This window comes from Lampetra fluviatilis, chromosome 5 (assembly GCF_964198595.1).
Source record: "Lampetra fluviatilis chromosome 5, kcLamFluv1.1, whole genome shotgun sequence".
Taxonomy (NCBI): Eukaryota; Metazoa; Chordata; class Hyperoartia; order Petromyzontiformes; family Petromyzontidae; genus Lampetra; species Lampetra fluviatilis.
Genome location: NC_136279.1, coordinates 15,050,544 through 15,164,838, shown reverse-complemented (window position 1 = coordinate 15,164,838; position 114,295 = coordinate 15,050,544). Strand labels below are relative to the sequence as shown.

Genomic DNA, 114,295 nt, shown 5'->3' with positions numbered 1-114,295 from the left:
GAAACAACCCTCATGGAACGCCATCATTTGTTGCTGCTGTTGCTGTTATCATTGCTGTTGTTGTTTCTATTGTTGTTGCTGCTGCTTTTGAATCCGGGTTTATCATGGGCCACACCCACGCTTTATTAAATGTCTTGCAGAAGGATAAATATGAAAACTGAACACGGTACAAAAACTCACTCAAACTACAAGCCCACACGTGACGCTTAATCAGAGCTGAATTGGACCTGTGGGGGCCGGTAGCTTTGTCTACATAAACACTGTTCCCTTGCATACTCAACAAAACAATCGGGGGTTATATGATGGGGGGACATGGGTGGAAGGTATTCCTTCACATTCTGAAGTTAAATACAGTTGTGTATGTCACTGAAACGCACATTGAAGTCAACAACATGTCGTGTGCTTCGCGCTGAAGGGATTTTCGTGGCGTTTAAATGCAACCTCGTATGGCAATGTTCTGTTGTAGAGGGCAATGTTTGCCGTGACCTGCGCGGTGTGCAAATCCCCTTGGGCATCGTCCAAGTGGCCCAAGTGTGCTGATTTAATGGGAAGAATTTGAGTGGAAAACATACACAATCACAACATGCATCACAAATATCACTCCCTCTCGTGAATTCCTTGTTTAAGAAACACCATTATACAAGTGGGAGATTCTCTTTTTCCAAAATTGTTCAAAAGGAAAATAAATGGTTTACAGATGAATTATTTTTAAAAATGACACCGTATATCAGAACCAAAAAAATCTATCTGACATTCCTTGTTGTTTACCAGTGATTTGTTCCTGTTAATCTATGTATTCTGCACACTCGTTATGATCTAGGTTATGAGTTGCGCAATTATAAATGTACTTACTCTTTGGTGCCTTCGGTAAAGTCACGTATGTATAAAATAAAATAAATCACGACTTACTGAGGATTTGTATTTCGTTGGTTACAGCGATGATAAAGTTCGTGCACTTCACAAATCCCCTTGCTTCGCAGAAAGATTCAAATTACATCTCACTACGGGTGGGGGCCCTTTCCACTTACCCGGGCCAAACAGTGCCGGATTATCCTCGTAGCAATACGTAGTAGCTACATATGTAGTAGCTACGGGCCCCGCACTTTCAAGGGCCCCGCGCCAAATGCTTTCAAGATATCAATTCCGGTTCAGTTATTCTGCACTTGTTCTATTAGGTACTGGAAAAGGAGGTCTCACTTTCTCTATTACTATAGTAATATACTGCCTTCAACTTTTATGAACGACTGGGTGTTTAAGGTTAGAGATTCGTCATTATCTGGCTGTATAGCAAATGAAAAATATAATTACTTTATTTTACAAGTAAAGAATTAGTGTTATAATATTTATATGTTTTTATTTAATTTAGGGCCCCTTCATATCACAAGCTACAGGCCCCGCACTCGCTTAATCCGGCACTCTGACATAATCACACCACCGCAAGTCACTTCTTGCCACTGCAAGAGGCCCTCGCAGTGACAGAGTGCACTACAATGAGACATACGGTGCGGCCAGGTTTAAAATATTGCCCTCTAGTATTATATTAGTGTAGTTAATGACGATTTAAATGCCATATACGTCTAATTTCAATACGGTAGGCGTCACGTGTTCGCGGGCCGTATGAAAGGAAGTTGCGGGCGGTGTATGGCTTGCATTACACGCATCACGCAGTTCGGGAATTGCCATGCTGTGTTAAGTGCTTATGGCTCAACACCTGCTCAGCAAAAGTCTCAAGGAAATTGCAGATTGTTGTTCTTATGCGAAGGCAAGTGGCTAAACACGTCAGGGAATCACTTCGTCACATTATGGAGTAAACTTACCCTACAGAGATTGATGAAAGCTGTCAAACCGTACATATGAAGATGGATGTCTGCGACACAGAGAGCAAAGAAGCATTTTCTATGGGCAACATCGATCAAGATCGAGCGGCGGAGGGGGGAGTGTGACTCTTCGGTTTGTAACAAAACGTGCAGCTCGTATCGGATCAGGTAAATTCACGCATGTCACGGATGCATTCAGTGCACGCGATTGTAGCCTGGCAGCAAGGGGATGTGAAAAACGTAAACTTCATCCGGTATGCCCTCATGGGGAAACTTATTTAAACCAAAGATGTACTCATTCAACGTCGCCTTCCACCCATCTTTATACGGGTAGGTTCTTATATTCATAGCAAAGGTAAACTAAATCGAAAAACACATGGCAAACATCACGTGGATGATCAGCATCTTTGCCATTGCCTTATGAGAGGCCACTCTTTATTTTCTTGATACAATGCAATGCACAGCAGCCTGAAATGCCGGTGCTATTTCATCTACTATGCACTTCACGAGTTGAAATAACACGTGATATTTTGCGATATGTTTCTACATACAATCCTGTACGTCCACACGCGCACCAGACCTGTGCGTGTGTATGACCAATGGAAAATGCTACTCTTACGTCACCTCAGTGAATATATCTCGGGGTGTTTTTTTTACTGTGATACTCCTCTAGCAGAGATACAAAAGCTCAACACATTTATCAATAACACTGCGCAAAAATGAATGAAATATGTTCTTGCCCGAATCGTTGCTTATCATGTTGCAGTTACTTCATTGTTGAGTTGTTTTTATTGCTGGGCAGTTCACGCCAGACTTGACAACCCACCCGCATTTGTTAAAAGACCAAATAAGCAAAAACAAACTGTGGCAAGGCTGCCTCCCAATTAAACATTGAACATTGGGCCACGTGATTGGAACTATTGGATCAACGTTGGCCGAACGTACCACACGTTTACTGGGCCACTCTTGAGTAAGATGCCAGCAATGTCTTCGCTGTCGGGGGAAGATGAGATATGGAGCAGATAGGTTATGAGGCATATGCTGCTGCTGTTTCGTGACAGTATCTGGTAAGCTCATGCCTCGCCGAGGCAGTAGTCAAATGGCGTGGGACATTAACGAATTGTGTCCAATAAGCCAAGTGATAATTTACATTTCTGATCAAATGTAAGGATACGCTTGTCAGTACGTTATCTTGAGATAAGTAAAACAATCATTCTTCTCAATACACGACGTATGCCACTGGTGAACGGAGGGCTTAAGGGATTAACCTCATCTAGAATGTGGTCTGATGGAGGGAGGCGGACCTTGTAACGAGTTTGTTTAAGCGCGGGTCCCAACCCACTCTGCAAGGGGCGCCGTCAATGTTTTACGTTTTTTTGTTGATTTTAACACAATCGGCCCGCAATTCCTTTTTAGTACCATTCAGTCTATTAAACTCGGTGCACACAAAGAGACGGGTTACTTAATGCGAATGTAAAGTCACTTGGAACATTGGGCAGGTGTAAATGAGCTGCTGTCTACGGACTTGTTTTTGCTTCAGTTAAAAATAACTTGAGGACAAAGGAGTCTCACATTCGTAATCTTGACATCAAGCACAAGCAGAAACCAACCCCTCCCCTCTCAACCCCCTCATCTCCCAATCACTCCCCTGTCAAACCCCTCCCCTCTCCTTCAACAACAACCGCCATTCGCCACTAAGTGGCGGTGACGTCACCACGGCACTTGTGCCAGGCTATGTGCACGTTGAGGCCACGTGAAGTGTCGAACGCCCGCTGGCAGGTCAGGGGGCAGACCCAGGTGCCACGGGTCGACTGACTGAGATGACTGGCTGATGCACCACCTGTGCTCCCTACTGTGCCAACTGGCTGTTCTTTAGCCACCCGGCGCTCCGCTCGTTGTTGTGAGCGTCGCTCCTCTGTTGCTGGAGGGCGACTGCCTCCAACTGCCCAGTAGCGTCATTCACGAGCCTCCTCCACAGAAGCCGATCTTGACACCGCTGGTACCAGTCATCGGCAATTCCACTCAGCTCCGGGTCCTCCTGTACCACATCACTCCATCTCTTCTCTAGCCCGTGCCGCGCCCGTTTAGCCCCCTCGATCCGGCCGAACAAAAGCTGTTTAGGCATGCGGTGGCTGGGCATGCGGGCTACATGGCCCAGCAAACGCAGCCTTGCCTGCCGGAGGAGCTCACTAATGGGACTTTGTCCATATCTTTCAAGGATTTGTGAGCTCCTCACACAATCCAGCCTGGTTAAACCCAGGATGGATCGTAGGCAGGCCAGCCTAAATGTTTCTAACCGGCGAAGGTGTTCCATTCTCCTTCAACCACTCCCCTCTCAAACCCCTCCCCCTCCCTCCTTCAATGACTCCACCCTCAAACTCCTCGCTCATCTCCTTCAATCACTCCCCTCTCAAACCCCTCCTCCCCAATTCGAATCCAGACGAGGCCGCCCCTTCGCAAAAGGCCACAAAATTCCATCCACTCTGGCCCCCACCCTCCCATCAGTTCCCTCCACCCTTTGGACCCCCCCCCCTCGGAAAGAACGAAAACAAAACACCCCCATAGGTGCCATACGTCTGGGCCTGTTTATATATATATTTTAAATCGGTTTAAAATAAAAGCCTGTTAATTAAAACGTCAAGAAAGAGCAGGCACAATTAAGACTACACAGACGCTTTTGAATCAAAACAAGGATGAGACTGGGACGAGGACATTTAAGCACATTTTGAAGCGGTTCTTGGTATGTAATTAGGGTTCTTGCATCGGGTGGCTTCGTGTAAAATATGGTAAAATGTGCAATAGTGCCATTTTTGACATCTTTTTAATTTATATATTGCGAAATCTAGCAACGTCGAGGTTCCTTTGGCCATTTTCCGCTTCAAATCATTGTCAACAATGTGCTGGTGGATATCTAACATTTGAAAGAAATGTAATTAAATGTAGTGACATAAATCTGGACTTAAAGCTTTCGTGACTGCAGGAATTCATATTCTTTGGGTCTTTCGGTAAAGTGACGTAGATAGGTTCAAAGAAAATAACAAAAATAACAAAAAACTACGACGTTTCTATCACAACACAAGCGATCGTCATCAGGACGCTTGTGTTGTGATTGAAACGTAGTTTTATTTTTTATTTTCTTTGAACCTATCTACGTGACTTTACCGAAAGACCCAAATAATATGTAGTGACATATTTATAGCGTTATAAAGTGTTCACAAAAATACATTATAAAAAATAAAATAATGAACCTCTCCTTGAATTTCGTAAATAGTGAGCTTCCAGTATCCCATTTGCACCCCTTTATTCCATTCTGCAAGAAACGACTGTTTGTGATCCACTATTTCAACATATTCCATTCCCTCTGACAACCTACCACTCGCACTGTGATGCACATGCGACATTCCAATGGGCTGCTATTGTGCTATGAAACATTTATTTAGACGATGCTCTATGTGCTATTATGCCACAATTATAATCAATACTTCAGCAAATATGAAGACCGCTGCCATGCCCAGAGACACTTCAACAAAGTGACATGCAGCAGCTAAAATGTCACAGGCACATTACAAAGGTACATATTACGACCTAAAACCTCAAATCCTAATACAATATAATTTGAAGCTGCTCAAAAATACACATAATTTTGGCTATACAAACGACTTTTTATTTAAATGATTTACGAACTTTATACAGACCACATGTTTCATAAGAACCATGGGCCAGATTCAGGACACAGTTCTGCAAAAAACCTCACTTTTAAATTAACGTAATTTGATCTGATACAAAATCCATTAACATGATCAAATACTCTCCAGCTTAGGTATATTTTTTATGGATATGATAAGAGGGTAGCTGGCATTAAGGCCCAAGGCATACTATATCCACATACAGGTCGAGATCCTTCCCCTGGCTACGTACGGTGCGACATAAGTTCAACATACATACAACCTCTCTACAACAGCCGACATTTGCAGCCAGGTAACGTCACCACTGCGCTAGTGCAAGCATAGATGCACTTTGAGGCTGGCAGATCATCGGTCAAACCCAAGTGTTATGGGTTGATTGAGTTAGACTGACAGATGCACCACACAACCCATATTACACTAAATGACATTAACTCACACACAAAATACAGCACCTCACCATCACTCATTCAGCAATAATCACAACAGAAACACACACATCACACATACACATCCTACTCCATATGTTCATGTTGACCATGCTGATCAACATCATCAATATCTTCAACAACATCATCGTCATCATCTTCCCCACCATGCGTTACCCATGGCGTGCTGGCAAGCTCCTGCGGGTCCTCGTGCCCGTGCGAAAGCGAGCGTGCGTCAGCGCTGCCATGCGCGTGCACGTGCACATCTGCACCCGCTTGTCCGAGCACATGCACGTCCGTGTCCCTGTGCACGAGCACAACCTTGGTCCGGTTGTGCGAGAGCACGCCGGCGCCGCCGTGTTTTAGTACGAGCACGTCGGCGTCGTGGCGAGCGCAGGCAAGCACACTCGCGTCCTCGTCATCCATGTCCGTGCCGGAGTTCCCCTGCGAGCGTATTTTCTCGCAATGCCCCCCCCCGCACGACAGCGTCGGCGACGGCGCCAGCACGGTCGAATGGCCCGGAGATGGTAGCTCGCCGGCCGCGCTCGTGAAGGTTACAGCCCCAGACGACGGGCTAATAGTGTAGGTGACATTCTGCCCCGGTAACGACACGATGCCTGACGAGCTCGTGTAGGTGACGGGCTGCTCCAGCGATGCCATGGTCTGCCCCAGCGAGCTTGTGATGCTGTGTGCGGGGGTGATGTGAATGGAGCCGCCCGCACGCTGCACCATGTCCAGCGTGGCCAGGATGGCGCTCTCCAGTGACACCCCTACCATAGTGGAGGCCACGCCAGCCTCTCCGCACGCCACACCCACTTCCCTGCAAGCCACATCCCCCTCGTCAGCGCCCACACCCCCGTTGTCACAGGTCATGCTTCCATCTTCGCAGGTCACGCTCCCTTCCGGGATGGATTCGGTCACTGTAACCACCACCTAAAAGAATGAAAACAATGGTAAAAATGCACCGAACCATCTGGAACACCACCCAGAGCCCAGCTTACCATCACAAATCTAAACAAGCGATTTCTCCCCAGACAGCTGGAGTCTCTACCAGGTGTTCGAGATGGTGAGGAGCATGACAAAGTCTGCTGCTGAAAAGCCACAAAATAATCTAATCCTGTTGTATCTATCCCTCCCAATATAAAAACCTCCAGAGAAGCATATTGTTACGAAGGTTTGTACACAATGAACAGTGACTATATTTGGAATTTTTTAAATGCATGTACATCAATTATCTTTAATGAGAGGATTCATCTCCGAACAAAACTCTTCTTCGACCAATATTATCCGTGGTTGGGCATCGAACCTGGGTGACCAGGTTCATTTCGCAGTGCACGACTCCCGAAAAGACAAACCCACACACACGTACACACATACACACACACGTACACACATACACACGTACACACACTCTTGCAGGCGGTGATGCCCTGACCTGGTGAGTGGTTTCAGTGGTGTGCATCTCAAGCTTGGTGCCAGGGGACGAGGCTGCTGGGTCATCTTCCTCTTGTAGTGTAGTCAGCTGTGTCTGGAACAAACACAAAGATCACCTGTATAGCCTTAACAGACTGTAGGAGTAAGTGCTGTTAGTGAGCAACCTATGAAGGCCAACAAGACACACGAGGGAGTAGGAGGCGAGCACAACAACTGGCAGCCTTTGTCTCCCCAGTGACGATGTTTACACACCACACCATTTGAGGCTGAGTTCAGATAATTGTCACGAGTGTTGGCCATGAGCGGGAATCGAACTGGGGTCGCCAGGTTCGTAGCACCATGCACTAACCACTACACTATCGTGATCTGGTACACAAGTGTGGACACACGGCACAAAGACAAAGGCATTCTTTACACTTTCCAACTAAGGTTGAAAGCATCAATGCATTGGCCCTGTTCGTCTGTCACAATAATTATCCTGAAGATGATATATTAGTGGAAATGTTTCGTATAAAAATGTTGTTGCTCTTTGGGAAAGAACTTACCCCATTAGAAAACCAGCCAAAATAAATAATTGTCTTGAGCAACATTACAGAACTCTGAAATATATTGTAAAAGTTGGGAACGGTAGTTTTCTTGTCACTGAAATGAATGTTCAGATCCCATCAAGTAATATTTGCATATATTTGAGGCTCCGTGAAGTTAATCTCGCAGGCTTTTTTATTTATTAACTTCGGTTAGTGCAATTCATAACTTCCAAATGTTAAGTTACATATAACTCTCATATACCTTACAGTAAGTGTTCGTAAAAATGCATTCCTCAAAAGTGCCGCATTAAGCGAAAACTATTTCCCCATAAATAATGTAATGATAAAGTTTGGCGAGATAAAATATATACGCACACGCAGTAAGATGTTGGGACAAATAACATAGGATATGGCGCCGCGTTACTGTTTCATTCCGCGTACTATATCATACCGCTCAGCAGCGCAACTCAAAAAAGTAGTTCGTCATCGACCGCTCAGAAACCATGTGATAACAGACATGTTCCGTGTTATAACAGGTGTGTTCCGTGTTATAACAGACGCGTTCCGCTGTATAATGAGCGCTTTCCACGTTGTGCAAAAAGTGTTGCCTCATGGAAGAACCGCATTTTAACGAAAACGTGTTGCGTGAACACGCGTTCAAGCGAGGACTTACCGTATTTCAAATCCATTGTGAAATATAACAACCGTATCATATCCACCCGAATTCTTGAAATAAATCCGTACTGTGGCAATGTAAAAACCAGTTTGGATTTATTTTTCCATGTACTGTATTATTTCCTGTAGGGAGGTAGGACTGGCGCAGATCCTGTTACAATGTGGCACGTGTAATGCTGTTAAGAGTGGTGTGGCTGGAGTGGTGGGTGTTCAAGGCGACGTGCTGTGGTAGAATCAGTGTTGCTGGTGTGGTTACCGGCACGATGGTGATGGTGGGTGTGTTCTCCAGGTCCTGCCCCTGAGCAAAGTGAATATGCACCAACTACAAACCACCACGACATACGAACAAAGACAGACGCACACACCGCATTACACATCATACACACCAATCAAGACTATCCCGTTTACGGTGGTAAATGATAAAGCAGCATTAAACAGCCATGACAAAAATTGTTCTCGCGCCCGTATTTTGCAGGTTTAACCAGTGTGAATTGTCAGAGTGAATTGTGCCTCTAGATAGAAGAAAGATGCACCATATTAACATAAATACAATGAAAATTACAGGCAATGCCCAAATAAGTTGTAAAAAAACCCATTGATTTACTTACACCGTCTTAAAAGGAAATACGTATTTAATCGGTGACGTTTCGGGCAATCGCCCTTCTTTATATAGCCAGAGATGCCAAATGTTCAAGGCCAAAATAGTCATTGCACAACGCTTGCATAGGAGTTTGTCGTGGGAGTGGTGGGTATAATGCTGTGTGCAGGTTATAAGTGGTGAAGCTCTGAAGCTTAGCTGTACACACAATGACTATGGCGCTTGTACGTGGATTGCACGTGGAGATGTAAAATAGAATACGTGTGCGCAAGGTGTCACGCTGCCCAAACAAGTGTGGGGTGGTGCTACTTATGTTGGGTAGCGATCCTAAAACAGGCGTGGGAAACCCACAAGCGCTAGGGCAAGAGGTCGTCATATTATTGTTATTATATTTGCTTACCAAGGAAAAGCCTCACCGAGTTTCAAGACTCTTCTTCAGAAGGGTCCTGCCAAGTTTTTGCAGTAGGGGGGCAATGTTCATATTTGTAATCCCAATTCAGAAATTTGCAGGTGATTTTTCAGCATTGGGACATTTGGCCAATACGAGATACATTGTATATTTTTTTGCTATGGGAGAAAACTGGAGAACGCAAAGGAAACCTATGTAGAACAGGGGGAGAACATACAAAAACCATAGAGAAGCGTGCCCAAGTCAGGAATCAAACCCAGGTGCTTCTTACTTGTGGGGCGCAAGCGTTGTGTTGAAAGTGTGCATGGCAGACGGGGTGTGCTTGCCTGTGCCTGGTTTGTGCGAGCGTGTGCGTGAGTGTGTGAGCGCGTGAGTGAATGAGTGTGTACATGAGCGCATGTGACTGCGTGTGTGTCATCTCAGTCAGTCGACCCGTGGCACCTGGATCTGCCCCGTGACCTCCTGCCAGGTGGCGTTCGACACTTCACGTGGCCTCAAGGTGCACATGGCCTGGCACAAGCGTCGTGGTGATGTCACCGCCACTTAGTGGCGAATGGCGGTTGTTGTTGTGTGCGTGTGGGTGTGTGCATGTGTGGGCGTGTGCGTGTGTGGGCGTGTGCGTGTGTGGGCGTGTGTGGACGTGTGTGGGCATATGCATGCGTGCGTGCGTGGGTGTGTGCGGGTGTGTGCGTGTGTAGATGTGTGCATGCGGGGCAAGCCACACCTCAGGGTGCTTGCGCTTGAGGTGGCGCGTGAGGGAGGCGCGCGTGGACACCTTTGCCCCACAGGCGTCGCAAGCGCGTGCCTCCACGCGCTGGTGGGTGAGCTGCTCGTGCTTGTGCAGCATGTACTCCGTGACAAACTTTCGCTGACACAAAGTGCACTCAAACTGCTTCCCAACTGGTGCACACGAGGAAAAACACGAGGACACAAATCAGCCGCACATTTCTTTGTAACTCTGGAGCGATTGCTCGGGATGCACAAGGTGAGTTGACATGCCTGTGATTCATAATTCAAGTCAGAGCGCAACTGACACAAATAATTAATTCATGTGGAGCAGGTGAGTCCATTCATTTGCAAGGTGAACTGATATTTTTTACATTAATGAAGCAGTGATGGTCATAGCTTTATAGGGGCCTCAAGTACTCAACAGTAATTCACTTGATCCTTATGGCGGTACCCCGGGGTACCAAATAATAAAAAAAAATGGCCGAGGCAATTAAATATTTTATTTCTGGAACACTATTTTTTCCAGGGGTGTACTTAACTCCGCGACTGGGGTACCAATCAATCCGAAATCAGTGGTGCTACTCCGCGATATTGAAACGCAGCGAGGACGATTGCGCCGAAACCCTGAATGCTCGTACGCACCGTAGTGGTGCATCGTGTACAGCTCGTCGAGATGAGTCCATTGCCGCATCGCTGACTATCAACAGACTAAAAATGACTGCATCACGGACAATATGCGAGAGCCGGGGTACTATGACACCCCGGGGTACTGCCATAAGGTTTATTTGTGAGAAAATGGCCAAATCAATGGAAATTCACAGCAGAAAACCTTACAAAGTAATTTCCACTCTGCAGCTTAATGGTTACCTCTATGTGAAAAGTATTTCCAAGTTTAGCTTGGTTTTCGCAGACTAAACAAGTGGGCATAGCCATGCCAGGGCAGCCCCTGGGTTAGACACGAGGCAATATTCCCCCTACAATCCAGAATGGGTGCTTCTACTTCACGGTGTTTGAAGTGCGCATCACGCAGGGGTGGCATGTGTCTTACCCGTGTGTACCAACTTGTGCACCTCCAGGCTGTTCCTCTCACAGAAGGTTTTCCCACACAGCTCGCACATGTAGTCCTTGGTACCTGCACCTCACACACGGTACGGAGCCAGGTCTCGACGGCACAATTCCACCGCACCGGGGTGCACACGACGTAGCACGCCACCCGCAACAATTGAACAACTTATGTGGTGATGCTGCTGCTGCATTGGCAGTGGTGCAAACGCAATGAGGAAAAACACACAACACGCTCGTCAACAACACTGCCTTCAAATAAAAATATACAATCGGTGACGTTTCGGACAATGGGCCATGTTCATAGCACATTAATGTCGCCGATTATAGATTTAATTTCAAGGCAGTGTTGTCGATGAGTATGTTGAGTTTTTGTCAATAATTGCAGTCTAGTCCGGTAAAATGAAACCCGCGAAGCACTGATGAGGGATTGAGCGTAGTGTTCTAGCATGGAGCTTGCGTGTGGATTGTATAAAGCGGTGTGTTGCAGTTGAGCGAGAGTGGTGTTGTGCATAGGCCTGTGTTCCAGAGTGGTGGTTGGTGTTAAGGCATCGTGTTGTGGAGTGGGTGTGCGCTTTGGTGTATTGCGGCATAATGTGGCATGGTTGAAATGGACAGATGCAATGTGGGGTGATGCAGTGTGGTGTGCAATATATGTTCGATGTAAACGCACGACCCTTTGTCCATCCAGTGCTCACTTAAGGTCTCCCTACACCATATTGGTTACAGAGACTGTTTGACCATACATCACCACACTGGTCAGGACCGGTTGTTGAAGGGGGAACTAATTTCTTTATTACTTGCCACTGGAAATGGAACTTTGGTTGCCAGATTTGTAGTGCAATGTGCTAATTAGTGCACAACCACTAGACCATAAGTGAGATGTGTTGAGTTAAACAAGTGTTCAGTGGTGTGTGGAATGCCGTGGCGAGATGTGGTGTGATATGGAGTGCTATTATTGTGGGAGCGGTGATGCAATGGTTTGCGCATTGTGTCGTGTTGAAAGAGTGCACTTTGAACCTGATGAGCTGAGGTCAAAACCCAGCCACGACCAATATCAGTGATGAGTCAGATCTCAACTGCTCCTTACACCTTCCCAACTTCACCATACTGCACCCACCAGTGTGGCGAGCTCTGGCCAAGTAACTCATAACATGCCGTTGGTAGGCCTTCATCCACCAGCAGTGGATGAACAAAAGGGCCGCATATTACTGTTGTTATAACGTGGGCTGGGGTGGACTGCTTATGGTGCTGTGATGGAAGGAATTCGTACCAGAGTGGCGTCGCATATGCTTGAGCATGTTGACCTTTTGACTGAAGGCCCGGCCACAGATTTCACAGGCAAACTCCCGGATCCCCTTATGCAGCTTCATGTGGTGGCGCAGAGCGTGTTTTGTCTTCATACCTGAAAATAACATACACACCATGTACACCAAGTGACAGGACAAAGATCCCCTATATAGCCAATTTACAATGTCGGGGGAGCATCTGTTAGTGAGCACCTATGAAGGCTTGCACAATGCACGAGGGGATGGTGCGGCTAACCCACGCCCGGTTACTTTTGTCACCTAAGTTCTCGCGTTAACGCTCCGCATCAGGTACTCATTTTAGGCTGAGTAGAGCCGTGGATTAGCGAAGCAAATTTCAGATAACCGCATGGATGATGATAGGAACTGCGACGTCTGTTCCCCACATCACTGTGGGTTAGAGTTCTCCTGTGTGGTGCGAGTGTTTTGTGCGTGCTCTAGGTGCTCTCGTGAGTACCCTTTCCACATTCTGCACAGAGGTACTCCCGGATGTTGTCGTGCACACGCATGTGCTCCTTCAGCATGTCCTTTCTTGCGAAGCACTTCCCGCACACATCGCATCCGTGTGTCTTTTCTCCTGCAGACAAACAGATCCCCCCTATAGCCACAACAGACTTTTTGAGCAGATGCTGATCGTGGGCACCTTATGAAGGTCAGCACGGCAAACGAGGGAGTGGGTGGCCAACACCACGCCCGACCACCCTTGTCACCTTGGTGCTGATGTTTACACACCGCACCAGGTACTTATTTAAGGCTGAGTCGATCGAAGGTAACACACACACCCCCCACCATGCCAACCGACATTGTACATTAGTAGGTAATGCATGGATAATTGTGTATTTTAGCCACCCCCATGTCAATTCCAATGTGAATGCCACTTTGTGCACCCATGTACAGTACCTGTGTGTATGACACGATGTCGTTCCAGGTTCCCGGAGCTGTTAAAGATCCTTCCACACAATTCACATGGGTGTATGTATCTGGAACCACAAAGAAGGCAACAATAACCATAAAAGAATAAACTTTCGTCTCTCTCTTATAAAAGAAATACAAGAACAACAACCGTCATTCGCCACGAAGTGTCGGTGACATCACCACGACGCTTGTGCCAGGCTATGTGCACGTTGAGGCCACGTGAAGTGTCAAACGCCCGCTGGCAGGAGGTCATGGGGCAGACCCAGATGCCATAGTACGACTGACCGAAACGACTGGCTGATGCACCACCTGTGCCCCCTACTGTGCCAACTTGCTGTGCTTTAGTCACCCGGCGCTCTGCTCGTTGTTGTGAGCGTCGCTCCTCCCCCCTCCGTTGTTGTTGGAGGGCGACTGCCTCCAACTGCCCAGTAGCGTCCTTCACGAGCCTCCTCCACAGAGGCCGATCTTGACACCGCTGGTACCAGTCATCGGCAATTCCACTCCGCTCCACATCCTCCTATACCACATCACTCCATCGTTTCTCAAGCCCATGCCGCGCCCGTTTAGCCTCCTCGATCCGGCCGAACAAAAGCTGTTCAGGCATGCAGTGGCTGGGCATGCGGGCTACATGACCCAGCCAACGCAGCCTTGCCTGCCGAAGGAGCTCACCGATGGTTAAACCCAGGATGGATTCTAGGTAGGCCAGCCTAAATGTTTCTAACCGGCGAAGATGTTCTATTTGGGGGGATCCACGTTTCGCAAGCATAGAGAAGGGAGGGAATGACTGTGGCCGAGAAGACTTGAAGCTTCATGTGGAGCGACAGACCAGGTAGCTTTCATACAGCATTACGCAACCAATGTAAAGATAATGCCGCTTGACTGATTCGGAGTGAGACCTCTACTGTTAAACCAGAGCCGGTCACGAGCACACTGCCCAGGTATGGGAAACTCTCCACTCTCTTCACAACTGCCCTATAACCAATTTGGAGTTGTGGGGGCAGAGTGTCCGATGGTACAAAATACCCAGGCAGGTGCTTAGTTTTGGTGGGGCTGATGGTAAGGCCCCACCTCTTAGTGGCAAGCTCCAGGTTCAGCAGCAGCACCTCCAACTCCTCCTCTGAGTGAGCAGCAATTACCAGATCATCAGCATACATAACATGGTTGAGCAATAGGGAGCTAAAATTGTACTAATAAAACAAATACGCCACCCACTATAGAGGTAGGCCCGCTCATTGGTCAATAATGAGTCAAGCATGAGGCCATAAAATGTTAAATTAGGAACAAACTCCTGAGGTTTCATAAATTCTTTGGGAGACCAGAACAGCATTTTCAAGACCAAGACTGTCTCGGCGACACCAGGATGTGAGGTAGCTCTAAGTGGTGTAAATTCCACATTTCTATGGCAGGCGTCCATCTCTTCACATGACGCATTTACGGTGCGTGGTGCCACGCTGGGTGTGTATGAAAAATTGTGGCGGTGCATGGTGTGGTGTTTGGTAAATTATGACACGGAGTGGTGTGATGCGGCGTCATGCCGGTCGTGTTGTTTGGTAAATGGCGACACAGCGTGGCGCGGTACAGTGCCGGTGGCAGTGTTTGGTACAACAGCAGTGCGACGTGGTGCGACAGTGTGCCGTACTTGTGCACAGTGGGGTCGGACTCGGGCAGTCGGTCGCGATGGATCACCATGTGGGCGTGGTACGTGGCTTTGAGCGCAAAGCGGCGGCCGCAGATGTCGCAGCAGAACCCACGCTCTTTGTGGATCTCCATGATGTGGCTCAGGTACTCCCCGCCACGTGCAAACGTCAGCTGTGTGTGCACGCAAAACAAACGGAAAGTTCTCCCTCGTATCGCCTCTACCAGACTGCGGGGACAAAGTGCTGTTAGCAAGCATTCATCAAGTAGTGTGGCCAGCACCACACCAAGTTGCCTATTTCTCCAAGACAGAAAAGTGCATTCTGGAAGCCAAAAACCATAATACATACAAAAGCAGATTTGTAAATGTATGTATGATGTTTAACTTTTTTCACAGCATACGTAGCCAAATGTCGGAGGTCCGGGGGAAGGCCAACAAACTAAACACAAAAAGCAGTTCTAAAAAAATGAGTTTCAAATCTAGATTATTTAAAAGTGCACAGCTCTAGTGGCTTACTAATATCGGAAAAGCGCCGCAGAAGTGCATATGAAAGCGTGCGATGCAGTGACCCATCTTTGTTAGATGGCAGCCAAAAGCCGCAGCGAAGATGACTGGAGTTCGTGTGATGGTTTATAATAATAGGCACAATTTCTACCATCGGATCAGTCCTCCCATTATATCTTGCATTGTCAAATGACATCACCTTGCTGCCTGTATAATTGCACGCTGCCTTGTTTTAGACCAATGTTTTAGCCAGCAACAGCAGGACGATAAGACAACTGTACACCTGTTTTATCCTTGATAGGAATCACCTGTATAGTATAACAAGCACTCGGCCTGTGATTATTAATTGATTCATAAGCTCATGACACAAGCGTTGAATTTCAAGTTTAGGATTTATGCTGATTATATGCAAATGAAGCTTTTGGTTAACGGAATAAACCAGACCAAACAAAAGAGAACAAGACACGAAACAAAATAACAGGACAAACAAGACACGCATCAATCAATTCCTACAACTGTGACCCTGAATTGTAACAATTCATCAAATCATATGGAGGGGTGGCACTGGGTGAATGACTACATGTCTATCATAGACCCTTTGTATTCCATCTCCCCACCCGCCGGCCAGCACCTGACAGCGCTTGCAGTTGTATTTGTGGGGTGCGTCTTCATGGGAATCTCCGGGTGGTCCGTCCTCGTCAGCTTGGATGCCCAGCTGACTAATGAACGTGTCACGTTCCCCGTCGGCCATCAGAGCAATGTCCTGCAGCCGCATGCATGCATACCCACTCGCACACAGCTTATACAAAACAACCCTTCTCTCCTCCCACCAAGCACATAGAGTTTAGCCATACAGACTGTTGTGGCCAGTTCTGTTAGCGAACACTTGCTGAACTTTACATACTGCACTTAACCTCGTGGAAGCCCAGGACCAGTTCAGATATTCACCACTGATAATGGTCGTGAGCAGGAATCTTGCCCCCCTCCACTAGAACAAACTTCCCCTCCACATTAAGCAGTCATTCTCGCTTACTAGTTTCCGCTCTTCCCCCAAAACTCGTTTTTTTTCCGTTAACTCAACCCACGACCCCAAACTCCCGCTTCTAACCACCACTGTTCCTGCTCCCTCTTCAAAATACCATTAAATGGCTACCACTCATTCCCCATCCATCCAATTTATTCATCATCATTTCGTTTAATCAATTTAGTTTTTACCTAATTCACACATCAGAGATTCATCCATTACTTCCTCTCATCTATTTTAGTCTCCTCATCTCCACCATTACATTCATATGTACCATTCTTACTTCTCTAGAAAGCGCTTTCATCAAGGCGCTATATAAATTACGTGAAGATAAGATATTCGTTGTGAGCGGGAATTGAACTCCAGTCGCCGGGTTCGTAGCGTTGCATGCTAACCACTCCACCACCGCTCCCTACTCTCCTCCCTCACACGCACCTAACCACACAATTAACTGCACATAGACATGGACACAATATAGCTAGCTAGGTTGTTAATACAAATACTATTAACACTTCTATACAATGTAAGCGGGCGACCTCGCCAGGTGGCACGGTGTTATGAGTGTGTGAAAGGTTCAAATTTTGCTGCGGTCGACATAATGAGCACTACTTGGTCGTATGTATGTACAGTATGTTGCACTTCTTTCGCACCGTACGTAGCCAACCGTGCTAATCGGAGGTGCGGGGGAAGGACAACAACCGGCAGTGGTTATTGTGTGAATAAGTTCGCCCATGTCACAGAAGCGTGACTTGGCTCAGGAATGAAAACAGGAGATGATCAACGCCCCCACGCTTTTTCGAGTGGGCAACCACTTGATTCGTTGTGCCGTGTTACGGTGACTGTGCGGTATGCAGGAAATGGTGGGTAGCGTGGATTATTGTTCAGCGCATAGTTGTGTGAAACAAAGGATGCCCGTGTGGTGTGGTATGCATGGTGGTGGTGGTGTGATGCGATGCGTACTGCACTTGGTGTAGTGTATGTTAATGATATGTTAAACGAGAACTATGACCAAATCACCCAGGATGCGCCTGAAAGCATCATATCTCGAAAGCCAAGCTGCATTAAGATTCGATAGTGCTTGGATGGGCGACTGGCAGGCTTGCATTATATTATGTAACACAATTTTTGTTCCTGGGTAGTAAGTGTTATTTTTTTATTGCTTATGCCTTTTGTGACCAGGACTTTATGTGAACGAAAGACACAAATGCACACGTTTTCTCATTGAAAATAGGTACATTTCAAAATATCACAAAAGCAAAGTTTGTGGGGAATAATAGCCATTTTCTGTAGTGTTGATGCATAAGCAATAGGAAATAACACTTACTACCCAGGAAAAAAAATAATTGTTACACAGTGTTATTAATGGAGTGGATTATTAACTTTGCTTTTGTGTCCTGGTCACAAAAGCGAAGTTTGTGGGGAATAATAGCCATCTTCTGTAGTTTTGAGGCATAAGCAATTAGGAAATAACACTTAGTACCCAGGAACAAAATAATTTTTTTGTTACACAGTGAATTAATTATCAACAGAGGTAAGTGAAGCAAAACCCATCGTTGCACTGTACTATGTGACATTATTTCTGCTCCCAGACCAGCGTGGCGACATACAGTCAAATAACCCACAGAATCTGCACGTTGTGTGGGGAGTCTTCATCAAGCAGTAGATATACTTAAAGGGCTGCACGTGTATATAGTTATTATTATTTCCAGCACCTCCGATTAGCACGGCTGGCTACGTACGGTGCAAACGAAGTTCAACATACATACGTAGTTGCACAATACTGGGCAAAAACCCTGGGACCGGCCCAGGACACGCTGGCAGGACTATGTCGCTCGGCGGGCCTGAGAACGCCTGGGAATTCCCGAGGAAAAGCTAGAATCTGTCGCCAGGGAAAGGGAGGTCTCGATCGCCCTACTCAACATGCTGTCACCGCGACCCTCACCAAGACAAGTGGATTGAGAAACGAACGAACGATACCAAGGGTACAGCACGCGTTATACAGTGTATTGGCGTGTGATGTAATGTGCAGTGTGCTTGGTGTAAGAATAGAGAGTGCGATATGTTCACTGCACGTGGGGCGGTGTGCTTGCCTTGAAGTGCACGTGGATGTGGTCTCGAAGGACGTCCACGCGGTAGAACCTGCGACCACAGATCTCGCACGCGTACTTCTTGTCTCCGTGAGTCAGCAGGTGTTTGTTCATGTTACTGCGACAGGAGAACACCTGTACGATGGACACCATCAATTCAATCTCTCGGTTATCTACAGCATAGCATTGAGACAACAGACCTTAACAAATCAACGAGTGGAGATTGGCGGATGACAACCAAACTCTCGCGGTTTTCTGCTGGCTGGAGTTGGGTTTTTTCGCAGATCAATGGAAACCACTTTTCCTGACTCTGAATTAACGATTGTTCAACGTGCATACACGGTAATAAATCAAGAGGTATTGATTTTTTCCAATACCTACAGATTCATTCTGACTTTAATGAAGCTGCAATAATGACTTTGCAATCAGCTATGAAATAAGGAAAATAGGACTATCCCCTAGTTTCGAATTGTGTTCATTTACTTCAATAGCAGTATGGGCTTTCAATGCATGATGTCACCCAGCATGAAAATATAAAATTGTTGGTTTTGAACAAGAAATATGTTACGATAACATTCACCAAAAATAGGGGTTTTTTAATTTGACGAAATTATTTAACCGCATATTCACTGTTTTTGGGCCTACGCCTCATCATGAAACCACTAAATTATTTGAACAGTGGTTTGGATGACCTTGCCCACGTTCATAATGTCACCTTATTGCACACAGGACAGGGCGAGGGCTCCTTGCGATACTTGTTTCGCCCCTCTGTCTCCGCATCTCCATCCTCCTTGCTCCAGCGCTTAGCACCTACACCAAAAAAACACCAGAATTTACACAAGATACACGCATGGGCTTAATTTAAGCCGGGTATGTCAGTGACCTGGAACAAAAAAACACATCCAGTATACCTCTTGCAATGGGTGTGGCTACTAAAGCAAAGTGCACAAAAAATGGAGTGTCTAGTTCCTTGAGATGAGACTGGGAGCTGTGATTATATAATGTGCATAATGCCCTTTGCAAGCTGTGACTAAAACATGACACACGGTACACACGACCCGAGTGCCAGCACAGATGCTCATGCTTAACGCTGTGTACGTGTGATGTGCCGAGGTGAAGCGTGTGCCGTGCGGCGAGGTGTGGTGTGGAACGCACGTTCCAAATGCCGGCGCAAATGCTCCAACATGACGTCGCGTCTGTAGAAGCCCTTGTGGCAGACCTCACACGCAAAGCGTCGCTCCCCGTGCTTCTTGCGGTGCTTGGAGAGATTGGATCCGGTGGAGAAGAACTTCATGCACACCCCGCACTGGAAGGTGCGCTCATCTGCAGCACACAGCAACAGCACGCGCGCACACCACGGTGTCCACTGGGGACCTCGGACCATGTTTTTTTTCCGGCAGTCCACATAATGACATCATACATCATGTGTTGTATGTATGTTGAACTTCTTTTGCGCCGTACGTAGCCAACTGTGCTAATTGAGGGTGTAATATCACACGGTGTCATGAAATCACAACGTTCGTACATGCAATAATCTATGCCTCTCGTCTCCATTATCTCATGTCTTTCTTGTTTATCTCACATTCTTACCAGTAATCTTTAACTGTTGTCTATAGCACTCTCGCATCTATATTTCGATGATCTCGTCTCAGTAATCTGCATCTCTTCATGTCTCGGTAAGCTACATCTCTTGGTGAGCCACTCCAAGAGCCACAAGTTGAAGAACTCTGGTGGATGTAATGTCATCACCCAGGGTTGTGCTGTGGTGCTTCAAAGTGCGGTGTGTGGTTTTCCCGGGTATGAAGTGGGTGGTAAGTGAATGTGGCTGGATGGGTGCACAGATGTGTACAGAAGTGTGTCCTGCTGCATGGTTTTCCGGTGTACCATGATGGGAGTACCCACCAGTTTGACAATTGTGAAATTGCAATGCCCCCTCGGTCCTGAAGGCCTTGTGGCAACCGATGCACTGATGTGGGAATTCAATGTCCACCTGCTCGACACGCACACGTGGAATTATTAGTCAATGCACCATTAAAAATGTTTCACAGAGGTACTATTGATCATCCTGAAAAGTTCTGTGAAGCGAAAACTACGGCTTTGTGAATGCTTTACATGCTTCTGGACAGAAGGGAAGTTAGGCGTTTAGCCACACAAGGCAAGTGTGTGGTACGTGAAGGATTTTGTTACCCGAAGATGAAGGAATTTAGATGAGACAATGTTTAGTCGTGGAAAGTTTAGAGCAACAACATAGACAATGTCAACACTGCAGGAAACTGGAAGGTATGAGTCGCTGAACATGCAGAAGTGGTGACGCAGCATTACACAGCAGAACATGCAGCTGCTACTCGTTAATGATAGAGCACTCTACCTGGATAAACATTCAATATTCCTCGTTCAAAAACCAGATGAGAACCTGTGAGAAGGGATGTCTCTCCTACAAGTAAAAACCAGATAGCACTGCTGTATGCACACTGTGTGCATGAACAAACTGCCTGGATACAGACGCTCCTTCACATTAGCAACAACCTTCCCACTTATGAAAAAAACAAAGAAAATGCACAAAAGCTTTCCTACCAATAAAGAAAACAAAGAACACACGCACACACGCACACACATGCACCCATACCGTGGGGCGGCTGTGTTTGTAGGACACATGCTGTTTGAGGCTCTCCTTCCGAGTGAAGTCCTTTCCGCACTCCTCACAGCGAAACATCTTATCCCCTGACCAATGAGAACAATATTATAACAACCACTCCCATAGTAACGCAGTGATGACTCTTAAGAACAAGGCACAACAATCATTTGGTGTACATCTATCTCAATCGATAATCGTCACAAGCAAACACCTGATACCATTAACGTATGTATGTAGAACTTCTTTTGCACCGCACATAGCCAACCGTGCTAATTGGAGGTGCGAAATTTTAACAAAATGCTATGAGCGTATCCTCATATTAGATGCATTGCCATTATGCCCGTGCTCATGTGTTTCTTGTGTCCATGCGGTTGCACGCACGTTTGTTGAATTTTATGTACACGTGACCCTACACGTGCATCCCAGTTGGTACCCGTCTGTAGATTTGTGTCTGTGGCAATGCATACCATGTGACCGCACATGTCGGTTGAAGTTGCTGCAGTTGCTGAAGGTTTTTTGACAGAACTCGCACTGCAGGACCCTTTGAGGTCGATACCCCTTCCTGCTGAATCTGCGCCTGTGTATACAAACAACGTTTATAATTAAGTACAGCACTCCAGGCCACAGCGTAATACTTAGAAGTGAGTGACATCTGAACCCGTCCTGGGTTACTGCTTTACCAAACACGAACTGACCAGCATGGTCAAGTACGGTCAAATAACCCCCATGACCGACACAGCATTGGGGTGTGAAGTAGTGGTGGCAGGGGGCTTCATCCAGCAGTGAATTGACAAAGGCTGCAAATTAGGATAATTTTTGACTCACAAGCTTAAGGCTGCGAGTTCAAATCCTGGTCTGGGATCAATAAAGTCCATCATCCCTTTGCTGTCGATGAAATAGGTAAAATTGAGTGGGAAGTCAACTGCGGAGAAGTGGACATCACTCGGCATGCCTTTTAGCTTCTGCATAACGCGAAAAAAGGTTACTGCATTTAAACTGGACCCAAAGTGTAACCAACGTAGAAGAAAAATGTTGCATATAGAAAACGTGATGCAGGCAGTGATGAAAATGAAACTGGCACTATTTGGATAAATGTCGGATGGACAACAACAGGAAAACTTAAAGTGTGTTGTTTGGAAAGATGGGAGGAACCGTAAAGAGAGGGAAGAGCTAACAGAGAATGGCCTGAAGACATCAGAGATTGATTGGAGCCAGAGAGATGCGCACTACTTGAGCAATTTGGCACGAGCCAGAGAAAAGTGGAAACAAATGACGAAATGTGAAGTGGACACCTACGAGCTATCTGCCGATGGATTGTGATAACAATGCTAAAAAAGACGAAGCTGAGCAAGTCCCTATGCACGGGGTAAGGAATACCAAGCAATGTTTCCGCATATGAATATTTACTACTGTAAATTATGGGAATCCTTTAGCTTGTGTCATACAGGCGAGGCATGTGCCAGAGTGTGGAAATCACAAGAAAGCATAAAGGAGCATAAGGACACCACGCACCAGTGTAGCAATGTTTACACAGCTTCTAGAATGTGGTTTCAATATGAAGTGTTCACCTTTATCATCAGTGAATAAATCACCAATCAAGGAACTCGAGTGACCGTTTAGGTTTACATATGAAAGGATGACAAAGGCCCGAATGAGGGAGAGGGCCAGGAGAATTGATTAGGATAACTTGGAGAAACACAAAGGATACGAGCATTCGTCTTAAAAAATTCTCTGCAGACGGAGTACCGTGTCTGGAGAAAATCTACCTTCACTGAGAATGAGAAGACATGGGCGTAGATGGCGACAAAGAAAAAAAAATGGGGAATATGTAGTGGTGGAGGAACACGGAAGAGTTGGACCTGTGCAGCTGGGTTCCCGTGTGCCTTTCAGCGTCGGGGGCCATGTTGTGTTCGCTGTATTCCACTCGTGTTTCACCCTACCAGTCATCTCTTGGTAGAATAACCCCCACGAGCCGTCCATATGTGGCACCTCAAAGTTTATAGGGTACGTCTACACGGACAGCCCTTTCGTTAACATGCTGCTGAATGAGGGCCTTCCCAGATCACGCCTGCGAATGACCATATGTCTACACACCAATAAGTGCGGGTTAGTCAAGGGCAGGGAAACAAATGTGACAGCAGGGTTATTGTACAGCTGCTTTTGCTGCACTGCCCTCTGCTGACAACACCTGATTGGTTTAAGGTGGTTTCCTATCCAAGCACTATCCAGTTCTCGCTCAATCCTACTTAGAGATCTGATAAGAGCTGGCATATGCCAGGTCAGTTAGTATCCTTTCTCTAACCAGAAGATGGCATGAATCCATTGAGACACGTGAAACAGCATTGCCTCTTTTGCAAGAGCAACCTGGGTCAAAGCACGGTGGAAGATGGTCGTAGCCTGGCATGTAGAGCAGGGTTGTGCAATTGCAGTGCATACGTACCGAAGAGTGGTGTGTGTTGCTCCCTCTCCATCTGCCTTTTCCGACGCTGACAATTCGCCATAACCTGAAACACATATCGGTGACATCGCACATGTACATGACACTAACACAATAGGTGACATCACACGACGCAAATGGTGCATGCGAGCGAGTGTAGCCTTGACAGACTGTTGGGGAAAGGGCTGTTAGAGAGGCCGGCATGGGACATGAAGGGGTGGGTGGCCACCACCACGCTCGGTCGCCGTTGCTTCCCAAGTGGCTATATTTACACACCGCACCAGGTACCCATTTGAGGCTTAGTCGACTTAGGGGAGGCCCAGGACTGGTTCAAATAATTGTCACTGGTATTGGTCGTGAGCGGGAACCGAACTCGGGTTGCAGGATTCGTAGCGCAGCGTGCTAACCACTACACTTCCACACCCCACACACCAACACGCACACGTGTTTTATGGGTGATTTGATGATAAGCACGGCACGAGTATGCGTGGTTGTAAATACAAACATGTGGTCATGACGCATGTCGACGGCGTTTGGCGGAGGTAGTGCGTGCTGGCGACGTGTGCTGTGGCGTGTGTCCGTGGTGACGAGAGTGTCGCTGATGCTCACCCCTCAGTCCCATATACGCTTCCTCCCCGTAGGGCCTGGCCGCCTTCCTATGTCGCGAAACACGCGTCGTCGTCCCAGAAGCCGAACTGGAACCCGACCCAGGACCGGTGGCACCGCTGAAGGCGGTGCTGGCGATGGAATCGAGCTCGGACGTGGCACTGGCGCTGGCGGCAGCAGCAGCGGCGGAAGTGGATTCGGCCCCAAACCCGGCAGGGCCAGCGACCGCAGGCGGCGCGTACGACAGCATTTGCGGCATTATCGGCGACAGGACGTGGGACGGAGGTTGGTGGGTGGTGTGCGTTGTAGTTTGTGGTAGAGGTTGTGATTCGGGGAGCGGTGTGGTGTGATGTGCTGGGTGCGGTGCGCTGTGTGGTACTGGGTGTGGTGTTGATGTTGTAAGCGGTGCCATGTGCGGTGTAGGGTCTGGGGTCTGTAAATTAGGGTGCGACGATGACCCTGCATTCGCTGGGGCAGGGGCTTCGTTCAGATGAACCACCAGGTGATCTGTAAATGTATGTGTGTAAGCACAGGTACACGTATATTTACAAACATACACCAGCATAAGCAAGCATGAAATTACGTAAATAATCTAAGAAACGTCATCTTTCCAGCTTACAGATAACATTTTACGGCCTTTCGAAACGATTGGCTTAATGCGTCTGCAGGCTGTATGACATTAAGTTGTGGGGCTGTATAATGTGAAGTTATGGGCTGTATGAAATTAAGTTGTGGGCCGCACCCAGGCCATAGGGCGCAGGTTTTGCAACAGCGGGCGCCACAGTGGCGAGATTTGAACTCCTTCGCCCGGTATACAGGTCGTTGGGTTCGATCCCGACCCTGACGCCTGTAGTATATTTTGACTTTGCATGTTCTCCCCGTGGTCACGTACATTTTTCTCCAGGTCCTTCAGTTTTTCCCTCCACATTTCGAATCATGTGTGTTTAGAGTATTTGGCTATTATATATTTCCACGTGATAAGCCACTTCCGTTCAACTATCATTTGTGGCCAGGTCGCTTCTGAAAAAGAGCTATATAGCTCAGTGGTCTTTACCTGGTAAAATACAAATAGTAATAGTTTACAAGGTGTGCCCCAATGTGCATGGGTACCTGTTAGTTGCTGTGCGTGCTCGAAAAGTGCTGGGCACACCTGGCACCTCCACACCTTCTTGTCCTCTCCCTCCTCTACACCTGTGGTTGACACAGTACAGACGAGACATACTACTCAACACACCAAACAAAGCACAGCACTGATAAGTAGACCTTGCCAGTGACAATGTAGGAGTTAAGTGATGAAGTTAGCTGGTGGAGAGTTAGTCTTCGAGTAGAAAAAAGGACAACCTAATATTGGTCCAGTGTATAGTACTGTACCTTATTAGATATACTACTGCATTATACAGGTGTACTGTATGGTATTCAGTCTTATAGTCAACCTCGTTCCATTCAAATGAATGTATTTGTATTTCTAAGTGGAAACAAAATGTGTGTCCATTTACGAATACACATTTCCGATTCGCACCCAACACTATCACCACAATCAATCACCACCATCACCACCATCACCACGACACGCACAGCATCTACAGTTAGCATACAGACCCACATACACAGCAAGCAAAACCCACGTGACGACACAACACAGCAACTTGTGCAGGTATATAGTGAAAGTATAATAACTTCGTGCAATGCATTGTGGTTAAATCGACCACATTTCATTACTGCAAAGCAATATTAGTTGGATCATAAAACTACACAAGGGTTGCCGTTTCTGCAAAGAAAATGAAAGCCTACAAATGTCAAAATGATCAGTTGTTTGTTAAACTCAACCAATAAAATGCCTTCAACTCACACTGACCAAAATGGTGAAGTATGCTTATAAAACCTCCAAGATCCCCATGGCGTGGCAGAACCCTCATTCAGCAGTGGACTAAGAAGAGGCCTGTGCATTGACTCCGTTGTCACGGCAGTCTCTGCGTGCGTGCGTGAGTGATTTACTCGTTTGAGTGAAGACCTCACTGGGACCTCCGGCAGGAGCCTCTGCAGACAGGACACAGAGCTGCCCTGTGGGGCGGGTGGGAGAGGCAGGCGATGCATCCTTAAGGAGTGTCTTGGAAAATATATAACCCATAATAGCTCCCTTGGAACCCTACAAAGCATGTTTGCTAGTTAAAATAGCATCTCCCCATGGATGGCTACAGAATGAATTTAACCATGTACTTTGTTCATCCACTTAATCTGCCTACTCTTAACAAAGGCCTTCCATCCCGGACAATTAAACGGTGGAGGATATCAGGTTTTTTTCCCCAAGACATCTCTCAATTATAAAGCAGGGTCATTGATGTTAATGACTCCCTCATTTGGTCACCGAGTTGTTTTGGTGTAATTTAATTGTAATAAACAAGCATATTGAAATGGCAGTATGAACTCAAAAGTAACAATCGGCTAAGCAAGCATGAGACTCAAATACAGCCGAGTGTATTCCACAGTGAATACACAAACAACCCACTCTTATGCTCAAAAGTAGGTTGCCACAGCCAATTCAACGATCCATATTTGTTTTCGGGTTAGGCCACATATTAGCCTATGCTTATTTAGCAAAAAAAACGTCAATACACAACGTTCATAGCCACTGCATTCAGATGTAATATAATATTGCTCTTAGACTTGTCTATTGTGAAAAATCCCAAACAATGGGGAAAAATGTATAACTTTCTTCCTTCCCAAAGAAATGCACATGTGCTTATGCAATTATTCATCAATGATTACACTAATTAAATGTTAAGACTATTGGACATGAAACAAAATAATAGTTTTTTCACGTAACAAAAATAAAAGTACTTTATACACAACCCGCCAGCAGCTTTCTGGGAATGTAACTTATCAACAGCATTGGTTTGATACGAACTATTGACTGGTTTCAACATTCAGAATCTTGCAAGGAGTCAGATTTACTTGAAATGCCATATGTTTATAGTCGCCTGCATTGTAAATAAAATTATCCACATTGACACTTAATGATGATTACTTTGTGTTATGTTTAATATAGAACTAGGACCCATGGGCCTTGCTTGTACTCAGAGCTAAAATATACCAAATTTAGGAAACAAATAAATGTAGTGCACTTATTGTGCAGCCATTGCTGACACGTTCAGCAGAAGACAGCGCAGCAAAATACAATGATGTACTGTCCAGTACTTCAACATTTGTGCTGCCCGCCTTCACCAATGCGCACTGACCAGCGTAGAGGACAGTCAAACAGCCCCTGCGACCCGCACAGCTTGGGGTGGGGCTCCCATCTGGCAGCGAATTGACAAAAGGGTTGTGCACGTACACGCGCGACAAGCCTGAGACCGTCAAAACTAACGCAATTATAACCTCATTCTCAGATGGCTGGATCCCGGATTGGAACCCAGGATTGCCGAAGTGTTGGCTGAGGTGCACTGACATAGATGCCAGGGGCTCTGAGCCACTCGGCCACCTGTTGGAAAGGCAGTCCCAGGGTGCGTTGGTGTCACACGTGTGGGTGGGTTGTGCGCACCGCGGGGACGAAGGGTGTGCATGCTCATCTTCTTGGCATAGAATGCGGCGTACCACACCCTCAACTCCGTGCCAGCCGGGATGTCCTGGCACATCACATCAGCCAGAGCCAAAAATATTAAATATGCTTACAAGTGACAATAACCACAAAAACACAAGTGCCACTGGTGTCAGCCAGAGCCAACAAGATTAGACATTTTTACAAATTGCAATAACCACAAAAACACATGAGTGTCATTCTCTGCCCATGCTGGTAATGCTACCAAGGCACCTGTGCCAGGTGTGTTGCACTCTAAAACCAAAAAAAATGTTTACGATTTTGTAGAGGTCGCAGACAGGTTATATAAAGCGTCACAATATAATTCCATAAATTACACATGCAAGAAAGCATAATAAAACATATGTCAGAAGTGCACACGCCACAAATAGTGAACGGAAGAGACAAACTGAACAAACACAGGAGCAAAGACAACCTATTTTCGCTTCTCAATTGGACAATAACATAATTATGGTCGTTATTTATTTTTCACAGCTCAGGCATTGCCATGGCAACAGTAACATCTGCATAAAATGTAACCGTTTTCTCCAAATTATAAGATGCCCTTTTTCCCCTTGTATTTTAAAGCAACTGTTTTACGGTGTGGTAGTTGTGTGGGTGTGTGTGACCAGATTTGTATAACTCTATAGACGCCAGGCACACGTTTGGGGTGCGTCTTATTTTCCAGAGCGTCTTATAATCCAAAGAATACAGTATAACACAATCGGCCACCTTATGATGGGTTGACAGACTTAACATGTTATACATTACGTGAACTTACACATGCATATTTCCAACGTACAACGATATAAATCAATACATATACACACGGAAGCTCAATGTAAATATGTCCTACATGTTATACTGAAGGCGACCGACATCGTACCTGTGACGTGGTGAAGTAAATGTCGTGGTTGTACTGGTAGGCGGTGAGGTTCTGATGGTGGTGCTGGGTCGCCGGCCTCACCAGGATCATCCAGTTACACAGCGACTCATCCTGCATGTCCAGGTTCACCACTCCTTCCTTGGAGAACACCTGCACACAACAAGTGTGATGGAGACGCTTAGACGTGCTCACCTTCCATCAGGTGGCCGGGTGGGTCAAGGAGTCAGAACGCTCGCTGAGCTGGCTCCAATGAGATCCTTGGTTGAAATTCAGGAAGCCGCCACCTGTGGTAAAACCGGGTTCTCAAGCAGAGTGAGTTGATGATGGCCTCAACTCGGTCATGAATGACTGCACACAATGCCTTCAACAATAAATTTGATTCGGCACTTAATTTGGCTAAATTCCAGTTGTAAGAATTACATTTTTTAAGTTTGTCATCTGATGAAAATTACTCTCAGCGGTGGAGTGAGTGTATCGATAGTTCAATGTTAATGTTCCACTTTATTGAGGGATTGTGTTATATTGGTGTGGTCTGTGACTGTTTGGTTGTTGTTTTTGCTGCCTTGCCCAAGCATGATAAATCAGATTTATATAATTAATTGGTTATTTCGTGATTTGCTTACCTTTTTCAAAATGTTGCACTCCTATCGTGTTTTGTATTGTTTGCTGTTGTAACTTGCTACCCCGCCCATACTAGACATGTGTGAAAAAGAGCATCATAGCTCATCAGATTCCTCCAGTCTAAGTAAAAGATTCTGATGCTGAATGGGAATGTGCTGCACCCTAATGCCGCGTGCATGTACAACAAGCCCCGTTTGTCCACCCACTGCCGGATGAGGGCATCCCCATGCCATGTCGGTCACAGGAGTTATGTTACCAGACTTCACAAAACTGGCCAATGTCAGTTGGGGAAGGTGGGGAGCATAGATATTGGAGTGGAGTACAGTACAACAATACTATTTTCTGTACTGCCCTCTGCTCACAACCATTGCCCTGCACGAGCCTGCAACACCTCTTTCATGCATGGTGGGTGCCCAAATAAGCATGGTTGTAAATTGCACTCTCAGAAGGCCATATTACAAATACAATTTGTAAATAAAATATAGTTTTTTATGCCAAGAGGTAAATTATGGTAAGGAGGTGCATTGTCTGCTTATTTATATTTATTGTTGCAAGCACGGTTGTCATCACTCCAAGCACTATCCACACTCAATATTGCGAAGCTTTCAAATTCCATTGCGATGTATATGGATGAAACGCACAGCAACAGATTCTCACGCAAACTATATGACGTACGAATTGTGAGTGCACGAAGATTTGTATCAATAAATATTTGCATTCCTTGTGCAATGCATTTTATGGATCGCGCGTGTTGCGTGGTGTGCCAAACGAGGTGTGCTTACCTTGAGTGGCATGGTATGCACCCCATCAGCACGGGGCGGAGGTGTGTGGGGTGTGCGTGGCGCCTCCAGGGGTCCAAACTGTGTGCGCTTGAGCAGCGCAATGCGACAGAACACGCCCTCGCCGCCACGCGTGCACCCACGCATCTCCAGGGACGGTGGCAGGGTCGCACTGCACACCGCACAAAATACACCGCGTCACATGAACTCACATGATGGCTGGTAACTTGGCCCAGCCATAGCGCATTCGCGGCTTGTTGCAGAGGTTCACGGTTTCAATGCAGTGTACGCCATGACTTATGACAGTGAGTGTAGTAGCCAGAATAATACTACGCACCGTCTGGCTTCACAGTGGACGTAAAAATATTCCCCGACGTCATTGTCAAGAGTAGGCAATTGGGTGCTGGCATCAGGGTCGAAATTTGGCAAGTTCAAAAAGTATCCACAAATTACTCAATTGGGATTACACATAGCAATCATTGCCCCCTACTTGCAGACTAATGCCCCAGGTCGCTCTTGTAAATAAGGTTATGCTGGTCTCTTGAGTTTTCACATGGTTAAATGAAATACCCTTGAAACATGTGCTACACATATAACCACTCTATGCACTCCCATAGGATATTGCTCTGCACGCGGCACGTTGCATTAAATACCAAACCTCGTTCGTGTAAATGTCCACTCAAATGAGACTTGGGCAATGCTCGGCTCTAAGCCAGTGCTGGAAATGTCATGTTCCTACAATGGGCGTGAGTTTATCTACGAGAAAATCACCAATTGTTTGGTATGACATTTGAAAAGCAAATTTTTTTTTCATGAGCCACGAGATCTGGGAAAGTTGGACCACGACACTCAACTGCCATCATGGCTACAATAACAGCCATCGCATTGCAGTGTTCCTTTATGTAATTGAGACAACAGCTATTGGTAGCCGCTGTTGTTTTACTTCGAACGTTACAAAATACGCAAGTGTCTTCTTGAATAGGGTCTTGTATAAGTTCACTAAGAGTACAGGAAGCAGATCTTGAAGACCAGCCAATACAAGACAATGCAGATCCCTATAATGCATTATGTAGAACATGGGCTCACATCCATTATTAATGCACTATGAAATACAAACACTCTTGCCTATGGGCTAGCATGCTCTGGCCAGACACTGAAGGGGGTAGCACTGAGCATAAGTTAAAGGTTGTCCAGGGTGACACGTGAAATGTTGTGATGATTGCACACATGAACGTCTTGACGCAAGACGTTTAAGAGATATCTGGTGATGTTATGGTAATGTGAATCTGTAGATGGCGATTGGAGAGAAATTGTCCACCGGGTTAGTAAAATAAATATAATTTTCAGGCTTTTGTTAATCTGCTGTTTAACGAAGATGTCCCCACATTACATTCTTCTTGGAGATCGTTCGATTATTGCCTCACCACGCTGGTCGGTGAGGGTTGTTGCAAAGGGGGCTCCAGAACGAGTTGAGAAGATATCAATCTTTTTTTATCTTGATCAAAGATCATTCATATTCGTGTAAAAATCAATCTCACGAGTCCGTGGATTCTACTCAAGTCAAGCTGTGACTGACAGAAAGAATCAACGTTGCTTAAACGAGGGTGGTTCGAATCTTTCCTGGACTTTGCACATAGAAAAGAGATAATTCCAGGATCGTGGCAACTTATCTACATCTCAACATAGTCTCCATCCACAGCACTTCGTCACCGGAATGTGTGCGCCATAATTCATTGCCAGGACAGAGACGCTTACCATTGTTTCTGGATTTGTTATTGCCGAGTTTTGGGTAACCTTTTGATCAATCTGTCAGAGTTTTCTCTTCAGTAAGTCATTAATTATAACGCAACTTCATCCTAAAACGTAATTTTTATTGGAGAACTGTGACCCCATGTCACAAAGCTAGACAGACGGACAGAGCTCATGCATGAGAACACTTTTGAACCCTAGCTTACTCCATACCCCAAAAACGCACACACACAATAATCATTCTATCACCCACACGTCACTGCTGGCCGCCACTTTTGCCACCCACCATCCTCCTCCTACCCCCGTCACATCTTTCACGACCATACCAAGAAAATGACGCACACAATATATGTAAAAAACACGTCGACCTATATATTTGTTTAAGAATGAGATTGTTTAATGAAAACCTGCGGGACGTGTGCGTACCGTGCGCGCGTGGTGGCTGTGGTGATGACCTGCAGCGGCCCCCTCTCAGGACACTCTGTGTCATGATATTCACCGCACTCATCACACCCTGTAGGCAGGTAAACACACAAACACATTCCAGTATACCCGTAAGCGACTTTTGGGACAAGTCCAGTGAATTAACGGGTTATTTTTATGTGAAGTATGTAAACGTAGTTTTCGACTCTGCTTGTAGCCAGAGACTTTAGTGATGGCAGTGTTGAAGAAGTTGTCATCACGTACATATGAGCTCCAAATCCTCTGGACCAGGCTCGGCCATGATGCCTGGCTGCCTGAGGGCACAAACACATCAAACGGATAAATTATGGTGTGGTTTTTGCAAGGTCGGTGTGGTTGTCGTAATCATCAAAAATGCAATTTTACCATTATATAATTTTTTAAAAGTCAACATATTTATCAATAACACAGCCTTAAAATAAAAAAAATATATAATAGGTGTTGTTTGTAAAACATAGATGGGTCATTGCCTGAAACATCGCCCCTCACGAAATATTTCTTTTGGAGTACCATTATAGCATAGTTGTGAAGATGTGACACTTCATAACGATTGTGGAAATTTTGTAAACATGATTATAATGTAATAAACCAGTGTATGTGGCTGTGATTGACTTGGTGTGGCCATGGTTTGGGTAGCAACAAATTAAAAAGCAAAATAATTACCCTTAGACAATACATAGTCCTTTATTGTGCACAAAACATTCAAATCGTCGATGAATTCAAGATCAAGCTCAATTAACTTGGGAGTTCAAGCCCCAACCCATGACATCGATCATACCCATACGCCTACAAAGGCATTGGCTCAGGAACCTCAGACTTTTCATGAGACAATAAACATTAACAAAGCAAAGAGCCAAAGTAAACCTGCTATACTGTACTATTTATTATAAGCTCATTAAACAAGGGAATGACAATTGCTGGCATAACTGCGGACCACCATTTACGATAATATGCAAGCTTCAGAATTGTGTAATTGATGGCCAAAAACAGAGGGAGCGGAACGCTGGCTGGACCTGTCACATTTTTTATGCGGTCCCATTCCCAACAATTTATCTTTATCTTCATCACTGATAAACCGGGGTGCAAATGAAAAAGCCGTTCAGGTTTGTGTTCTCAAATTAGTTCAAGCTCTCTCTCGAGTGGCTAATCCACTTTGTTTTTATATTGATGCATGTCAGATAAAACAACATTTGAAAGTATAAATCAGTCTTTATTATAGAAAAGAGGCGAAAACAATAGCAGCATTTATCTTCGTGGTTCTTTCCGTGAGAATTATTTTATGTTTTATTTTTATTATTTTATTACTTTCCTTATACGTGACTTTACCGAAAGAACCAAGAAGATGAATCCCTGCAGTCACGAAAGCTTTAAATCGAAAAATAGTAGCATTTGTCACTGCTTCTCTCGTGTGGTAATGTATCCTGACTCAAGTTTGTTGACCCCCTGTGATCGTAACCCCGTGAATACAAATGCATCCGTGCAAATATAAGGTGAATGCATTCATTCAAATCAGCAGTTTTCGTGGGTTTTACAATTCGTGCGTGCGACTTAAAACTCACAAAAAATTTGCAAATTTCTGCAAATGATTTAACGAAGCTTACGCATTATTTAGCAGTCCCATATTTGGGTTTTTTAGGGGCTTCACTGTATTTACGAATATCTCAAAAAGCAACGAATCCCAGTGCCCACATTTTCACTTAAACGAGGCTCCACAACTCACTGTGCGCTTAACCGGAGCTCACAGCCACTACATCTATGCACTAATGCGGAGCCCTGATCCAGGTACGTGCTTTACCGATGCTCGAACACACACGTGTGTGTAACATGATGCACATATATGCACTTAAGCGGAGTTCGGCATGCACAACGCGCGCTTAAGCGGAGATCGCATGCTTTTGGATGCACGTACGCGGAGTTCGGCATGCACTACGCGTGAAGATCTATGCACGAGCTTATGCATGGAACTTCACTGGTGCTTGGCGTGCACTCAATGCGCTAATCCGGAGCCGGTGAGTCCGCCTACAAAGCGCTGAAGCCCCCCCCCCACGCGCCCCGGGCCGGGCCAAGCGATGGCGGGCGGACCCCACCCGCGCCGCACGGGAGCGGCCTCCTCCGGGCTCCCCGCGGCCCCGCGACCCGCCCGGCCCCCTCCGCCCCGTTCCCGCGGACCCCGCGGGCCCTGCGAGCCGGGTCGCCCCGGGGTCTCGGCCCCGGCGCCGCGAGCACCTCAAGAGCCGCGATCCGCACTCGGATCCCGCCCGGATTTCGCCTCCTCCTGCGGGTCGCCTGCGCCGCGGAGACGCCGCCTCCGATTGGCCGCGCGACGCGCCACGTGACGCGCGCGCCGGGCGCCCTCGCTCGCGGGCCAGAGCAAGGCGCGGTCCTATTGGTGGAGACGGTGGGGAGGGGAGGGGTTAAAGGGGGAGGGGAGGGGTTAATGGGGGAGGGGAGGGGTTAATGGGGGAGGGGAGGGGTTAAAGGGGGAGGGGAGGGGTTAATAGGGGAGGGGAGGGGTTAATGGGGGAGGGGAGGGGTAAATGGGGGAGGGGAGGGGTTAATGGGAGAGGGGAGGGGTTAATGGGGGAGGGGAGGGGTTAAAGGGGGAGGGGAGGGGTTAATGGGGGAGGGGAGGGGTTAATGGGGGAGGGGAGGGGTAAATGGGGGAGCGGAGGGGTTAAAGGGGGAGGGGTAAAGGGGGAGGGGAGCGGTGACGTCACCGCTGGGCGGGGGCTGCACAGTCGGCAACCACGAGCCGTGGTCTATCCACTGCTGGTTTGGTCAAACAGGCTTATGATGATTGGTTGAAAGAACAAAACTATAATATAATGTAGGTAACTAAATAAAAGCACGGTTGGCTACGTACAGTGCGAAAGAAGTTCGACATAATTGATGACAAACAAGAATAGGTTTTATCTTCATCATGGGACCTCCTTTGCCAGTACCAGAATAATAGTGCATTGTCTTTGGGCTGTACGCCTTTTGGCATCCTCTGGTATAACACCGTTTGAGACGAGGCTCAAAAGAAAGCTGTCTCTGGTGTGGACCAATCAGTTTCAAAGACAATGCATACATTATCAGAGCATGTTTTTTGTTTGCATTTTGACCACAAGTATTGTGATTAATGCAGACATGATTCTTCGTAAAAAAAAAGGTTTACGTTTTGTTGCCAGAAAAAAGGGGAAAAATCTATTATATTTTGGTACTGGCGAAGGAGGTCCCATGATGTAGATGCTCACCCCAAGCTCTCATTACTCTGATATGGCATTGTCTTTGGTGTACGGTGTCTTTGGTGTACGGTGATTTTTTCTGCAATATTTTGCTGTTTTTTCTTGGATTTTCAGTTTGCACATAGTCACTTTACGATGTTTTCTTGTTCATGTTTTTGTTTGTTGCGGTTGCACCCGATTCAAGAGCCGAATGGCTCACAGGGCTATACCTAATAAATGAACTTTGAACTTTGTCTTTGAGCTGTACGCCTTTTGGCGTCCTCTGGTCTAACACTGTTTGAGATGAGGCTCAAAAGAAAGCTGTTTCTGGTGCGGACCAATCACTTTCGAGGACAATGCATATATTATCAGAGTATGTTTTTTGTTTGCATTCTGACCACAAGTATTGTGATTAATGCAGACATGATTCCTTGTAAAAAAAAGGTTTCAGTTGTGTTGCCAGAAAAAAGGGGAAAACCCTAATCTTATATTTTTCTACTAGCAAAGGAGGTCCCATGATGCAGTTATGTGTTTTTTTTTATTATAAAAATAAATCAACACATTCGTCAATAATAACGTGGCCTTAAAATGAAAACAAAATTTGAACGTACACCGGTGCGCTGTATAAAAAAGGCACATTTTTCGCAATCATCATTTATTTTCCAGCGATTCGCAAACCCGGTCAAAATATTGCGGGTTGCGACAAAATCAGTTCGTCATGCCGAGGCACTAGGATGAGGAACGTTTATGAGCCGTTGAACACAAAGCTTCAAAGTCGTTTTCCGTATAGCACCCAGGCTGATGACGATTGACTCCGTGTTCCAAAGACAGATTTAACTCGGGACCTAGACTTTGTCGGACGGTTCCTCGATGCATTTCCGAAATCATTTCTTGGCAGACGGTGGCATCAAAAGATTGAGTGGTGTAACACGTTCGAAAGGAAAAGTAGCTGCTGAATCGAAGGCAACCTTTCTGATGGAGTCTGCTGCTCACTCAAGGGCAACAGCGACATCGTCAGAATTTTTTTGTGAGGACTGCTGTTTTATGCTGCACCAGTGTCCCGCCGATATGTCCATATAGTAGGTGACGTTTTGGGCTATTGCCTTTCTTAGCACATACAAGAAGGGGTACTGCTTGAAACGTCACCTATTTATATTTTGCATTGTAAGGCTACAGTTTTATAGACGAATATGTTGAGTTTTTTTTCTTAATTATGCTTGTGCACCACTGCCAACGCAGGAGCAATGCAAAATCATCCTTTTTTTTAATAGCATCCTAATTGCACCGATATTCAGTGCTTAATTAAATCGTTCAAGCTGTCCGGGGCTGAGTTACAGAAAATGTGTCTCGGTGAGGGTGGGGTCCGAGGAGGATGGGAGTTGGGGGGCGCCCGCGAAATATGAGAAATTACGCTCTGCCTATAATTGAATAAAATTGGTAATATATAAATCTAGACTTAAAGCTTCCGTGACTCCAGGAATTCATACTCTTTGGGTCTTTCGGTAAAGTCACGTAGGTAGAAAAATGATAAAATAATACAAAATCACGACGTTTCGATCACGATGTTTCAGGGGTCACCAAAAAGATTTTCAAAATCATGAGCAAGCACAAGATTCAGGTCCGATTCAACACAGTACATGAAATTCGTGATCTGTTCCCATCTGTGAAGGATGTGATCCCTGACCAGCAATTCCCTGGTGTCTACAAACTAAGTTGTGCCTGCGGCAGTACGCTAGTTACATTGGGGAAACTAAGCGACATTTCTCGGACCGTGTTCGCGAACACAAGGCGGATCTGAAACACGGTAGGACCAACACCTTTGCCGTGGCTGATCATTGTTTTAACGCTGTGGGCTCACACGAAATTGATTTCTCCAAGACGAAGGTACTATGCAAACCCACTGGCTATCAACAAAGATTTGTTCATGAAGCAATCCAGATATATAAACAGACACAATTTCAACCGAGAAAATGGGTACAAACTGAGCATCATTGGAAGGACGTTATTAACCAGGTAAAGTCACAACTGGCTGTGATGCTTCCATTTTATCTGCCTATGTTAGCAGTTATTTCCGACTCTTTGAGTTACATTACCTTGTTAAATGTCTTTACATTAACAGGCTAAATGTCTCACTAACATAGCTGCTGCTCCCTTTTCCTCGACACGGTGGTGGCGCTCGTTGTTTAATAGGCTGAATGTCTCATTAACACAGCCGCTGTTGCGGAAGCCGTCTCACATTGACATGCTAATTTCTAATCTTGAGCAATACAATGGCTTTTTAAGCACAGTAACCGTGGGGTTACATTAACAGATTGACATGTTAATCTCTAGCAACACAATAACCGAGATATACCTAGCTTTGCGATCTTACATTTACTTGCAAATTCCATCTCGAGCCCCGCCCACTTAGCCTTGGGTTGTACCCATCTGAAACCTATATAACCTTTGGCTGCAGCAGCTCTCTCGCTTTCGTTTCTTCCTACCTCAGCAGTCCGCCTGCTGTATTTTTTCACCTGAAGACGATGGCTTGTGTTGCGATCGAAACGTCGTGATTTTTTTTTATTATTTTTCTATCTACGTGACTTTACCGAAAGACCCAAATAGTATGGTCATATATAGCTTATTCTGAATTATAAAAAGCATAACACTGCGTCGGAAATGCATAAGTGGTTAAAACGATTTATTGAATGACTGAAACGTGTTGTGCACGAGCAGGACACGTTCGTTACAAAGGGTGTACAGAGCAGAACGCATTTTCATCTGAGCTGATTTTCTACGTTGCTTTAATTCGAATAAACGGCAAATTGATTTTAATAACATAGTTAATGGAAAACCTGACATCACAGCATTATTGCTGTACTGTGACTATACACCGTGCTCAGTGCTTTTGGGCTTCTCAGATTGCTCTGTGACATCACAAAACGTTATATGCACCGTGATATCCCCAACTTGCAATCTGCTCTGTGACACCATAGTATGATCTGTCCTCTGTGGCATCACAGGATGTTGTCTGTAACATCACAGCATGAGTTGTCTGTTACATCGCAGAGTGCTACACGCTGAGACATCACATCGTCCTTTGTGCTTTATGACATCGCAGCATGCTCTGTGCTCTATGACAGCACATCTTGTGACATCACAGCCAGCAATGTGCTAAGATGCTGTGTGACATCAAAGCGCACCCTGTTAACACAAAGACACGTTACATATGCATGAAATGTAAGTGTTCCGAAAATCTGGAAAAAAAATATTCTAAATCGTCCTTAATAATTCCAGAAATTCCAGAAATGTTAAATCCACAACTCATCGCTATAGTTGAAGCAGTGTGCATCATATAGAAAACTCATGACTAGTGGAAAACATAGCGGTGAAATTACGATAGCACTGTACGTACAGTAAACTTGAAAAGGTGATATAAAAATATAAATGCAAATTCACACTCTAAAAAATACCATTCGCTACGTGAAAGTAATGTCTGCCAGCACATCAGCAATCAAACCAGTTACATCTGATTAAAAAACAAACCTCAGCAATAATATTTCACTACTTTTTGACACCATGCTCCTCTCAAATTAAGGCAGATATGAGATTGTAGTTCAGACAACCGATACCAGTGACATTAACAAGTTAACCAAAGCGCTTACAAATATAGCCCTTATCAAAGTGGATAGCATACGATGAAATGCATTTATGCCCATGTTTCTTATTATCTCAATAGAATCGTCAACAATGCTGTGGTCTTAATTATATATAATCGGCGACGTTTCGGGCAATAGCCCTTCTTCACAGCACATAAAAATGGAGCAGCCGCTGTGTGGCCCCAGAAATGGGATGTAATGCTTTGCCCACTCTTGCATTGTGTTGAAAAATCCGACTATTATACAGTACTTTTTTTTTGTATCTATTTATTTATATTCGATGACTTGCTTACCTTTTTTTGTATTGTGCACTCGCCCCTACTGGACATTTGTGAAAAAGAGCTTCATAGCTCGTCGGATTCCTCCTCCAGTCTAAATAGTATGTTTTTGCTTCTGCTTGCCAGAAGGGCCATTGCCCAAAACGTCACCTCTTTTATATACATTTTTTTATTTTAAGGTCACGGTGTTTATGACGAATGTGTGGAGTTTTGTTCTTCATTGTGCTGGTCCACCACTGCCAACCCAGCAGCATTGCCAAATAATTGGTTTTATTATTAACTGTGCACTAATTGTTTTGATAAAAAAAAATAAACACCAGCCCCACGGTACTATTCTGAAAAGAGCGTGGAAAATATGATGTTCTGAAAGATTTAATCAAAACATTGCTAACCTGCAATGGATTATCTTACCTATATTTTCACATGTTTGGCACAGATCTGATTACAACTGGGTTGGTTCTGAGAACACGAATGTTCTGCAGCACCACTTACAACACAAAGACAGCATGGTTCAACCCTCATGACACAAGTCCGCAGTCGAGTGCAAGCTAGCTTCACTACTTTTTTTTAAAACACCACCAAAAATCAATAATATTCAATAGTTTCCCCATTGCTGGCCAAAATTATGACAAAGCTACCAAATGTCCTGGTCAGTCCCAGTGTTCAGGATGGCTGTCCCAGTGTTCTGAAAATGTTGTGAAAATCAGCATTTTTATCCCACTTACAATGTTTTTCATGCATTCGTGTTCGACTCCTTGTGCGGGCACAGGGCGGGTGAGGAGTGGGTGAGGCCAATTGGCAGTAGGCTGGGCCAATATCAGGAGTACGAAGCCACTCACTGCTCTGTGAATGGGGTTTAGGGGTTGAGTGTGCAATCGTGGGCAGGGTTGTCACGAGTGACTGCCAACTCACCATGTGTTCCGGTTGACCCTCCCAGAAATTTGATAGCTTTAAAAAAAAAGCACATTCTTGGCAACATACACATTGAGCCCTTCGTAATTTGCGCTTGGGGACATGGATTCAGATTACTCTAGGCATGGTTGTATATTGGTCATGTGCTCCTCTGGAATCTGAGTTAGGTTCATCATCGTATTTCTCGAGTTCTGGTTGAGAGGTCGCGCGGTCAAAACTCAGGGCAGGGTGCAGCCACCCTGGGCGGCCTCGGGATAGAGCTCGCAACTGATTGGCCAGGGTAAGCTGAGAGTTCGCATCGCATCGGCACAGGCGTCCAGCGCCTCGGCGCACACCTCGCGGCACGGGGGCCGCACGCCCTCTCCCGGAACGCAGCCCGGCACCAGCACGGCGCACACCAAGAAGCGCAGGTGCGGGTAACACGCCAGCTCCGTCAGCACCTGCAGCCGGCACGCAGCGCAAGGAGACTCCACGTCGTGCACGATGCAGTCACGCAGTCACATAGTCACTTTAAGATGTTCATGTGTTTGTTTTTTGTTTGTTGCGGTTGCACCCGATTCAAGAGCCGAATGGCTCACAGGGCTCTACCTTCTTGGTTTTTTTCGGTAAAGTCACGTAGAAGGGAAGTAATAAAATAATAAAAATAAAACATAATAAAATAATTCTCACGACGTTTCGGCTACAACGCAAGCAGCCGTCTTCAGGTGAAGAATGAGACACTGCCAAGCTTTCACCTGAAGACGGCTGCTTGCGTTGTAGCCGAAACGTCGTGAGAATTATTTTATTATGTTTTATTTTTATTATTTTATTACTTCCCTTCTACGTGACTTTACCGATTCATCAAGAAGATGAATCCCTGCAGTCACGAAAGCTTTAAATCGAAATTTAGGGCTCTAACTAATAAATGAAACTGAAAACGCACAGTCCTGATTGCCTGTCCCGGATGAGGATCTCCCCACACTGTGCGAGTCGTGGGGGGCTATGTGAACATACTTCACCATGCTGGTCAGTGCCGGTTGGTGAAGGTAGGGAACATAGATGTGGGAGCATAGTACAGTACGACGATGGATCTTGATGCACTGCCCTCTGCTGCTCACAGCGATGCCCTGTAGCAGCCATCAACAAACTGTGCTATGGAAGGTTGTTGCCAAGCCAGGTACTACCCAAGGTCAACTCTCCAGAAGGTGATTTGGACATCGGCTCAATTGAATTCAAGGTCGCACAACGCACACGCGAGGTGTTTGGCTTGGGAGTGGTGCGTTATGACTTTGTGAGACATGTGCTGCCCGTGTTTTGGAGCAGCTTCATTGGCAACAGAAGATCACTGAGCCTGAGGCAACACACACCCTGGGACTGGACTACCAGACAACCGGGCATTGTAAACTGGTCTTGGAGTTAAGCCACCACACTTGAACTAACTTGAATCTCAACTTTAATACGTCAATTATTTAACATGGCTCAGATGTGTGGTCAAGCAGTCGCAGCCCCAGTTTAAGGGACATATCTGGGTTTCCCAGTGCCATTCATCATCATTCATCAGCAGCAGCCATGATCATGAAATAACACAACTATTACATTAATTCCGTGAAACTTTTCTCGAATTTAATTTTACTATGAATATTTTACAAGCGCGGTAATTTAACTGAGCCAACAGACGTTACAGCAAATGTAACTTAATTTAATATTGACGTGTGTTTGTGCAGTAATTGATTTCTCATGTCATTTTTATTTTGCAGCTGTCTGGAATGCTCTTCCTTCCGATATTAGGAAGCCACTGGAGCTATGCACTTTTAAATCATGTAGATTAAACAATAATTTCTTTGCTGCTTTTTGTGTTTAGTTGTTCTTCCCCCGCACCTTCGGTTAGCACTGTTGGCTACGTACGGTGTGAAAGAAGTTCAACATGCATACACACATTTTGGTTACCCCAGGTCACTCGTGCAAAATTAGACTTATCCTTGTCTCTTGAGTTCTCACTTGGTTAAACAAAACAAACACAACTGAGCGCAGTGCTTGTTGTGGCATTCAGCACAGTGGGCACCTTGTAATGCTGCAGCAGCGCATCCGCTGTGTCTTGGTCGGGCAGCGAGAGCAGGACGTTGGGAAACGACGTGAGGTTGTAGCTGAGTCCGCTACACATCTCCACTCGCACGCCTTCACACTCCACATCTGTAGCCACAACGGCACAGCACGCCGTTACAGCCTGCACGCCACCCCACCCAGTGGCTCAGCATGCACACTCACTGCGTTGCACGGTGCACACCAACATACACCCCGCAATGCCAAACGTAACACTACCACCGCCATCACCACCGTCATTAGCCGTAATCGGTCCACTGCTGAATGAAAGCCTCCCCAAGTCACGTGGGTTATTTGACCGTACTTCACCACGCTGGTCAGTGCGGATTGGCGAAGGCATGGAGCAGAGACGTGGCAGAGAGCACTCCTCTTTGCTTCCTACAACATCGCCCCACAGCAGCCGACAACACTTGCTTCATGCATGGCGGTCGCCCATCAGAATCTGAATCTTTATTCAGACTGGAGGAATCCGATGACCAATGAATCTCGTTTTCACAGATGTCCAGTAATATGTCAACAGATGTCCATCCAATCACTATCCAGGCTCAATGCTGCTTCGCTGCCGAGATTGGGTGTATTCTGTGTGATTCGATGATGAAATTACGGTTACGTGCTGTCCATGGTATTGTGCTGGTGCTGTCCATCCATGGTAGTGTGTGACGGTATTGTCAATGTTAGCGTGTGCTGGTGCTCACTATGCTAGTGTGTCTGTGCTGGTGGCGAGTCCTACCACTGTTGTTGGTTTGTGTGATGTCCAATCCAGTGCAGTTTCTCTCATCACTTCCGTCCACGCAGTCAAACCAACCGTCGCACACCCACTCCATGGGAATGCATGCCACTGGGGCAAAGCACTTGAATTCATCCTCCGCACACCCACCTGCACACACACAAAGACAAACACAAAGATCCCCCGTCTAGCTTACATACGTTATTGGGGAAACTGGTTAGTGAGCACCTATGAAGACCACAAGGAGTGATGTTGCTAGCACCATGCCAGGCTACCTTCGTCTCCCCAGTGCTGATGTTTGCATACCAAACCAGGTTCTCATATAAGGCTGGATTAAACTAGGAGTGGCACATAACCAGTTCAGATATCACCACTGGTGTTAGCTGTGGTCAGGAATTGAACTCAGGTGGCTGGGTTCATCATGCAGTGTGCAAACTGCTGCGTGACTGCACCTCCGCATGAACTCCCCTGTGTAAGTGTGCTTGCATTCGCGTGCTTGCATTCGTGTGCTTGCATTCGTGTGCTTGCATTCGTGTGCTTGCATTCGCGTGCTTGCATTCGTGTGCTTGCATTCGCGTGCTTGCATTCGTGTGAGTGTCGCACGCTCTGATTGGTTGACGGCGATGTAGGTTGCCCTGAATCCAGGTGCCGTCGTCGCTTCATCGGACACGAAACTGACCAGCAGCTCGTTACCAGAGGAGATCAGATGAGGTGGGACATGGGACCCACAAAACCTGCATGCACATTCGCACAAACACGTGGACAGACGCACACAGACAAACTCACGAATACAGTGGTATGTACAAAAAAAGGACCTATTACCACATCACCCAGAATTCTCCCGATCTCATCAGATTTTGGACACTAAGCAGGATTGAGTTTGGATAGTGGTTGAATAGGTCATCACCACGGCCCCACAGGTGTTATGGTGGAAATCAGGGGGCAATACACGGTTCAAAGTTTGAAAGGTCAACGTGTACCCATGCTCAATCGTTTTTGTAAATATGGGTATTTCTGTGATGTCCTGATAACAGTGAATTATGTGATAGCCACTTGAAATGAGTGAGTTATCAAATAATTCACTCTTATAAACCAAATAAATAAATGGGTACTAATAAAGTTGTGCTACCTTTGGTGATACCGATTTCTGCTCTGGCCCATGAACAATTTTTCTCGTCCTCTTCCATTCTCTTTAATTTAGCAACTGCCACATTTACTCCACATTTATCTCTCTCTCCTGGTGGTATCGTCCATCTCTGTTTCGGCTTCCCCCCTGCTCTTCCACCAGCAACTTCAGTTATCTGCCCGTTCATCACGGCGTACTCCTCGCTCATCCGTTACACTTGACCAACTTCGAACAAATTATTTTGTGAGTGTCGGCAGTTGTGCACAATCATAAACAACAATTCAACACATTTGTCAATAACAATGTGGCCTTACAAGGAAATATGTAAAACATCAAACAACAAATAGCCTTATTGGAACCTCATTTTCCAGTAGAAAAATATGATAATTGGTGTTTTACCCTTTTATCTGGCAAAAAAACTGACACCTTATTTACAAACATGACAAAACTGACACCTTTACAAACATGACTCCTCGTAAAAAAGGTGTCAGTTTTGTTGCCAGATAAAAGGGTAAAAAACCAATTATCAACAAATAGCCTGTTTCCTCTAATCCATAACGCTATCGACGCCACCTTCTCCTTCTCCTCTGACAACTTCGCTTCGAATGTGCCCCATGATCATGTGCATGCACACACACACACACACCTACCGGCCGATGAGCGTGCGTGCGGGTGGTGAGTCGAGCACGTCAAGGTGATCGTACAGGCACAGGGGGTGGGGCTCCAGGTGGAACTCCTCCACGTGCAGCTCCACCACCAGCCCCTCGGGCACCACGATACGCCACACGCACACCTGCGCCACGTGCCCCGCGGGCGTGGCCATCCATCGATTAACAATTATAATCATTTCGATTTAAAGCGTCATTCAGACTCTGTCTCCTCGACAGACCTGTTCTCCACCTGAGGACGGCTGCTTGCGTTGTGGCCGAAACGTCGTAAGAATTATTTTATGATGTTTTATTTTTATTATTTTGTTATTTCCATTCTACGTGACTTTACCGAAAGAACCAAGAAGATGAATTATAATCATCACGATCGTGATTTGTGTTTAACATAGCGCCTTAACAGTACTCTCCTTTTTGTATTTGATTGTCAACCAACACTGGGTAAAACAACATGGGCATTTTCGTTCTCTTCTAGCATGTGCACCAACAGGTGCACCAACAGTTCCACATGCACTCTCTTTCAGCCCCGCCCCCCCTCCCAATACGTTCCATTCATTGGCTACCACATTCAGATAAGCCACTCCTTCCTCCCCCCTTAACTTGTATTGAAGAACTTGTATCTTGGAATCTTTGCCTCACTTGATACAGCAAATCCAGCTGTGACGGTCCCACCTGGTGACAGAGACTTGTGTTGCCTCCGAAACGTCGTGATTTTTAAATTTATTTTTTATTATTACTTTTAGTAATTTTTAATTTTATTTTTTACCTACGTGACTTTACCGAAAAAAACCTAAGAGTATAGCGCCCTCTGACACGGCTTCTCGCAGTGCTCTACATAATCACATTTGAAAGGGCATCCCCTAGTGGCAGTTCTCCCGGTGGGCACATGGTGACAAGACATTTAAAGACAAGCCACAGTAGTGCGACTGTGGCCATGCCACCCAAACTATGGACCACATATGAAACCTCTGTAGTCTGCGCTCCTTCAATGGAGGAATAGCAAACCTTACCAAACTCCTTCCTGAAGCCCTCTCGTGACTGGCAGACCCCGATATTGTCATTGAGCTCCTGAAAATATTGCCACCATACGCAAGAATAGAACCTGGCCTGCAAATCGGCATTGGTCTGCCGGTAGACGCCGATGTTTGCGATGTCTCATTCCATTTGAGTAATACGCAGGCATTTTTTCAGCATTTGGATGTTTGGCCAATACGAGTTACATTGTACGTTTTTTCATGGCTATTGTGGGAGGGAACTGGAGAACCCAGAGGATAACCACGCAGAACAGGCGGAGGACATACAAACACCACACAGAAAGGAGCGCCGAGTTGGAAATCGAAACCCAGGTGATCATTGCCGTGAGGCACATACGTTACCACTGCGCCACCCTGCCGCCCACCGTAATGAAATGAAAGAGACTGGACAACCAACACAAATGAGACAGAGTGCGGAATTCCAGAAAGAGCTCCCCCTCTTTTCCCACCGCGCACACCGTACCCCGTGCGCACGCCACTCACACCCGGCACCTGTAACGGGGGGTATGGCTCTGGGTAGAGAGGCGACGTGATGGTGCCTTCAGAGTCTGTGAGCACCCCTCCACAACCTGCACACACGGTACGCGCCAAGCAGACCACATGCACGATACACAAACCGCACGCCAATACCACATTAGAACATCTGTGGTTGCCGTGGTTGCTGTGGATTGTTGTGGTTGCTACAGATCGTTGTGGTTGCCGTGGATCGTTGTGGTTGTTGTGGCTGCCGTCACCGAGCTGGAAGGTGCCGTTGCAGTTTTCCTCGTCGCTCCTGTCCACGCAGTCCGTGACGCCGTCGCACACGAACTGCGGCAGGAGACAGCGTCCCACGTCGCATGCCCATTCATCCTGCGCGCACTCCACTAGCAGCAGCACAAAGACAAAGAACCCCCGTATAGCCTTTAACAAACTGTTGGTGCAAGTGCTATAAGCGAACACATACCCAGTAAACATGCAACAACTGCCCCAACGTTGCCATGTGGATTGAACCGTTGGATCAATGTTGTGCCAATGTTGGCCCAACGTTCCGTGTTCACGGGATTCCTGTCATTCTCGGATCCCTGAGGATGCTGGAAATATTTATATGACAGAATAAAACAAAGTGTAATCGTCGGTGTTTATAAAAACAAAAAGCACAGAAATATATTTTAAATATACCAGTATATTTGAGGGGATGTCCACCAAAGAGATAGAACGATTAAATCAGCTCGTGTACAGCTGCTAGGTGGATTGTTATGGTGGCAGTTTGGGGAGAACTTCATCCAGCAGTGAACTAATCAATCATTTTTGAAGACATCATCCAGGTCAAAATGTCTTCTTACATTTATGACGGTGCTCATATCTGTTGTGAGCCCTGGGCCGGTGGGGGAAATTCCACATTCTTATGGTGGGTGCCACTTTTTTTTATATGACAATCACTGCTGACTTTCTCCGGGTGGGATGGCACACCGAAAGACGGCTTGCACCGATAAAAAAAAAACAATCTGCGGGTCCAACAGACTTTTGTTCATGACAGTTCCCTAATCTTCTTGTACTTTGCGCATCTTGAAACAATGCCTTGCAACCACACAATCGGAGCACGCCTTGGCCTCAAGTTAATGATATCTACCAGGCTGTCTCAACACCAGTCCCTGTGACACCCCGGCCGGCTGTCTTTCGGAATCAACCATCTTTTATTGTTCATGCAAATGAAAACCGCTGAGTGCACTGCATGCACCTGATGGTTGGTAATCAGGGAAAGCTGTACAGTGGCGGGGTGAGATGGGGGTCACGAGAAGTGGAGTTGAGAAACACTCAGAGAGACTGCGCGGTCCAATCAAGGCAACACTGTGCATTATAAAACAAAAGTATAAAATAAGATGTCCAAGTAGAACCCAATCGTGTTCTGGGTATGAGTGTGATGGTGGTGCATGGGACGTACGCGTGTCCGGGTGGTGTGCGTGGTACGTCACGTTGAACCCTGCCTCCTCCACACTGGAGTCGGAGGTGAACACTGCGAGGAGCGAGTGCGTGTGCGTGTGGAGCGTTGGGGGGGCCCGCCCCCCACACAGCCTGCACGCGCCGCGCACATGGACAAACGACGCGTCACACGCCGTGCGCGACTCGACGAGCCTACGGCGCACTAAACCACACGCTGCACCAAGGCCGTAGCCATGGAGTCAACATTGGGGGGGGACCAAATCTTCCAGAGGGTCTGGGGGTCCCCCCCCCCCAGAAAAAAATGTTAATTTGAAAACGAATTTCCTGCCTAAAATATAAATAAATACATTAACACATGGGATGGACTTTTTTTTACAATAATGTCTAATAGTATATTGTATTACATTGCCCTGTTTTTTCTGTTTTACCTTTTCTTGTTTCATTGTATGTAACGGCAGAGATTGGGGATTAATAAAGTACAACCATAACCACAATCATATAAACAGAAATCTATTTTATAGCGATATATTGGGGGGGACATTTTGAGCATATTTGAATATTGGGGGGGGGGATGTGTCCCCCCCAAATATATATTATAATTACGGCCTTGCGCTGCACCACCATCACCAGCGATGATCGATCCACTGCTGGGTGAAGGCACCCAGGGGGTCACGATCTCACGCCGTCTTGCGACGTAGAAATCAGCACCCAGAACACGAGCTGACTCCACTTCACTTGAGTTGGCACCACGGCTCAACGGCAAAGTTAAAAGGCTCAGACAAGGCCCTGAGACTGTCACGTTAAACTGCACTTGTGGAAGAACTCCGCAGCAGCAAAACCACGGCTGGAGGGAAAGGTGGCACAGCGGCAAGTGCTGCCCCACACTTCCCAGTTTGACGACCCGTGTGTGATTCCTGGCCACAGCAAGCGCCAGGAGCGAGTGATTTATGAAACGGTTTTGGGTCCCTCACTTAAACATACCTGAAGCATGGTAACACAACACCCCACCCTGGCGACTGACAAGGTATGTGGAGGCCTTCATTCAGCAATGGATACATCAAGTGCAAAATGTATCACGCGGTGTGTGCGTCAGTGCCATGCAATGGTTATCTGTAAGTACCACGTTATGGGTATGTGAGAGTACCTTGTGGCCAGAGCCGGCCCAGCCACTAAGCGACCCTTGCAATTGCAAAGGGCCCCGTGGCCAGCAGAGGGCCCCCCTAGAGTCACTGCTAGCGATTGGGTGAAAACAATCATACATCAAAGGGGCCTCCAACCAAATTTTGCTTAGGGCCCCCAAAGGTCTAGGGCCGGTTCTGCTTGTGGCATGCGTGGGCAGTGCGTGGGCACCGTGCGGTGTGAGTGGCGTGTGCGGGCACCGTGTGATGGGCGTCTGTGTGGCGGCGTCGGTGAGCGTGAGCGCGTCGTGCAGACACGGCGGGGCCCCCTCCACGGCAAAGCGCCCCGAGAAGCGCAGCGCCACGTGCAGGTGTGCGGGCACCTGCACGTGCCACTCGCAGCGCACCGTGCGCGGGTAGCGCGCCCCCTCCGCGTAGCCCGGGGTGTGGAACGATCCGAACAGGCCCCGCAGCTCGCCTCCGCAAAGCGCTGTGCGCACACCGTACCGCACCACACAGCAGCACACCGCACGGCAGCATTACATGCACGGCTCACCGCATGACAGCACACCGCACAGAACACAACACAGCAGACATTTAACACGACCAAAATGAATTTAGATTTAAAGCTTTCGTGACTGCAGGGATTCATCTTCTTGGTTCTTTCGGTAAAGTCACGTAGAAGGGAAATAATAAAATAATAAAAATTCAACATAATAAAATACAATTCTCACGACGTTTCGGCCAAAACGCAAGCAGCCGTCCTCAGGTGTCTTTCCGACAGACCTGTTCTTCACTTGAGGACGACTGCTTGCGTTGTGGCCGAAACGTCGTGAGAATTGTATTTTATTATGTTTTATTTTTATTATTTTATTATTTCCCCTCTACGTGACTTTACCGAAAGAACCAAGAAGACGACCAAAATGACCAATATCATCCATAATACGGTTTTTTTTGGGTTAGATCACGTAAATATATAAATGCGTCGTTAAACCCACCACCACCCGACGCAGCCAATTAGTAAGGTTCGTCACGTAAACAGATGCCAATCCGTTACTAGTACAGCACACCGGTGTGTTGGAGAGCGTATCGCACGGCCCACATTCCCTCCGCACTCGACGACACTCGTGGCAATAATCGCACCCTCTACATCCCCCCAGCTCCCTCCTCACACGCAGCCGTCGCCGCCGCAACACGCCCCGCGCCTCCTAGTTGAGCTCTGCTCTCAGGAATTTCTCGATGTTTAAATGCCACTTAAGTGTGCGCACTGCGAGGATAACCCATCTCGTCTGTAGTGGGCAGGGTTTGTAGCAGTGGTTGGCATGGGCCCTGCCCAGTAAGCATGCCAACGTGGGGCCAACTGTTGGGCCAACATTGGCACATTTATGGGGAGCAGTTGCGCAGCGGTCCGCGCGCCACGAACCTGGCGTCCCGGGGTTCGATTCCCGCTCACGGCCAACACCGGTGACGATTATCTGAACCGGTCACGGGCCCTCCTCTAGGTCGACTCAGCCTTAAATAAATACTTGGTGCGGTGTGTAAAAATTAACCCGTAAAAACAAAGTTTTTCACTATAAATCCTTTATATGCGTGGCGGCTAGAGTCCTCTCGTCCTCTGGCTTGTCGAAGCCCGACTCGCTGTTGCTGGGCTTGGTGTGTTGTTCCCGGCTTTTTTGCTTACGTTTGCAGTTCGCCGTGCTCTTAATTTCCTTCCCTCTTCAACCTTATATCGACTATTCGCTCCTGTCTGGGTGCGATTCAATTTTGACTTAGGAAGGTTCTGATTGTCATATGCTTCGGGTCGAGTTGTATATTAAAGTATGGAAATAACATTTCATATTGACTTAATGATGGTGATGGTTCAGTAGGCGTAACTTGTGGCCTGGTTTAATTGGAGTGGGTGTGAATATCGATAACTTTAGCCTATCCTGTTGTTAAATTCCGACTTTAACGTTACTTTAATAGCAATACAGAATTATTGAGCTTTTTGACTTAACTAGGCGAACGCGAACTCCTGGTAACCTCCGCAGCCTTGTTATTCAGCTGAGCCTGCAGCCTTGAGAGAGGCACAACACCCTTATTCTCGTCTCACTGTGGTCATCCAACCTTCTGCTCTGGGAGTGTTATTCTTAATTTCAGGTCAAAGGCCCCCTCACGTTCAGACGCGCAGGTTGTTAATCAGCTCCCTCCCCTGTGCACACAGCGTTGCTGACCCACTTCATTTGACCACTCACCCTGGATTTAATAATTTAATTCCTTAAAACCATGCAGGATGGTTGGCTTTTTGCCTTAATTATGTCTGGCTGACTCTCCCACTGTCTCTGCCGCCTGCACGGGTGACATATGCCCGTTCATCAGGCCCCCTCCTTCCTTGAAGCAAGGTTGCAAATTCTGCCATCCTAGCCCTCCTCCAGTCCATTACTTAGTGACACCTGGTGTTTTGCAGTCTGCTGTGCTTTGGGGTGTTTTCATTCATTATATATCAATGATGATAATATATAAAAATATCAAGTTTGGAAGAAGGGTTAGGATACAACATGCCGCCCTTTTAAAAATGACCAGTGGTCAAATGGCCACGGGTTATTTTTTAAAAAATGTATACCCTTCTTCCATCATGAACCATCGATTGTCCTCAAGTTTTGCTGCTATTTCCTTACAACGCGCGCGTACGTGTCACAACTTAACATGGTTATATGTGACAAGAGAGAGGAGGAAAAAAAAATTCTAAAGGAAGGTAACACGATAAGGGAGGGAGAAATTATTCTATTGACTACGTGTTATAGGAGATATCGTTAAAAATATAGTTTCTACGGTTATTCTTGGGTGGCATCATCAGGCCTTGGCTCTATCCCTGCTAGCTTGGCAAGGTACGTTAGCAGGAGCGTGAGCAGGAGGGCTGCCATTTCCTGGAAAACATGTTACACATTATCGTAGTGTGATATGCCCATTAGTTTAGTTCCCCAGAGATTGGTGTTTTATTCTGAGTTAATTTTTTTATGTCCTAAGGTTAAGCGTTATTATGTTTCCACTTAAGCTTTCTGGAATTCGTACTCTTTAGTTTTTATTTTTTTTGGAAGGTCGTATAGGTAGGAAACATATAATAATAAAAAATTATTGTTTGTTGGTTAATTATCTTTGTTAAGTTTCTACTTTTCGGTACGGAAAACGTTAAGAAAACGCGAAGTTCCAACCGTTATTTATTCTGCCCTTTTCTGTATATCTCCAGATGTCTTGGGAGGCTAGTCCGTACATCTTTTGTCCATTCGGATGTCCATGACCTCTTTGTGACCGAACTCTCAACATTTTAACCGCCCTCCATGTTTCATGGATTCCTGGTGTTCTTGTGAGGAGAAGTGAGTTGTTTTCATTAATTAATTAAAAAAAAAGGTATATATATATTAAAAAAATTATTATATTTTTTTGAATTGTTCTTAATTAAAAAAAAAATAGACACAACAATCCGCCCGTTTGAAAATTATCAGGGGTCGATTTGGCCACTGGCGAATTTCCAAACCAAGTAAATGCCCCTTTTTTGTGTTATGAATCTATAAGCCGCCCTCACTCTCGGCGGTTATTTCTTACGACGCGCGCATATGTATCACAATCGTAACATGGTTACATTTGAAATAAGCAAAAGAAATAAAACACAACGTTGAACATCGGTACTAATCCATAACGCATTCCTTCCAAAGCGCGCGCATGTATCACAATCTTAACAAGGTTACATTTGAAATAAGCAAAAGAAATAAACTTTAACATCGATATCACCAGTTACATGGTTCTCATCCCTCATAACTCCGACGGATATTAATTTTTTTTGTTTTTGTTAAATCCTGGGAAACGCTAGGTAGCGGTTTCGAACGCATTTTTGCGTTAATTCCCTCCTGGTACATCCTTGCAATCTTTTTACCAAGTTCCGAGTGTCTGGTTCTCTCCCGTTTCCTTTCCAAATTTTCCTTTATTCCACCATCCCTGACTGTATGCCTGTGTGAGGAGGAATGAGTCCTGTCCTGCCTTCTCTGCAGCTTTTGCATCGTGTTCCCCTTTGTTACATTTTATCCAGTCAATTAGTTTCCCCCGAGGTGTGTTCGTGTTATCGATACAGCTCCCTTCCCATATGTCTCTCTGACTGTACTGCTTTGTAACAGATTGGTCGGTACGTTTTAATACGAGCTCCCCGTACCCCGTCACCCATTCAAAAATTATTCTTAATCCTATCATCTCAAGTGGCAGGAGTTACTTTGCCATTCCTTTTCAGAGTACTTATAAACAATTGTATCACAGGATGCTGAAAAATCCCTTTGGGTCCTGCCCACAAGGCGGGGTTTTCTTTTGATTTACTGTGTCAGGATCTGTCCGTGTGTAGGTGTGTTCATGTGTGTGTCCGTACGTCCGTGTCCTTGTGTGCATCACCCACGGTATTTTCCGTTGTCATACTCCCTCCATAAAATCCATGAGCAAACAATCAGATGTTACAAATTGCCCCGAAGTCGTCTCTCTGTCTGGGTGCAATATTATCTCTTGTCTGGCCTTCTTCATGAACCAAAACACAGACGTTACAAATCGTCTCACAGGCGCCTCTGTCCGTATTGCACGACCTGGAGGGAGGGGCACACTCCCTCCGACCCTCACAGACGCACACAGACATGGTTAAAAAGTTTTAAATTAACATTTGTCCCTTACCATTTCCCAGTTATGATTCTGTATGTAGCCTAAGGTGTGTCGTTTCCCATCGTGGTGCTTGACCCAAGTGGAGGTGCCTCCCCGAGCACATACACACTCCCATCCCGCGCTGCGGGGATACAAAGACGGCCGGGATCTCCCTTTCTCTCCGACCCTGGGTTTAACATCGCTCTTTTATTATGTATTTTATTTCGACCTGGTGGTGATTTATCCCGCTATCCTGGCTTTTCATAAGTTTTACTTTTGTCTTTTCATGCATAGGCTTATTATTATTAATTTATTTCCGATATCTTAGGTTAAGGGGTAAGTTTCTTGATCTTAGGAATTCGTATTCCTTGGTGTCTGCATGGTTATATAAGCGGAATATAGTTTACGGTGAATAGCGTTAACATTGATGTTATGTACGATATTATGTATTGTGATGTTTTTAACTTAACTTGTTGGTCGGCTTTACTGACATGAAGTTGTATTTCATAGCCTGGCAGTCTTTGCCTCACTCTGTCTCTGCTCGCCGGTGTTGTTGCTGTCCAGCTGACGCCGTTAACTCAAGGCCTCATTAATTTCCGTCACTCCTTGTAGGTGAGGGCGGTTGAACCTTGGAGTCAGTTCTGGTTTTTGTCTGCTTGCTTTTTCTGATGTCCCCTGACCCCGGGAGTTATCATTCCTACTTTTATGGCCTGTCGAAGCCCGACTCGCTGTTGCTGGGCTTGGTGTGTTGTTCCCGGCTTTTTTGCTTACGTTTGCAGTTCGCCGTGCTCTTAATTTCCTTCCCTCTTCAACCTTATATCGACTATTCGCTCCTGTCTGGGTGCGATTCAATTTTGACTTAGGAAGGTTCTGATTGTCATATGCTTCGGGTCGAGTTGTATATTAAAGTATGGAAATAACATTTCATATTGACTTAATGATGGTGATGGTTCAGTAGGCGTAACTTGTGGCCTGGTTTAATTGGAGTGGGTGTGAATATCGATAACTTTAGCCTATCCTGTTGTTAAATTCCGACTTTAACGTTACTTTAATAGCAATACAGAATTATTGAGCTTTTTGACTTAACTAGGCGAACGCGAACTCCTGGTAACCTCCGCAGCCTTGTTATTCAGCTGAGCCTGCAGCCTTGAGAGAGGCACAACACCCTTATTCTCGTCTCACTGTGGTCATCCAACCTTCTGCTCTGGGAGTGTTATTCTTAATTTCAGGTCAAAGGCCCCCTCACGTTCAGACGCGCAGGTTGTTAATCAGCTCCCTCCCCTGTGCACACAGCGTTGCTGACCCACTTCATTTGACCACTCACCCTGGATTTAATAATTTAATTCTTTAAAACCATGCAGGATGGTTGGCTTTTTGCCTTAATTATGTCTGGCTGACTCTCCCACTGTCTCTGCCGCCTGCACGGGTGACATATGCTCGTTCATCAGGCCCCCTCCTTCCTTGAAGCAAGGTTGCAAATTCTGCCATCCTAGCCCTCCTCCAGTCCATTACTTAGTGACACCTGGTGTTTTGCAGTCTGCTGTGCTTTGGGGTGTTTTCATTCATTATATATCAATGATGATAATATATAAAAATATCAAGTTTGGAAGAAGGGTTAGGATACAACAGCAGTCTCACCTCCTGCACACCCAACGGCTACTCTGCTAGGGTATAGGTGATAGGTGCTTGGGCTCAGCACAAAAACCTCACACCTTGCTTCAATAAAAGCCTGCTGGGCTAAAAGCCACGTAGGAGTCACACTTGGCCCTAATGCTACATTTCCACGGCAATTAAAAATCAGACCCGGGTCGTGCCGGGCCATTCAAATAACTATTTTGGGTGTAGGGCCTGGTTTCGGCCACCTAAGCTTGCACTCAATATTTATCTGCAGAGTGTATCTTACTCTTGCTGCCGAACAACTGGGCTTAGGGTGACCATGCTCCACACAGTCTGGTTCAGGTGTTGATATTAATACAGTAATTAAGAATGGATAGCTGTTTGTAAATCTACTGCTAGATAAAGGCCTACCTGTGCGTGCAGTGTCTGTCATGGAGATGGATCATACTTGATCACGCTTGGCATTGCAGGTCGGTGGAGGGGGGGAGGTGGCAGGGCTGGTTCAGATATCGTTCGCCACTGATGTTAGCCATAGCTCGGGTTGTAATCTTAATATTTAACTTCAAAGTCACATGTCCAACAACGGCCTCAAATCACACACGCTATTTAAAGAGTCAAACTACGAACCATTTTGCCTGTAAGATTAGCAGTTCACCGTTATTGATTCAAGCAAGCCTGACTACTCATGAGACACGGTGTGTTGAAACGGGTTCAGTGTTGCTTGTCCTGCATCAATGCTGCTGAAAGGCTGTGTGGCTGGTTATTTGATGTATATTCACCACAACGACGCAAAATGATTAGTTTGAGTTATTTAAAGAGTCAGGGTTGCAAGGTTCATAGTTTAGTTTGCGAACCACTGCACCGCCACTCCACGGATACGCACACGGAGAGTCGAATTTCGATGTAAAGCTTCTTTCGTGACTGCAGGGGTTCATCTTCTTGGTTCTTTCGGTAAAGTCACGTAGAAGGGAAATAATAAAATAATAAAAATAAAACATAATAAAATACAATTCTCACGACGTTTCGGCCACAACGCAAGCAGCCATCCTCAGGTGAAGAACAGGTCTGTCGGAAAGACAGCGTCAACAAGACAACAGACGCTGTATTTCCGACATACCTATTCTTCACCTGAGGACGGCTGCTTGCGTTGTGAGAGTCGAATGTCAACCATTTAGCTGAGATAGACTGCTGGGGAGAGTGGAGTTACTTTTTAGCGAGCACCTTTGCACACACACACACGCACGCGAGTGCGCGCGCGTACACAGGGCCCACTGTTGAGGACTGTTTCCACGACACTCACGGCACTCCAGTGTGCACCGGGCCCTCAGCCTCGCGAGCCGGTCTCTTACGGCCGAGCGGGAAAGCAAAAGGGGCTCTCGATGTCGGCGAGAACGGGGGGGGGGGAGGCTTTTGAAAATGCAGATGGTGGAAGCCACTTGTGCAGGCAAACCTCGGCACTTGCCGAGGGATTTACCAAATCTGTTTCACAGCTGGGCAAACTTCAGGCCTCACGGGTCCTTACCCCTGGACACAAAACTCTGTCGGACTAATCAAACGAGGGCGTTTCAAATTTAACCTGAATGATTAGTTTGAGAAAGTTTGACAGTAAAGAGGAGTGGACGAAATGTATCCTATTTTTTTTAGCTGAAACTTGTGATGCTGCTGCTGCTGCGATGTATATACCCCCTTTTACGTCGTTTCGCAAATACGTCGTCACTTTATTAACACGACTTCTTATTTGTGTCGCCTCAACCCACACCTACGTCGCTGATAGCATCCGTCCTTCCTCGAATCCGTCGCCTCGCAGCCTTCGCCTCCACCCACGAGCCCGTAAATCGCTTTGAAACCACGTCCTTTAAATATTTCGTCGCCGCACCTTTCAAGAACGCATCCCCCAACGTACGCCGGGGTATCACTCTCCATATTTCCTACAGCTGAGAGCTCAGCAACGGCTGCATCGCCAAGAGTGGTGGCTCACACCGCCGTTGTGTGGCCACAAACCACGGCCACGGCAAACATCAGTGGCACGGACGCACCTGGATGTGGAGGTACGGGCGTGGGGCCCGGGAGAGACGTCGACGCGGTGGTGGTGCCGGCTGTCACCTGCGAGTCTGAGCACACGCACGCACGTCCCCCCCAATATATCGCTATAAAATAGATTTCTGTTTATATGATATGTGGTTACGGTTGTACTTTATGAATCCCTAATCTCTGCCATTAAATACAATGACACAAGAAAAGGTAAAAAAGAAAAAAACAGAGCAATGGAATACAATACACTGTTAGACATTATTGTAAAACAATAATCAAAAGTCCATCCAATGGGTTAGTGATTTTTTATAAATATTTTAGGCAGGAAATAGCAGAAATTCGTTTCCGAATTTATATTTTTTTCTGGGGGGGGGGCTCCCAGACCCCCTGGAAGATTTGGTCCCCCCCCAATGTTGACTCCATGGCTACGGCCTTGGCGCACGCACGCATCACTCGACTGCGTGCATCGCTTTGTGCTTCACTCAACGCACAAAGCACGTGTACAGAAAGCACTCGGCCTTTGCGCATTACAAAAAGAAACACAACATCAGCTGTTTCTGAAGAATGACATTGCGGCCCTCTTGTCTTCGGTCACCGTGATGGGGTTTCTCGTCATTGACAAATATAATTCACGTGTTGCTGCGATCCAATTAAGGTCGGCAATTAACTCTTGAGTCGAGTAAAGGTGCAGCGATTCACGCACCACAATATGAACCCGACTATCTGAGTTAAATTCCCAGCAAATGGCTGTTTTCTTATCATGTATTACTTTTTTTTGCATGGGCACAATGTAACAGTCCGGCTACGTGAGTGAGCAAAGTCTCCTCTGTCTTCACGAATTGTGGGAAAGTGAAGAGGTGCAGAAGTAGATGGTGGGAGGTGAACGTACAGAGAGGAATCGGAGTGAGAAAGAGCAGGTGGAACAAGCAGGAGAGACAGAGCAAGGTGGGGGGCCGTGAGTGGGAGCAGTGAAACCAAACGAGTAGATTCTAGATTTGAAGATTTCGTGACTGCAAGGATTCATACTCTTAGTTCTTTCGGTAAAGTCACGTCTCCGTTACGGAGATTTGTGTTGCCTCCGAAACGTCGTGATGTTTATTTTTTATTTAGTTATTTATTTTTATTTCATTTTTTACCTACGTGACTTTACCGAAAGAACTAAGAGTACAGACGAGTAGAGACCAAGGAGAGGGAAGAGGAGGAGAGAGAGAGAGAGAAGAGAATCACACGGAGCAGGAGGAGTTTGAGGCATGGGCACGAGATTGTTGAGGTAGAAGGCAGCGCAAAGGAAGAGGAGGAGGTTTAAAGAGGAGGCTACGATTAGAGACTTACAAATTGAGCAGAGACGAGTGACAGGTGGAAAGGGGAAGGAGATGAAGGCATGAAGATCGGGGGGAGATCGGCTCACAAATGACAGTGGACACGCCGGGGGGAAGAGGTGATCAATAAGTATTTGTGTGCTAAAAAGATGGGCCATTGCCCAAAACGTCATCTATCACATACTTTTCCTTTTAAGGCCACAGTGTTATTGACGAATTTGTTGAGTTTTTTTGTTACGTTCCCTTGTGCACCACTGCTATCGCAGGAGCAACATATTCTTATCTTATATGAACGTCATTTATATAGCGCCTTAACCAAGGCGCTTTACAGAGAATTAAGAACGGTGCATATGAATGTAGTGGTGGAGATGAGGTGGATAAAAAAATGAGAGGAAGAAACGGGCACATCTGTGATGCGTGAATTCGGTGAAAGCGAAATTGATGACAGTCGATGGTGATGAATGGATTGAATGAATGGGGAATGAGAATATGAAGAGGGAACAGGAATGGTGGTAGTTATGAGGGGGGGGGGGATTAAAGGGGGCGTGGGGTGAGCTAGGGAAAATAAGTTAATTTTGAGTGAGGAGCGGAAACTATTGAGCGAAGGTTCCTGTTCAATGTGACAGCATGAAGATGTAAGCTTGCCTGGCGGGGGGGGGTGGGGGGAGTGTGAAGAGAGGTCCATAGAGGAGGTGGTGCAGCGTTGAGGAGCCAGGGGGAAGCAGCAGCAGCAGCAGACACACACAGCTGTTGAGGGTTTTGTTGAAGCAGCGGAAAGAGATCAGCAGTACCTGGGCTTGGCGCGTTCGTGGCGTTGTTCCACGGCCGAGACGACTGGGACACTACGTTTCACACCGCACACACATTCACACGTGAGCATTGGACACACATTCACTTATTCACTTTTTACTTCATGACTTATTTGTCCAGGAAAGGCCACACTGAGTGGGAGGACTCTATTTCAGGAGGGTCCAGCATTGGGTTTTGATTTTATGATGTTTTCTGCCGAATAATGATGAGAGTAGAAACACGTGGGAGGAAACAAGAGCAATCCAGAGAAAACACACGCGCGTGAGTGAGCAACACGCTATCCCCGCACAGATGGAAACAGATGGCTATTAGCCCACTTGCGTTGCTGCCTTCTCTTGGCGAACCAGAGTATGGCACCTTGACGCCCACGAAAAGGGAGTTTTGCAAGATTTTGTGCGATCCACCAACCTTAGTTACCTCCACAGTGCTTGACTATAGGCAGCCAAGTGCATCGCCAGCACCACCCCCCCCCCCAGGCTAATGTCGGTGCACTGCCTACCACTGCACATGCCATGCCGGTGCACGCACGTGCAGGTCGTTGCCAATGCACATTGTCATCTCGCTTTTTAAAATATGTTTTCTCCAAACTTGATCCCGATTTGGCTGTTGACGTCACGTCATGTGACGGAGAACCCGTTCGGGACGCTGGCAGAGTAGTGCCATCCCTCGTGTTAGAGAACGGTCCCCAGAAGCAGATATCAAAGAGCTACTTCTGAAATTTCGATTTAATCAAAAGGAGACCTGATGGTTCAATGAGCCACTCTGTCTACAGGAAATCCACCCATACGGACGCTTATCTAAAACCGGATTCCCACCACCATCCATCCCAGAAGAATTCCCTCATCAAGACTCTATATCATAGAGCCCAATGCATATCCGACCATGAACACATTTCCAGTGAACTCAAACACGTACGCCAAGCTCTTAAGGCTAATGGTTACTCCGACTACACAATCCGCAAAGCCATCTCTCCAACCATCAAGAAGGATCCTGTTGAGGAGCCTTTCAAGACCATCACCTTACCTTACATTGCTGGGGTCACAAAAAAGATCTCCAAAATCCTGATTAAACACAAGATCCAGGTCCGATTCAACACAGTACATAAAATCCGTGATCTGGTACCGTCTGTAAAAGATGTGGTTCCAGACATACAGCACCCTGGTGTCTACAAACTAAGTTGCCTCTGTGGTAGCAGTTACATTGGACAAACCAAACGACATGTCTCGGACCGCATCCGTGAACATAAAGCTGACCTGAAACACGGTAGGACAAACACCTCAGACGTGGCAGATCACTGTTACAACTCAGTGGGCTCACATGACATTGACTTCTCCAAGACAGAGGTTCTCTGCAAGCCACCTGGCTATCATGAGAGATTCGTTCATGAGGCGATCCACATATACAAACACAGAGACAATTTTAATCGAGAAGATGGATTCTGGCTTAGCAATCATTGGAAGGACGTAATAAACCATTTTGATACACATTAGGGTAGGTAAAATAATACATAGTGTTATGTTGAAATGTGGTTTATTGCAATACAGTATATAATTTAATGTTGGGTTTATCTATGGCAGTATATAGTACGGTATATGCTCGGTTGATGTAAGAGAATAAAGTTTAGATGGAAGCATATTATATAACTTTTACGACGTAGAATTGTAATGTATTACTTGCTGTTAGTAACTTAGCTTATTGTAGAGTATTGTAAGTATACTGATGGTGCTATGCAGTTTATATATTTTAGTTTTTTGTATGTAGTTTATACTTTAGTTTTCTACGGTGTTGTTTAGTAACTGCAGCTACATATCATTGGCATTCCTTTCCTTTGTTAATGCTAATCCCTGCACCCCCCCTTGGTGCTCTTGATCCTGCATAGTGCGTGGGCATGGTATGACTTTGAAGCCCCCCCGCCCCCTGCGCATTTCCCATGTATATGCTAAATTCCTCTTGATATGCACATTCTTTTTGTTAAGGCGCTCTTCTCCCACCCCCAACCCAGCTTATATGTAAGCTCCTAGCTTGGATTGTCTCATTCTTCACCTGAGGACGGCTGCTTGCGTTGTGGCTGAAACGTCGTGAGAATTGTTTCATTTTATTATGTTTTATTTTTATTATTTTATTACTTCCCTTCTACGTGACTTTACCGAAAAAACCAAGAAGACAACTTCTGAAATCCATACAAGTGACCTCTGTTCCACACTATAGAGGGCCGCACTTTCCCACTCGGCCTGCTAACAATTAACGTTCGTCACATGATAGCCAAATTGATGTTTTTTTTAATTATCAGAGCTGGAATTTAGCCTGATTAGGTACAAACCCAAATGCCATATGACGGGGTTTTATGCAATCATTGGTAACCAGATTGAGACCTCCAACTCACTAGAATTGAGAACTCCAGTTCACTGGAGAGCCCCTCGTGTTGGTGACACCACGTCCTCATGCGCTGTGCCGACCTGAATATGTGCTCACCAAATGGCACTTTCCCCAACAGTCTGTGAAAGGCTACGCGGGGAGGGTTCTTTGTGATGGGAAATATTATGGAGGGGTGGACTCACGGTGGGGGTGGGTGGTGTTGGGTGTGCTGTGAGTGGTGGTGTGTCTGTGTTGAGGATGCTATGGAGGGGTGGACTCACGGTGGGTGTGGGTGGTGTTGTGGTGTGCTGTGAGTGGTGGCGTGGCTGTGTTGAGGATGCTATGGAGGGGTGGACTCACGGTGGGTGTGGGTGGTGTTGGGGTGTGCTGTGAGTGGTGGTGTGGCTGTGTTGAGGATGCTATGGAGGGGTGGACTCACGCAGGGTGTGGGTGGTGATCGCTGCTGCTGATGCCAGAGCAGCGGCTCCCAGCACAAACGCCACTCCCTGCAGCAGCCTGCGCACGCTGCACACGCCGCTCCACACGCTCTGCCGCACGCCTGCACGCACACACAGACAAAGATCCCCCGTATAGCCTTTAACAGTTTTGGCAAGTACTGTACTGTTAGCGAGCACCTATGGAGGGGGTGGGTACCCTATACCACTCCCGGCCGCCTTTGTCTCACCAGTGCTGATATTTACACAGCGCAATAGGTACTGCACATATATACCACATCCCACACACACCACCCTGTCCCGCATTTCAGCATTGCATTGATGCTGGAGTACAAACCTCATATTTGTATTAGGGGTCATGTTCTTTGTTGGTTACATCCTACAATACCTGAGAGTCACGTCACAAAATCAGCACGCGCTCTATCTAAGCCTTTAACGACGTCCTTGTTCATTGTGTTCACTCTCAAGGATTCGCAAAGGATGTAAGAAAAAGGAAAGAAAATCAGCACAGCAGAAGACACCTTAGCTTGAAACGATAATAACATGGAATGTTTCTTCCAAACAGTTCCGCATCACTGAGCGCTAATTAATATTTTCGGAGAATATTCACCAGAATTCGGATAGTCTCGTGTGAACAGTTTAACGTGTTCAACAATTCTATTACTTCGTGTTTCTGAGGCAATGTGCCTCACAGCTCGGCGGCCCTCGATGCCTCTGGGAGTCGAGAGCGTGCGGCCCGCGGTCGCGCTGCGAGGCCCTGCCACTTAAAAATAGCCCACAAACCTTGTTTTTTGTTTTTAAATCCATCACTGCGAGCTTATTAGCCGCGCTGGATCGGGTTTTAGAGGGGCATGTGTTCAACTTGGCAACACTGCGTCTCTAAATCTCGTGCGCTCGGTTACTTTCTGCCACTGCAAGCAAAGGTCTTCTTGGGGCGCCGTGGTGGTGAGATGTTAACTCCCTCGCCTGGTATGGAGGTTTTGGTTTCGATCCTGACCCTGACGCCTGTTGTATATGTACAGATTGCATGTTCTCCCCGTGGTCGCGTGGATTTTTCTCTGGGTCCTCCGGTTTTCCCCTCCACATTTAGAATCAACATTTGTTTAGGGTATTTGCCTGATATACATTTCTACACGATAAGCCCACTTCGTTGAGTTATCAGTTGTCATGACCAGGTCGCTTCTGAAAAAAAGAACAATATAGCTCTTGCAGATAAAGGAGCGAGTAAGCAACGGTTGTCATATTCAGTTAAATGTCCTATTTGGTCAAATGTCCCAATCAGCCAATCATAACTCAGTGCAGGCACGGTATATATTGCTTGAGATGCAGAGTTGTGAAAAACACGATTGAATGCGTGGTACGTTAATAAAAGGATCGCTCTGCGTGATGGGTCCTCATCAGTGCTAGAGTGAGTTGTCTTACCTGGAGTGGCATCGGGTGTCTCGTTATCTCCCTCAGTCGGGCTGGGTTCGAATGCAGGATTGCAGAAATCTGTCTTCTCACCACACCACATGCACGCAGAATCACACCACGAATTACTGTGCCACCAAAGACAAAGGTCTCCCCGCGGAGCTTGTGACAGGCCACTGGGATAACTGCTGTTGGTGAGAACCTGTTAAGGCCGGTACCAGAGTATGAGGGGATGGTGAGGCCAGAACTAGGGCTTGCCACCCTCCTTTCTCTCCACAGTGCTGGCCTTAAAACACCACAGTTGGTACGTATTCGTGGCTGAGTTGACTTAAGAGAGGTCCAGGGTAGGTTCAGGTATCACACCATCTCCATAGTATTAGTGGTGGTGGTCGTGGTAAGTATTTGTGGTGGTGGTATAAGTGGTGGTGAGGATATTAATCGTGAGGTTGGCGTTGATATTTGCGTTGGTATTTAAATCCACGGTTTGCTCTGTCTTCCTGTCTTATTGCAGTTTCTGACTGGCTCCCAGCAAATTTTCTTGAACTAAATAACGCTAAAACTGAAATTCACTATGTTGGGGAAAGTCTATTACGTTACAACAATCTACTGTCCATCTGCTTGACTCTCATCTCTATATTCGTCAACAGGCACGAAATCTGGGGTTTCATTCTTGACTCTAACCTCTCTTTTTCTTCTCACATTTCCTTGACGTGCAAGACCGCTTACTTTCATGTTCGCAACATTTCTCGTATCCGCAACTGTCTCTCCGACATGGCTGCAGAAACAATAATACATGCATTTGTCACTTCCAGGCTAGACTGCTGCCATTCTCTGTTATTTGGCCTTCCTTTGTCTCTCATCCAACGTGTGCAGTATGTTCTAAACACAGCTGTAAGAGTACTCACTCATCATACTCGTAAGCGTCAACATATTACACCCATGTTACGAACCCTCCACTGGCTACCTATTCAGTCCAAAATCACCTTCAAGATTGCAAAATTCTTCACGTGCTGACCCCTGCCTATCTTTCCCCTCCGATTTCAGTTTACTCTCCTCTCCAGGTTCTCCGTTCATCTTCTCTAGCTAGGCATCCTCTCCACCACACAAATACAACGCAAAACCATTGGTGGATGAGCTTTCTCATGCGCAACCCCTAAAGTCTGGGATGCCCTCCCACTCCACATGTCACAAATCAACTCCATCATATTATAACAATCTGAACTAAAGACATGTTTATGCTGTAACTAGGTGATCACATTTTGGACATTTGACCGATTGGTCTAAATTAGTCAGAACTCCACTACCCCTCCTGTGAAGGCCTCCTGGCTTGGTTGGGAAGTTGGGATTATGGTCTGAGATGTGACCTCATGGACTCATTTATTTGTTGTGATAAATTTTTGGTTGCTTTTGCTCTTTTTTTTGTTGCCATTTCTTTATTCATTTTTTTTATTTCGATTGGTAGCAGGGTTTTTATTTGTTTGGCAGTGGCTTTATATGTGATTTGATCCTCATATATAATGAATGTACAGCTTTATGGGATGCTATTCGCTTGAATGACGCGATATAAAACGAAATTAGCATTATTTAATTTTCCATATGTGCATCCTCATCATCTGCATCTGCTATGAAGCGTCTGTGAGTTCAATCAACGCAACTGTGAGCAGGCTCGTTCACTCGTAAATGCGCCTAACCCCGGAATGTTCTCCCACCTCTACCTCTGGCATGCTCCCACCGGTTCACCCAAGAATGTCTGCGTTTATCCCTGGTTTTTAAATCCAGAACTAAGACGAATTTAATAAGGCTTTCCGATGGGCCCTACTTATTTGTGATCATATGACTTGATGTTCATACTGTATTTCAGTCGGTTTCATATAACAAGACTTCATCTCTATAACGGTTTATACGGTATATCAATAATTCCTCAGGTGAACACGCTCTTGGTAGGGTGCAATTACCTCCAATTGTGATTTTTTTTTACACTCACGTAAGAGTAATTTGTTTTATGTTGTAAGCTTTTACGTGGATTACAAAGGTATGCATATAATTAAACCAGTAAAAGTAGCATAAAGACAAATTACAGAACCACATCATCTTTTTATTTATATACATCTTTCGTGACTGCAGGGATTCATATTCTTGGTTCTTTCGGTAAAGTCACGTAGAAGGGAAACAATAAAATATTTTTGTTTATTGTTTTATATTTTTATGGTCACTCCGACACTGATGTTTACCATTCCCTCGAATCAAACTGATGTCGCCATGTGCTATGAAGAAGGGCCATTTGCCCGAAACCTCGCTCTTTACGTCTATATTTTTTACCCTTTATAAAGCAGTGTTATTGACGAATGTGTTGAGTTTTATTGTGGTTGGATACACGGTGCAGTGCGTTAATAACTGGGGCCACCACTCGTCCTCTCCGCATGGTGTAAATGGCGTGACGCGAGACGTGGCGGCGTGCGGTAGAGTGCGGTGAGCGAAGCGTCACGTGCGGAACACGTGACGCGTGTAACACGTGACGTGTGTGTGTGTGGAGGTGCTCGCTCACAGAACTTTTCCCCAACAGTCTGTTAATCCGGCGACCCGAGTTCGATTCCCGCTCATGGCCAACACCAGCGACTATCTAAACTGGCCCTGCGCCTCCCCTAGGTCGACTCAGCCTCAAATTAGTACCTGGTGCGGTGTGTAAACATCGCCACTGGGGAGACAAAGGCGGCCGGGCGTGGTACTGGCCACCCACCCCGTCGTGTGCCGAACCGACCTTCATAGGAACTCGCTAACAGCACTTTCCGCAACAGTCTGTAAAGGCTTTACCTCCGATTAGCACGGTTGACTACGTACGGTGCGAAAGAAGTTCAACATTCATACGTGGGTTCTTTATCTTTGTTTTGTGCAGAGTGTGGGCCAGGATTTGGAGGTGTATGATGTGTGCTTTGAGGCGTTTTTATTTATAGTGAATCAATGCTGATAAAAGTATGTACGCCAGAAGGTCATAGGGCTGTTGTTGGGTTGTGTAAGATATACTTTTATGTGGAGAGATGGATTTCTCAAGGAGACATTGCTTGTGTATTTTTATTTATTTATACATTTCCACAACGACGCTCATGATTATTTTGTGACTTTTTTTTTAAACACAATAGCTGAGCACATGCCTAAAGGGCCCTAAAACGTTAAGCGGCCAGTAAAAAAAACAGCACAATCAAAGTTGTAATCTTTACCAAAATTGAACAACAGTTAAAAGGGCTACGGACCAAATAGTAAACCAGTGCTCCTTCAACAGACGGGGTAACAGCAAAACTACACCAACCTTCTCCTGAAGCCCTCTCGTGGCTTTTGACGACTTTGGCATTTGTATCCTGAACATATTGCTGCCATCATACGCAATAAGATATTGGCAAAAGACACGTGTTAGTTAGTATAGCTGTGCTGTCATCGGAGGCGTGCTCGCCCTTGCTCATCTCGTAAAGGAGCATAAACCATCATGCCAACTCCAGTCATCCTCGCAGCTGCTTCTGGCTAACCGTTGAACTAAGCCGGCCATCGCATCGCACAATTTCAGATGCGCTTCTGCGTAAGTCTGGAACGCCTCTTCCTTTCAATATTAGGAAGTCACTGGAGCTATGCACCTTTAAATCTAGATCCAAACCTCGTTTCATTATAACTGCTTTTTGTGTTTAGTTTGGTGTCCTTCCCCCGCACCTCCGATTAGCGCGGTTGGCTACGTACGGTGCGAAATTAGTTCAACATACAGTGCGTGCAATGTGCGTGGTATTTGTTTGGAGTCTGCGATGTGAGATTTTAAACGCGGGCTGTCAATGGAAGACAAACAGCCTGTGAGCTCTGGCTCTGGAGAAGACCGTTACGTAGTATCCAGTGGACAGCGAGACAACCCCACGAAAGTAACTGCACAATATTGGTGCCATTACGGCCACATCGTACACCGTAATACGAAAGATGGAAACGAGGTTTTGTTGGACATTTAGCTGGGAAGTCATGGGGAAACCCTGGAGGAACTGTCGATGTCTGGTATAAGTTGAAGGAAAAAATGAACAGAGGTTCACGGAGACTCCGATGGACAAAAGTGTTGTAAATGTCACCTGGAGGACAGGAAACCGAGGTGATGGCAAAGCCAAAACTCACAGAGAGCCCAGTCGCTTCATCACCGAGGTCATAGATCCACGCCGATGAGTATATCGAGAGAAGTGGAGGCTCACGCGAGGTGTGATGTGCGTGAGGTGAGGGGTATGATGTGAGGCGTGCGACGTGACATTGTCCACCTCACCTTGTTGTTGTCATTCGTGTGCAGCTCCTGGACTTGCGGGAGAGCCCAACTCTTGCCGCGCATCCCGGCGCGACGCGATGCGTGCACACAGCACGCACACAGCACTCCTCCTCACACAGCACTCCTCCTCATACAGCACTCCTCCTCACACAGCACTCCTCACACAGTACGCACACAGCCCTCACACAGCACGCACACAGACAGCACTCCTCACACCGCACTCACACAAGGTCCCCCGCGGAGCCCTAACAGACTTCTGGGCTAAGCGTCGTCCGCGAGCACCTGTGACGGCCTGCACGGCACACGAGGGGGTGGGTGACCAGCACCACGCCCGGACACTTTTTTGCCTACCCAGCGGCGACGTTTACATATCGCACCAGAATCGATCTCGGAGAGGCCCGGGACCGGTTCAGATGGCCGACACTGCTGCTGACCGTGAGCGGGAATCGACCTCGGGTGAGCTGGGGGGTCGCAGCGCAGCGCTCACCGCTACCTCGCGACCTCCTCACGCACTCCTCGCCATGCACTCGGCAAATCGCACCCCACCGGCACTGCCACTCACTGCCACTGCCACTCACTGCCACTGCCACTCACTGCCACTCACCGGCACTGCCACTGCCACTCACTGCCACTCACTGCCACTGCCACTCACCGGCACTGCCACTCACCGGCACTCACTGCCACTCACTGCCACTGCCACTCACCGCCACTGCCACTCACTGCCACTCACCGGCACTGCCACTCACTCACCCGACCCATCCATCACACGCGGCCCATCACCACCCGGCCCGCTCAGCTGGCGCGTGTGTGGCGAGCGTGGTGCTCCGCGCCGAGTGAGCGCCGTGGTGGTGGGCACGGGTCTCAGTGCTCGCCGCTCGCTGCCGGGTCAACTCAACGGTGACGGGGCTCCCACCCCCCCTCCTCACCCACCGTCCCCAATCAACGCTGACCGCGTGCGTGCGCGTGTGCGTGCGCGCAAGTAGGATGGCGTGAGATGGATTATACGCGTCTTCGTGTGTGTGTTGTGAGAGAGTGTGTTAAGTGGGGGGCGGCGGGGGGGGGATAAGTGTGGACGTTTATGAAAGTGGAAGTGCGTGTAAGGGTGTGTTTGTGCTGAAGTGGAAGACCAAGGATAAGTGGGCAAGTATGAAAAAGGCGGCATGAGCGTAAGTGGGTGTTTGCGTGTGCTTGAATTCGCGCGCGCGTGTGTGTGTGTGCATCTTCATGTGTGGGGAGTGGTGCTGGCCATCCACCCCCTCGTGTGCCGTGCCGTGCCTTCATAGGTGCTCGCTAACGACACTTGCCCCAACAATCTGTTAAGTCTATACGGGGGGTCTTTGTATTTGTGGTGGAGAGCGGTGGTGTAGCGGTTAGCGCGCTGCGCTACGAACCCGGCGAGCCGGTCCTGGGTCTCCCCTAGGTTGACTCAGCCTTAAATGAGTACCTGGTGCGGCGTGTAAACATCGCCACTGGGGATACAAAGGCGGTCGAGCGTTGTGCCCCCTTCTCGTGTGCCGCGCTGACAGCACTTGTCCCAAGAGCTGTTAAAGGATATACGGGGTATATTTGTATGTGTTCGTATATATAGGTATACATTGAAAATTAGGTTTACTCGTATATATATGCATGTTTTATGACGAAACAGTGAATTTTAAGATTTTAATATTTCAAACCATGAAATTCATTTTTTTTTATACTTCGACCGTGAAAAATATATTACTGGCAACCCAGCTGCCACACAAGTGATGTGGCTTGGTGTAAACGAAATATACACGCGCCATAAAAAAAAACTCTAATGGGAATCATTTTTTTAAAATTCGTCAATAACATTTCCTTAAAAGGAAAAAAAACAATAGAATGACGTTTCGGGTAATGACCCTTCTTAATTGTAATGAGCAAGAACACAGACTTAAGCCAGGGCTGACGCTAGAGGGGTGTTGGGCTGGGCCGTGCAACACCAAACGTTCCTTTGGCCCAACCAAGTTCACTCTGAAAAAATAAGAATACTTTTTACACTTTCTGGCAATAAAACATGTGTTAATATTTAGATTTAAATCTTTCGTGACTGCAGGATTCATGTTCTTGGTTATTTCGGTAAAGTCACGTAGAAGGGAAATAATAAAATAATACAAATATAAAACAATACAAATTCTCACGACGTTTCGACTGCAACACAAGCATTCGTCATCAGGTGTGAAATCCATTGATATTTGTATTATTTAATTATTTCCCTTCTACGTGACTTTACCGAAAAAAACAAGAATATGTGTTAATATGTTGAAACACCAAATAAAAACCTTTTTCAAGGAAGGTTTCTATCTTAACACTTGTGTATTGCTAGAAAGGGTAAACCCTATTCTTATTTTTTCATACTTTGCTACTGGAAAAAAAGGCCCCTTGTTCAAGTTCACGCTCTTTAGCAGTACATCACTGTGACGGAGCCCCCCGTAAAACATCTTTACTGGGCCCCCCAACATCAAAGAGGAGCTCGAGCTTGGCTTGAAACACTTCCGGGAAGAAACCCATGTGCTGCAGTGACGGAGTCTCGAGTGATGAGATCAACTCGTGCGAATGAGAAAGATGGGTTTCGTTGCGAGACCATCATAGATGGAGCTGTTTGTCTCTCAATTGAGCCGTATTTCTTGTGGAACTGATGTGACTTCACTCAAGGCATGAGCGTGAGCTCTTGTTTCTTTTTGCTGACTCTCATTGAGTGACACCGTGATCAGATGAAGGACCCATACTGCCAAGCTGAAGTCTGGGGAAAGTCTCAGCCAATAATATATCACGAGTCACCAATGTTAGCCCTGGTCTGGTATCGAACTCAGGTGTTCAGGGCCATACACCATGTACCGCTCTACCCATCACAGTGTTTATGGGATTAATGGCACCTCCTCTATTCTTCGTGTGCATGTATGCATGCACTCAGTCACGTGTATTGCCACCAGAGGGACTAAGCCATCACATGACATGGAGTCACATTCCACACACACATCTCAAGCAAACTCCGTGCAGCACCCATCTGTACGGCCATGAGTTAGGGTGTTTGCTTCACTGGTATTCTTAGTGGCACAACTAACACCGTTGGTAGAGCAGGCGAGTTAGCACAACAGTTAAATGCAAATGGAAATTGATCGAATGCTGATATATAAGGCGTCAAAGGTCGGCAGTCAGCGCAGTGCACATCCAATTAAAATGACGGCGATGTAGTGGTTTAGCGCACTGCGCCATGAACACGACCACTTGAGAGTTCGATTCCCGACCACAGCTCACGTCAATAGTGCGTGACTTCTGAACCATTCCTGGGCTCACCTTCTCCAAGCCTGCACGAACCAGTGTGGTGAAGGACAGCCAAGCAGCCTCCCATGACTAACATCCCGTGAGAAGGCCATCATCCAGCAGTGGCTTGACTAAGTACAGTAAATAAATCATCATCATTATCACATTATTGTGCATGATGTGGTAGATAGCTGTGTACAACATTTCAACAATGTGGCTTTTGTAGGATTAATATAAATAGCAGGACTACCAGCATGAACATGAAGGATAACCATCCCCATGTGTTGTAATAACTAACACAGAGTATGTTCACTGTGGCAAAGACATGTGTCGCTTTATTTATTACAAAAACACGTGACACAGAGTTGGCAGTGGTTCACAAGCACAAATAAAAGACGTCAATAACACTGTGGCCTGAAGCAGAAATACTTTATAGTATACAGTATAGAAAGAGGTGATGTTTCAGGCAATTGGGCCTTCTTCATAGCAAAGATGAAGGGCAATTACTTGATTATACATTTATCACATTTATTTTATACCCATTACACATTTTCCCCTTTGTTTCCGTTAAGGACAGTTTTATGTAATAATGTGTCTTAAGTTGTTTTGGTTGCTTGTATTTACAGTAGAGGGACTCCTCTACTTGCGAACATTCGACTTACGAACTTTCAGAGATACGAACAAACCTGTCCGTGCGTATAGTTGCCTGTTCGAATCGAGAGTCGTAAGCTTAACCGCCGCGCAATAGATGGTGGCATTTACATCTGCAGAACATGAAAAACAAGTGGCATCTACATCTACAGAAGATTATACAACTTTTAAAGGCATTCCCCATATTTAGTGTACATGCCGTACAACATGTTTGGAATCGACAGGGGTAAAGGTGGACTTATGAACAAATCGACTTACGAGCAGACCTCTGGAACCGAACTCGTTCGTAAGTAGAGGAGTAACTGTACCGTTTTGAGGTCGTTGCCGGTTTAATTGGGTGGGTGGGGGGTGTCAGTATAATTCTGCACTCCGGTTTTTGAGCAGCGTCGAAAAAAACGGTCAAACGAAAACGGTGATGAAATCGCTTCCTGATGCAGAATTATCAAAACGAGCCTGTAACCAATAATCAATAATTAGGTTATGGTAATTGATTGGGGTGGGCCTGGCTCTGCTGGTGAGACCGGTCCGGAGTGTTGCTTGTCTTAAATCAATGCTGTTGAAGTTAAGCACTCCCAGAAAGCCGTGCGGTTGATGGGTTGTGTAAGAAATCCTTTTATATTTTTTGTGGCGAGACGGATATGTGAAGGAGACATTGCGAATGTATTATGTTAGACAGAAATCAATAGTGCCTACGTTTTGGGCAGCAGAGGTTCAGTGCAGCAAATGCGATTGCTGTGTCCGTACAGGATTTACCTGCCTTCACTTCTTATGCTCCTATCCCGACCTTGACCAATCCGCACTGACCAGCGTGCTGAAGTGTGGTCACATAACCCCCCCCACGCTCCTAGTCTGGAAGTGCATCGACAAATAGCAATACATGCACACATAACTGTAAACAATATTTTCCCTGTTATGTAACGTGTACAAAATGTTCATACATACTTGTATGGTCGACGGCAGTGTCCTTCACAATTTTTCAGCAGGGGGGGCACTTTCGCTTATGAGACATCAGTGTGAGGGCCGCCACAGTTCTATTCCAGGCCACGGTTAACATCAGTTGCGAACAATATTAAAACCAGTCCTGGTCAAACTACCCGCCCCTACGACCGACAGCGTAGGGAGTCACCTTCCAGCAGTGCATGGACAAAGGGCTGTGAATCAAAAGCGTTATGTAATAACGTGTCAAGTACGCCGTAACGTATGCAGCCATAACACGTCTCGCAACAACGGGGAAACTCTCGCAACAGCGAGGGAAATCAAAGAGATCGCGGTCATTGAGCTGCCACCGCTGAGCACCTGGGTTCGATTCCTGGTCTCGCCCACACAAAAACCGCGCTTAAACCGGGGTCTCTAAGAGTGTGGTGCGTTTATGGTCTCAGCCGGGTATCCAGTGACTTACACAGAGACCCATAGATTCACATAAAGCGATAGGTTTACACCGATTGGTTTGTGATTAAACCGGATCTTCCAGCGCAGTGAGTTGATGGGTCTCAGGCCGGTCACCAATGACTTGCATAGAGAGCCATAGATTTACATATGTAAGATGGTGCGCGATTTACGAATTACTGCACACTTAAAACACAAACAGAAACTTCAGGTTTGCCCTTAATGTGGCTCTAAAAGCCCAGCATACGTATAAATACGTGAATTTCAGGTAAATGTGAAACAACATTCTTATCCATATTTCCAAATGGTGGATTCACCGTTTCGTGACGCTGAGAGAATACGATGGGAACACATCTTGAGAGCGCATGGAACGCTCTTCCTTCCGATATTCGGAAGCCACTGGAGCTATGCACATTAAAATAATCTCGATTAACAAACTAATTTCTTTAAAACAACTTTTTGTATTTAGTTCCTTGTCCTTCCCCCGCACCTCCCATAAGCGTTGCGAAAGTTCAACATAAAACGAGACAATATATATAAAAAAAACAGTTCAATAACTTAAAATAATTATTAAATCAGCCAGAGTTGTGTAACCGAGGTGACGTCACGCACGGCGCTCCCATTGTTCACAAGGCGGCGCTCCCATTGTTCCGGAGCGGGTCACGTGCGGCCGGTCACGTGCGCGCGCATCGCCCCGCAAGTCCCCGCCCCCCACGTGTTTCGCGTGGACTTTTAGCGCCGGTTTACTTCGCAGTCGCAGCAGTAGCAGCAGCCACAGAAGAAGAAGCAGCAGGAGCCACAGAAGCAGTAGCAGCAGCAGCAGAGAGCATGACGGACGTGAATCTTAAAACAGTTGGAGCGAACGAGCTGGTGAACGCGCGCACCGGGGAGGTAGGTCGTGTGTTGTGTAGTGTGTGTGGTGTGTGAGTGTGTGGTGTTGTTTGTTGATGGTAGGTAAGAGTGTGTAGCGTGTGTGGTGTGTGTGTGTGTGCGATGTTGTTTGTTGATGGTAGGTAGGAGTGTGTGTGCGATGTTGTTTGTTGATGGTAGGTAAGAGTGTGTGGTGTGTGTGATGATAGGTGTGCGTGTATGTTGCTACACGTGTTTGAGATGGTATGTGTGGCGGCGGTGTGTGTTGTAATAAAGGCTAAATATATACAGTATATATGATGTGTACGTGTGTGAAGAGCGGTGGTGACACGCTGCGCTACGCAGCCGGGTGAGAAACTGCGTCCTCATTCCTGGCCACCGCCAACACGGAGAGCTACAACCCGTCCCTGGGCCTCCGCTCGGCCGGGCTTCACACTAGATCCACTCAGCCGTAAATGAAGTACTTTGCTGATGTTTACTGGTGCTGGATAACCCCCCCCCCCAATGTGCCGTGCCGCCCTTAATAGGCGGTCGCTAACAGCCCCTAACAGTCTTATTAAACGGGGAATATAATGGTGTTGTATTATTATTAGTGTTGTGTGCTGTGTGGGGAGCGGTGGTGCAGTGGTTAGCGAACCCCTGCGACCAGAGTTCGATCCCCGCTCGCGGCCAACACCCAGTGGCGATGATTGTCTGAACCGGTTTCCTGGGCGCCTCCCCTAGGTAGATTCGGCCTCCAAATGAATACCTGGTACGCTGCGTAAAAACATCGCCACTGGGGGGGGGGGGGGGAGACAAAGGCGGACCGGGCGTGGTGCTGGCCACCCCCCAAACCCCCTCGTGTGCCGTGCCGACCTTCATCGGTGCTCGCCAACAGCACTTGCCCCAACATTGTGTCGAGGCTATACGGGGGATCTTTGTATTTGTGCAGCAGCTGGGGCGCGACCAAAGACGGAGCGGCCCCAAAGAGCCCAAGGGTCGATTCATGACACAATCAATAATTATTATCGGTTCAAGTTAAAATCCTATTAAACGAGACGATGAACGTTGTTTTTACAAAGCCCATCTCTCTCTCTGCTCTACATCTTGGCTGTATAACGACGACGTTCTTCGTCTCCATCGCCGCCTCTGCTCTGATCAATTTATGTTATCCCCACGACGAGCTAATGACGAGTCGTTTGGTAGCGAGGTAGGGCCCCCCGAATAGTCCCATGTCGTTAGTTTGTGTAAATATTTATGTTGATAATTATGTCGTAATTATGTGGGTTTTTATGGGGTGTGTGTGTGCTCTCCCTCTGAGAACTACACCTGTGAACTACGTGTCATTGTGAATGCGTGTTCGTACGTTGTGCTGTGTGGTATAATGATAGTGCTGGGTTGTGTGTTCGTGTGGTGTCGTTGTGTGTCGCGTGTAGATCTGTGCACCGGTGGCGCGTTTGTGTGTGCGCACAGAGGAAAACGAATATTTACGGAAATGTTTGTTACCCATAACTGGAGTCTTGAAGATTTTCAGAGCCATTCATCCCGTACAACCAAACCCAAGTGTTTTTTAAGCACCAGGACCAAATTAGGCCTTATACCCCATCATACTACGGTTCATTCTAAATTTGACGTTTTCGTGACTGCAAGGATCCATATTCTTTGGTTCTTTTATTTTTTGGTTCTTTTATTTTTTTTTACCTACGTGACTTTACCGAAAGAACCAAAGAGTGTGCATACTACGGTTGATAATTGATTATCCGGCGTTCCCGGGCTGATTCCGGTGAAACCGGCAAAATCGCTCCAAAGGCTGCAACCAGTCCGGCAATCGGCACCATGTGCGTGACGCGTGACAAATCAAAAGGAGCTATGCATGATTTCGGTGTTAAATATATACAGTACATTATACACTACATACAAATTAAACAATGAAATTGCTGCACTTATATACATCACCCCCATGCATAGTCTCCGAGATTGCAGTGGTAAGTACGGTAATCGGTAAATACAGTAGGATATTTATTTGTCTTGTTATTTATGCCAATTTCAAATAGTAAAATTTAAAACACTAAAAAAACATACACCTAAAAACAATGTCATACAAGAATCTACTAAAAAAATTGCTATTTTAAAAATCCAGCGCCCCCTCTGAAGCTGCCGGATAATCGATCTACTGTATGTATCAATAACCACTGCAAGCATCTTAGCTGCACTAATCGGGTATTAGAGGGGACGTTTCCTACCTGCCATCGCTGTGGTCATAATCCTAAAGCTCTCGGGCCTCTGCCACCACAAGGTCCGCTTGTTTTTGTGGCCTCTTGTCTTGATCACCGTAAAACACACATTTGCGTAAATGTGACCAACTGATAGCAGCAATGGTATAGAGATATCCACCAAAGGTTCCCCAGAGTGTTTAAACCCAATAATAATTGAGAGCATAGGAGTAACATTCATGAGGTTTGACTTCGTGTAGCTGCTCTGAGTAGTTATCATTTCCCACTAAATGTGCAACATTGGGCCAACGTTGGTGGAACGCTTGGCCTGTTTGCCCAAAGTTCCATGTTTACCGAGTTGACATCTCACGACGCCGAGATGATGATGCTGATGCTGCTGAGCGGTGCGTGACAGCTGGAGCCACACACACACACGTGTCGCCTTGTGCTCTCCCCGTGCGCGTATGCAGGTCGTGTCATTGGCGTCCCTGTGGCAGGGCCCGCAGCCCGTGGTCATCACGTTCCTGCGCCGCTTTGGCTGCGCCGTGTGCCGCTGGTGCGCCCGAGAGCTCTCCACCGGCATGGCTCGTGCCAACCTGCCGGTACGCGCACAACACCCAACGGTGGTGGTTGTGCATTTGGTGATTTTTCTGGAAGATTTGCTGGTTTATCCAGGATGTTTCTGTTGCGCGTCGTCGCTTTAAGATGTTCTCTGTTCATATTTTGTTTGTTGCGGTTGCACCCGACTCGAGAGCCGCATGGCTCACAGGGCTTCACCTAGTAAATTAAACTTGAACACTTAACTTAAGTGGTTGCGGTGTGGTTGGTTCAGTGTGGTTGTGGTGTTGTTTGCCAGGCCGGAGCGGTACGTTTGGTCGCCGTTGCATCTGAGCGGATCGGGCTGCAGGAGTTCCTGGATGGAAATTTCTTCAGCGGTGGTGGTAATTGCTTCCAGTTCACTCTACCCCCCCCTCCTTGCACACTGCCTCTTCCCCTCATCATCTTCTCCCTCCATGTGGGGTTTTTGTCTGTGTGACTATCAGCATAAATTTGCATCTGAAAATTTACTAATGTGGAAGGGGCTTGTTTTGCCGGTGAGACTTCTTACTAATATACAAATATATACAGCAAGGGTTCGGTTCTTGAAAATCTGCGCGAAAATGGAAGTTGTAAAATGTAGACACTGTTTATAAGGGAAAACAAGGAGTTAATTTCCCGTGTCTGACTTAATATACGGAAGAAAATTCACATTTCACTGTACACATGTCTATACTTAATTATATTCTACAAGACACATTAATAAATTGTACTGTAAATTCGCTTTTACCCAAGGTGCTTTGCAAGGGTTTTGAGTGGTACAATTATCTTCTCGGTTTTCTTTATAAATCCGACTGACTCGTTTACCATGTAATTGCGGCCAACAGCAGACACACGATCACCACGACCAACAACTCCACTTTTTTAGCTAAACTCATCACTTTATTCTGCCTTTTGCTCTTGCTCTCACTGCTTCTACTCACTTGATGTTTAGACCCCATGATCTAAATAAAAACACGCCACAAATAAGTCTAAAATAGCACAAGTTAGCGGCACTTGAAGAATGAGCTTCAGCATGTGGAATGGTGGCACATGGCCACAATCCACGACTGTACTGCGCAAGTACAGTAGCCCTCCCGCGTTAGGGGCCGTCCATAAATGACGTCAAGCACCTGGGGGGGGGGGGTTGAGAAATGTGACGTCACATCAAAATGCGCAACTTAAAATCAATATAGACAACACCTTCTACTTAATTAAATATACTTTTTAATACATGTTTTCTCCGACATCAGTGCAGCGCACATTGAATACGCACTACAATGACAATAGTTTAAAGCGATTTGAAGCATGTTTTATTTTCGGGGGGGGGTGGTGCGGGGGCAGGGCTTTGTGACGTCATATTTGAGGGGGGGGCTGACTTTTTGTGACGATGGGGGGGGGGGGCGCGTCAAAAATCGTCCAAAATCGCGTGACGTCATTTATGGACGGCCCCTTATATGATGTTGCCAAATCGCCAATAGTCCAAGGAAAAAGGCACGAAAGTTAAACTGGTATGCAAGTATACAATTGTGAATAATCGAATTTCGCAAAAGAAAAATACACAAAATGAAGAGGTTTTCCTGTACAAGCAAAGGGGACGAGCCAAATGTTTCGGGAAATGGCCCTAACTTAGGGCAGCCGCTAACCATTACCTCGAACGAGAGCCTCATAAATGTCCTTTTAAGGCACGTCCTATGAAATAAAAGCCATTGTCTGAAATGTCACCTATTATCTGTTTCCTTTTAAGGCCACAGTGGTATTGACGAATGTGGTGTGTAATGTAATTAGTGGTTGGGCACCACTACCAGTGCCATATCACCAAATAACTTGTTTTCTTTTAAGGCACCGTTCATAACGATGTTGGTGAGGTTTACAAAACAAAGTTGTAATCGGTTAAGAGTAGTTTTAGCGTTCATGAATAAATTGTGTGTGTGTGTTTCACAGACTTGTTTATTGATGATAAGAAGCAGTGCTACAATGATCTGGGCTTCAAGAGGTAATACGCAAAGTTATTCCCGATTACCCACATGTATGCATTCACATACCAAAAGCCTATAACCTGATTTATAATAATAATACCAATGTACAGCCCTTGTTACTTCACTCACTGTTGAAGACCTTCCCATGCCGTATTTGTCATTGGGGGTTGTGTGTCCTTACCTCGCCACATTGTTTAGTGTGGGTTGTTGAAGGGGGGTAGGGGGGGACCTCTGTATTATTAAGTCCTCGCTTACTGCGTGTTCACACAACGCGTTTTTCGCTATAACGCAGTTCTGCCATTAGGGGATACTTTTCGCACAACGCGGCGCGACACACCTGTTGCAACGTGGTTTCTGAGTGGTCGACGCCGAACAACTTTTTTTTAGCTACACGGCTGAACAGTGTGATACACTACACGGAATGGTACAGTAACACAGCGGCATACTCTCCGTTACTTGTCCCGCCTTCTTACTGTGCGAGCGTGCACTGTGTCTCGCCAAACTTTATTGTGACATTATTTATGGGCAAAAAAAAATCACTTGACGCGCCACTTCAGTAATGCATCTACTACCGCGTTGAACGACGACTTGCTGTATGTATGTACGCCTGTGGATACATGTAAGTATTTGGGTGCATGCGCGCTTGTTAGTTTCCACTAGGTTTTGACGTGAGTTTTGTGTAATTTCATTTTAGTAGTTTGCATTCGTACGTTCACACCGCATTCTCCTGTAACTGCCAACTGCTGCCAATGGCGTTGGCTGTGGCCGTCCTTGTAACACGACCGCTTGGCTCAATTGGGCCTTACCAGCTGAAAATATGTCCCGAGTCCGTGTGTGAATTTGCGAATGTGCATGGTTGCTCACGTCTGCACTTTTTTCTGTGTACATGTGTGCCTGCATGCTAGGTATAATGCACTGTCAATAATTCCGGTGGCTTTGGGTAAGAAAGTCCGGGACATTGTAGCCAAGGTATGTACGTGCGCACGTGTATTCAAGTCTGTTGCGGCTATACAGGGGATCGTTGTCTTTTGCAAGCAATGTGTATGTTTTGTGGGGAGGGGTAGTACAGCGGTTAGCGCACTGCGCTACGTATCCGGCGACCTGCGTTCGATTCCCGTTCATGGCCAACACCAGTGACGATTATCTGAACTGGTCCTGGGCCTCCCCTAGGCTGACTCGGCCGCAAGTAAGTACCTGGTAAGATCATCGCCACTGGGGAGACAGGCGGCTGGGCATGTTGCTGTCCACCCACCCATCGTGTGCTGTGCCGGCCTGCATAGGTGCTCGCCAACAGCACTGCCCCAACAGTCTGTTAAGGTTATATGGGGGATCTTTTTCTGTTTTTTTTGTATGATGCATATCTGAGAAGGTCCTCGGTCCTCCCCTATGACAAACCAGTCTGAAATGAGTACCTGGTGTGGTGTTTAAATGCAGAGGATCTGTCTTTGTTTTGTAAATGACTGACTCACCGGATATCTGTTTTGCATTTGGCTGTCTGAATACCAGACATTTTTTTTACTGACAAATGTTAATCATATATCAAATGTCAGGAGGGGAGCGGTGGTGCAATGGTTAACACATGATCCAGAACCCAGCGAGCTGAGCTCTATTCCTAGATGTATAGTTAACACCAGGTGACGAGCAATATTTGAACCGGTTCTGGTGACCCAACCTTGATCAACCAGCACTGGCCAGTGTGGTGAAGTATGGTCAAACATCCCTCATGACCGACACGGCAGGGACATTTTTTATTCAACCGTGGATTGAGAAAAAGATCGGACGTGTACATTCATTGTTCTGAATTGGACATGGCAGATCTTTCAAATAATTAAATTGCATTTAATTCAACCACACGGCTTTGCTTGGTGGTTGAGCAGTGTCATTGTTTCGTCTGTCACCACTTAACTGAGCAGGACCCTCCTTTCTTTTCCTTTCTGGAGGGTCCTGCTGTGTTTCGCAGTGGGGGTCAATGTTGCTATGTTTTCTTTCATTGGGTAAGTTTTACCATGATGCCAGCACACATGGCCGACTCTTTTTGAATAACGTCACAGGATCTCTTAATATTCCACTGTGAAGCAGACGGCGGGTATGTTTGTAATTAATACACCCGCAGTAATAACCAGGGCAGCCTGCCAGATTCATACCGCGAATCTCTGCAGAAAGTGGCAAACATTCGCTACTGTTTGGCCATGTTTCCACATTCAGAAGGTTGAGAGTTGAAATCTCAATTGGGGTTTAACTCTGCTCCTCATTTCTCCATGGTTGACACAATGAGAATGAACCCACCACTGCATGGGAAATCGGCAGTTTGTCCTAATAAAGAGATTGGTTCCCACCATATAAATGTTGAATTTCCATGACCGACTTGGCAATGAGTACACCAATAGTGTTCATATTTGAGCATGAAGGACCTTCCCCTTTGCTGATATTGCCAAGTCTAAACTCATGCCCTACATGTAATCCATGCTAGGATCTTCTCTAAGTAGAAACATGCGTTTTTAGGGTATTTAGCTGCTGCTATAAATCTCCACGTGATAAGCTCCTTTATTGAGCTATAATTTATGAGCTGTATAGCTCAGTGGGCTTACCTGATGAAATACAAATAGTTACAGTTAATTACAGCAGTTGTAGCTGGTAAGGATGGTGTGATGTTGAAGGTCATTGTCACGGCAGTAATGTTTATGGTGATTACTACCAGGCTGTAGAAGATGGGGTGTCTGGAAATCTGTCTGGGGATTTGCTGCAAACTGGAGGCTGCCTCATTGTCAGCGCAGGTACACTTTTACGCACGCATTTATACGTGAACACGCACCTGCACACACCAGTCCAGTGATATCCGAACCAGATTTGGGTTTGATGTTGCTGAACCAAACTTTAAATGAGTATCTGGTGCTGTGTAAATAGCAGCATTGGGGAGACTAAGGTGACCAGGCGTGGTGCTGACCACCACCACCACTGTGCCGTGATGGCCTTAATAGATTGCTTGCTAACAGCACTTGCCCCCAACAGTCTGTTTAAGACCAACCAAGATCTTTATCTTTGTTTGTGTGTCAGGTGGGGAGAAGGTGTTGCTGTGCTTCCGGCAGGACTCGCCGGGTGATTTTGTCCCAGTGGAGACGGTGTTGGAAGTTCTCGGTTTCCAATCGGAGACAAAAGCACAAGAAAATGCGCCACAACCGGAGGTACAGCGCACGCACTGCAGGCATCTTTCACTCTACTCGCACTCTTCCAAAAAGTACCCAAACACATTTGAGTTATTGGAAAAATGATGTCCTGGCTTTATCCCACTCCCTTTAACCCTCTGGATACAAACTTTTACACCAAGTTTCAAAAACAAGACTTGACAATTTGTCTCCCCATTTCCAGGGACTTTAATTAGAAACATTTGAATTTCCAATGTTTTTACATCTACCTTCTCCCGGAATATAAGATGCTGCTGAAAGTTCTACGCACCCAAAACGTATTCCCGATATCAATAGATTTATCTTTTCTGGTCACACATGCACAGCTCCTGAATTATAAGCCGCGACCCCAATATTTGCTTTAAAAAAATCAAATTAAAAATATGGCAATCCGACAATTTGTGTCAAATTCCAGCTTTCTAAATAACTTGTTGTCATACGTTTTCGGGATCTGTGATGTTTGGTTAAAGTCTGTAATTTTTTTTATTCTGAATCCTTCAAAACCTCCAGAAGCAAACATTCATAGGCCAAGGTTAAACTGGAGTTTACATTTTTTCCCATTCTAATTCTAAGCAGACTTCACCTCCATCCTTTCTCGAACATGATTCGAATTCACATCAGTTGGTGTATGAAAGCGCACGTGAAGAATTTGACTACCCGATTTGATGTATGCCTCGCCTTCTCTGCCAACAGTGCACGGACGTCTGCTCCAGTTAATTGCCGTGACATCGTCCTGCGACGTGGAGTCTCACTATTTGCCTTTACATTTCCCACGTGCTCGCACAAATGTGACTCCTGCCGGACCGAAGAAAAGTATCGCTGCTGTGACACTCTAGCAAACACCAACACTTCCATGGTGGCTAATTGCCATGAGTCGTGCATGTAGGGACGTTAACAATAGCAGTAATAATTTACAGCCAATTGTCTATGCACCGATAGGTGCAAACTTCCCCGCGCTATATCCATTCAGTGGTTGTTGACCACTTCACCACGCTGGTCGTCGCTGGTTGGAGGGGGTGGGGGTGCCCAGGGTAGAAATCGGCTGTCACCTCTTCCATCGCTCCATCCACGTTGCGATATAGGAGATTACAAAACAAGAGAGACTACTTGCGTGCACTTTTCTGCGCTTAGCAGGTCAAGGTGCAAACGTATACGTTTGCAGGAACAATTCGGCGAGCATTTTTGAAGTCGAACACGTGCAGGCGCGCAAACCTACTCGCTTGAAGGCCTTGGTTTCTCCCCTCATTCATGATGGGATCGAGCTTTGTAAATGACAGTTACTGTTAAATTAATTGAATAAAGCAATGATTTTGAAAGGCACATTTGTGGTTCTTGTGTTTTGTACTCGTGGGTATTTAATTTCCAGTTGTGGCTGTCATGATTGCAATTGTTCCGTTGGCGTTTGAATGCTTGGGTTTGTTCGAAATCGCTGGAAGAGCAGGGCTGTCAAACTTAATCGGTAAGCAGGCCGGGTTGGATCCAAATGCACCTCCCCCGTGGGCCACACAGTTGGGCCTATGAAAATGAAAAGCATAATATACAATTTACCGGACATCTGTTGTAATAAAACGGTAGCTAAATTCGTGTCAACCCACGTAATGTCAAAACACATTGAATACAATGGCATGTATAGCTACCCGTCTGGGCTGTTGCTACCTGTATTTGCTGTACGCGCAGATGAAGCATGTTGGCTTTCCATTAACCTCCACAAATAAATATGAATTCCTCCACTTCTCTTGGACAACTCTACACTCCTTATCGACCTTCCTTTTCTTTCATAACATAACTCGGCTGTATGACATGTCACACTTAAAAAATGTTTTCTTGCGCATTCAGATTTTGAATCTAAACTGGAAACGGGATTGGCCGGCACCACTTCACTGACCTCGACGATGCTGATGATGCAGCCTTGTTTGACAGGAGACGTGTCCAAAAAGTGACAGCTTCTGTCTTGATGCGCAAAATCTAGAAAATGGTGCACTTCAGTTGAAGTGCATTACGACACTCAAAGGAATGGCGTTGTCTCCATGGTTGCCCACCCATCCTCCATAATCTGTGGATCAAACCTCACTCGAGACACCGGTGTATGGCAGCAAGAGGAGTTAATGCGAATGCTGTCGCAAGATGACACGTTTGGTGCAACGATCCTCTGCTATGACTGAATGACCTAAAGTATTGTATTTTATGCCTGTGAAAATTTACATTTCTTTGCCATAACGTCACTATTACAGTATTAACAGTATAAATACAACAATCCGATGTCAAAGTTGTGTTTTAAACATGTAGATTGGTATCTGAAGATTATTCACGAGATTGGCGTAGGCTCTTTTCACCTTCCACAGACTGCCATTATAGCTCCGGTGTTAACTCCATAGGGGGCTGAGGGCAGGTGAGGGTAAGTCACCTTCTTGAGGCCCACACCACAGGACAATTCCGACTTCTGCGTTGTAGTTGGGCACGGGCGTTCGGAGAGGGCAGCACTCGTGTGTGCCAGTGGCATCTTGGTCTGTTTCAACGTCGTGGAAGGTTGGCCGGTAGGTGCTGATTCTAGATTTGAAGCTTTCGTGACTGCAAGGATTCATATTCTTAGGTTTTTTCGGTAAAGTCACGTAGGTAAAAAAATACAATTAATAAAAGTAAAATAAAATAAAAATCACGACGTTTCGGAGGCAACACAAGCTTCCGTCTTCAGGTGGAACAGTCACAGCACGATAGCTGTATCATGAGGTGCTGAGCCCGAGCACCAGAAGTTGTGGCTGTGCACCGGCGTGGCTTTTCCTGCCATGCGGTGGCAACTTAAGGCCCCCTGTTGACGACACTGCGCGTGCACCACGCCATCCGCTGACTTCACGGCCGCGCTGGCCCAGTCGGGGGGACGGTGGAGCTGAGCGGACTCAACTAGGATGGAGGTATGACTTTCCATCTCCTCCATCGCAGCCTTATTCATGTGTTCCTCTCGGTATATGAACCTTATGGCGGTTCCCCGGGGTACCATAATACTCTGTCTCTCGCATAATGTCCGTGATGCAGTAATTTTGAGTCTGTTGGTCGGCGATGCGGAAATCGACTCATCTCGACGAGCTCTACACGATGCACCACTACGGTGCGTACCGCGAGCGTTCAGGGTTTCAGCGCAATCGTCCTTGCTGCATTTCGACATCACGAAGTAGCACTGATTTCGGATTGATTGGTACCCCAGTCGTGGAGTTAAGTACACCCCTGGAAAAAAGTGTCTCAGGAATAACATTTAATTGCCTCGGCCCTTTTGTATTATTTGGTACCCCGGGGTACCGCCATAAGGATCATAAATGTAACACATGCATCTCTCCTTGCTTCTTTGTGCACTTCTTAGCATCTCGATTGTCAACTCTAACATCACTACCCACTAATGTGGAAGTGATCTGACGCCACACGGTTAGGTAGTTCTTTTCCTCAATTGGGTGTGTTCAATTCACATGCTTGACTCTGCTACAAAAGGTGACACTTTTATTATGGGTTTAAATTACAGCACAAACAAAGCATTGCATAAAAAAGATATTCGTGAAATACGTTGTAACAAGACTGCATTACAAAGTGTTAACGTGCAGTAAAATTGGTGTGTTTGGTTCTTAAAATCTGGGATCGCAAATTGGCCCACACTTGCTCTTTCATCTCGCGTAAGACACCAGCCATGTCAATAAAAGTAATTCATTCTTATAGGGCTTAATAAAATTCCAAGTTAAAATGTTGACTATTGGTCAATTCAATGCAGGTTTAGGTCCTCTGGATATGACAGCATTTGAGTCTCCTGCGAATGCAGGTGTTATTCCGTCTGCTGCAGCGTCTCCTGCTGCTGCTCTTCCAGCTGCAATTCCAGCTGCAGTTCCAGCTGCAGTTCCAGCTGCTCTGTCTCCAGCTGCTCTGTCTCCTCCTGCTGCTGCTGCTGTTGTTCCAGTTCCAGCTGCTGCATGTGCTGCTGGTGTTGCTCTTCTTCGCAGTCCTTGATGAGCTGCTCCGCAAGCTCCACGGTCTCGTAGCGCACAAGCTGCACGCGCCGGTACCCGTCCTCGTGCTCCTGGTACCTACACACCATCGTCGTCATCACCAGCCATGGTCAATCCACTGCTGGATGAAGGCTTCCACACCCACTACCACCACCTACTGTACAACATCATCATACACAGAAGACTTCTTGCACGAGTCAAAATGTATTTTTACTTAAAAATATTTGCTCCTCTTTTGGCTCTGCCTTAAAAGAGATACCTGGCACAATGTGTAAACATCACTGCTGGGGAGACCAAACGCATCGGGTGTAGTGCTGGCCGCCCACACCCTCGTGTGCCAGCCTCCATAGGTGCTATCTAAAGGCACTTGCCCCAACAGTTGAGGCTATATGGGGGATCCTTTCTCTTGGTATGGAGGTGTGTGGGTGGTAGGCAAGGGTCTTCTATTCTTGCGTATGGCAGTATGCTTAGGAGCTGGATGCCAATGTCCAGGTGTGCTCGTCAGGACGGGAGGGCTTCTGGAGAGAGTTCATGTAGCATTGCTATTCCTCCTCCGTTGAAGGAGCGCAGAACTACAGTGGTTTACTACGTGGTCCATAGTTTGAGTTGCACGGCCACAATCGCATGACTGTGGCTCATCTTTAAAAGAAGATGATGCAGCTCGAGTACCGGAAGCGTGGGTATCCCGGCGGCCAGCGGAAGCGGTGAGCCACGCGCAGGTGCTTGGTGAGGGTGCTGCCACGCGAGAAGGCCTTCTCGCAGCAGTGGCATTTGTAGCACGCGGCCGCGGCGCCCTGCACACCGGAGCACACGCGGCACGTTGGATCACACGCGGCATGTTGGAGCACACGCGGCACGTTGGAGCACACGCGGTACCCTGGAGCACACGCGGCACGTTGGAGCACACGCGGTACCCTGGAGCACACGCGGTACCCTGGAGCACACGCGGCACGTTGGAGCACACGCGGCATGTTGGAGCACACGCGGCACATCGAGACGCAAGCGGCACGCCGAGGCACAAGCGGGACCCTGGAGCACAGTGGGGACACAGCAACGGGGGACAGCGTGACGACAAACATGGCGTGTCCTCCAAATCCCGGGATCCGACGCTCCTCGCCTTCACCAACCTGCACCGGGCAGCGTGGTGAAGTATGGTCAAATAACCCCCCCCCGATGACCCGCATGGCATAGGGAGGCCTGGTCTGGCAGTGGATTGACAAAATGGCTGTGTTTGTACGTACCAACTCGCATTCTTTGTTGTTTGTGTTGTGTTTAGTGGTTGCTGCCTGCTGTGGATGCTATTAGCGCTGTATGACACGGTTGAGGATGATATTCATGCTGGTGGTTGTTTGTGGTTGTTTGTGGTTGTTGGCATTGTTATTCGCAGTGGTGGCGCTGGTTGTGGTTATTTGTAGCGGTTTTTATTCATAGTGGTGGTTACAGTTGTTGTGGAAGTTGTGGCTATTGTTGTGGTTATTCTTGCGGTTGTTGCTCATAATGGTGGTTGCGATTGTTGTGGTTATTGTTGCAGTTGCTATTCACTGCGGTGGTTGCAGTTGTTGTGGCAGTTTCGTTTGTTATTGACAGTTGCGGTTGTTGTAGCAGTTGTGGTTGTTGTTATTCACAGTGGTGGTTGCGGTTGTTGTGGCGGTTATTGCGGTTATTTTTCACAGAGCTGGTGGTTGTTGCTCACCTGATGCACGCGCCGGTAGTGCTGCCGCACGGTGTTGACTGTGCGCGCGGTGAAGTCGCACCCCGGCGCATCGCAGATGTGGGGCTTCCCAGTGGAGTGCGTCTCCATGTGGCGACGCAGGTCTGCCTGATTCTTACATCTACGCCCACGCACAGCGGAGCCGGGCACGGCGTCCACATCAGCCCGCAGAACACCACAAATACAAAGATACCCCATATAGCCTTAACAGACTGTTGGGGCAAGTGCAATTAACGAGCAACTATAAAACCTGGCACGGCACAAGAGGGGGTGGGTGGCGATAACCACGCCCAGCTGGCTTTGTCTCCCTAAGTGGCGATGTTTACATACCGTACGAGCTAACCATTCTATGCTGAGTGGACCTAGGGGAGGCCCAGCACCAATGAGGTACTGGTCAATGGTATTAGCTGAGCTATTTGAACTCGGGCCGCCAGGTTTATAGGGCAGTTTTTTATGTGTTAACCCATGGATTTTCTCCAAGTACTGTTTATATCATCATATGCAGTACAATTTAAATAATGGCAGCTGCCACATGCTCATTTTGACCAAACCCAGCGAAAGCCACAAATTCCATCTGCGATGGCATGACAGATATTGTCAGATAATACTGTGCAGTGCACAATACAATGTGTGTATTGTGAGTGTTGTAGATGTAAAGCGACCAAACATTCTGCTTTGGGTGGGGCAGTCCTGGTGTTCTAAAGCATTTGTAAGAATCTGGATTTTGTCCCAGGTAAACATTTTCTAGTCTCATGCTCAACATCTGGGTTGTGGGTAGGGTTGGCAGATATGTGCGAGGGCCTATGAGCAGTCGGCTGGGCAAACGTTATGGAAAGGTGCGTAGAGGTCATTACTCTCTGGATGGGGCGAGTGGTTGAGTGGATGTAGCCATATTCAAGTGGGGCCAACTCACCATGTGCCCTGGTTGAGCCTCCCAGATACTTATCAGCTTAATGCATGTGTGTATATTTTTCATCGTAGGATTTGAACTACAATGCTTAACATGGCTGGTTATGTGCCATGTGAAATGTGTTTGTGCGTGTAGTGAACTATGCGATAGTGCGTGCAGGCACCGTACCCGTGCTGGCACATCGAGCAGGGGAAGGGTTTCTCCGGCTCATGCCGGTACCGGATGTGATGGCGCAGCGAAGATGGGGCCGGGCATGTCATGTCGCAGAAAGGGCACTTGTAGTGGTTGACTGCATTCAATACCAGACAGCACGGATATCAAATGTCACGTTAGGCATGAAACGATCCACTGACTCAGCAGTTCATTTACGTGCTACAAAGAAGGGCCATTGCCCTAGACGTCACCAATTTTACATCATTTCTTTCAAGGCAGTATTTTATTTATGAACACATCAACATTGAGTCATTGATGATCGATTATTGACATCAGTTAAGGTATATTTTAACACCCAGGATAACAATTGCAGAACTGTGTATATTAATAATGTTCTTCAAGGCGTGGACATTTTATCCACATTTCCCATTAGAATAACGATCGGAATTAACAGGAGAGAAAAAACTAGAAGTACAATCAGGATAGACGGTACAAACAAGACAGTGGAAACAAGACAGTACACACGAAGTTAAACAACGAAGCCAGTGCACAGACGGCACGAGTGATATGGTCAAAACAAGAGGGTATCGATGAGAAAATAAATTAATTCTAGATTTGAAGCTTTCCTGACTGCAAGGATTCATACTCTTAGGTTTTTTCGGTAAAGTCACGTAGGTAAAAAATAAAAATAAATAAAAGTAAAATAAAAATCACGACGTTTCGGAGGCAACACAAGCTTCCGTCTTCAGGTGGAACCGCCACAGCACGCTTGCTGTGTCAAGTTAAGTACTTGATACAGCAAGCATGCTGTGACGGTAAAGTACTTGATACAGCAAGTGTGCTGTGACGGTTCCACCTGAAGACGGAAGCTTGTGTTGCCTCCGAAACGTCGTGATTTTTATTTTACTAATTTTAATTTTATTTTTTACCTACGTGACTTTACCGAAAAAACCTAAGAGTAGAAAATAAATTAGACTAAGAATATATGAAATGTTATGAGACAGTACAGACAATACGAGACAGCACAAATTAGAAAAAAGTATGTAGAGGCAGATCTTGCATAGCGCGACCCCGTCGAACATTGAATCGTGATGTTGCTCTTTGTCCTGGAGAATTTTTTGTTTGACGAAAAAAATAAAATCCAAACTCGCTTTTGAGTGAGAACACGCAGCGCCAGTCGGCCGATAAAATGCACCCACCACCAACTTTGTTTACATTCGCTCAGCCAATGAGAGATGCCGCACACCCTAAGCCAATCAGCACTCCACCACGCGCAATTCGATTATTACAATTCGTGGCCATGGTTACATACAAATATCGATTTTTTTTTCCCACTCCAGTTTTATTACAGTACATTTATCCAGGTGAGGACTCGCGACACCAATATAGAGTCTCAGAGGCTCCACCTAAAAGAAACCTCACCACAGAAATGTCGACTGAGGGCATCACTAATAGAACTCAGATGGGGAGAGCACCAGCTCCCCCAAGCTCGTCTCCCACCGCTGCCTTTAGAAGTACAGTAGAATGCACTTGAGTAGAGTACATAATATTTACTGACGTGAAAATAAATTAGTTTTTTGAAATATATATAACATGTTTTCTACCTGGATTATTATTTGTGCTCTTACGGATACTGCAATGAAGCTCTCATAAATTGCTCATGCATAAGAAATAATGCTGTCGGACCCCTGTTAGTGCTGATTCTATTTGCGCTCACTTCTCCAGTAACGTATCTTGAGCAATAAGCGAGGTCTGTCTGTAATTCTTTTAAACAAACTGTGATCCTGAGTGCGAATAAAATCATGGATGGGGTGAAGAAACACATGCCTATCACATTCCATGCAATGAAATCTACCACACATTGCACACAACAGCAAAGAATAGATGCTGAGGGTTGCACTTACTCTATCCGGTCTGTAAAGCAGACCCCTTTATAGAGGATTCAAACAAGAAGGGGGTGAAGCCTGGAGAACTGAGGTGGGGGCAGGGGTTAGGCACAGGGAGAAGAGGGCAGCAAAGCAAAGTGCCCATGGGAGCGAAATGGAACGCAACCAGGCGGAACGCAAAAACCCGGGAGACCAACGCAAGACATGCGGCTCAGGCTGTTCGCAAGGTAGGTTTGGAGGCACAGAAGCAAACGTGAGACAATCTAAGACTTGGTGGTTGGGGAATTAGGTGTGAGCACAAAAGTGCCTCTCTTCTGCCAAAGTAAAATACAAAGTCAATATTTCCTAGATGGTAAAATATGTATTTAAATACTTCTGTAAGGAGTTTAAAAAATGAACTTCAAAATACTCTCACGGATACCGACTTGGGTTGAGTGACATTGTGAGAGGTGGAGTTCATGCATTTTGCATTCAATGACGAAGCCATAATTGGTGCTTCAAAGTGGAGTGGTGTGTGGTAACGACTCTGTATAGTGGTTATACATGGTGGTGATTGTGGTGGTATATTTTGAGTTGGTGTGCCTTGTTTTCATTGGCTCTCGAAGATGTGACGGTGTATGTGATGTGTGCGGTGCAGCATTTTAAAGAGAACCATGCTGCGTTGGTGGTGGCGATTGTGCAAAACTCACTGTGGTGTCGCATGTGGTCTCTCAAGATCCGTTCACTCGTGAAGTTCTTGGAGCAGTGGGAACACTGAAATACTGCCACTGCAAGCATGCACCACGTACACATTAAGATTGCATCACCTTGTCAATGACATTGCATCGTGAACACACAACAACTTACTATTGCACACGTGCCCACTACAAACAACCCATACACTCCACAGAACAACAAGCAGTACATGCACTATACTAGTACCACTTTAAGAAGGGCAACAGTCGTTATCATCTAGGTAGGCTGGTCCTCATCATAGGAATGTGGAATTTCCACGACTGGCTGAGGACCTCGAACATCACACGACACGCATAACACTCACCATCACACAACACATCACGCTTACACCTCACCATCACATAACACGCATACCACTCATCATCACACAACATAACACACATACCACTCACCGACATACACAATTCACCAACACAACACACCACAGCACACATACCACTTGCAAATACACCATAGCAAAGTACAATGTGCAAATAAAACACCACAAATACCACTCAACCCTTACTCTACTTGTTGCACTTGGATGATACGTCTACTCTATGGCATCAATAAACGTGACGACAGCACCTCTGGGTCAGATGGTATTCAAATAACCAGCTCAACGAGCTTGGGAGCCCCAAAGCCGAAGGACTCAAGGAAGTTACCACTGCTGCTTCTCTGTTGTCTTTGCACTCGACAGAATCGCATCACCATGCTTGTAGTGCCACGATTTCCATTGCCCTTCAGGTTTTGCAGATCAATTCCCCCGTGAACGGGGGTCGGTAACATGCGGCTCTTTAAGGGATGCTGCGTGATGTTACTTACTAAGGACCACCGTCTCGTAATCACATGCCTTGGCGGCTCTTGAAATATTGAGTTTTTACCGATTTCTAAAAAAATGGCTCTTCTTGTAATTTAGGCTTCCGATCCCTGCCCATGACTAAAAAGAGCTTATTATACTCACTCTACTTTGACGTTAGACTGGTACCATTCGCCTATTCATGCATTTACACCGACACGGGTTGACTCAGCAGCCTTGAACACCCTCCTGCCGCCGTGGGGCAAGAGCATCAGCACTGGGAATCACAGCAGGGAAACTAAGATATTCAGGATCGGTGCCCGACTACCCTTAACTGACTTGGGCGTCGTGCTGGCCTTAATAGCCACTTGCTAACAACACTGGCGGTAGCAGTATTACAGGGCTACGTGGTAGACTGTTGCGTTCGTTACCCTGGTTGGTCTGGTGACGTGTGACGTGGTCGATGAGCTTGGTGTTGTTGGAGAACATGCCTCCGCAAGTGGGGCATGCAACCACCCTCTCCTGCGTATGCGAGCGCAAGTGCTCGCACAGGCGGAAGCGCATGCGGCACGTGGCCTCGCATTCTGAGAGAGCAAAGGGGGAACCCAACAACAACGATGCATCTGCACAAACGGATATGTTTACCTTTTTTTCAAAGCAATGGATTACGCGATCAAATATCGGTTCAATTGCTTAACTAATCAGATAACACGACTGTAGTTGTAAAAATTCAATAAATGTTAAAGCAGTTCCCGCATGTGCCGCTGAACGGGAGGTAATGGGTGGGGCTTGAGGATGCCATCAGCATCATCAGTCGCATCACGCTGGACGTGGCTTACAGTTTGATTTATTTTGTTTAACAGGTGAGAACTTAAAATACAGGATACAGTGTAATTTGCAAGAGTGGCTTGGGTCAACAAAATTACAAAAGTAATAACAGAAACAAAGCAAAACAACGAAAAAATAGAATTCACCACAAAAACAACAAAATACAAAACACACTAAAAACAACCACGTGAGAGGAAATCGAAAACGGTGCACAAATAGACAAAAAAATATAAAATCAAATAAATTTCCTTAACCGATAGTTGGCGCGGACAAATGACCTTTAAGAAGGGGATTTCCCCTTCTTCAGAAAGCAGGTTATGGGGGTGTCTGCCACTATTAGCAATCTATCGGCAGTGCAGAAAAATACATTTGTGGACTGTACTTTCCCACACCTTAGATTAGCACGGTTGGCTACGCACAGTGCTAAAGAAGTTCAACATACATACATAGATACGTACTTATATCTACACCCTTCACCAACCTGCATTTACCAGCGTGGAAAAGTAAGTCCCATGAACCCCACAACCTGCGCGGTGTGGGAAGCCCCTCATCCAGTAATGGATTGACAATAATGAACTGTACATGTGTGGACATTGTTTTGAATGAACACGACATCCACCGTACAACATGACAGAGCACGCGAGAAAACATCCAATGCAGCAGGACACATTAACAAACATCTCTGGTATAACCTATAACGAGACTGTTGGGGCAAGTGCTGTTAGCAAGCACCTATGAAGGGCAGCACGGCACACTAGGAGGTGGGTGGCCAGCACCACGCCCGATCGCCTTAGTCTTCCCAGTGCTGATCCTTAAACACCGCACCAGGTACTGATTTAAGGCAGTCGACCTAGAGGAGACCCAGGACTGGTTCAAATATTCGCTACTGTCATTGATCGTGGGCAGGAATCAAACTCGGGTCACCGGGTTCTTAGCGCAGTGCATGAACCATTGACCCACCGCTCCCAACACACAAAGATCTCCCGTATAGCCTGAACAGACTGTTTGGGCAAGTGCTATTAGTGAGCACCTATGAAGGCCGGCATGGCACACGAGGTAGTGGGAGGGTGGCCAGCACCACGTCCGACACACTGAACACACACACGCGAGCAGACACACACACAGGTCATGGGCAAAGAGCAAATGGGACACAGGGTCACACGCGTGAGCAGCTGTTGTATCCTAACCCTTCTTCCAAACTTGATATTTTTATATATTATCTTTTTACTTGATATATAATGAATGAAAACACCCCAAAGCGCAGCAAACTGCAAAACACCAGGTGTTGTTAAGTGATGAACTGGAGGAGGGCTGGGATGACAGAATTTGCAACTTTGTCTCAAGGAAGATAAATCCAGGGTGAGTGGTCAAATGAAGTGGGTCAGCAACGCTGTGTGCACAGGGGAGGGAGCTGATTAACAACCCTGCCCGGCTGAACGTGAGGGGGCCTTTGACCTGAAATTAAGAATAACACTCCCAGAGCAGAAGGTTGGATGGCCACAGTGAGACGAGAATAAGGGTGTTGTGCCTCTCTCAAGGCTGCAGGCTCAGCTGAATAACAAGGCTGCGGAGGTTACCAGGAGTTCGCGTTCGCCTAGTTAAGTCAAAAAGCTCAATAATTCTGTATTGCTATTAAAGTAACGTTAAAGTCGGAATTTAACAACAGGATAGGCTAAAGTTATCGATATTCACACCCACTCCAATTAAACCAGGCCACAAGTTACGCCTACTGAACCATCACCATCATTAAGTCAATATGAAATGTTATTTCCATACTTTAATATACAACTCGACCCAAAGCATATGACAATCAGAACCTTCCTAAGTCAAAATTGAATCGCACCCAGATAGGAGCGAATAGTCGATATAAGGTTGAAGAGGGAAGGAAATTAAGAGCACGGCGAACTGCAAACGTAAGCAAAAAAGCCGGGAACAACACACCAGCCAGCAACAGCGAGTCGGGCTTCGACAGGCCATAAAAGTAGGAATAATAACTCCCGGGGTCAGGGGACATCAGAAAAGCAAGCAGACAAAAACCAGAACTGACTCCAAGGTTCAACCGCCCTCACCTACAAGGAGTGACGGAAATTAATGAGGCCTTGAGTTAACGGCGTCAGCTGGACAGCAACAACAACGGCGAGCAGAGACAGAGTGAGGCAAAAACCTGCGAGGCTATGAAATGCAACTTCATGTCAGGAAAGCCCTGACCAAGTTAAGTTAAAAACATCACAATACATAATATCGTACATAACATCAATGTTAACGCTATTCACCGTAAACTACATTCCGCTTATATAACCATGCAGACACCAAGGAATACGAATTCCTAGGATCAAGAAACTTACCCCTTAACCTAAGATATCGGAAATAAATTAATAATAATAAGCCTATGCATGAAAAGACAAAAGTAAAACTTATGAAAAGCCAGGATAGCGGGATAAATCACCACCAGGTCGAAATAAAATACATAATAAAAGAGCGATGTTAAACCCAGGGTCGGAGAGAAAGGGAGATCCCGGCCGTCTTTGTATCCCCGCAGCGCGGGATGGGAGTGTGTATGTGCTCGGGGAGGCACCTCCACTTGGGTCAAGCACCACGATGGGAAACGACACACCTGAGGTTACATACAGAATCATAACTGGGAAATGGTAAGGGACAAATGTTAATTTAAAACTTTTTAACCATGTCTTTGTGTGCTGTGAGGATCGGAGGGAGTGTGCCCCTCCCTCCAGGTCGTGCAACACGGACAGAGACGCCTGTGAGACGATTTGTAACGTCTGTGTTTTGGTTCATGAAGAAGGCCAGACAAGAGATAATATTGCACCCAGACAGAGAGACGACTTCGAGGCAATTTGTAACATCTGATTGTTTGCTCATGGATTTTATGGAGGGAGTATGACAACGGAAAATACCGTGGGTGATGCACACAAGGACACACGGACGTACGGACACACACATGAACACACCTACACACGGACAGATCCTGACACAGTAAATCAAAAGAAAACCCCGCCTTGTGGGCAGGACCCAAAGGGATTTTTCAGCATAAAAAGAAGGACTCTGAGCATTGGAAATCAGTTCGACCAGGAGAGTCAACTCATCACGAGTGCGACCAACGGGTCGACTCATGAGCGAGCTGGACCGGAAGGGTCGGCTCGACTCATCAGCCGAGTTCGACCAGAAGGGTCAACTCACCAGCCGAGTTCGACCAGGAGAGTCAACTCATCACGAGTGCGACCAACGGGTCGACTCATGAGCGAGCTCGACCGGAAGGGTCGGCTCGACTCATCAGCCGAGTTCGACCAGAAGGGTCAACTCACCAGCCGAGTTCGACCAGAAGGGTCAACTCACCAGCCGAGCTCGACCAGCGGGTCGGCTCGACTCATCAGCTCGACCGAGCGGGTCGACTCAAGGACGAGCTGCGACTAACGGGTCGGCTCGACTCTTCAGCTTCTGGGACTCAGCCGAGTTCAGACGGCTCTCGGGGCTCGACTCAAGCGGCTCCCCGTCTCCTCTGCAGGCGGGCAAGACCCGCTTGACAGCTCAACTCGGCCGCGACAGCCCAACCTCTGCCGAGTCGGAGGTCCCTCTGCTGGCCGCCAGCGTCGCGGTTTGGCGACGAGGTGACGACCCAACACTGCACGCCAGGAGCGAGCTGTGGGCGCCACCTACCGACCGAGCATCCAAACCAAATTCCCCACGGCGACAGAGGAGCGACTAATACGTATGACGCGCACTGCCCCCTCACCACACGACCACCAGGCGTCTGTTTGACATAAAGAACCGACTCCGAACACTGACTATTGAAGACAACTCTTACCACTCAAACCCACTCGAACCCATAAGCCGTCCGTGGCTGTGAAGGCATCCCAACGACCGAGTGATGGCCATCCGTCGTTTATAAGAGTATTCGTAATTTTATCTTTAATATTTAGTGGGCTGTACTCTTAATGGCATAAATTCCCAACAGATCCATCAATACGAATTGATTCTTGGCACCTCCTTCCGCCGAGCAACGCTCACGTGGGGAGTGGTGGCCCACCAGATCCTTATCAGGTGATCTGGTCCCCAATTAGTAAACTTGATAAGATAACGATCTTCGGAAAAGGAGCGCCGTCGCAGGCCTTTACTCCGAGCCATTCTGTTGTCAGATAACCTGCCGATGTATCTGTTGAGATTGGTGCCTTTAAGAATAATAACTGTTTTTGATTGTGTTTTTATCGCCGTATAATCTTTCAAGTATCTTTCATTCATTAACGTTAAGGTTTTCTTAGCATAGTATTTGCATGTTTTAACGACTCTCTCTCTCACTAACAACCATCGCGTTATGCGGGATCTATGCGCCGTTGTCAAGTGAAATCAGACAGTCATTGATGATACTGTATTGATGCCGTGTTGACGTTCCGGGATTGAGAGTTCGCATACTATATCATAGTTGAGGTTGAATTAGTAATAAATTGATTAATACAGAAGTGGTTGTGTGATTCTTTCCTGAAGTCTATGCATAAGATCTGCTTCTGCGTTGAGATCTGAACTTGGTGACCTTAATAAACACACTAACACATACTCAGTAAATGTTAAAGCGATAACGGGGCGAACCAGGGACCTAAAGATAAGCGAGAATGAGACGAACCTAGACAACGATGCCGAGTTAATCTAAGTTAATCTTGCATACTTACACCACACCTGCATAACTGCATACGATTAATTGCCGTATTCCGATCGATAACCCACCCTCGTCACCGAGGCGGGGTCTGGTTATCATAACGACTTGCATCATCATAATTACACCCACTCGCATAATTACTACAATTACCTCTCGAATTGGCATAATTAAATGTGCATAATTACATAAATTAACATATTTCCGGATAATTACACATTTGGCCAAATTTCATTTGATTACTATTATTTTCACTGAATATTCATAACCCACATATACAACATAATAATTTCACCCACGCACGCATACAACATATCAAAATTTTCATACCCAACATATACAACACAGCGAACCTTTCCAAAGGCAGGTGATAGAACCTCCGTCAGTGTTGACCGCGCCGGACTGCTTGAACTTCTCTGTGTGGGAATCCACGTGCCGGTAAAACCACTCAGGGTGAGAGAATTTACTCTGCAATACACACCAGACAGAGGCAGGGGACGCATGCCACACGTACACACCGCATATCGCACGCAATGTACACATAGCAAAGGCAATGAAACTGGGCATCAGCTCATCAAATAATAGATTAATAGGATCACGCACATAGCAATTGGTTAACCGCTTATGATATGCGATGCGATTGTAAGCGTACAGCATATGTGTGTATATATAGTACAGTATATATAAGTAGTGGGGACTGCGTTACGAACCCGGTCACCCGGGTTCGATTCCCACTCAAGGCCAACACAAGTGACAATTATCTGAATTGTGGGCCTCCCCTACGACAAATCAGCCTTAAATTAGTATCTGGTGTAGTGTGTAAACAGCGGCACTGGGGAGCCAAAGGCATGGTGCTGGCCACCCACCCCCTCGTGTACCTTGCCGGTCCCAAAAGTCTGTTAAGATTACACAGAGCATCTTCGTGGTGGGTGTGTGTGTGTGTGCTCACTTCGCAGCCATCCCACTGGCACTTGAAGCTGTCGGGCAGCTCGGGCACGAGGTTGCGCGTGTGGCTGTCGAGGCCGCAACTCGGCACGCTCCGCATCACCGCGCCCTGGTCGCCCGCGCCGCCAGGCAGCAGCGCTGCCTCCTCCTGCAGTTGCGGCAACGAAGCGTCGGCAGCAGGGTCTACCGAGGGGATGGCTGCCTTGCACGAATCGAGGACGAACAGGCCCAGCTGCTTGAGTTTGGTGTGGAAGGCGTGGAAGTAGATGTGACGTTCTAACTCGGGCGGACCCTCGTATGCTGTGAAGCCGCATTCCCTCCACAGGCAGGTCACCTCGCCTAGGCACACAAAGACAAGTTCCCCCCGTATAGCCTTACTAGACTGTTGGGGCAAGTACTGTAGGTGAACCCTCTGAGGGGCTGGCACGGCACAAGAAGGGGTGGGCGGGCAGCACCATGTCCGGCCGCCTTTGTCTCCCCAGTGGCAATGTTTACCACACCGAGTACTCATTTGAGGACTGGTTCAGATTACCGTCACTGGTGTATGCATGGCTGTGCACATAAATAACATACACAACACACGTGCGCGTGTGCACTTTGTTAACTGCAGTCGGGTTCGCAACTGACATAACTGTACTGTTTGCGATGACAATACATCCTTGTTAATTTGCCATCAAGAAACAACCACACGGTAACAGGAATGACTGAACAAGGTCACATGTCTATCAAATGAAAAAATATATCGTCCCCACACCTGTGGAAATCTGGGATAGGTGGGCACGCAGGTGGGAGCCCACGTGGCTGCTGAACACCTCAATGCTGGAGGAGACAAATGCACAGGTGCCCCACTCGCACTGGAGAATCGGCACCATCTTCTTGGCACACCTCCGTGGCGACATCTGCTCACACCCACAGCACACACAGCGTGGCACATCACATACACAACACTCACTCTATTCGTCACTCAGTGGCGGTGTCGTCACCACGACGCCTGTGCCAGGCCAGGTGCACTCTGAGGCCACGTGGAGTGTCGAAGGCTCGCTGACTGGAGGTCACGGGACAGACCCAACATGTGCCATGGGTTGACAGACCGAGATGATGCCCCATCTGTGGCCCCTACACCCCTATATGAGATCTTCACTCAAAACTGCTCTAGAGGAGTTGTACCCCCCTAGCTGCCACTGCTATTCAGTGGCCTAAAATCAAATGTTTTCGTTCCGGATGACCGTTGCAACGTATGATCTTGTCTTTTGATTTAGTGTGCTGATCTTTAAAGGTGCATTTTAAAATTTTTGATACTCCTACTGATGCTCCTGCTGTTGTGGAGTGACTCATGCAGCCAGCTATGGCTACAGGGTTTGGTAGTACATGTTGTTTGTCGTTTATTGTGAAATTTCGGTCACAGTTCCTATGTTCACTGTTACATTGCTTTTATGGCTTTATTTTGGTGATTTCGAAAAGTGTTTTGGTTTGGTCATGTTTGTTTGTTGTAGTACTGAGTTAGAATGATGGCTTTAATCTAAGTTGTCTTGTGGTTGTTGTTGTTTGAATTTTTTTTGCACAGCGTTGATGTACGGTGCTTTTTTTCTGGAAGACTTTGCAGTTTTTTCCTGGATTTTTCTGTTTGCGCATAGTCACTTTCAGATGTTTTCTTGTTAACGTTTTTGTTGTTTTGTTTGTTGCGGTTGCACCCGATTCAAGAGCCGAATGGCTCACAGGGCTACACCAAATAAATTAAACTGAAACCCACATGGCACATCACACACACACATCAAACGGCACACACACACACCATGTCACATCACACACCCAATGGCACTCACACAACATGGCACATCACACACACACACAACATCAAACAGCACACACACACACTCCATGTCACATCACACACCCAATGGCACTCACACCACATGGCACAACACTCACACATAACGTGAAACAGCACACACACCATGCCACATCACACACACACAACATCAAACAGCACACACACACACCATGTCACATCACACACACACACACCATGTCACATCACACACACCATGCCACATCACACACCCAATGGCACTCACACCACATGGCACAACACTCACACACAACGTGAAACAGCACACACACACACCATGTCACATCACACACACACACACCATGTCACATCACACACACCATGCCACATCACACACCCAATGGCAGTCACACAACATGGCACATCACACACACAACATCAAACAGCACACACACACACCATGTCACATCACACACACACAATATCAAACAGCACACACACACACCATATCACAACACTCACACACAACATCAAACAGCACACACACACTCCATGTCACATCACACACCCAATGGCACTCACACCACATGGCACAGCACTCACACACAACATCAAATAGCACACACACCCCATGTCACATCACACACACCATGCCACACATACACCCAATGGCACTCACACCACATGGCACAGCACTCACACACAACGTGAAACCGCTCAACAACCGCCATTCGCCACTAAGTGGCGGTGTCGTCACCACGGCGCCTGTGCCAGGCCATGTTCGCTTTAAGGCACTTTTAAGGCCACATTAAGTGTCGAAACAGAAGACACACACACACAACATGGCACTCAACCCCCATGACACATCACTCACACGCACGCTTACCATGGGCACATTATATACTCCAAAGGCACTCACGGAATGAACCTTTGTCCCTATCCCCCTGTGTCTCCCACATCTGGGCCTCCGTGTCCGTCTCACCGTCTCCCACTCGGCGTGTCCCTCCCTGTCCCGTGTGTCCGTCGCTCTTGCCCTTTGTCCCTCTCGCAATCTCCCACCATCATCATCATCATCACCTCCTCGTCTCCGACTCCCATCTCGCCACTCATTCTGACGTCTCCCAGTCTCTGTCTCTCAGTCTCTGTCTCTCCCAGTCTCTGTCTCAGTGTCGCCGTCCCCGGGTCGTAACGGCGTCTCTCTCAGCCTCTCTCCCCACCTCGTCTCCCCCCCCCCCCACCTCGTCTCCCCCCCGTGTCTCACCGTCTCTCTCCCCCCCCCCACCTCGTCTCACCGTCTCTCTCCCACCTCGTCTCTCTCCCACCTCGTCTCTCTCCCACCTCGTCTCTCTCCCACCTCGTCTCTCTCCCCCCTCGTCTCTCTCCCCCCTCGTCTCTCTCCCACCTCGTCTCTCTCCCCCCCCCCGTGTCTCACCGTCTCTCTCCCACCTCGTCTCTCTCCCCCCTCGTCTCTCCCCCCTCGTCTCTCTCCCACCTCGTCTCTCTCCCCCCCCCCCGTGTCTCACCGTCTCTCTCCCACCTCGTCTCTCTCCCACCTCGTCTCTCTCCCACCTCGTCTCTCTCCCACCTCGTCTCTCTCCCACCTCGTCTCTCTCCCACCTCGTCTCTCTCCCACCTCGTCTCTCTCCCACCTCGTCTCTCTCCCACCTCGTCTCTCTCCCACCTCGTCTCTCTCCCACCTCGTCTCTCTCTCTCCCCCCCCCCCCCCGTGTCTCACCGTCTCTCTCCTCGTCGTCCCTCGCGGTCTCCGCGTCGCTCACCGCCTCCGCCTCCTCCTCCGCCTCTTCCTCTTCCGCCGCTGCCGCTGCGAGCCGGTCACGTGGGAGCGCACGCGCAGGAAGGAGACGGAGCAACGGAAAATAATCAATCATTGTCGTGAATCATTCCGCGTGCGGGAGGAACTGTGTGGACGCCGTCGGATCGATAACATCGCGGGATCGCGACGGGTTCCGGGTCGCGGGGAAGGGGAGATCCGTCCAGCAAGTGGATCGATCGTGGCCAATGATGATTCGGGCAGGATGCTGTTGGATGGGTGCCCGGTCTCACGCAATCCGCCTCCTGTCCCACACGTGACAAGAGTTAGTTTACTCGTCCCTTCTAGATTTGAAGCTTTCATGACTGCAAGGATTCATAATCTTAGATTTTTCAGTAAAGTCACGTAGGTAAAAAATAAATAATACAAATTTATAGAAAAAATAATAGAAATAAAATAATAAATCACGCCGTTTCGGAGGCAACACAAGTCTCCGTCATCAGGTGGTAGCTGTGACGGTCCCACCTGATGACGGAGACTTGTGTTGCCTCCGAAACGTCGTGATTTTTTTCTTTTATTTCTATTATTTTTTCGATTATTTTTTACCTACGTGACTTTACCGAAAAACCTAAGAGTATATTTACTCATCCCGTCAGCCGCACGCACGGCTCTTGGCACGAACGAACAACGTCGCAAGTGAACTCTGGCCCGGTTTCAACGTTCAGTGTCTCGTTGGCAGGGGATGGAAGACCCATTTATCTAAAAAAAAATTAAGCAAACGCCAAAAATCTCACCAAACTCAATGCGCAAATCTATGGCGGCTATAACAGCAGTTTTGGGTATGGGCATTCTGACAATATGAAATTTGTTGTCAAAGTAAGGCATGACGGGTTTCCACTGTATTGGGAAGAGCATGTTTGGTGGATTGAAGGATGGCTCACAGGGCTATACCTAATAAATGAAATGAACTTGAACTTGGTGGCGTGACGAAAGTAATGGAGCTGCCTAACGATGGAACAAAATAAGTAGAGCGTGGGAGGTCGCTCCTTTTCCTCTGCTGCCCTCGATCTGTAGCCATCTGCACTGCTGACTCCTTGTAGCTCGCTGGTCAAGTCCGTGCGAAAGTATTTTCTCCCTCCACCTATGACCGTCTTTGTCTCCGCATCCTGTTATCAATATAATCCATCGTGTATCCTGTACCGTACAATTATTCTCTCTCTGCCACGTCGTGCCCTCTTCCCCATTCCGCAGGTGCCCTCTATGTATGGGATCTTGAATTGCAGTTTGATTAAAATTATTTATGAATCCAAATGAACATATATTGCAACGAGTGCTGCCATCTCCACGTATGCCACCAGGGAGCAGTGCAGGAACGCCTTCCGGCCACTTGGTTGAGCATTGTGACATGGCCCCCAACCCACTGAGCTTGGATGTTTGTTTACCTTTTGGTGGTTTTTTTCTTAGTTTATGCTCCATCGTTAGTTTATGCCTATCGTACCATCGGCATCATGTCACGAGATGCAGTCAAAATTACGTAGAAAGTGTCAGCGAAAGACATTGTTCACAGAACTACATCCCAAAAATCCTTCACGTTAATTTGTGACCCTTTCCAGAGATGGTGGGGACCATTCCCGACACACTCTGCTATGAGATTGTTGCATGACAAACTGAAAAATCCCAGACCTGGAACTTTCTAATTTCTGTGTATACACTATTTTAATATACCCCTTTTTGTAGTGTGCAGTCACTTGTGATTTTAATAAGACAATCATCTACAATTGAGAACCTAGTTTTTATTGCAGGTGGCTGCCCATATTCGAACATAGGCTCTTTCAGCGGTGGTAGCTCAGCGCTCTAATTCCTTAGCCACAAGATATCACCCGGGTCTTATGTTTAAGGCTCGTAATGTAATGCAATATTTGTTGGATGGAAACATGGCCTAAGTCTCAGCACAGTGGCTCACAATGATTCATGTTGCGCGCTTAGATAGAACGTTCGTTCTGTTTTATGTTCTCTTTCTTGTTGTCGGGAATTTTCCAGTTTGCTTAGCAATTAAAGGACTGTGCAATACAGTTTTAACCAAATGAACATCGATGCCGAGATTTTAAAAATATCTAAACCGTTGCTTATTGTGAGTTTCATGTGCAAATATGAAACCATCACATCCCAGATATTGCAAATTGATTGAAATATCTTGATGGCCATGTTCCTGAACAATGTTTCATTTCCTCGCACAAGGTTTTGAATTGTATTCGTAAATTGCTTTGGAGAGAAGAAATTGTCTTCTTGGTTCTTTCGGTAAAGTCACGTAGAATTGAAATAATAAAATAATAAAAATTAAACATAATAAAGAGTCTGTCTCCTCGACAGACCTGTTCTCCACCTGAGGACGGCTACTTGCGTTGTGGCCGAAACGTCGTGAGAATTATTTTATTATGTTTTATTTTTTTCATTTTATTATTTCAATTCGACGTGACTTTACCGAAAGAACCAAGAAGATGAATCCCTGCAGTCACGAAAGAAGCTTTAAATCGAAAGAAGAAATGGTGTTTGCATGAAGAATGGGAAGCAGATCACGTGAATTACAATTTATATGCAGATCCCAATAATGATCCATAAAATATACCAGTCCTCAATTAAGGAATAGTAAAAAAAAAAGTAAGATACTTTGGTTTTTCATTGCGCTGATTCTAGTCAGTGGACAGTAATTTTAATTATAAAAAAAAACCCACAGCTCTCCGTTACCCCATTAATTTTACAAGATTGAATCCACTTATTGTTAATCAAATGACCTGGCCACGTGATTAAAGAAATCTGAGTAACACAGCGGTACCATAATGACGGGTAGAGTGAAGGTGCATTGGACCGTGAACTATTTTATGAACCCATCCACCCGAGTTCAATTCCCGGTGACAGCGAACATCAGTGGCGAGTGAAATTTGGCTGCTCCAGTCCCCTCCCCGCCCTTTAACATTCCGCATTGGCCAGTGCGGTGAAGTATGGTCAAACAACCACTATGACTGACGCGGCGTGGGGAAGCCTTCATCCAGCCATGGATTTACAAAGGACTGTGAATTTATAACTTTATTATTATGATTACATCACTACCACTTGTTCCACTGTCTGTAGATGCCGGCAGACCATATGATTAAATCGTGGTGAATAATTTAAATCGATCTTGCGGGAGCTTAAAACAGCCAGTTACCAGAGCCCTTTGTGACCCAGAGTGTCCCCTTGCATTTACTCCTTTGTAATGCACAACCTTACTGTACTCTCTCTACAAAATAATAAATAAATAATCTCTACTCCATTCTGCATATCCACGTAAAATTAACCAAATGTGTGGTGCGTCAGCTTAGTGGTTTTTACAGATCAATATAATCAAGCAGAATTCATTTAAGCAACCAAACTCTGGACGAGTTTCGACCTGGGTTTCAGCAGTAGAGTCAGGTTTGTTAAACAAACTCTGCTGCACTTACCATATGTTATTGGCAAGCAAAATCCATATAAAATACGATTATTATTCTTTGGGTCTTTCGGTAAAGTCACGTAGATAGGTTCAAACAATATGACAAAATAACAAAAAACTACGACGTTTCAATAGAAACGTTTCAATCGAAACGTCGTAGTTTTTTGTTATCTACGCAACTCTACGTGACTTTACCGAAAGACCCAAAGAATATTAATTCCTGCAGTCACGAAAGCTTTAAGTCAAGAAAATACGATTACATTAGCAATTCATCCAAATGTACCTGATCTCCTCAGACTTCAGAAGCTAAGCAGGCATGAGTTTGGATAGTGCTTGATCTATTTTAAGTTTAGACTCTGCATTGCAATGGTGACCCAAAAATGCGTAAAAAATGCGATGAAATTAAATGCCTCCCACTTTTGTTCAAGTATTGAAAATAATAATAGGTTTTACCCTTCATAGCATTGCAACAGATGTGAAGATGTTCAACCACCAAATAGATATATTTTGCAAGGAATCAAGAAGAAAGCTGTCTGGTGTAGGCCAATCAGTTAAAAAAAATAATGCATATATTATCAGAACATGTTTGTTTGCATGTTTACCACAAGTAAGTGTGGTTAATGTAGACTTGATTCATTGCCAAAGGTATCGATTTGGTGTTTGATGATCTTGGCACCTGTTGTATTGCCAGAAAGTGTAAAACCTATTCTTATTTTTCATCCTTTGATATTGGCAAAGATGTCCCACTTTTGTTGAATCTGAAAGTTGGATGGAAACAGTTACAGGAATATCTCCAAATGTGACAGAAATAGACTGAAAGCTACAATAATAATAGAACGTGTCATGCCTGTAACCCATGGGGAACATAGAATAAACGTCGCCAAGCTTCACACAAGCAGCTATATGTGCATGACGGTAACATGGAAAGAATGTTGAATTGGCAACCAGATATACAAAATACTCTTCTGAGTGAACAGCTGGTGATCCCTTTTCTACCAACGTTAACTTACAGTGCATTGACCAACTGCACCACCACAGGTCGTTTCCTGGCCATAGCTAACATCAGTGGTGACGTCTAAACGAAACCTTGAGCCTTCCCATTTTCACCAATTGTCACTGAAGAACGCAGTGAAGAATGTTCTAACAACAACCCCATATCCATGACCGACATGGCAGGAGGAGAGCTTCACCCAGCAGTGGGTTGGCACAAGGATTATAATTAAAACAGACTCACAATATTCCATAAACATTCGTTGCAGTGTTGAGGCAAAGAGGAAGGTGGAATGGCCACATCCGTGCTCGCTGGTAAAGGTTCAGTGGTTTCCTTCCGTACCTTGTGGTTTCAATGATGGCAGTTAAGAGCCGAAAAACATTTCTGCTGACTCCCTTGCAATACACATACCAGGAGTTTGCCGTCATAAAAGTTAACCTTAAAACAAATTGTCAGTGTTCAGATCTGGCGGCGGTGGCCATGCACGCTTGGAATCCACCACTGTGGAGGTAAGGGTTAGTGGATCGCACATTGTTGCGAAACTCTCTTCCCGTGGGCGTCAAGGAGCCATGACCCTGGCTTGCCAGGTAGCAGCGTACCAGTAGACTGCAGATTAATGGCATCTGTCCCTTCTGTATGGGAAAGTGTTGCACCCCCCTCCCCCCCTTGCACGCGTGGGGTTTCCCCCCACATGTATAAGCACTCAAATAATCGGCTGAAAACATATACTGTAAATATATATATGGGTCCCCATGTGTTGCTGATTGTGCAGTGCTACGAGATGCAATGTTCGTGGTTGACGCTACATGACAACGCTCGTTTTTATTCCTATTATCATCATACATCTTGCAGTGCAACAGTGAAGTGCCATTTTCACTCATCCGGAGAACTCGTTTTGCCGGGGGTAAGAGGAGAGGTGTAACAGCGACAGAATGGGACATCGCGGTCACTGTGTGCCGTGGGACATAAAGGTGTCACCCAAACACGCAGCCTTGCTACGACTGCGTGCTCCTGGGGCCTCCCTCCCCAGTGGGGGTCGTGAGTTTCGAAAGCGGACTCCAACCGAGACCGCGAACAGCAGAGATTACGCGTACGAAAAAGTGCTGTATATGTACAATCCAAGAAGGTCGCACTCATTACACACAAATTGCTTGCCACAAATGAGCCACCACTACATTTGGTGATCTCGTCAAGCAGCATAAACCATCATCACGCGATCCCCGGTCATCATCGCAGCGGTGTTTCGCTGGCCATCGAACAAAGACGGCCACTGCATCGCGCGCTTTCAGATGCGCTTCTGCCGATATTAGGAAGCCACTGGAGATATGCACTTTTAAATTATCTCCATTGAAAACTCATTTATTGAGAACTACTTTTTGCGTTTAGTTTATTGTCCTTCCTCCGTATCTCCGATTAGCACGGTTATTTACGGACAGTGCGAAATAATGTCAACATATCTACAATTAGCAAGTCGTGTGTGGTGGGGGGGGTAAACTCTTCCAAGATGCCTGGCCCAGCGTGTCTAAGACAATTGCAGGGCTTGCAACGTGTACCTCTGATCTACGTTTGCCAGGCCACACAATAACCGGTCACGCATGACATTACACAACAACACTTCCCTGTGTGAAAATGTGCTGCTGCTATTGCAGCGAGCAGGGTTTTGTATCTGCGTGGTCTATTGCGCAGCTGGTTCACAGTGGCAGGGCGCAGAGGGCCCTTGAGCCAGGGTGGGTGGGTGGGGTGGAGTGGGGGTCTCACGAGAGGGGGGGGGGGGGGCAGGGGGGGGGGCTCTCTGTGTTGACGTCAAGGCCGGGCGGGGGGAGGACCCCCTTGGGGCGCGTTGCGATGCGAGCGCTCTAATGAACACACCAAGTTTAGATACCTGACCACTCCTGCTTAGGAACAGGTGTAAGTAGCGCAGAGGCAAGGCGACTGTGGATATACATTCATATTCAGTGTACACGGCGGTGCGAATATGTCGTTGATGTTTCACTCGACTGCGCACACAATTCTTGACGGACATTGAATCACTCGTGCAGATAGACCTTGTCTTTTCACGCATCGTCTACTGAATTTACAAACGTGACTGTAATGAACACATGTTGTAATTCTATAGTAAATTATTCCATAAATTGCAAACTGTGAAGATACGAAGTGTACGTTCGCTCTAACCTCCACTAACCAGCTCCTGCTATTGGCCAGTCCAGCACCCGGCAAAGGTCCTGACGTTTTTCGGACTTCTCCGACTCACCGCCTCACCTCTGCTGCTGTCACTGCTGAACGCGACCCGTCTCCTCCACTCGTCACTGCCATCTCCTGCCCCTGAGCATTTGTCAGGTCTGTGCTGCATCAGCTCAACTCGCTCACCGCCGGGTCTCGCTCACCATCTGCCTCGTTTTAAGAGGGGACATCTTACTGCTATTCGCAAAGGGTTCTCCCATCGTGTCAAAAGTTGGGCTTTGCATGTACCATCATTTTACAAACATCAAATGATGGTCATAGCTTTTTGAAAATAAGACACTGAAAATATGTGCATTTATTTATGCATTACTTAACTATTTAAAATGTGACACGTTTCAATTAACTAATTTACAGGTTATTTGAACTTTTAGCATTATTGTAAAAAAAAAATTGCACTATGTGTGTATGTATTCGTCAAGTCACAAAGTTGAAGAGGTTTGAGTTTCAAATCTGGTAGGCCACTCCGGTATTAACCTAAAAAAAACACGTCTGCTTCATGGTGAATGTTAAAGATCCCCTGCCGTCATTCTAAATGGATAACCCATTATATGCCGTCATCACGGTCCGAATTCGAAAATTACTAATTTCATAAGTTGTTGAGCCAGCTGGCCAGGTTTTGGGCAAAACCTGGCTCACTTTTCGCAAATTAATCCTTTTGGATTGCACATAGCAATCATCGCCCCCTACTGGCAGACTTATGCCAACCTTTCAGGCATAAGTTACCGTGTGCCACGCACCCCAAAGAATTGGGAGTGCACTTTCAAATGAAATGTGGTTAGATGTGTGATGCGCTCTGGGACGCAACATTATAGAACAAAAACATCCTCAAAACAGTATGGGGCATGTCTCAACGATGCTTGTGTCTCTGACGAAACAGCAGAAATTCTACATTCTTACGGTAGTATCCACTATTTTTTTAAAACAAAAGTATATTTTGCATAGGATGGTGGAGATGTAGCCAAGCGCCAACAACATGAACGTGAAGTAAAACTCCTGTCTGCATTAAAGTGTTCCAAGGCCCACACACATAATACAACATCCTGGGGTTCTCTTTATACTGACTAAAAACATTGACTACAGGGGGAGTTCTCATTATTCTTGTCTGAGAAACATTGTTGGTGCCATGATCGCTTGCTCCGCCCAGTTCTTTTCATCTGCAGAAAATGTAGACCTTTCCATCACCGCAAGAATTGTTTACTACTGTACACGTTGCGAACATCTGCACACATACAAAGGGGGTTTTAAATGTGCAACGGCGCTGACATAAAGGCTGTCGACCCTGTTTTTTGTTAGCTCAAGGCTTATGACAATAAGGTTACTTTGGCCTGGTTGTACCGACTTCATATTTCCTCTTTTAGACATCTTTTTTAGGTCAACGTGACCAAAGTCTGTATAAAAGTTTAATCGGATTCATTCAACGAAAAACGACCGCGCTGTAAATTTCTCCACGTGCTGGGCTGCGACGTGGCCAAGGATTGGCAATTCAGAGAATCGGTTCTTGGGACACGTGTGCGTATTTGAGAGATGTCAGCAGCTTGGTACACGTGGGGTTTTCTCCCGTAAATATTTTTCCCTTATGGAGGACACCCTAACAAAAGTTATAATACTCTGTAGCTTTCCTACATGTATTTAACAAAAAAAATCTGTCGATGGGTTTCTCATCATTTAAAAATGAGTATTCCAACATACAGCTGTTATTAATAAAACAAATTTTGGTTAGAACGCGTTATTTATAAATGTGTCGCAACCCTCCACTACCCGACACGGCCAATCAGTAAAAAATGTGTCACGTTGACAAAAGACAAAAAGTTCACTACTTTAGCCCACCGGTGTGTTGAAGAGTGAATCCACAACATTTACAATTTTGAGTACGACGTTTCGCTGGTAATTACATCCAGCATCATCGGGCGATTTGCCAGAATAGTGAAGCCTGCTCCCGGTCTTAAATAGTGCAGCAGGGTGACGTCACCATTTAAATGTTGTGGATTCACTCAACACACCGATGGGCTAAAGTAGTGAACTATTTGTCTTTTGTCAACACGACACATTTTATACTGATTGGCCGTGTCGGGTGGTGAAGGGTTGCCACACATTTATATATAACGCGATCTAACCCAAAAACCATTATTATATTGGTCGCGAAAGCCTACATGTTAAACATACAGTAGTTAATTAATCTAAAGCGTATGCTCTCACCCATTGTTGACGCTTTTACGAATTGTAATTTTCCATGTTACGTCCCCTGGTGATTGAGCAAAATTATCCGTGGTTGGTGCCACTGCCTCTTGACACTGGCCCACCGGAATAAGTTGTAGCTGCAAATACAGCAGGTGTTTAATGATCAAAAATCCAAGTGATTTTCTGCTCATATGAGCATTGAGGCAGTGCTAACTTCCTCCTTATAGCACTGATCCAGTGTCGGAAATTCCACATTGCTTTTTTGGAGGCGAGTCTGCTCATCGGACAACTAATGTTGAATTCCTCACAGTGGTATTCAAAGATCAGCAGCTGAAGGTTCCAAAGCAACTTGTACAATGTTGGACACTACCACAGGACATAACACACGTGACTTCCTGTGGCTTTCTGGAATGATGGCCAAGCAACGTCATGTCACATCACGTTCAGCACATAACACTCGAGAGCAAGGGGTATAGCTATCGTCTGTGGGATTAATCGGGAAGATGATTCTAGAGTGATGCTGCCACACTCTGGGAGTGATACTTGGTCGATGCATACGGGTTTTAATTCTGCCACGTTTTGCAATTGTACAATCGAAACACAGCCTTAACGGTCGCCCCTTTCAGTATCTCAACTGGATATAGGTTTGCTACTTGGTCACCGATGCCTGGGTGTTCACTTCAAGGCGTCTGGCTATCCTGCCCTCCTACGAGGGCCATATAGACGGGGTTGGAGGTGGGCCAAGTGCGAGTTTTTCCCCAGGCTGCAGATTTCAAGGGGGCCTCAGAACAGCTCGAAGGCACCTTGAGGGAGCCTTATGTGCCATTTTATCCCAGTCCTCCAAGAACGTCTCAATGGTCCTATTCTCCACACTTGCCTTACCTAATGCAACTATGTCTTCCCCGCTTGTGTTCACAACACTTTGCTGCTACATGTGATGTTCTCGTAAACTTCAAGGTACACTCCACATACACCTGTAAAGGCGTTGTTTCTTGTTGCTTTATTACACCTGACTCATAACATTATTACTTTCTTACCCATATTTTAAGCTTTATCTACAGTAGCCCATACATAATATCTATAGAAAGCTTCGTGATCTCATCACAACCATATCCCTATATAATGACTAAATACAGGTGACAAAGTCTACTGCCTCCACATTCTGATTGTGGTTAGGAAAGGAGTTAGTACCAGTATGGTAGTGGTTAGAAAGATCCAAATTCCATCAATTTAATCTAGATTTGAAGTTTTCATGACTGCAGGGATCCATACTATTTGGTTCTTTCGGTAAAGTCACGTAGGTATAAAATAAAAGTCATTCCTGACATGCAAACCCCTGGAGTCTACAAACTAAGTTGCACCTGTGGTGGGTGTTACATTGGGGAAACAAAACGACATATCTCGGACCGTGTTCGCGAGCACAAGTCAGATCTGAAACACGGCAGAACCAATACCTCCGCCGTGGCTGACCATTGCTATAACGCTGTGGGCTCTCATTGTTTATTCCAAGGTACTCTGAAAACATTCGGGCTACTATCAAAGGTTTGTTCATGAAGCCATCCAGATATATAAAGACATAACTTCAACCGAGAAGATGGATACAAATTGAGCAATCATTGGAAGGATGTTATTAACCAGGTAAAACCTTAACTGCTTTATGGTGTTGCCTTCATATCCGTATCTCGTTTTTTCAGCCTCCCACTCCCAGCCCCGCTCACTTTTGCCTTGCTCGTCTCCTAATCCCTCTATCAGCGATCCACTCCCCCGACCCCCCCCTCTCTCTCTTCCCTGGCTCCTCCCCCCTCTCTTACCTATATAGCCTCTTGTCACAGCAGCCCTTTTGCCCACTTCAGCAATTGTTTCTTGCTGTGGTTGTCCCACCTGATGACGGACGCTTGTGTTGCGCCCGAAACGTCGTGATTTAATTTATTCTATACCTACGTGACTTTACCGAAAGAACCAAAGAGTATCCATAAATTAACTTTTTAGAAAATAAATCACCATAAGGTAATTTAAAGGGTTGAATGGAACTATAATTTTTAGCGAAGCAAAATTTGAATCACAGCTCCTAGTGATTGATATGTAGCAACCCTAGAAGCACTGTAAATCAAAAACAATAGCAAGGCACGTTCACTATGTTTACTGTATTGGAATAACAGGTGTATTACTTGTAACACATTCTCCAGATTATAAATCAGAATACACTTTCTCTCCCTGTATTTTAAAGCAATAAGTATCTTATAATCTGATAGGTGTGACCAGAATTTTACTGTATAATTTTATTGACTCAGGACAAAAGTTTGGGGTGTGTCATGCTTCATGGATCATCTTAGAATATGGAAATAATGTTTTGTTCAAGGTTCTGCCTGAATGGCCTTCTTCATGAAATCATTAAGTAAAAATGTCTGTTGAGGCTCTCATCTATATTGATCAAATACGTCCGATCCTGACAAACCTCGGAAGCTAGGCAGGTTTTAACCTAGATAGTACTTGGATGGGTGACCACCATCGTCTTGTGGGTAGGAGAGTGGCAGAACCTACACCTTCACCAACCCGCACTGACCAGCGTTGTGGAGTAAGGTTAAATAACCCACACCACCCACACATTGGGAGGCCTTCATCCAACGGTGGATTTACAAACGGACTGTAGAAACGTATATTTTGTTACCAGGCGGTCGGATGGGATTTCACGAGGGTGACTAGCTAAACGTAACCCTTTTATAGACGAACTACAAAAGTCAGTCATAAATACCGGCAAGTTAATGGGGCTGTGCAAAGCCAACTTGCACGAAACACGTCATCAACAAAATTGTCCATTGTAGATTATGATCAAGATGGTGATAGTAATGGAGGTGATGGTGGTGGTCACGTTACCATACCTGTCAATCCCTTATCAGTGTCTACCTTATAACAGACCAATTCAGACCTTATTGGTC

General features: G+C 46.3%; 4 protein-coding genes across 7 annotated transcripts; 1 reads left to right on the top strand and 3 right to left on the bottom strand.

Annotated features, from left to right (window-relative positions):
- Positions 1-5,136: 5,136 nt before the first annotated feature.
- PRDM15 (PR/SET domain 15) lies at positions 5,137-34,881 on the bottom strand. 2 transcript variants are annotated; one of them, XM_078856908.1, is made up of 26 exons: positions 34,811-34,881; positions 32,810-32,859; positions 32,549-32,636; positions 30,377-30,545; positions 28,974-29,123; positions 28,052-28,136; positions 26,509-26,574; positions 25,624-25,704; positions 24,517-25,020; positions 23,911-23,974; positions 21,938-22,047; positions 21,462-21,556; positions 20,738-20,825; positions 19,991-20,158; positions 19,551-19,645; positions 18,839-18,970; positions 16,356-16,487; positions 15,224-15,393; positions 13,570-13,649; positions 13,127-13,246; positions 12,636-12,767; positions 11,349-11,432; positions 10,296-10,471; positions 8,821-8,886; positions 7,364-7,456; positions 5,137-6,861 (listed from the first exon to the last, which is right to left on the bottom strand). In XM_078856908.1, the coding sequence occupies exons 2-26, from the start codon at positions 32,844-32,846 to the stop codon at positions 6,016-6,018; spliced, it is 3,831 nt and encodes a 1,276-aa protein (XP_078713034.1). In that variant the 5' UTR covers positions 32,847-32,859; positions 34,811-34,881; the 3' UTR covers positions 5,137-6,015. The 2 variants fall into 2 exon arrangements, with proteins under 2 accessions (XP_078713034.1, XP_078713035.1); XM_078856909.1 differs by having other exon boundaries at positions 13,127-13,243.
- A 3,626-nt stretch (positions 34,882-38,507) lies between these two features.
- Positions 38,508-69,087, bottom strand: MFRP (membrane frizzled-related protein). Its single transcript, XM_078856907.1, has 14 exons — positions 68,214-69,087; positions 63,947-64,019; positions 62,509-62,628; positions 59,696-59,746; positions 57,591-57,665; positions 49,549-49,777; positions 48,171-48,301; positions 46,984-47,112; positions 46,742-46,818; positions 45,201-45,343; positions 44,028-44,158; positions 43,428-43,574; positions 42,660-42,787; positions 38,508-41,058 (listed from the first exon to the last, which is right to left on the bottom strand). Exons 1-14 carry the CDS (start codon positions 68,274-68,276, stop codon positions 40,837-40,839), a joined length of 1,719 nt encoding a protein of 572 aa, XP_078713033.1. The 5' UTR covers positions 68,277-69,087; the 3' UTR covers positions 38,508-40,836.
- Positions 69,088-74,239: 5,152 nt separating this feature from the next.
- PRXL2B (peroxiredoxin like 2B) lies at positions 74,240-83,913 on the top strand. The gene is made up of 8 exons (XM_078856202.1): positions 74,240-74,420; positions 77,062-77,193; positions 77,448-77,532; positions 79,112-79,163; positions 80,052-80,115; positions 81,845-81,920; positions 82,201-82,328; positions 83,022-83,913. The coding sequence occupies exons 1-8, from the start codon at positions 74,358-74,360 to the stop codon at positions 83,043-83,045; spliced, it is 624 nt and encodes a 207-aa protein (XP_078712328.1). The 5' UTR covers positions 74,240-74,357; the 3' UTR covers positions 83,046-83,913.
- A 1,886-nt stretch (positions 83,914-85,799) lies between these two features.
- HINFP (histone H4 transcription factor) lies at positions 85,800-102,750 on the bottom strand. 3 transcript variants are annotated; one of them, XM_078856904.1, is made up of 10 exons: positions 102,445-102,750; positions 99,675-99,819; positions 98,925-99,259; positions 98,329-98,443; positions 92,916-93,068; positions 91,661-91,738; positions 89,101-89,221; positions 88,005-88,143; positions 86,981-87,105; positions 85,800-86,389 (listed from the first exon to the last, which is right to left on the bottom strand). In XM_078856904.1, the coding sequence occupies exons 2-10, from the start codon at positions 99,817-99,819 to the stop codon at positions 86,131-86,133; spliced, it is 1,470 nt and encodes a 489-aa protein (XP_078713030.1). In that variant the 5' UTR covers positions 102,445-102,750; the 3' UTR covers positions 85,800-86,130. The 3 variants fall into 3 exon arrangements, with proteins under 3 accessions (XP_078713030.1, XP_078713032.1, XP_078713031.1); XM_078856906.1 differs by lacking the exon at positions 102,445-102,750 and adding an exon at positions 101,692-101,915; XM_078856905.1 differs by lacking the exon at positions 102,445-102,750 and adding an exon at positions 101,629-101,709.
- Positions 102,751-114,295: the final 11,545 nt, after the last annotated feature.

Excerpts from the sequence above, each read along its gene's own strand:
- HINFP (XM_078856904.1), bottom strand. The coding sequence starts at position 99,819 with ATGTCGCCACGGAGGTGTGCCAAGAAGATGGTGCCGATTCTCCAGTGC. Across the intron at positions 98,444-98,924 it reads GCCAGTGGGATGGCTGCGAA|AGTAAATTCTCTCACCCTGA; the intron begins GTGAGCACACAC and ends TGTGTATTGCAG. Across the intron at positions 88,144-89,100 it reads TGCTCGATGTGCCAGCACGG|ATGTAAGAATCAGGCAGACC; the intron begins GTACGGTGCCTG and ends GCGTGGGCGTAG.
- MFRP (XM_078856907.1), bottom strand. The coding sequence starts at position 68,276 with ATGCGCGGCAAGAGTTGGGCTCTCCCGCAAGTCCAGGAGCTGCACACG. Across the intron at positions 48,302-49,548 it reads ACACAGACGCCCATCACACG|GCTGTGTGGGGGGCGGGCCC; the intron begins GTGCCCGCACAC and ends CGGCGCGTGCAG. Across the intron at positions 43,575-44,027 it reads CGCCGTCAACCAATCAGAGC|GTGGGTGTGCGGAGGATGAA; the intron begins GTGCGACACTCA and ends GTGTGTGTGCAG.
- PRDM15 (XM_078856908.1), bottom strand. The coding sequence starts at position 32,846 with ATGGCCGAGCCTGGTCCAGAGGATTTGGAGCTCATAT. Across the intron at positions 23,975-24,516 it reads AGCGTATATGGGACTGAGGG|GTTATGGCGAATTGTCAGCG; the intron begins GTGAGCATCAGC and ends TATGTGTTTCAG. Across the intron at positions 7,457-8,820 it reads CCACCATCACCATCGTGCCG|ACACAGCTGACTACACTACA; the intron begins GTAACCACACCA and ends TGTTTGTTCCAG.
- PRXL2B (XM_078856202.1), top strand. The coding sequence starts at position 74,358 with ATGACGGACGTGAATCTTAAAACAGTTGGAGCGAACGAGCTGGTGAAC. Across the intron at positions 77,194-77,447 it reads TGGCTCGTGCCAACCTGCCG|GCCGGAGCGGTACGTTTGGT; the intron begins GTACGCGCACAA and ends GTTGTTTGCCAG. Across the intron at positions 79,164-80,051 it reads AATGATCTGGGCTTCAAGAG|GTATAATGCACTGTCAATAA; the intron begins GTAATACGCAAA and ends CCTGCATGCTAG.